The sequence below is a fragment of the Mercurialis annua genome, linkage group LG7 (genome assembly GCF_937616625.2).
Source record: "Mercurialis annua linkage group LG7, ddMerAnnu1.2, whole genome shotgun sequence".
NCBI classification, from domain to species: domain Eukaryota; kingdom Viridiplantae; phylum Streptophyta; class Magnoliopsida; order Malpighiales; family Euphorbiaceae; genus Mercurialis; species Mercurialis annua.
In genome coordinates this window covers 47,164,696-47,307,058 of record NC_065576.1, presented here as the reverse complement: position 1 = coordinate 47,307,058, position 142,363 = coordinate 47,164,696, and the positions used below count along the sequence as shown (strand labels likewise).

The 142,363-nt window shown below is 30.9% G+C and overlaps 16 protein-coding genes and 1 long non-coding RNA gene across 26 annotated transcripts in view; 9 read left to right on the top strand and 8 right to left on the bottom strand.

Annotated features, from left to right (window-relative positions):
• Positions 1–3,709, bottom strand: part of LOC126655245 (probable DNA primase large subunit) — a 6,987-nt gene extending 3,278 nt beyond the window's left edge. The window contains exons 1-12 of the mRNA XM_050349339.1: positions 3,403–3,709; positions 3,253–3,314; positions 3,068–3,171; positions 2,569–2,650; positions 2,421–2,480; positions 2,148–2,205; positions 1,267–1,286; positions 769–852; positions 621–685; positions 307–355; positions 164–211; positions 1–71 (exon numbers count right to left, since the gene is read on the bottom strand). The exon at positions 1–71 is cut by the window's left edge and continues 19 nt beyond it. Of these exons, the coding sequence (XP_050205296.1) occupies positions 1–71; positions 164–211; positions 307–355; positions 621–685; positions 769–852; positions 1,267–1,286; positions 2,148–2,205; positions 2,421–2,480; positions 2,569–2,650; positions 3,068–3,171; positions 3,253–3,314; positions 3,403–3,535 (836 nt within the window). The 5' untranslated portion in view covers positions 3,536–3,709. The remainder of the gene's footprint in view (positions 72–163; positions 212–306; positions 356–620; positions 686–768; positions 853–1,266; positions 1,287–2,147; positions 2,206–2,420; positions 2,481–2,568; positions 2,651–3,067; positions 3,172–3,252; positions 3,315–3,402) is intronic.
• Positions 3,710–4,849: 1,140 nt separating this feature from the next.
• On the bottom strand, positions 4,850–9,893 carry LOC126655247 (uncharacterized). Of its 2 annotated transcripts, none has more exons than XM_050349345.2 (13): positions 9,609–9,893; positions 9,300–9,376; positions 9,021–9,098; positions 8,303–8,378; positions 8,026–8,090; positions 7,175–7,276; positions 6,855–6,944; positions 6,700–6,774; positions 6,562–6,594; positions 6,356–6,472; positions 6,152–6,190; positions 5,807–5,869; positions 4,850–5,348 (listed from the first exon to the last, which is right to left on the bottom strand). In XM_050349345.2, exons 1-13 carry the CDS (start codon positions 9,649–9,651, stop codon positions 5,172–5,174), a joined length of 1,035 nt encoding a protein of 344 aa, XP_050205302.1. In that variant the 5' UTR covers positions 9,652–9,893; the 3' UTR covers positions 4,850–5,171. The 2 variants fall into 2 exon arrangements, with proteins under 2 accessions (XP_050205302.1, XP_050205303.1); XM_050349346.2 differs by having other exon boundaries at positions 6,392–6,472.
• A 9,939-nt stretch (positions 9,894–19,832) lies between these two features.
• LOC126655251 (probable WRKY transcription factor 75) lies at positions 19,833–22,499 on the bottom strand. The gene is made up of 2 exons (XM_050349353.2): positions 21,991–22,499; positions 19,833–20,202 (listed from the first exon to the last, which is right to left on the bottom strand). The coding sequence occupies exons 1-2, from the start codon at positions 22,323–22,325 to the stop codon at positions 20,025–20,027; spliced, it is 513 nt and encodes a 170-aa protein (XP_050205310.1). The 5' UTR covers positions 22,326–22,499; the 3' UTR covers positions 19,833–20,024.
• A 2,081-nt stretch (positions 22,500–24,580) lies between these two features.
• On the top strand, positions 24,581–26,119 carry LOC130014862 (uncharacterized). The gene is made up of 2 exons (XM_056103824.1): positions 24,581–24,693; positions 24,835–26,119. Exons 1-2 carry the CDS (start codon positions 24,581–24,583, stop codon positions 26,117–26,119), a joined length of 1,398 nt encoding a protein of 465 aa, XP_055959799.1.
• An 11,236-nt stretch (positions 26,120–37,355) lies between these two features.
• LOC130014774 (sphingosine-1-phosphate lyase-like) lies at positions 37,356–40,147 on the top strand. Its single transcript, XM_056103866.1, has 5 exons — positions 37,356–37,682; positions 37,772–37,817; positions 38,690–38,841; positions 38,970–39,029; positions 39,778–40,147. The coding sequence occupies exons 1-5, from the start codon at positions 37,477–37,479 to the stop codon at positions 40,130–40,132; spliced, it is 819 nt and encodes a 272-aa protein (XP_055959841.1). The 5' UTR covers positions 37,356–37,476; the 3' UTR covers positions 40,133–40,147.
• Positions 40,148–42,717: 2,570 nt separating this feature from the next.
• On the bottom strand, positions 42,718–47,793 carry LOC126655248 (uncharacterized). Of its 3 annotated transcripts, none has more exons than XM_050349347.2 (13): positions 47,489–47,793; positions 47,180–47,256; positions 46,901–46,978; positions 46,173–46,248; positions 45,896–45,960; positions 45,045–45,146; positions 44,725–44,814; positions 44,570–44,644; positions 44,431–44,463; positions 44,225–44,341; positions 44,021–44,059; positions 43,676–43,738; positions 42,718–43,217 (listed from the first exon to the last, which is right to left on the bottom strand). In XM_050349347.2, the coding sequence occupies exons 1-13, from the start codon at positions 47,529–47,531 to the stop codon at positions 43,041–43,043; spliced, it is 1,035 nt and encodes a 344-aa protein (XP_050205304.1). In that variant the 5' UTR covers positions 47,532–47,793; the 3' UTR covers positions 42,718–43,040. The 3 variants fall into 3 exon arrangements, with proteins under 3 accessions (XP_050205304.1, XP_050205305.1, XP_050205306.1); XM_050349348.2 differs by having other exon boundaries at positions 44,261–44,341; XM_050349349.2 differs by lacking the exon at positions 44,021–44,059.
• Positions 47,794–51,203: 3,410 nt separating this feature from the next.
• Positions 51,204–54,181, bottom strand: LOC126655250 (probable WRKY transcription factor 75). The gene is made up of 2 exons (XM_050349352.2): positions 53,673–54,181; positions 51,204–51,556 (listed from the first exon to the last, which is right to left on the bottom strand). Exons 1-2 carry the CDS (start codon positions 54,005–54,007, stop codon positions 51,379–51,381), a joined length of 513 nt encoding a protein of 170 aa, XP_050205309.1. The 5' UTR covers positions 54,008–54,181; the 3' UTR covers positions 51,204–51,378.
• A 2,081-nt stretch (positions 54,182–56,262) lies between these two features.
• LOC130014861 (uncharacterized) lies at positions 56,263–57,801 on the top strand. The gene is made up of 2 exons (XM_056103823.1): positions 56,263–56,375; positions 56,517–57,801. The coding sequence occupies exons 1-2, from the start codon at positions 56,263–56,265 to the stop codon at positions 57,799–57,801; spliced, it is 1,398 nt and encodes a 465-aa protein (XP_055959798.1).
• Positions 57,802–69,069: 11,268 nt separating this feature from the next.
• On the top strand, positions 69,070–75,447 carry LOC126655244 (sphingosine-1-phosphate lyase). 2 transcript variants are annotated; one of them, XM_050349328.1, is made up of 15 exons: positions 69,070–69,388; positions 69,478–69,523; positions 70,396–70,547; positions 70,676–70,735; positions 71,484–71,708; positions 71,791–71,932; positions 72,090–72,140; positions 72,263–72,354; positions 72,892–73,018; positions 73,528–73,543; positions 73,814–73,921; positions 74,005–74,059; positions 74,327–74,473; positions 74,892–74,970; positions 75,207–75,447. In XM_050349328.1, exons 1-15 carry the CDS (start codon positions 69,183–69,185, stop codon positions 75,327–75,329), a joined length of 1,629 nt encoding a protein of 542 aa, XP_050205285.1. In that variant the 5' UTR covers positions 69,070–69,182; the 3' UTR covers positions 75,330–75,447. The 2 variants fall into 2 exon arrangements, with proteins under 2 accessions (XP_050205285.1, XP_050205292.1); XM_050349335.2 differs by lacking the exons at positions 69,070–69,388; positions 69,478–69,523 and having other exon boundaries at positions 70,401–70,540.
• Positions 75,448–76,030: 583 nt separating this feature from the next.
• Positions 76,031–82,368, top strand: LOC126655252 (uncharacterized). Of its 3 annotated transcripts, XR_007632981.2 has the most exons (6): positions 76,031–76,231; positions 77,649–78,379; positions 79,923–80,004; positions 81,399–81,645; positions 81,791–81,865; positions 81,949–82,368. It is a non-coding gene; the product is annotated as an uncharacterized LOC126655252 (long non-coding RNA). The 3 variants fall into 3 exon arrangements; XR_007632979.2 differs by lacking the exon at positions 77,649–78,379 and having other exon boundaries at positions 76,046–76,231; positions 81,932–82,368; XR_007632978.2 differs by lacking the exon at positions 77,649–78,379 and having other exon boundaries at positions 76,047–76,231.
• LOC126655246 (protein LAZY 1-like) lies at positions 76,532–79,560 on the bottom strand. Its single transcript, XM_050349344.2, has 5 exons — positions 79,120–79,560; positions 78,945–79,011; positions 77,684–78,486; positions 77,051–77,333; positions 76,532–76,835 (listed from the first exon to the last, which is right to left on the bottom strand). The coding sequence occupies exons 1-5, from the start codon at positions 79,123–79,125 to the stop codon at positions 76,816–76,818; spliced, it is 1,179 nt and encodes a 392-aa protein (XP_050205301.1). The 5' UTR covers positions 79,126–79,560; the 3' UTR covers positions 76,532–76,815.
• A 9,838-nt stretch (positions 82,369–92,206) lies between the features above and the next one.
• On the bottom strand, positions 92,207–93,151 carry LOC126655249 (uncharacterized). Its single transcript, XM_050349350.2, has one exon. The coding sequence runs from the start codon at positions 93,032–93,034 to the stop codon at positions 92,261–92,263; it is 774 nt and encodes a 257-aa protein (XP_050205307.1). The 5' UTR covers positions 93,035–93,151; the 3' UTR covers positions 92,207–92,260.
• A 5,753-nt stretch (positions 93,152–98,904) lies between these two features.
• On the bottom strand, positions 98,905–101,130 carry LOC126655056 (uncharacterized). Of its 2 annotated transcripts, none has more exons than XM_050349059.1 (3): positions 101,031–101,130; positions 100,282–100,900; positions 98,905–99,311 (listed from the first exon to the last, which is right to left on the bottom strand). In XM_050349059.1, the coding sequence occupies exons 2-3, from the start codon at positions 100,885–100,887 to the stop codon at positions 99,099–99,101; spliced, it is 819 nt and encodes a 272-aa protein (XP_050205016.1). In that variant the 5' UTR covers positions 100,888–100,900; positions 101,031–101,130; the 3' UTR covers positions 98,905–99,098. The 2 variants fall into 2 exon arrangements, with proteins under 2 accessions (XP_050205016.1, XP_050205017.1); XM_050349060.2 differs by having other exon boundaries at positions 100,282–100,897; positions 101,031–101,119.
• A 605-nt stretch (positions 101,131–101,735) lies between these two features.
• Positions 101,736–103,519, top strand: LOC126657275 (heavy metal-associated isoprenylated plant protein 8). Its single transcript, XM_050351943.2, has 5 exons — positions 101,736–101,744; positions 101,871–102,054; positions 102,322–102,503; positions 102,617–102,704; positions 103,222–103,519. Exons 1-5 carry the CDS (start codon positions 101,736–101,738, stop codon positions 103,500–103,502), a joined length of 744 nt encoding a protein of 247 aa, XP_050207900.1. The 3' UTR covers positions 103,503–103,519.
• A 7,604-nt stretch (positions 103,520–111,123) lies between these two features.
• Positions 111,124–113,418, top strand: LOC126657583 (uncharacterized). Its single transcript, XM_050352292.2, has 4 exons — positions 111,124–111,834; positions 111,947–112,190; positions 112,721–112,838; positions 112,952–113,418. The coding sequence occupies exons 1-4, from the start codon at positions 111,245–111,247 to the stop codon at positions 113,041–113,043; spliced, it is 1,044 nt and encodes a 347-aa protein (XP_050208249.1). The 5' UTR covers positions 111,124–111,244; the 3' UTR covers positions 113,044–113,418.
• An 8,359-nt stretch (positions 113,419–121,777) lies between these two features.
• LOC126655827 (glucose-6-phosphate 1-dehydrogenase 2, chloroplastic) lies at positions 121,778–125,666 on the top strand. Of its 2 annotated transcripts, none has more exons than XM_050350139.2 (10): positions 121,778–122,224; positions 122,532–122,764; positions 123,037–123,131; positions 123,252–123,366; positions 123,792–123,997; positions 124,080–124,229; positions 124,312–124,432; positions 124,517–124,746; positions 124,832–125,032; positions 125,220–125,666. In XM_050350139.2, exons 1-10 carry the CDS (start codon positions 122,029–122,031, stop codon positions 125,467–125,469), a joined length of 1,797 nt encoding a protein of 598 aa, XP_050206096.1. In that variant the 5' UTR covers positions 121,778–122,028; the 3' UTR covers positions 125,470–125,666. The 2 variants fall into 2 exon arrangements, with proteins under 2 accessions (XP_050206096.1, XP_050206095.1); XM_050350138.2 differs by having other exon boundaries at positions 122,526–122,764.
• Positions 125,667–134,939: 9,273 nt separating this feature from the next.
• On the top strand, positions 134,940–137,240 carry LOC126654766 (transcription factor TCP20-like). 2 transcript variants are annotated; one of them, XM_050348739.2, is made up of 2 exons: positions 134,940–136,008; positions 137,053–137,240. In XM_050348739.2, exon 1 carries the CDS (start codon positions 135,103–135,105, stop codon positions 135,898–135,900), a length of 798 nt encoding a protein of 265 aa, XP_050204696.1. In that variant the 5' UTR covers positions 134,940–135,102; the 3' UTR covers positions 135,901–136,008; positions 137,053–137,240. The 2 variants fall into 2 exon arrangements, with proteins under 2 accessions (XP_050204696.1, XP_050204695.1); XM_050348738.2 differs by lacking the exon at positions 137,053–137,240 and adding an exon at positions 136,808–137,032 and having other exon boundaries at positions 134,941–136,008.
• Positions 137,241–142,363: the final 5,123 nt, after the last annotated feature.

Genomic DNA, 142,363 nt, shown 5'->3' with positions numbered 1-142,363 from the left:
ATGCAAAGTGGAAAGGAACTCTTAGCGGTAACATCAATGTCTTTAATTGATATCTCAGCAAATTCTTTGGGCTGTAAAGGCAGTCAACAGAATTTGACCTAATTGAACATATGAAATATGACATGAAGTAACAGAACTCCGCGTACAATAGGTATTGAAGTACCTGAGAATAGTCAGGACCAAGGTAGCTTGTGGCCAGGGCTTCTACAATCTAAAAGGCAACCTTAAATATTATATCCAAGAGCACATTATAACAGCAAGACCAACCGAATTGACAGTGTTCATAACTCAATAGTCAATACTCACAGGAGTCAAGCGATCCTTCTCTTGTTCTCCAATCATTGATGTCCATTTCCTGCAAAAAAAATTATGGTTGTGGATTTTTTTGTAAACATAATTAAACAGATATGCCTTGGACGAAATGAATTTTCTTTTTTTTGCTACATGATGCAGCATACCATAGGCATAATAGATAGCTACATGTAAAATCCTCCCTGGATGTCAATTTCTCAAATAAATTAAATTGTTTACAGCCATATCTGATGCGTTATTCATATTAAAACTCAAAGTCATATAAAGAATATAAGAAAGCCATGGAACATGAAATCTACAGCAATTACCTATTTGTAAGAGTGAGCGCCTTTGATATGATACTGCGGAATTGTGTAACTACAAGGGAAACGATCTACAAGATGAAAGTAAACAGACATTTCAATCTTTCATACGTAGATGAAATAAGTAAAGCTAAAACAGAGTTTTAAAGATTACCTGACTTGGAGCAACATAAGCATGGCCTTTACAAATAAAAACTCTACGACCAGCAACAAGCTCTGGGACGTCTTCAAATGGTACCTTCAGAGGAGCAAGATAAATAAGTATAAATTTGATAAATAAAGCAAAACGATATGAGATGATAGACTCCATGAGGGATTTAAAAATAGAGAAGTTCATTCTCAGACATATCAAATCAATATAATTAAAATGAACCTTCAATGTGTAAATTTACCAAACAGGAAATACTATAAATTGAGTAGGATATTTTGCATCCATCGACAGACCAATCAAGTGTTTGATATCCAACATGACTCATAGTTTGGCCCATGAATATTAACATGATGATGACACAAAAACTCAGACTAAATCAAAACATAAATGGCTATCAGAATGTTTCTTCCATCGTCCTATTTAATAGTTCCTTGTAGATAAATAACTACAATTATAAGTTTTTTACAGAAGAGATGGAGCAATCAAGACAGGTAAACAAACCTTGTAGAATATGGCGTCGGCTGCAGAAAAAAAAAGGAGAAAAGAATTCATGTTAGAGATGTAATGAGAAAATAAAGTGAATCAGAACTGAGTTATGGTGTTATTGCATGTCAATAAAAAGATGAACTTAAAGTTCTTGCCATGTGCAATACAGTATTTTATCGCATGTCTATAAATTTTACAAGGCTCTTCCTGTTTAGAGCATAAAAAAAATGATTACAATGTATGTTAATAATTCTACTATCCATAGTTTCATTTTAAAATAGCTTCATGAGTTAGTACAGAACAATGTCAAACTAAGTTGTAAGACTGTTCCATATGAATGGTAGGTCATATTCAGATTAAGTTTTTTGGAAGTAAGCATTTGTTCCTAAACAGAACTGAAAGCACAGTGGAATTAAGAAGCAGCAACAGCCGTCATAGGAATACTTGAAATGCTTTCAATAGAGCCTCAGCCGTCATAGTACGTTCGTCTCGAATTATGCGTCAATGCCATAAATTTGGCTACTAAACAGTACTTTAGCATGATTTAATCTCTTCAAATTACTCTTTTGAAATGGGAAAAAAAAAAAGAGCTATACAACTGTAACTTTCCCAGTTACAAGAATTGACTATATTGAATTCAGTTAAGCTGAATTATTACATTAGCTTTTAAACACTACTAAAGAGTTCCCTCACAATTAGATGAACTTCACAGTTAATTACCACAATCTGAAATCATTTTGATGTCTTGACAAAACCATTGTCGTGTTTGAGATGGATACAGAACTCAAGGAATAATTGAAGATACAGCGATCAGAATCACAATACAAACATAGCAAGCAGCAGCCAGCTGATTGAAAATGAAACGTCAATAAAGCCAACAAGTAATGTACTCTTACAAGAAGGCAAAGGTTGAGCAAATGACCGAGCAACTTGAGCCAATTTGTCCTTTATACTCTATAGTAAAATCAGACACAACAAGAGATAAATCAAACATTAACTTATATATATAAAAAAGTAAATAGACTAACCGTATTTAACAGAAAGTACGAAAATGGATTGCTTGTAAAGAAATGCATTTTCTCTTTGTAAAAAAATACAAAAGACGATCAAGTAAGTAAATGAGAACATGTCAACAAATCAAAAGAACAAGACGATGCAAATTTACTTACCTCCAACTCAGCACTAGGAACTGCCTTATAAGGAAGCCCAAACTCTTGCAACAATGCTCTCTAGCAAACTCGAGATGAAAAGAATAACAAGCAATGAGCGTCTAACTCTAAAATAAGATGAAATAATAGATCGATAAATCAATCTCACCTGAGCTTCAGCAGTCAAAAGACGAAATCTATATCGGAAAAGTGCAGTCTCATTCGAAAGAAACCATTTCCTAAGGTCCTCCCTAATGGAACACGTAACAAGAAAAAATGAAACAATAAGCTGAAAAATTCCAAGGAATTAGGTCTTGTTTGAAAAAAACATGTACAATAATACAATGAATTCTTGGAAAATCAGGTCATGTTTAGAATACTTTCATTTCTCTCAAAATTCCTAGTTTATATACTCAAATAATTAAATTTAATCAACAATAAGGCTTCCAAACATAATAATTAAGCACCATATTAACCAAAAGATCGTAGACTAGGTAGCATAGACACAGACACGGACACGGGGAACAAGACACTACAGGACACTTGGACACGGACACGAGCACGGTGGAACGACGTTATTTTAAGGTTTCCTATGTTAAAAAACACTGATCGAGTGAAGTGTCCGTGCTACCTGGATCATAGAATATTAATTAAACAAAAGCGCTTACGTTCTACAATAAACAAGGCGCAAAACAAAGTGAGATATAATGTCCTTATTCACAACTTCTGATGCATATGGATGCTTCATATTTGCTTTCCATAGCTCCTTTACCTAAATAATTCACAAGAAAAATTAAAAATAAAAAGCCAAACAATCAATAAAATAAACAAACAGATAAAAAAAAAATGTTACCAATTTTTCCATTTCTTCAGACTTTTTACCGCGAGATAATCCATCGGATATACCTTTAAGAACTGAAACAAAGTGCAGTGAGTAAGTACATATACTAACCCTAGAAATGAACTGATTGTATTGGATTGGATAATAATAATAATTACCGACCTCGGAGTCGATCCATGGCGTAAAGCTCGAAATCTTCGAGCCTGACTTCGAGAGCAGGGGCAGAACGGTAAAGAGGAAGAGTCGGGACGACGTCGTTAGGTTGAGTCTTCGGATGAGGTTTAACGATCTCCATTTCTGTGACTTATTTGGACGCGAAATAAACACGGTGACCGGAGGAGGAGGAGGAGGAGGCAGCGCCGATCACCGAGCAGCCTTTTCGAGGTGAGTATTTGTTTTGGTTTTGGTTTACGCGCCAATCTGAGGTACAAAAATGGCGGGAAATGATGAGTGTGAATTGGTAGGACTTTGAGTCTGGTTTTGCTATTGTGATCATAGTGAGAGGGCTTCAATTTTGTCTTTAGGCCCAGCCCAATTTGCTTTTAGACCCGGTTTTTTACACAGTTTTTGCAAATTAATTTTCATTTTTTAACTTCTTTCATCTCAAAAAATTACAATTGAAAATATGAGTAATGTTTAATGTTGGCCTTTTTATAAAAAGGTAGAATATATATTGAAAAACGTTAAAGTGCACCGCAAATCAACTGATAACAAAACTCGAATTAAAATCTAACGATTGATCTACATAGACAATTTTTTGACGAATTTAAGGATGAGAATTCACGAAATTTAATTACATCCTTGAAGCATCCATCATTATTGTACTCCATTTTCAATATACTTCAATGAATCAATTATAATCTTGATTCATCAAGAACTTTTAAATTTGAAGTTCGAACAAACAGTGAAAAATCTTTAGCATATTAAGATTGACACCAGAACAACTTATCTAATAAGTCTAAAAGACATCAACAATTGTAAAAAAAACACATAATCTATACAAAAGATAGGTCTAGAAATAGTGATTTATCGTCGCCAAAAGCCGAGAAACCACTACTCCTACACCCCCAACAAAGTTTCAATCAAGAAAATGTTTCAAAATTGAAATCTTTTTAGAGAGATAAAATCTCTTCTAGAAAGAGAGAGTGCCCACTATTTTTGGTCTCTCACCATGTTTGAAAATTTGGATTTTAAGAGGTATTTTATTTATTTACATAATATCATTAACAAACTTCATCAACTTAAATTAAATTGTTAATATGATTTTTCAGTATTTCTTGAATTTAATATTAGCAAAGTCATTATAAATATTTAAAATGAATTATTTTATCAGCTTTTTTACATTCAGAAAACCCATCCTTTTTTAGAAAGAAAAAAACATTTTTAAAAATTCTTTAGAATCTATAAATTTCAAAGTCCACTCAAAAACAAGAAAAATACAAATAGAAACTAAATAAATAAATAGGCTTATTGTAAGATGGACTATATAAGTTCAGCTCCAATGCAGATTTACTGAGAGTAGCCTTCTTGTTCATCCAATTCTTTGAGAAAGACCTGCCCTTTTATCTTTCACAAAGTAAAATTTTACTTTACATAAAAAAGCAAAACATCTCATAGAAGTTGCCCTTCCAATAAATCTGAAAATTTAACTTTACAAATATCAACATATTAAGTTTTAACCTCTAAATGTTCAGTTCAACAACAAAAATACTATTAAAGGCTTAACCTTTACTAAGTCATCTCATAATGTTTACCAGCCATGGTCACCAACTTGATGGTTACACTTGTTTTCTAATCAACTCTAACTAATTTTTATCCCTAACATCTTAAAAGATACAAAGGCCATAAACGTGCCCTGATAAACCTCCCAAAGGAATTACCAATTTACCGCATAAAATTGAAGTGCTCCACAAAAAAAAATCACATCAAGATTACTGTCGGCTGGAATTTGTTCGATGTAGCACAGCATTTGTTGCGCTGCGGGTTCTCATAAGAATTGTTGGTCTGGACCAACTTGAAGTGCCACCGTTTGTTTCTTCTTGAAGGATACTATAAGAAATCCCAGGACTGTTTAAAACTTCACCGGATCCTGAACTCCCATTACTCCTCTGCATAAAGATTTTAAGCCGTATAATGAAATGCAAAATAAAAGACAAACTCTAACATGAAAGGAAATAGAAGTTCACAAATAATTCTAAACTGCAAGTTATGTTGCACGGAAACTTCTTTAGTCTCACGTTTCAGAGTTTCATTTTCATTTTGTTTTTGTTTTCCAAAAAACTTTTGAAACTCTAGAACTTTGAATTTATAACATATTCCTGTAGAAAGTATTGTTTCGTCGTTTTCTATTTAAGCATTTTCATTTCCGTGCTACATAGACTGCAAGCAAAATTCAGATGAAGGTACCCTCCAGTCCCCAAATATCTCTTCCTAAAGAAGGCACAAGCCCTTGGCATCCATTGAAAGTTAAAACATGTCCAAATAAATTGTTCATATCCACCTACGTAAATATAGCTTTAACAAAAAACACAATAAAAAGAGACAAACTGTTCAAAAGTTAAAAAACCTGGAGTGTGCCATTGGAAACGGTGGGAGAAGTTGGTTCACTTGATGGAGGAGGTAAGGCATTCTGATAAGGAACAAACACACACTAGTAAGGACACAATAATATACTAAGATCACAACAAACAATCCGGTTGCGACTTTTTAAGCTTTTAGTGATATAGTTACTTAAATGGCAGAGCAAAAATCTTAAATAGGACTGGGCATGGTAAACCATGGATGCATTCAGCTCATAATGAAAATTTACAAATTTCAACCATCTCCTGACCAATTTCACCTCTCAACTAAAAAGTGCCAATACTCTATATGGAGAACGTTAAAGCAAACTATAATTGCCAGAAAGTACTACCTTTGGTGGAAATGCTATTCGTGAACTCGATGATGCAGCCTACAGAATGTGAAAAAATAATTAGTGGACTCATAGAGCAGAAGTAAAAAAGAAAAACTAAACACAATGAGATTTAACATAGATTTAGCAGAAAGATACACTTTCAGAGTTAAATAAGCTACATAAAGAAATTCTGATTTCAAATCGAAGTTTAAATATACATACAGACAACGTAGCATTCCATGACAAAAATCTGCTTGCCTGAGCATTCTCTTGAAGCAGGTAATTTTCCATAATATAGGTATAGTCAACCAACTTCTTTAATCCATGCATTGTGTTACCCTGAACAGATAATCCAAGTAAATAACACATAAAGTAAGATAAATAAACTACTAGTTCATGACTTGATTGAATTTCAATTTAGATATTACCTGCTTCTCTTCCATTTTACTGATTTTTTGCCCCTACAACATTAGAGAAAGAAACAAATTAAATCATGTCGGACACTCGCATCTGGAAAAGAGCTGGCGAAAATAGATAGAGGAAAACTAGTCTTAGAGATTGCTTACCAGTGTCTGAACAGTTTCGCGGACATTTCGTACACCATGATCGTATTTAGTTGAATCTTTTAAAAGTTCAGATACCTAGATGGAAATTTTTTCTCAAATTCAACAACTGACACCATGTACACCAATTTACCAGATAAAAGTTGCACAAGACCTACCGTTTCTCGTGTATCAGTAGTGAGAGCAGTGACCTCGTCCAAAGTAGCATCCAGGTGTGCAATATTTGAAGACAATTCCTTCCTAGTACTCTATAAAGATAATTTAAGAAAATAATAATGATGAGAAAGCTCTACATTTTAAATCTAAGAGCAACCAATAGTGAAAAGAAATAAATAAGGAAGAAAAGTAATCAAATACAAGACAAATAAGTAAAGATGAGAACTAAAACGAGATAGAAATGATGCAAGATGCAGCTTTGTGTGGCAGCAGGGTAAGTAATTTAATTGTTTATTATAAAGAATGATATAGAAATCCTTACCCTGATTGATCCATAAACGGTTTCAAGCTGTTGGGCTATGGAAGTGCAAGCATCAGATAAACTACGTCTAGTCGCAAACATCATATCAGGAAGTTTCCAACCCTGAAAAAATATCATAATTAGAATCAGCGAACAGCCGAACATCAAAGAATATTAAACATTGAATGCAAAAATACAGAATCTAATACCACATCTTCAACTCTTTCCCCAACCAAAATTCATTAAAAAACAAGGATGCAAGCCAATAAGCAGCAAATTCATTTGCTTATATAGCAGTCCAATCCATGATCTTTGATCTAATTATTTTCTGCCTTGTCACTTTGAAACCTACAGTATCTATCATAAGGATAGTTGGACATCTGTGTTTATATGAGTGCGAACCTGATATTATGGAAAAAGTCTAATGTGATGTTTGAACACAGGTTGACAATTCTTACAATAATTTCATTATGTTTTCCATGAAATTTTATATGAATTGGGGTTTGATGAGCAATAAGAAATTTTAGATCTTCACAGTGCTATATTTTAGTCTCCGTCATATTCCAGAAAGATAAACGAAGTAGCCAAAATAGAAAACAAGCCACTTTGCCACAAAGGAGATCTAAGAAAAGGCAAGTGAGCTATTTTTATAGCCCTATGAAGCTAAATTTACAAAACAATGCAACACCAAACAAGCATCCTGTAATGAACTAGATATCAAAAATAGGCCATAATGCACACAAGATTAAACTTAGCGAAATTCAGTTGCAACTGCAGTTACATAATGAAGATGAACTGGGTTGTATGAATATTTCATCAACATGAAAACATTATCCAGTCAATTATTCCAGGAACAAGAACAAAACTACTACCTTCCACCAAACATAGCCAGATCCAACCACAACCACTAGAACAATTGTACCATATTTAGTAGCACCTGCACATTAAAAAGACATGTTTAAGAACATCCCGAATAACATGCTAAGTCAAAAACAGTTCAATATATTATAAGAACATTAGCAGAACAGAAAATCATTGGTTTTCATGCAATAACTTTTGTAAGAAATACATGATCTAAGAATTATCTTAAACCATTAATGTGCCCTCTTCCATTAAAGTTAAACATAAGATAAAGAGGTAAAACCAAACCTGTCCCGCCATCGGTTACAATTGTTACTGATCTATTAGAAGCTATCATTTGCAGCTCCTGCCGAAGACTATTAACCTATAAAAGTTAAAAAAATAAAAAATCTAATTCACAAATTCTAGCAAAAAAATTTAAACATTGGAGAAAAGAATGAGCAAAATAGAACTGAAGAAAATTTAATCCTCAACAATCAAACTTCTATTCCAGCTATATGAAAATTTCTAATTATTTATTATCACAGAAATAATATCTAAGGGTTGTTAATTATATTCTGCATGCGCACGAACATGATTTTTTCTCATCATGGTAAGAGTTTAAGATTTAGAATCACAGCAAATTAATTGCTTCTTTCCTCCTGCCTAAAGCTTTCCCCTAACTTTGGGGATTGAAAGTAAGAAACAGCGTGATAAGAGAGGGACTAGGCTAACAAAAGCTTAGACTTATATCTTTTTCTTCCTTCTTCTTCTTCTACTATCACTCTCTGTAACACAAGGGGCATGAACCCAACCTGCCACCAACTAAGTACAATCTGATTGGTACCGTAGGTCTCAATTCTAGACTACGAATGAACATTTAACTTTTAAGCTAATGAAAATATTAAAAAACACTGCCATAGACTGAACATTACATCAGATGCTAATATCGTAACCGTGTTTCATCTGAGCTCTGAATTTAGATTAAAAGTGAAAACCAAATATACAAAAAGGTTGACAAGCGCACCTGATCCATTAAAGATTTATTAATTGGCTTGCCATTTGATGAGACAGAATCATCTCTTTTAACTTGCTTAAGAGCAAACTGCAACAAAACAAAAAAAGGTAGCATTTAGCATATAACAGAGTCATGCTCTCTTTATTACCCAAAACATAACTTCTTCTTTTTACATATATAGGGTTCCGACTGCTAGAGTCTCAATTGTTAGAAGTTAGTTGCAGAGGCGGGATTTGAACCCACGACCACAAACTCACACAAGTGGAAATGAATTATTTAAATATCTACCTTGAATGCACCGGAAACAAAATCCGGAAAAAAACTCGGCAAATGCCCCTCTTTAGCAAGAACTGATCCAACTATACCTAAAATACCAAAACACAAAACAACATAGCAAAATATAAAAAACTAAGATCACAAACTGAAAATCTAAACACATTACTAAATCAAAATACAAAGATAAGTTCATTAACCTAATCAGGAATATAAACTGCAATCAATCAAACTAACATCCTAGGGTTTATAAAAAACAAAACCCTAAGTTCTGCTTCACTCCAAATCAAAATACAATTAAAACATAATCAAAACTGTACGGACCTGCGCCGACGAGGATGGTTAACTTGCCGAGAGGGAGAGCCATAGCTAGTGAGTGAGCGAGCAAAAACTGTTAAATACTTTTAAAATAATTAATGATAATAAAAACTGAGATTGTTGGATTAAAAAACATCATTAATTGAAGTAAAACAAGAAAATAAAATCGATAATTATGTGATATAAAATCGGAGTATTTGTGTTTTGGAAGCAGAGAAGGATCGTTATGCTGGAGCTGCTGCTGACTGCAAATGCAATAACCTCATTTTGTTAGTTATTGGACCTTCTCATTTTTATTTTATTTTGAACGAAGGATCATTTTGCCCCCTGAAGTTGGCACAAAGTATCAAAAACGTCCAAATTAGCGAAACAGGATCACTTTTACCCTGAACTTGTCCAAACCGGTTCAAAACACCCCCTCCTCGCTCGTTTGTGATTCACTCGCTGATAAAAGAGAGTGAATTATTTCTGGGGCCCCTGGTGATGCCACGTGGCTGAAAACATGCAAGATTAAATCTAATTAATCTAACCGCCAAAATTAAGACACAATTAATTATTTTCCCGTTATTTTCTTTTCTTTCTTTTCTTCTGATTTTCCTTCGTCTTCGTCTTCTCCAACGTTCAACTGTTGTGAGAAAAATTTAGGGTTTTCAATTTCTTCAAATTAAAGCCTTACTCTTCTGACTTCGACCATTTTGAAGTGTAATTTTCTTGATCCTGTCTTGATATCGTCAGTAGCGTGGAGGCATTGGATTTTTTTGAGCACACGTCATTCTGGTGGAACCGGCAAAAATGGTGTCGGCTGAATTTCGTAGGTATGTAGTTTCTGAACTTGAATACCCTCTTGCATTGTTATTAATGGGTGGTTTGTTTTTCCATGATTTTTTGTTGTAATGGGGTTGTTTGATCAGTTGTCTGTTTTTGGTGTTTACTATGTTATCTGATATGTGATTATTGGATTTTGGCATGTTTGCTGTTTGTATGTTGTTGTATGTTTAGGTTAATTTTTTTTGATTTTCTGTCTGGTTTTGAAATGCTGTGTGTTTTCCACTTTAAGAAAAGGTTGAATGTTGGGTTGTTGCTGTCTGTGTGTATGTTAGTTTTGTTTGGTTTAATATTTTGGTATGATTTCTTTGATGGCAGAATGATGGAAATGTTTGATTGCAATATAGAGGTTTGTCTGAAAATTAAGCATGGAGGGATATTTATATGTGATCCTGAATTAAGATATAGTGGGGGAAAGTATTATAGGCAGACTTTTAAAGATGCTCAAGATATAACTTATGGTGTGTTGTGTGGCATAGTTAGGAGTTTAGGGTATGGGCATATCCCTAAAATGTTTTGGCTACCAACTGGAGGTGTAATGCATGAGGATGTTAGAGCACTTTTGGATGAAAATTTTGATAGATGTGTGAAGACTTTGATAGGACAGGGTGAGGATATGGGGTCTGCAACATTGGCTGTGTTTTTAGATCATAGTATAGATCAACCAAAGTTTCTATGTGAGACTGAATCTAAGGTGTTGCTGTTAGAATGGAGAAAGGATGAGGGCAGTTCAGATAGAGGGGATGAGGGATTGGATATAGAGGGGGCAACTGATCCTGTTTTGGAGGGTGGAACTGATCCTGTTTTGGAGGGGGGAAATGATCCAGTTAAGGAGGGGGGAAATGATCCAGTTAAGGAGGGGTTAAATGATCCTGTTGTAGAGGGGGAAAATGAGGGGTTTAATGATCAATTTGAGGAGGAGGGGTTAAATGAACCTGCAGCTGAGGGGGGGTTAAATGATCCAGTAGATGATCAATTTGAGGAGGAGGGGTTAAATGAACCTGCAGCTGGGGGGGGGGTTAAATGATCCAGTAGATGATCAATTTGAGGAGGAGGGGTTAAATGATCCTGCAGCTGAGGGGGGGTTAAATGACCCAGTACCTGAGGAGCAAGTTGAAGGTTTAGTAGAAGATTAGGCTGATTGGGAAGATAACATGGCTGGGGAAGCTGCCCACATGTTTGATATGGAGTGGCTTGAGAACTTTACAAATGAGGTGGTGAGTGAAGAAGGATCTCAGAGAGCTGCAACAGGCAGTGGAGCTTTAAATGAGGGTATGCAGAAACCTGCAGAAGCCCCAAAAAATAATAAGAGGAAGAAAAAGCAGAAGACTGCAGCTAGGAGCAAGACTGCAATTACTGACAAGGGGAAGAGGAAGGTTTCAAAGTGGGCACATCTATGTGAAAGAAGAGAAATCACTCATAATGTGGATGATGAGGAACATCTGAGCAGTGGTGAGGAGGATTTTGACTATACAAATGAGATGGATTATTTCTCAGATGTGGGGGATGAAGAACTGATCCAAGCAAGAAACAAGCTTAGGGAAAACTACAAAGCAAAAAAAGAAAGGATGGAAAGAGCCCAAAGAGCTGCAGTGCTGGGTGATATGGGAGGTGAACCAGTCCCTGTGGGTGAGGATGTGCAGGAAAAAGTTGATAGCCAGAGTTCAGAGCCAGTGGTGTATGATCCTAGCAACCCTAACCCTGCATTTGTTGTGGGCATGGTGTTCAAAAATGCACCTGAGTTTAGGGAAGCTATTAGGAAGTATGCTGTCAATAGGGGTGTGGAGGTTAAGATGGTGAAGAATGAACCAACCAGGGTTAGGGGCCACTGCAAGAAGGAGGGGTGTGAATGGCACATTCTGGCTAGTAAGATTGGTGCCACTGGAGACTTTGTGGTGAAAACTTATGTTCCTCAGCACAAATGCTTCAGAGAGTTCAAGATTAGACAAGTAACTCAACATTTCTTAGTGGACTATTTCAGAGACAGGATTACAAGTTTCAGCCACTTGAAGTCCAAGGAGTTAAAAGCAAGGGCAATGAGGGAGTTGAAGATTGATGTGACTGACATCAAATGCAAGAGGGTGAAGAGAATTCTGCTAGAAGAGTTAGAAGGTGATTATCTAGAGGAGTATGGTTTGCTGTGGGATTACAGAGAAGAACTACTGGCAACCAACCCTGGAACAACAGTTGACATCTTGACTGATGGTAACACAAACCAGTTTGGAGCTATCTATATTTGCTTTGATGCTTTGAAGAAAGGGTGGAAGGCTGGATGCAGGCCTGTGATTGGACTTGATGGCTGTTTTTTGAAGACTGTTTGCAAAGGGGAGTTGCTTACTGCAGTTGGAAGGGATGGCAACAATCAAAGATTCCCTATTGCTTGGGCAGTGGTGAAATCAGAAAGCAAAGCTACTTGGGTGTGGTTTTTGAAACACCTGGTCAGTGATCTTGATCTTGGAGATGGAAGCAATCTAACACTGATAACTGATATGCAAAAGGTTAGTGTCCTGTTGTTATAAAATTTATTACTGTCTTGTACTTAAGGGGTCTTTTGATATGTATTGGTAAAGTTTAGGGGGGGTTTTGATCCTTTTTTGCAAAGTATGGGGGGTGTTTTGATCCTTATTTGCAAAGTTTGAGGGGGCATTTGATCCTTATTTGCATTTTATTTTCCTTTGTTTCAGGGCCTGCTTCCATCTATCAAGGATACTTTACCTGAGGCAGAACACAGATGGTGTGCACAACACATATTCATGAGGTGGCAGAAAAGATGGAGAGGAGGTGACTTCAGAAAACAGTTTTGGATGTGTGCCAGGAGCAGCTTTGAAGAATACTTCCATGACCAGCTAGAGAAAATGGATGCTTTAGGTAATGGCTCTGTAGAACACCTCCTTACATATCCACCACACACATGGTGCAAAGCATATTTTGCATTCCATTCTAAGTGTGATGCTGTGGATAACAATATGTGTGAGTCATTCAATGGGGATTTGTTAGATGCTAGGAAAATGCATGTATTGTCTCTTTTGGAGTGGATTAGAAAAGATGCAATGGCTAGGATTCACAGGAAAAGAATGGAGTGTGTGAAATGGTTCACTGGAGTCAGTCCTAGTAGTGTGATGCTGCTAGAAAAGAACATGAATAGGGCATGTGGCTGTCATGTAGAGTTTAATGGGGATGATGCTTATGAAGTGTCAGAAAATGAGAATAGGCATACTGTCCACATGAGAACTAGGAGTTGTACTTGTAGGGCATGGGATTTGACTGGAATCCCATGCCCACATGCCATATGTGCCTTATACCATAGTGATCCATATGGTGATTTGTTGGTTGGGATAGACCCCTGGTACTCAAAGGAAAAATACTTGGCTAGTTATGCATATGTGATGCAGCCAGTGAAAGGTAAGGCAATGTGGGCCAGAACTGGAAAAGAGCCTCTCATTCCACCTGTGGCATACAAGTCAGCTGGCAGACCCAAAAGAGCTAGAAGAAAGGACAGAGAGGAACCCAAACCCTCAGGCAAAATGTCAAAGGCAGGGTATGCTATGTCTTGCAGCTACTGCCATAGCAAAGGGCACAATGCTAGAGGGTGTAGTAAGAAGAAAAATGGCATTCCAGTTCCTGCAATGGATAAGGGAAAGGGTAAAGTCCCTGTTGAAGATGAGGATGAAGATGAACAAGATTCAGTTAACATGGTTAGTTCTACTTCTTATGTTATTGCTAATTGTTTTTCTTATAAAACTGCATTCAAGGGGTTTTTTGATACTTAAATGACTACTTCAGGGGGGGGTTTGATCCTAATTAAGTAAGTTTAGGGGTGTTTTTGATCCTTCTTTGTTTTTTATCAGGATCAAGTGCAGTCTGCTGCTGGCATTAAGATTGGAACTCCTACACCAAACCCTGAGCAGCAAGCACCACCTTTGGCAAATAAGAAAGGAAAAGCAAAAAAACACCCGACTAATTCTGTCGGAGCAGGACTATGTCGCGATACAAGTACTGGACAAGTCTCATTTAATGTAAGGTTTTTAAAAACTGCAAATAGTTGTTGTATTTCATTATGTTGCTCCATTTTTAAAAATATGGTGTTCTTTGCATGCAGCCTGGTGAGCTTGGGAAGAGGATGGCAAACTCACAGAATCCAGTACCAAGTGAGGCACAAAGGAAAATACACCATAAACCAACCACAGTCCAGAATGAGGGGAGACCATTCTATGGGAGATTTAGAGCAACTGGACCTCAGTGGAATGGAAATGAAAGTGTCTCAACTAACCAGTTGGAAGCTGAGGTTCAAAAGAGGATTGGACAGATGCAGCAGAAAAGGCAAGCTGCTGAGTCAGCCCCTACCCCAGCCTTCTCAAGGCCTACTCCTCCTACATTTTGCAGTGTGGGTCCCCAGGCTTTTTCAAGGACAGTATCTGGCCAGTCACTTTCCCAAACTGATTCAAACTCAGTCAATGCACCAAATCCTTTCTCCAATTTGCAGCAGTCTACTTCCATGGGATCTCAACTGTCACAAGATGGCCACTCAGGGGTACAAAGCAGCTCACAAGTGCCTCCAATGCAAAGGATGCCCAACATGGGACCTCAACAACAAGCACAGAAGCAAAAACCAAAGAAGAGAGTGAATACCCCTTTCAAGCAGCCAGCTCCTAAACCAAATTGGAAGCCATGAACTATTATTCTTTATTTTATATTATAATTTAGTGTCTCAGAACTGTTTTTATGTGTTTTTTGTAAAGTTTGTATGCAGATTCTGCCATTATATGACAATATGGTGTGAATGAAGGACATATTTTGTAACCTCAGTTGGTTATTTTGTTAAATACAAGTGTTTTGTGCCATTTTGTCAAATTCAACTGTTTGTTAAAATCAAGTGTTTGTGACAATGTGGTGTTTAGATCCATTACAAATAGGTTATTTTAAGTTATTATCTTCTGTTTTTATGGTTCAAAATCACAAAATTTTATGAAGGGTGTATTTGATCCTAATTAAGTAAGTTCAGGGGGGGTTTTGATCCTAATTACCAAAGTTCAGGGGGGTTTTTGATCCTTCCAAATTCATGTTCATGTTCATGTTCATGTTCAAGTTCATACACACACAGACTCTCATATTTTCAGAACAAAGGAAAATTCAGACCAGAAGCAAAAGAAATTTCATTCATATTCATATAACAGCTGCAATTACAAAAAAAATTACAAGCATCAACACACAGATCACTAAACCAAATCCAGCAGCAACACACCAGAATCTTTTCTTGTATTTCATCCCTTCTTCTCTAACCAATTTAACCGACTCAGCAGCATACCTCTGACCTTCCCGATCTTCAATGTAGCTGAAATTCCCTTCACCCATCCCCATTTCATCAAGCTCATCTAACAATTCGTTAATTACATCCTTGGATCGACTGGTAAACGGTTCTTCATCAAACCACTCAAATAAACCACATCCAAACGCACCCTTTTTACAGCCATAAAATCTTCTTCCAGGATTTTCTCTTGTCCATGAAACCCAAACCGGAGCTTTAACAGAAAACCCACATCTACAGTAACGAGCTCTTCCCTGATAGTTGTAATCAGGTCTGCTAGCACGCCTCTGTCGAGGGCGATATTGTCTCCCAGATCTAGCTGAAGAACCCTGGGAATTCGATCCACTCGACATCTTGAAGAAGAAGGGAAATTAGGGTTCCTGAGTTTGACGAATTCAATTTGAAGATTGGGGAAATTAGGGAAATTAGGTTTTCTTTTAATTTGGGAATTTTAATTAGGAAACATGGATCAGATTACCCCCTCAATTAATTAGGAAAAATCAGCTTTTTGATTGGTGGTTTTGTCAAAACCATTGTTTGAGTTACACGCGCAAAGCTGAGATTGGGGAGGGGGGGTTTTGTACCAAAATTGACAAGTTCAGGGTAAAAGTGATCCTGTTTCGCTAATTTGGACGTTTTTGATACTTTGTGCCAACTTCAGGGGGCAAAATGATCCTTCGTTCATTTTATTTTTCAATATAAGTTCAAAATTTATAATTTTAATTATTTTGTGAGAGTTGTATAAATACTTGGACTAGATAAAATTTGATACTCTCATATTTTGATAATAGTAAATTAAATTTAAACTTTTGTATGTTGTTATAATTTTATGCAAGTTTTTTAATTTTATAATAATAATAATTCAATTTTAATATATTATTGTGATTTTAACTATTTTCTCAATTAATTTTATTTTATTAATTATCCGCCTTTATACAAAATACCTATTAGTTTTATTTGACCTTTTTATCATATTTTGCTTTAAATTTGTTTGTTTTTTTCTATCATCAAACAAGTTATAGAATTTATAATTATATTTTAATGTTACTTTTTATTTTGTAATTATAAAAGTTAACAAAAATTCTGGAAAATGGATTTTACTAATTAATTAGTTAAATTATAAATTCAGCTAAAAATTAGATGATTAAATTGATTGAAAAAATGGTTAAAATCATAACAAAATTTAAAATCAAGTTATATAAAAATTAAAAATTTAAATAAAATAACAACAACTTGTAAATATTTAAATTCATTTCATTAGTAGATCTTTAATAAACTACTATAACATAAGCATTTAAAATTTGAATTTTTTCCCCTTAATAATTCGGAGCTCCGCTCTTATATTTTTTTTCCTTTAATAGTATTTTATGTCTATGTCACTATATGAAATGGTGGTTAACTAGTTTTTTTTTTTTGATAATTGGAGAGGGGTGAGCGTTTATGAGAGGAAACGAACCACGACCTAACAGTTTGCTGTTAGCGCTTATACCATTTGAATTATAACTTCCTGGTTAACTAGATTTTCTAATAATTCATAAAACTAACCGTTTAGTTAGTCTATTTATTAATCGATTTATGAATATCGTAATTTAAATTTAAACTTATTTGATTTGATTGTTATTTTTTGCCAAATGATTATTTTTCTTTTTTGAATAACTTAAAGTATTTATTTTTAATTAGTTTGACAATTGTCATTATTTATTTATTTATTTTTCTTTTATTACTATTACGAATTTCAAAAAAAGAAATCACTATGTAATTTGAGTGTAATCCACACAAGTCAATTTGCAATTGATGATCATATTTTACAGAATAATAAAGAACATTTCCTTTAACGAGTTATATCTAGTTGTTCACCAACTAGAGATGTTTTGAGATCTCGTCACGTTGACATTGAGGTCATATATCATGATTGTGCCTCAAAGAGGGAATCACTTGTCCATATTTTGTTTTCAATATCCATTTGTTATTTCGTGTTTGAATCAAATTGGTTTCCAGTTAGATGCAGATCACCTGACAACTCTTGACTAGTGGACGCAGTTGTTCATAACACTGTTAGTTGCTCAACATGAGCATCATATTGTGGTTCTTTACGGAATATGGAAGAATCGAAATAATATAGTCTGGTTAGGCAGTGGTAGCTTGGCCACTAATTTAGCACATAGTGCACTGAGATTCCTTTAGAGTTGGAAATCCGCTCAACTCGGTGTATCAGCTGGAGATTAGGCAAATGTCCATACATCAATCTTATGGCAATTACCACAAGTTGATCATGTAACCTGCAACTTGGATGCTGCTTTATTTCAAGATAATCATCGTATTTGTATAGTATGTGTGGTGCGAGATCATGATGGCAGATGCCTTGGGGCAAAGGCTCGTTCTATGTTAGGATTGCTAAACTCTCTAGTGGCGGAAACCATCAGCTTCAAAGAATATTTATCATGTGTTAAGGAATTGGTTATGCACAATGTTCGGGTTGAAACGATGCATTGCTTATGGTTCAGACTTTCCATTCATCGTAAGAGTATCTTTCTTATGTTGGTATCATTATCGACGAGTGCAAAAATCTTTTTAAGGACTACATAGATAGTACGTTGTGTTATATCAGGATATCAGCAAATATGGTTGCACATACTCTTACTAGAGCATCCATTTCTATATCTGATGTTTCAGTTTACAGTTTAGTTGTAACATACTTTTTATCTTTGTTTTGTTTTTGGATATTTCTAATTAATTTAATATAGTTTATTTCAATAATAATAATAATAATATGTATATTTTATATTATAATTTAACACTTTTCCCTCTTTCTCCCTCCGTATATATATACTGCCATATCTTTTATTGGATATAATTTTTAATTTTTTTTAAGAAAAGATGTATATTAAAAGTCACTAGAAGTGATACAACCAAAAACTCTAATTTTTCGCACAAAAAGCGGTATGCTAAAGGTACGTGGCACACTAGAGGCTACATTAAAGAGAACCGACCAAAGATAAAAAAAACTGTAAATATTGCCTAATTAAAGTTGTTGAAAGATAATAATTCATTCGTATTCCATAAAAATAATAATTAACAATTAGTAATTATAATTAATATAGACATAATATGAAGGCTATTATATTAAAAAATAGATAATAAATTTACTAAAAACAAAATATTCATACATATAGAATTTTTTATTATATAATATACTCTATAAATATAGAAACATAATCTATATTACTTTTAAATAATTATCAATAAAATATACATGCATATTTATATTACAAAATTAAAATCAAATATTTTATTAATTACTCGTTGTTTTGGTTATTTTAATTTTAAAATTTCCAAAAAACAAAATCCAAATATTTATAAGATATTTATAAGAACACTGACCGAACCAAAATATATTTTCTCAATGACCAATGATATTTACAATTTTAGTTTGGCTTAATTTTTCAAATCGGTTCGGTTTAATTTTTACGCATCCTTATATAATAATCTGATTCATTACTTCTTTTTTATGAACAAATTATATAAAAAGCCATAAAAAGTGGTAAAACTCCATACTCAAGAACTTTCACATAAAAAATGGCACACAAGAACTTGACAACGGAGGCTACCGAACCATACAAAAAGATCCAAGAAAACAATCTACGCCAAAAAAAAAATCTATTCGGCCTTTTATGCAAATTTAAATCCGAATAAAAAAAAAGGAAGGTTTTTTACTTAGAAAGTCACTCTATTAAAATAATTGAAAATAGTATCTGCCGGAGAGGAATTCTTATGTTGAAAAAATCTTTTATCTCGACACTTCTAAATTTCTCAAATAAAGATAATACAAATAGTAGTCCAAAGTTTTGAAAATCTTTTGTTCGGAATGATTACAATCCACCGAATGAAAAAAAATCCTCGAAAGTAGACGACATTACCCAAACTAAAATAAATTATTATGAAAATAATTTAAGTTAATTGTATCCTGTTTTTAGTAATCAAATCCTTTTCTATTGGAAAGGATTAAAAAGCAAGTTATCGAACTAAACTGTTAAAGATTTGTATTCAGAATTTATTTGCCAATTTCACTACAGTTGTCCAATTCATTTTACCTTGAAAAATTTAACAAAATGATAAGACTCATTATTATGCTTTTTGCAATAGATGTTAATTACATATCACTTGGAAAAAATGGTGATTAGAAATAATTGACACCAAATTTTGCTAAAATATTGAAAATATACTTATTTGAAGTTTTAAAGTTTTAAAGTTGTAAAAGTAGATAAAACAATGTACAATGAGAAAATGAAGTGTTAAACTGAAGAATAAATTTGCATTTGGGTCAGGATATGCTCAAAATTATCAGTAGATTTTTGAATAGCATGGGAATGGATTCCTTCATAAGTGGTCACAACAATGCCTTCATCTCCACTCAATCTTTGAACTTGTTTTTTCACATTGCATCCTTCATGTGTACACCGATAGTAGCTTCTGTACAGTCAATGAATAATTACATTAAAAAATACCAATGAATTATAACTCTGTATGATATTCATAAAAAGAAATTCATTTCATATGATATAAATGTTGTACAACGTCCTGCTATAAGTCGTGAGTTCAATTTCTCCACACGCGCTTTCCTTCTCCACTTATAACAAAATTGCATTAAAAATAATCATTTCGGCCAAGAGTGTAAATGAATTGAACTATTTATAAATTATTCGTATTTGACTTAATTTTCTTTTGAGATCAACTTAAAAAAAATCGAGCTCGAACTTCTAGAATTTTATTTCGAACCGAGATCTTAAAGAGACATGCCATTCAAGCTCGTAAACTCATAAAAAAATAGCGGTAGATTTATTTATTAAAAAAAAATTAAAATTAACGAACTAGATCGACAAAGATTTTAGTATAGGCTAAATATCGCAAACTGTATATTATTCTTGGTAGAAAGCTAGATTTTGCCAATTTTATTTTTTTATAATCACGATTAGCTATTAAAAAGATTCATTGAATAACCCATTTTTAGTTGTGTAAACTATACATTTTTTATTATCTAATTGTTAAACTAAATTTAGTCTTTTTTTTTCCTGATCTTTCAACTTAGCAAAATCGTATTTTGAAGTTCCTGAATGATAAAAATGATAGCGTTTAGGGTAAAAAATTTGCATTTTCGAATATAATGAAACATCATAGTTTTTATCATTTACATACTTGAAAATACATTTTTGCTAAGTTGAAGGACCATAATGACAAAATTTAATTTAAAGACCATATAATTAAAAGTGGTTAATTTAGGGATTGAAGATGGGTTTTTCCAACATTCATTTGGAATCAATTTCAGGTTACCATGAAGAATGATGTGGACAAATTGAAACTCAATACAATGATGAGATCCAAGATTAAAAACTCTTAATCATTCTATGTATACTTTTAGCTCATCAAATACGTGATCATCAGAAAATAACACCCCTCACATTTAACATAATTCACAGTTTAGTCTCTCTTATTTGAAAATTGAACTATATAGCCTCTCACTTTTTTTTATCAACAATTTAGTCCTTCCGTCCATTTTGGATGGTAGTCAACGAAATAAACGAAACTATATGGTCCCCCACTTTTGTTTTTCTCAACGATTTCACCCCTCATTTTTGTTTTTGTCGATGATTTAGTCCTTCAATTTTGATAATTAATTTACCCATAAGTCCTTTAACTTTATTGACTAACACTAAAAATGGATGGAGGGACTAAAACGTCGACGGAAGCAAAAATGAGGGGCCATATAGTTTAATTTTCAAACAGGAGGGATTAAAGTGTGAATTATATCAAATATGAGAGACTTTATAGTAATTTGCTTATTTTAAATTAAAGAATCAGTTCCAGTGTGTCAGTGCACGTTGTTATGTGGGAGCCAAAATATATATTCTTAGTCTAAACTACCGAGAAAATGGATCATCATGGATAGATTAAAGATCTAGTTATTTTTTTAGTTGTCCATCTGATTTTCAAAGTTTAATTAATCCAAATCCGACCCGCGTCGCGCATTTAGTATGGTGAGTGAGTCTGTTAACGGAATTTTTACATTCACAAGGCTCGAACCCGAAATCTTGCTTAAGCGATATCAAACCGCTTACCACTTAGATCAACCCCGTTGATTAAAGATCTAGTTATTTGTTCTAATGATTATCACTCGAAAAACGTATAGCTTAAAAAACAGCAGAAATAATATTGTATATATGTCTAACAAATATAAAAAATGCATGCTTAAAGAATTTATACCTGGGAAATTTATTGTTCTTGACGGCCTTTTGTCCATATTTTCTCCATCTATATCCATCGTCAAGAATATCAACTTGACTCCTCGTTTGAAAAGCATATTTTTCCTTTTTAATCTTCTTCGATCCTTTATTCTTTCCGAAATCTATTTTTTCTACGCCATTTTCAGACCCGACAAATCTTTTATTTTCAGTTATCGGAGCTTCCATTTCTTGCATCAGACCCAAGAACCCGTTTACGGAACTGCCGGTGTTGAGTGACATAGATGAACAACTAGCTGCTGATGCTGTCTCTGATGATGAAGAAGAAAGTTGAAAGAATGATGAGTAATTTTCCATTTGTTTGGAAGAAATTAAGATAAAAACTATATATTTTAATTTATATATACGTACATATATATAGAAACTAGAATAAAGAAGAAAAATAAGAAGAAGAAGAAGAAGATGATGATGATGAGAGGAAAATTAGTAGCTGCCTTTTGTATTACTACTATATAAGCAAGAAACACAGAAAGTTATAGGCGGCTGCGATGGCTGATTTAATATAAAAGGTAAAACACATTTTTATATCCGTAATTTTGGTCATTTTATTAAATATATGCTTAAAAAATATTTTAGACATTTTGGTCCTCTTTTTTACAAATTTGGACAAATTTATTTAACTTTCAAAGTGTATGTTTTTTTGATTTCATAAATAATCATTTTACATTATTGATCTTTTATTCATTTCAGTTTAGAAAGAGTTATTTGAGTTTAAAATAAAGATTATGTTCCCGTAACCGTAAATAGATTTAAAATGAGGGTCGAATATATTTGTCCCAATTTGTACAATAAGCGGACAAGAATGTCTAAAATAATTTTTTACGAATTTATTTGATAAAATGGTCAAAATTATGAATAAAGAAGTATTTTGCCAATTGAAGTATTAATTTAACATATATTACACTAATTAAGTTATATTTAAATTTTACTAATGAATGTAATACTTCAATATAGGTAAAAAGAATCATAAATGTTTTAATTATATTATGCAAGTATCTATATTTTAAAAATAGCATAGTTATACAAGTTTCAACTTGTAATTTATGCTCCCTAAAGATGATAAAATAAAAACCTATTAAAAATAACTATAAGTTATAAGTATTCCTCTCACAACTTGTTATAATGAAACATATGTATTAATTATATTATATGATCAATTCAGCAATGTTTTAAACAATTGTATAGCATGGTTTATTATATTTTAGAGTTTATTTTTGGGAATTGGTTTTTGACCAACTTTTCATCGTACAATAATACTTTTCCTTGAAAAATATGAGTCTAGTCCATAGTTTTGTTTTGCAACCAGCGTACTACACATGCGATTAAAATACGTCAAAAATTTTTTAGCATGGATGCATAATATTTTATGATGGTTCTTTTAGAAAAGTGAAACCAAAGGCTCATCATAAGATACTATCGTTTTATTCATCGTGAAAGCAGCAAGCATTGTTTTAATTTAGGCCTAATTGTTGAAAAATACCAGATTTTCGATCATTTTATTTATAATTTAAATTTCTAAAATTGTCGTTTTATTTTTAATTTCAATTATAGCCATTTGTTAAAATTAGAATAAAAAGATATTCAAATAGAAACTTTTTATATTTATTTTTCAAGAATACAAGCACCTATTGAATTGAAAATATAAATTTTAAAGATAATTTAGAAGTTTCTAATGGCGAAGGAAATATTGAATTAATTTATACAGCCATAAAATGTACAGTCAGACACATAATTAATTGAGACGGTTGCTAACTGGATAAATTATTAGATGAACCTAATTCACCACATAGAATTATGAACTATTCATTTATTGTGTGACACATGAAAAATAATAAATATATTAACCAATTAATAAATATCACATTAATTGTTTATATTTTAATTTGAATTATTGTGATATTTATTAATTGATTAATATATTTATTGTTGCCACATGTCACTCGATAAATGGATGATTCATATATTGCAGGATATTCAACATTAAGCAGAATTGCAGCAGCTTGAACAAATAAGCTTTGCTGAGAATTGCAGAATTGCAAGTTATCTGCTACTGCCATGTCATCAATCTCTGTATGATCAAACATGAAGATGGTGTGTGTTGGATCACGTGGTACTTAGCGTGTGATTGAAGTAATCAATATGATGAGCTGTTAGTTAGTTATGATGAGCTGTAAAAGGCAGTTATTTTCAACTGCTGTAGTATAAATAAGTAGCTTGAGCTACTGAGAAATGTAATCTGAAATATTCTGTATTCAATACATTTTTTTTATACTTTTCTACATGGTATCAGAGCCTCAGAGCTCTTAGCAGTTATTTTTCATCTTCTTCTCCAAATTTTCTCAATATCCAAACAGAATTATTTCATTTTCTTTCTTCCTCTGTGAATCAATGATTACTTTTCATCTTCTTTCTTCAATTTGCAGTTGATTTCTTATCTTTCTCTGAGAAACAACGCTTATTTTCACCCTCTTTTCTTCAATTACAGATTGATTTTCTGTGTATCCAAACAGTTAATTTTCTAGGCATCCAAACAGTCTTTTCTTATTGATTCTATGGCGATCAGACCAGAAGAAACACTTTCCAGCCCCTTCTTTTTACATCCTAATGAAAATCCTTCCTTGATTCTAGCTTCTAATCTCTTGAATGGTGGTAATTACCATTCCTGGTACAAATCCATGAGAATGGCACTGATCTCGAAGAACAAATATAAATTTGTTGATGGAACAATTCAAATACCAGATGTTAATGAGCCTATATACTCTGCGTGGGAGAGATGTAACACTATGGTTATGTCATGACTTTACAGGTCTTGTACTCCTACTATAGCTGATAGCATATCATGTTTGGATTCTGCTTTTGAAATCTGGACTGATCTAAAGGATCGCTTTTCTCAAGGAGATGCCTACAGAATTGGAGATATTCAAGAAGAGATATATGCTTTTCATCAGAATACATTGTCAGTTACTGAGTACTTCACTCATTTGAAGTCTCTATGGGATGAGTTAATTAGCCTAAGGCCTTTTCCTGTATGCATATGCATTCCTAAATGCATTTGCAATGCCTTACCATTGATAAGAAAGAATCACTCTAATGACCAGGTGATTAGATTCTTAAAGGGGCTGAATGATCAATATGCTACTGTGAGGCAGCAGATTTTGATGACAGAACCTCTTCCACCAATCAACAAGGCATTCTCAATGGTAATTCAAAATGAGAGACAAATTGCAGGAAGCATTAACATGAGAACTATGGTTGATACAAATGTAATGTTTACAAAAGGAGAGAATGATGATTATGGAGACTCTTTTGATCCAAACTATGAAGCAAATGTTTGCTATGCCAGAGGGAGAGGTTACTTCAGAGGAAACAACAATAACTTCAAGAAGTTTGTTCCTGTGCCAAGTTACAAACAGAAGCTATGCTCTCATTGTGGAATGACTGGGCACACTGTTGACATTTGTTACAAAAAACATGGGTATCCTCCAGGGTATCAGTCAAGTTTTCAATCAAGAATGAAGGCTGATGGTTCATATGCCAATCAAGTGGATTTTGAAGGTTTTGCACCTAATCCATCAGATAATAATACTGACAGAACTGCTTCTTATACTTCTCCAGGTACTGTTTTTCCTTTCACAGCAGAACAGTGTCAAAAATTAATGGCTTTAATTCAACAAGAAGCTTCTAGTTCTACTCCTCAGAATTCATTTGCTCATGCAAATGCATTATCTGCAAATTTCCAGCCTAATTCAGAAACCACAGAAGGTATCTCTCACTGTCTTTTCTCTTCTACATCTTACAAAAATAAGTGGATACTGGATACAGGAGCAACAGATCACATAGTCTGTGACTCCATTCTTCTAAAAACATTTCATGCTGTCAAAAATGTTCATGTGAAATTACCAAATGGTCAACTGGTTCCTGTTGCAAATGTTGGTACTATTCACTTATCTGATAAATTGATTCTGGAAAATGTTCTTCATGTTCCAGATTTTAGTTTCAACTTGATATCAGCAAGCAAGTTAACTGATAATCCACAAATATCATTGATTCTTCATCATGACTCTTGTTTTATCCAGGAGTTGACTTCATAGACAATGATTGGCTTAGCTAAAAAGCAAGGTGGGCTTTACATTTTGCTGGAAAAACAAATTGAGCAGGCAAAATGTAATAGTGTAGCCAAAATAAAGGAACCAAAGTCAATTTCTGATTTGTGGCATTTTAGACTTGGCCACTTGTCTCATAGTAGATTACAAATGATCAGGCAATCTGATTCTAGTGTCAATGTATCTGAACTAAAAGCCTGTGAGATATGCCATTTTGCTAAGCAAAAAAGATTGACTTTTCCTCTCAGTCTTTCTAAGACTAAATCTGTTTTTGATTTAATTCACATAGATATTTGGGGTCCTGTTTCTGTTTCTTCTATGCAAGGATACAGATATTTTGTTACTATTGTGGATGACTGTTCCAGATATACTTGGCTTTTCCTTATGAAGCACAAGTCAGAAACAAGGGGAATACTGCAGAATTTTGTAGTACACATCCAGACACAGTTTGACAAAACTATTAAGATCATAAGGACTGCTAATGGGATGGAGTTTGCATATCCAGAATTCTACAGTAGATATGGGATAGTACATCAGACAAGTTGTGTTCATACACCTCAGCAAAATGGTGTAGTAGAGAGGAAGCATCAACACATTTTAAATGTAGCCAGGGCTCTAAGGTTCCAGTCCAACTTGCCAATGTCTTTTTGGTCTCATTGTGTACTTCATGCCATTTACCTGATCAACAGGATTCCATCACCTGTGATTGATAATAAAACTCCATATGAAAGACTAAATGGTCAACTTCCAACTTATGATCATTTGAGGGTATTTGGATGTTTGGCTTTTGCAGCAGTCACTGATTCTCACAGATTGAAGTTTGAAGCAAGAGCAATGAAATGCTTATTTCTTGGTTATCCTTCACATACAAAAGGATATATCATGTACAATCTATCCACCAAGAAATTATTTTACTCCAGAGATGTTGTTTTCTATGAGAGTATATTTCCACTTTCTAAATCACCTACTGAAAAACCAGTTACCACACCTCATTCTAATCTAGATTATACTCTTTTTCCTGATCCAAACTCTTTTCCAAATCTAGATAACTCAAATTTGCCTACCCAAACACCATCATTATCACCTATTCCTTCTTCCTCATGGAATGCAGTTGCATCTGCAGATCCTACACCTACTATTCCTGTTTTTCAGGATAGTGATTTTCCTGAGTTGAGAAGATCTCACAGGGTCACTCAATTACCCTCTCATCTCAAGGATTATCAAGTCACTTTACCCCACACTACCACACCTCATTCTCTTGCTTCTGTGCTTAGTTATGGCAGAATATCTCAAGCACATAAAAGGTTTTGTCTCTCAGTTTCTTCTATTACTGAACCAAAGACTTACAATCAGGCTTTACAGTTTCCTTGCTGGAAAGAAGCCATGAACAATGAGATCAATGCTTTACAGGCAAATGATACTTGGATCCTTACTGAATTACCATCTGGAAAAAAGGCTATTGGCTGCAAGTGGGTATACAAAGTGAAATATAAGTCTAATGGTGAGATTGAAAGATGCAAAGCAAGACTTGTTGCAAAGGGATATACTCAGCAGGAAGGATTGGATTATCTTGAAACTTTTTCTCCAGTAGCAAAGATGACAACTATCAGGTTATTGCTTTCTCTATCAGCAATTAACAAATGGCATTTGCATCAGTTAGATATAAACAATGCATTTCTGCATGGAGATCTAGAAGAAGAGGTCTACATGCAATTACCACCTGGTTTTCAAACTCAGTCATCTCCACACACAGTTTGTAAACTACAAAAATCTTTGTATGGTCTTAAACAAGCCAGCAGGCAATGGCATGCCAAATTAACCTGTGCTTTACACAGTCATGGATTCAAAACTGCAACTGCAGATCCTTCATTGTTTATCAAACAAACTGCTGATGTCTTTATTGCCCTCCTGATATATGTGGATGATGTGATTGTTGCTAGTTCCTCTTTATCAGCAATACAAGAGATTAAGAATACTTTACATGCTGAGTTTAGTATTAAAGACCTTGGATCTTTAAAATTTTTCTTGGGTTTGGAGGTTGCAAGGTCTGACACTGGGATTAATTTGTGCCAGAGAAAGTATGTTCTAGATCTCTTATCAGAAACCAATCTTCTTGACTGCAAACCAGCTCCCACACCAATGCTTGCATCCAAGAAACTGGTTAAGGATTCTGCAGACTTATTATCTGATAACACTATGTACAGGAAGCTTGTTGGAAAATTATTGTATATGTGTCATACAAGACCAGATATCTCATTTGCAATCCAACAGCTTAGTCAATTCCTAGATTGTCCTACATCTGCTCATTTACATGCTGTTCATAGAGTCCTGAAGTATCTCAAAGGGTCCCCTGGTCAAGGATTGTTTTTCCCAGCCAAATCTTCTTTAGTCTTACAAGCTTTCTCTGATTCTGACTGGGCAACTTGTCCAGAAACTAGAAGATCCATTTCTGGTCACTGTGTTTTCTTAGGTGATTCCTTGATTTCTTGGAAATCAAAAAAGCAAACCACTGTTTCTCGTTCTAGTGCAGAAGCAGAATACAGGGCATTAGCTGGTCTCACCTGTGAACTTCAATGGATTTCTTATTTGCTGTGTGATTTAAAGCAAGAAGTTGCTTCTCCTATTTCTGTTTACTGTGACAACAGTTCAGCAATTCAACTGGCTCATAATCCGGTTTATCACGAGAGATCTAAACATATTGAAATTGATTGCCACATCATTCGAGACAAAATTACTTCAGGATTATTACATCTCCTACCTGTCAGCAGCATTAATCAAGTTGCTGATAGTTTCACTAAGCCTTTAGCTCCTATTACATTTCATTCCGCAATTTCCAAGCTGAATCTCCAGGATCTGTACAATCCAGCTTGTGGGGGGGTATTGCAGGATATTCAACATTAAGCAGAATTGCAGCAGCTTGAACAAATAAGCTTTGCTGAGAATTGCAGAATTGCAAGTTATCTGCTACTGCCATGTCATCAATCTCTGTATGATCAAACATGAAGATGGTGTGTGTTGGATCACGTGGTACTTAGCGTGTGATTGAAGTAATCAATATGATGAGCTGTTAGTTAGTTATGATGAGCTGTAAAAGGCAGTTATTTTCAACTGCTGTAGTATAAATAAGTAGCTTGAGCTACTGAGAAATGTAATCTGAAATATTCTGTATTCAATACATTTCTTTTATACTTTTCTACATCATAATCATACGTTCATTTAAGAATTTTTCCGTTAACAGAGACAAATAGGAACTCATGAAATTTTGGAAAATTTTAAAGGCTTTTAGTTCAATTGAAAGATGTGAACATAATTAATTAAGACATCACTTCATTTATCTATTTAAGATTTAAAAAAAATGTTATAGTCAAACAGAAACTCGTGGTTTTTTTAAATAAGTTTGGCGAGGAAAAAAAATACATCACATAACACCAATTAAATTTGGTATTCTAGAAAGCATGCTGAGACTTGAAATAATTAAACTCTCTAATATACATGTATATCTAATTTTTTTATTAGAATAAATGCTAGTACTCTTTTTTGCTAATTTCACTATATCCAATTTAAAAAATAATTTAAAACATAAACTTATTTTTAACTCATATCTCGACTGAAAATATGCATGTCTCGATCGAGACATGCATTTCTCAATCGAGACATGCTTTAATTTCAAAAAATTATAAAAAACACTATAAATACATCATAAAAAATACACTATAAAAAATATCTCGATCGAGACATGCATTATCTCGACCGAGGCATTCTTTTTAACTCATATCTCGATCGAGACCAGCCCTGCCTCGATGGACACATGCAAAAGATGTATTTTTGGAATCAAAAATGTTGAGATGTAAAAATGGAACTAAATTTGCGCCAAATTGAAGGTGATTCAATGTATTAGATATGTAAAGTCTTTGAACAACTACTGATAATATTATTTTCTTGTTTTATTTGACTCATTATACCATACTAAAGAGTTAGTCCACATTCAAAAACAAACATTAGATTTGAAATAGTAGTTTATTCCAACCGTAGCTTAAAGAATAATATTACTTTTTTTCGTTTTCTTTTGTTTCGATTTGAATTAAAAGTGTAAATTAGTCATAGTCCTTTGAACAAAGAAAAAAAATTGCAACTAATATTAACTTATTACAGGTTTCTTGTCGTAATAGTAATAATAAGTGTTGAATTCTGACTGAGAAAAAAAGAAAAAAGAAAATATTATTACAAAGAACACGTGGGTTTGATCGGTGAAGTTACATGTTCGGACGAGGAAGCCATGATCGCATGTGGTTTGAATACAGATTTGTTGGGTCAAGACAACGGCGCAGCCTCTGTTATTCATAGCCAATCATGTTATATGCTGTGGTGAGAATATCTTGGCTGAAGTTCAAAATTCATTTTTATAAATTTTTGATAAAATATGGAGTATATATTTGGAGTTATTGCACTATTTTAATTTTTAGAATTTGAACTCTCTACTATAATTTTATATTTTTTGAATTCTTACGTTCCTATTTTCGAAAACGTTAAATAATTATGTCATAAAAATTTATTAACTATGTCAAATCGAATCAAAAAAACTTAATTAACGGATTCACTTTCAATAAAAATAAAAATATAAGAACTACACTAGTGTTTATCTCGGAAAGAAGGTAATATTTTACTTATATTACATAAAATAATGTAATTCTATTATTTTTACTTGCAAAATCAAAATTTTAGAGAAATGTACAAATATACCTCTAATAGTTATCTCGGAAATAGATACACTCCCGTGACATGTTTATCTTAAATATAACTTATTTTTTTTAAAATTATTGTACATTATATTGAGTTGTTTTTAAAATTTCGGAGATATGTTTTAGACAAATTTGACATGAAAGGACTTATCCATACTTTGGCATAAACATTAGATGCAAAATTATTACTTTTTCCATTATTTAATAAAGCTATTAACTTTTTATAAGTACTTAGTATAATTTTAACTAAAAAAGTTATTTTTTAAAAAATATATTTATAAATTAAATAAGTCTGTCAATGAGGAAGTATAAAATTGTATCTCTTAATTTATATTATTAATTTATCATTTTCTCCATTTCCATATATATGTAATTTGGTTTAAATTTTATAGTCTTAATTGATACTGTCGACTGATATTGTCATCACAGTGCACAGCTGAACTCACATGGAAGCATCTGCATGATTATTTCCGGCACAATATTTAAATCTTCTGGTTCAGTCAAATTTTGCATGCTACAGCTCTCTCCCTCTCTTTCTATACACATATAATATTATCCATTAATGTACAGTTATTTTAAAGGAAGCATATTAGAGAAAAAACAAATCAAGTTGAATTCATTTAACCAAAAAAATAAAATCAAGTTGAGTTAACAAAATGGGGTAAAATATTACTTTGAAATCGGATTGTAATCTTTTCACAAAATAGTTACGGAACTATAAAATATTATAAAGTGGTTATCGCAACATATTGTATTTTTATAAAACGTTTATCTAACTACATATTATGGTGACCAAACTATAGATTTTTTACAAAACGGTTGCAAACTATAATTTTTATAATTTTTCTTTATCCATATCTATCATTCAGTAACCGTTTTGTAAAAAAAGACTATATTTCGATAACCGTTTTATAACTTTTTATAATTTGATAACCGTTTGATAAATTTTTAAAGTTCGGTGACGGTTTTGTCTAAAATAATAGTTTGGTAACCATTTTATAATTTTTATAATCATCTATAAAAATACAATAGTTCGATAACCGTAAAAATATTTAACCCTAACAAAATGTTAAATGTATAATTAAAAAGTTACTATAAATTAATTGAAATTTTTGAAAGGCAGATTGTCACATTTAGCACAGCATGAAGTATACGCTTTATAAATAGAGCTTGAATAATATTTGGAGACTGCACCTAACACTAACTCTCATAATTGGATTAATCGTCTGCTTTTGAACAAGTCTAACTCTTCTAGACTAATTTTGAAGTAATGAATGCCAATTTACCTCAATTAATGACAGGTATAGCAGCCATATTTTACCTTGTTTAAAATAATTTAAAAAACAAAGATGAGTATTAATCTGCCTTAAAAATATCCACATCTAAACTAAATTCATAAAAGATACATGAATCTATCAAATTAAATTTTTAATTAGTCGGATCAATAAATTTCAATGGATTCCGCCTGATTAAGAATAGGTCTAATGTCTTAAAAAAACCCCGACCTTTTAGCCCCTTTTCAATCATACCCTGACGTTGAAAATTTGTCAGTTTTACCCTATTTTGCATTTTTGTGTTTCAATTGTACCCTGAAAAATTAAATTAACGTCTTTTTCGTTTGGAAATTTGTTTAAAACATTCTCCATGTCTAGCATATATTAATTGTACGTTTTTAAAATTTATTTAAATTTAGTTAAATTAATTAAGAATTTAAGTTAGTGCTAATATGATTATGGGGTTTTAGTTAGTTTTTAAAAATAAAGGACTTATTTGTACTTTTTTGAATAAAAAAGAATTTAATTTCATGTTTAAACTTAGTTAATTGAATGATTTCATCAATTAAGTTAAAAAATTAACAAAAATTAAAAAATTAGGGTCCAATTGAAAACGGAAAATTCAAAAGTGGATAAAATTGACAAATTTTCAACGTCGGGGTGGAATTGAAAAAAAAATTAAAGGTGAGGGTTTTTTGAGTGATTAGGCCTTAAGAATATACATGTTCAACTTCAATAATAACACAACCATGAGAGTTTTTACTAGAAACGGTACTGTGTAGTATTTGAGGATAATCGAATTTATCAACCGACAATTAAAATTGTAATTTGGTTTTATTTTCGACTAATTTATTTTGATTAGTGATTGCAACTTTATTTTTTTTTAGTAATTTGGTTGATTTGATTTTTAAATTAAGCAAATCGACCGAATTAAATAGTGATATAATATTATTTTTTTATATCTTATTAGAAAATTGAGATATTTTAATATTTTTTTATATTATCTACATGTCAAATTATCCTTTTAAATTTGTATATACAGTAAACCCTTTGATAATTAATATTCAATAAATTAATAATTCTAATAATTAATAAAAAATTGAAGGAACCAACTTCGTTCCACGTCGTATAATTGATAATTCTATTGTTTAATAATTAATAAAAGTTAATATATATTCTATATGAATATTAATTATTAGAGAGATTTTTCTATATATATATATATATATATATATATATATAAATTGATTTAAGCTATATGTGGGATATAAAAGTGTTATCTAACACTTAACTTAATTATTTACTAAAATAAAATATTTTTCATATAGCTTGTATAAAAAAATATTAAAAGTTATTTACTTCATAAATACTTGATAGTTATTCTTTATTTTAATATCAAGTTGATATTTTTCAAGTGAATACAAAATTATTTCTTTTAAATAGAATGATTGTGAGGTATATTTAATTGATTTTTTTTATAATATAATATTAATATTAGGTCTACGAATGCAAATGCTTTAAAATATATTGTGGTAGTGTTAAATAAATTCATAAATTATACATGTTTTTTCAATTTAAATCACGAACTTCAAAACGTCTCAATTGTATGTATAAAGTTGCATTTTTTTCTCAGTTCGATACATATGATGACCTGACATTCATCCACTAGTGTAATTTTACTGAGGTGGACATTATTTTTGTCAGCCACGTCCGCATATTATGATCCCGTGTATCGAATTGAGAAAAAATAAAACTTATTTTATACAATTGAGACGTTTTAAAGTTCGTGATTAAATTAAAATACATGTATAGTTTATGAATTTTTTTAACATTACCCCGAATATATTTTATACTTTTTATAATTTTTTCATACAAATTCAATAAATTAATAATTCTAATAATTAATAAAATTTTATCCACCGTGTATATTAATTATTAGAGGGTTGACTGTAATTAGAAATTAACATCAAAATTATTTTACTTTATATTTTTAAATTAGTAAATTAGATTATCCGATTAATCCGATTAAATGTACGAATATATTTTGATTATAGTTTGATTAAATAAATGTACAAAGATCTATGTACAAAGATCTATGTTCAGTATCAAATCTTATTTCCCAATCATTCTCTCGGCTTTGTTTCTGATTTTTTTTTAAACAGATATAGATATACCTAAGAAACAGCAAGAAATATTTAAAAAAAAAACACAAGAAAAAAAAACTAAATGGAACACAAGAAAGTCACACTGTGTGAGAAAATGAAGCTTTAACCGTTTGCGCCCATTGGTGTGCCAGTTTGTTTCCTTGGTGAGGGTCCGAGGGATGAATTAATTGCCACATCGAAGGATCTTTAGAGATGCCATATGTCGTCGTAAATACCCTGACAATAAGCAATTTTACAAAAGTGTGCATTATCACCTTCGAAAATGGCTTTTTTTTCATCCATTCAGAATCGCCCAGTTTATAGCTTCTCGAAGTGCCAAAAAATCTAAGATGCCCGGATCCCATATATCACGAAAGGTTGCTAAAAAATTTAACATTTTGGAAAGAATAGAGTTGACTACAATAACCCCACTATTGTCTTTCTTAATTTTGTGCCCTATCATTTCTTTCTTTCTGCTTTCTACGTTCGCTTTTCTTTTCTTTTCTTCCTATTTCTATTCTATTCTTTTCTTTCTCTTTTCTTTTCTGATGATTATTTCTTTTTTGTGACTGTGATGGATTTTAATACGAGACTGTCGATTGAAAAGGAGGAAGTTATTGGTGTGGATTATTCTGGTGAGTTTGAGGATGATGAAAATGATGATTATAAATAGTATCTTATAAGCAGATTTCTCAATGATAAGGTTGTGAACTTGGAAGACTATGAAAAATATGTTGTTGTCGATTTGGAAGTCAGTTAGGGGTGTTTGTGTGAAGGAAATAACACCTAATCTGTTTACCTTTCAGTTCTTCCATGAGGAAGATATGCAGAGGGTGATTGATGATGGGCCATAGACGTTTGAGTATCATATATTTTGTGTCGTCAGATGATACGAGGTGATATGTCAGGAGACGTGGAACTATGTGAAGTTAATTTATGGGTTCATCTCCTTGATATTCCATTATACTTCGCTTCTAACAAGCTAGCTAAAAATGTTGGAAATTTTCTTGGAACTTTCATTAGTCAAGATAATAATCCAGGCAAAAAAGTTGGAAAGAATTCCTTGCGTATACGAGTTAGAATTGATGTTAGATTACCACTAAAAAGGAGGATGAAGATGAAGCGAAGCGCAACGGCATTGAATTTCATAAACTTTCAGTATGAAAAGCTTCCAATGTTTTGTTTTTATTATGGAATAATAGGGCATTCAGAGAAGTTTTGTTCAAAGTATTTTGATAACCCGATTTCTAAAGAACAATTGCCATATGGATATGCGATTTAATCCGAAAAAGAATGAAATGCAGGCTGCGGTCCACAAGTCCTATAGGGTTTTGTATGGCGATGATGATGACGACATGGACAACTTAAATGGTAGGTTAATTTGTATTGATAATCAACCTAATGAAGTCTAAATTTATACTTTTTACAAATTACAAGGTAGGATAATTTGACTTACTAATTTCTCAAAGTTAATTTTGGAACCAATTGCCACTCATGTAGGATTCATCAGTGACTTCATAATTTTATTCAGCCCAAAATTTCTGTATATGAGCAGTATTTTGTCAAGTATATTTTTAATTCTGCAAAACTCAATAGAATTGTTTCCTCTCATTTCTAGTAACTTCACCATCTGCTGAACATGTAGAAAGAAACAGTTATTACAAAAGCAATATAATTTAATCTAACAAAATATGCTTAGAAAACTAAGAAGATGATGAATAGAAAACAAATATACACCCTTAGTTTGAAAGTGATAAGATAAAAATGAGGATAACGTACTCTATATCCAAAAAGGTTTACTACGGTGGAAAAAGAACGAGGATAAAGTTTCTATGCTCTTCGGTGATCACATGAACCAAATGGGTAACTTCAAAAAATCACAACAAAACATTTTAACAAACCATAATATTTTGGCTTAATTTTTTAAAAAAACCCCACCTTGCATTTTTTTTCGTTTATACCCTGATCTTGTAAAAACACACCATTTGTACCCAATTTTGGGTTTTTATGTTTCATCCCTACCTAAAAGCATTAAATTGTACTCTTTTCATTTAGAAAAGAGTTAAAACATACTTTTTTCTATTTTTAAAAATACAAATAAATCCTTAAACTTAAAAAATGATCAAATATATCTAAATAATTAGTTAATTTTTTTAATTATATAAAATAATAATAAAATTATTATTATTTTTAATTTTTTTGTTAGAAATATTTTTTGAAAAAACTAAAAAAATTAAAAAAATAAACAAAAAATTCGGAATTATTTTTAAAAAAAATAAAAAAAAATTATTATTATTTTTAATTTTAATTTTTTGAAGAAGATGGTATTTTTGTACTATTAATAACTTTAATATCTAATTAGTATATAAGTTAAAAATGAAGGATTGTTTTAAACTCTTTTTCAAATGAAAAGAGTACAATTTAATGCTTTTGGGTAGAGATGAAACATAAAAACTCAAAATTGGGTACAAATGGTGTTTTTACAAGGTCATGGTATAAACGAAAAAAAATGCAAGGTGGGGTCTTTTTAAGGAATTAAGCCTAATATTTTATTATCTTAAAAATATATTTGATATGATTTTTTTTAAGTTATAGTTACATATAGACTAATCCGTTATAAAATAGAATTCTATTATTTACGATGATTATTTTATACAAACTACAATTATCTCGTGGTCTTATAGTTGCACCAATTATCGATCCACGATGATTATTTGCGGAATGATGCTTGAATTCGATATCCAATTCATAATTTTTTTCAGTTGTTTGTAGTCTTTAGTCGTCAATTTTAAGATGTATACCTTTCACCTTGAACTGAAAACTTCAAAGATTTTGGCCTAACTCTTTGCCAATAGAATTAGAAATTATTGGTTATAAAAACAAATAGATCAATTTCAAAAATTATCATTTCAATATTATTTAGATTTTGAATTGAATATTTGATCACAAAATAAATAGAAATTAATATATAAAATTGAGAAATAACGAATTTTAGCATACATTAATTAAATTTGACTTTTTTAATAAAGACAAAACAATTAAACCCAATCCAATTAGCCAAAAAGTAAGACAAATCCTTCGACCTCGCTTAAGCAATATCAACAAACAATATCTTGCACGCAATAAAAACACACAAAATCCATTTCTTCTTGTATTTTAACCTTTATTTTTTCTTGAATTCAGCAGTAATGGATCAAATCGATTCGATTGAAGAGTTATTAAATCAATTCAGAAATTTATCAAATTCTTACTTATCTAATTATGAGCCTCTGGTCCTTGTTCTCGCTCCTCTCTTCACTCTTCTCGTCGCCAATTTTCTCAACTCGTTGTTCGTCGTGTTTTATGAAAATGGAGTCAGAGCTACGGTTTTAGGGTTTATCATGAGAACTATCAAGTAATTTTTCAATATTGGACAATTTTTTGTTTTGTTTTATTATTTTTTTAATCTGCTAAGAGTTGACTGTTTATTGTTTTAATGTGTAGGTTGGTACCTTGGGTTAAGAGCTACATAGATGCAGAAAAGCAAAAGGTATACAGTATACAATATAATTTTGGTGTTTTTTCTATTAATTTTTCTGGTTTTATGATTTTGTGGGGTCTATCTGTGAGTTTGGTGATTTTTCAGAGAATTTGAGAAGACATTAAATATGTGTTTGATGATTTTTTTTGTTGTTGTTTGCTGAATTTAAAGGTGCAGAAAGGGAAAATTATTTAAAAATGGAGTTAGGCTGCATTAATTGCATTTTTTTTTTTCATATGTGAAGTATTTTGATGGATTAGAATGTAATTTTTTTTACTGTTTGTTTTTAATAGGGTTTAATATTCAATGCAATATGTGCAGTTAAATCAATGTTCTGATGATGTATGTGTGTTTTTATTTGGTGTGGAACAATTTTATTTTGGTCAGTATAGTTTTGGCACATGCTTATGAAGGTAAAAATATAATCCACATGCTTAGGTAAGGTTCTTTTGTCGAAACTTGAAAGTTCTGCTTGGTATTATAACATGCCATTAAATACTTAAGCTAGCTACCAGCTTATAGATGAATGATTTTATAGTCCTTTAGAAGTTACTAGTACAATGAATTGAGGTCTTTAACTTTTTTTTTTGATAATTGGGGAGGGGGAGCGCTTGTGGGAGGAATTGAACCCACGATCTTGGCAGTTTGTTGCCCAGCGCTTTTGATGTCCAAGTAAAAGTAGTAGGATTACACATGTACTTTGAGCATGGGATGTTTGAGAACTTTTTCTCTTGAACTTCACTTTTGTCACTTGCTAATATAACTGTATCAAAAATTGATGACAAAAAGGTTTTAATATGAAAGATAATTGAATGAGTTTATTTTGAAACTACTAGCATTTTCTTTCATTCTTATGGATGTATTGGCGTTTGAATATCTAGGTTGTGGATAAGTTGCAATCTGGTAGTAAATCTGCACGAGAGAGCTGGAGGTCGGAATTGCCAAAAGAGGGCTTAGGAACGGGGGTAATTGAGAAAATGAAGGAAGAGAAAAGGAAAGATGTAGCCTGGCAAGGAAAATGCTCTGGTACAGTGTATGTTTGCATTTGATTCTGAATAGTTCTATTTATAAGTATAGCATGTACTGATAATGAACAAGTAGTTTCTTCTGATTGGTTTTGAAAAGGTGTTAATTCTTTTTTATATTATTTATATTTTGCAGCTACATTGGAGGAAGTGAATCCGAAGGACATTTTTCTTTGATTAATGAGGCTTGTTCAATGTTAGTGAGATATGGCCTATTTACTGCTTTCTTTTTTGACTTTTAAATTGTTTTTTCATTGTGGCATCTGAATCATATTTTACTTAAACACTGTGCTTAAATTGATATGTGAGATAGAAGTACTGTGCTTAACTTATACTGTTTACATTTTCATTTCAATATTTACACGAACTTTTAGTTTATGGCAGTACATTCGCATATGGGTCGATAAAGAATGTCTGTACCACATCTTAGTATTGTACATTTCTGAAGAGATGCTTGAAGGGACATACATTTCTTTTACTGCATCTATGTCATTACCAGAAGTGAATATTGCAATTTCTCTTGAGTCTTGAATTGTTAAATTTCTGCAAACTACTCGGGAAAACAGTCTCCTCTATTTCCAATTTTGAGCTATTAAACCTGTAAAATATTAAAAACAGTATCAAGTGAGAAATATTCTGTTGTTTTTTTCCTTTTTTATATCTTTGAAGAATTAGACATTTTGGATGTTTTAATATTAGTAGGGATTCTAATACATGTGGAAAATATCATGATATAATACTTCCTTGCTATTTGTATATTTTACTAGTGTACTTGGCAATTGCCACATGCTCTGTGATGACTGTGATAAGCTTGGGTCTTTCTGTTTCATCAATGGGCACAGAGAATGTAATGTTTATTGGGAAAATGATGGTTACTGCATCATCATTTCTTCATATGCACTTTTTCTTGGGGTCATCAATATTTGAATGATATCCATTTTCAGGTTTGCACACACCAATCCATTGCATCTCGATGTATTCCAGAGTGTAGCGCGATTTGAGGCAGAAGTAGTCACAATGACAGCATCACTATTTGGTAGCAAAGAAAAGACGTCCGGAGGACAAATATGCGGGAACATGTCATCTGGTGGAACTGAAAGTATACTATTGGCTGTGAAATCATCCCGAGACTATATGAAGGCTAAGAAGGGAATAACGAGACCTGAAATGTACGCCATTTTTCGAAGATACAGCGATCAGAATCACAATACAAACATAGCAAGCAGCAGCCAGCTGATTGAAAATGAAACGTCAATAAAGCCAACAAGTAATGTACTCTTACAAGAAGGCAAAGGTTGAGCAATTGACCGAGCAACTTGAGCCAATTTGTCCTTTATACTCTATAGTAAAATCAGACACAACAAGAGATAAATCAAACATTAACTTATATATATAAAAAAGTAAATAGACTAACCGTATTTAACAGAAAGTACGAAAATGGATTGCTTGTAAAGAAATGCATTTTCTCTTTGTAAAAAAATACAAAAGACGATCAAGTAAGTAAATGAGAACATGTCAACAAATCAAAAGAACAAGACGATGCAAATTTACTTACCTCCAACTCAGCACTAGGAACTGCCTTATAAGGAAGCCCAAACTCTTGCAACAATGCTCTCTAGCAAACTCGAGATGAAAAGAATAACAAGCAATGAGCGTCTAACTCTAAAATAAGATGAAATAATAGATCGATAAATCAATCTCACCTGAGCTTCAGCAGTCAAAAGACGAAATCTATATCGGAAAAGTGCAGTCTCATTCGAAAGAAACCATTTCCTAAGGTCCTCCCTAATGGAACACGTAACAAGAAAAAATGAAACAATAAGCTGAAAAATTCCAAGGAATTAGGTCTTGTTTGAAAAAAACATGTACAATAATACAATGAATTCTTGGAAAATCAGGTCATGTTTAGAATACTTTCATTTCTCTCAAAATTCCTAGTTTATATACTCAAATAATTAAATTTAATCAACAATAAGGCTTCCAAACATAATAATTAAGCACCATATTAACCAAAAGATCGTAGACTAGGTAGCATAGACACAGACACGGACACGGGGAACAAGACACTACAGGACACTTGGACACGGACACGAGCACGGTGGAACGACGTTACTTTAAGGTTTCCTATGTTAAAAAACACTGATCGAGTGAAGTGTCCGTGCTACCTAGATCATAGAATATTAATTAAACAAAAGCGCTTACGTTCTACAATAAACAAGGCGCAAAACAAAGTGAGATATAATGTCCTTATTCACAACTTCTGATGCATATGGATGCTTCATATTTGCTTTCCATAGCTCCTTTACCTAAATAATTCACAAGAAAAATTAAAAATAAAAAGCCAAACAATCAATAAAATAAACAAACAGATAAAAAAATGGTTACCAATTTTTCCATTTCTTCAGACTTTTTACCGCGAGATAATCCATCGGATATACCTTTAAGAACTGAAACAAAGTGCAGTGAGTAAGTACATATACTAACCCGAGAAATGAACTGATCGTATTGGATCGGATAATAATAATAATTACCGACCTCGGAGTCGATCCATGGCGTAAAGCTCGAAATCTTCGAGCCTGACTTCGAGAGCAGGGGCAGAACGGTAAAGAGGGAGAGTCGCGACGACGTCGTTAGGTTGAGTCTTCGGATGAGGTTTAACGATCTCCATTTCTGTGACTTATTTGGACGCGAAATAAACACGGTGACCGGAGGAGGAGGAGGAGGAGGAGGAGGCAGCGCCGATCACCGAGCAGCCTTTTCGAGGTGAGTATTTGTTTTGGTTTTGGTTTACGCGCCAATCTGAGGTACAAAAATGGCGGGAAATGATGAGTGTGAATTGGTAGGACTTTGAGTCTGGTTTTGCTTTTGTGATCATAGTGAGAGGGGTTCAATTTTGTTTTTAGGCCCAGCCCAACTAGCTTTTAGACCCGGTTTTTTACACAGTTTTTGCAAATTAATTTTCATTTTTTAACTTCTTTCATCTCAAAAAATTACAATTAAAAATATGAGTAATGTTTAATGTTGGCCTTTTTATAAAAAGGTATAATATATATTGAAAAACATTAAAGTGCACCGCAAATCAACTGATACCCAAATTCGAATTAAAATCTAACGATTGATCTACATAGACAATTTTTTGACGAATTTAAGGATGAGAATTCACGAAATTTAATTACATCCTTGAAGCATCCATCATTATTGTACTCCATTTTCAATATACTTCAATGAACCAATTATAATCTTGATTCATCAAGAACTTTTAAATTTGAAGTTCGAATAAACAGTGAAAAATCTTTAGCATATTAAGATTGACACCAGAACAACTTTTTTTTTTTTACACCCCCAACAAAGTTTCAATCAAGAAAATGTTTCAAAATTGAAATCTTTTTAGAGGGATAAAATCTCTTCTAGAAAGAGAGAGTGCCCACTATTTTTGGTCTCTCACCATGTTTGAAAATTTGGATTTTAAGAGGTATTTTATTTATTTACATAATATCATTAACAAACTTCATCAACTTAAATTAAATTGTTAATATGATTTTTCAGTATTTCTTGAATTTAATATTAGCAAAGTCATTATAAATATTTAAAATGAATTATTTTATCAGCTTTTTTACATTCAGAAAACCCATCCTTTTTTAGAAAGAAAAAAATATTTTTAAAAATTCTTTAGAATCTATAAATTTCAAAGTCCACTCAAATACAAGAAAAATACAAATAGAATCTAAATAAATAAATAGGCTTATTGTAAGATGGACTATATAAGTTCAGCTCCAATGCAGATTTACTGAGAGTAGCCTTCTTGTTCATCCAATTCTTTGAGAAAGACCTGCCCTTTTATCTTTCACAAAGTAAAATTTTACTTTACATAAAAAAGCAAAACATCTCATAGAAGTTACCCTTCCAATAAATCTGAAAATTTAACTTTACAAATATCAACATATTAAGTTTTAACCTCTAAATGTTCAGTTCAATAACAAAAATACTATTAAAGGCTTAACCTTTACTAAGTCATCTCATAATGTTTACCAGCCATGGGCACCAACTTGATGGTTACACTTGTTTTCTAATCAACTCTAACTAATTTTTATCCCTAACATCTTAAAAGATACAAAGGCCATAAACGTGCCCTGATAAACCTCCCAAAGGAATTACCAATTTACCGCATAAAATTGAAGTTCTCCACAAAAAAAAAATCACATCAAGATTACTGTCGGCTGGAATTTGTTCGATGTAGCACAGCATTTGTTGCGCTGCGGGTTCTCATAAGAATTGTTGGTCTGGACCAACTTGAAGTGCCACCGTTTGTTTCTTCTTGAAGGATACTATAAGAAATCCCAGGACTGTTTAAAACTTCACCGGATCCTGAACTCCCATTACTCCTCTGCATAAAGATTTTAAGCCGTATAATGAAATGCAAAATAAAAGACAAACTCTAACATGAAAGGAAATAGAAGTTCACAAATAATTCTAAACTGCAAGTTATGTTGCACGGAAACTTCTTTAGTCTCACTTTTCAGAGTTTCATTTTCATTTTGTTTTTGTTTTCCAAAAAACTTTTGAAACTCCAGAACTTTGAATTTATAACATATTCCTGTAGAAAGTATTGTTTCGTCGTTTTCTATTTAAGCATTTTCATTTCCGTGCTACATAGACTGCAAGCAAAATTCAGATGAAGGTACCCTCCAGTCCCCAAATATCTCTTCCTAAAGAAGGCACAAGCCCTTGGCATCCATTGAAAGTTAAAACATGTCCAAATAAATTGTTCATATCCACCTACGTAAATATAGCTTTAACAAAAAACACAATAAAAAGAGACAAACTGTTCAAAAGTTAAAAAACCTGGAGTGTGCCATTGGAAACGGTGGGAGAAGTTGGTTCACTTGATGGAGGAGGTAAGGCATTCTGATAAGGAACAAACACACACTAGTGAGGACACAATAATATACTAAGATCACAACAAACAATCCGGTTGTGACTTTTTAAGCTTTTAGTGATATAGTTACTTAAATGGCAGAGCAAAAATCTTAAATAGGACTGGGCATGGTAAACCATGGATGCATTCAGCTCATAATGAAAATTTACAAATTTCAACCATCTCCTGACCAATTTCACCTCTCAACTAAAAAGTGCCAATACTCTATATGGAGAACGTTAAAGCAAACTATAATTGCCAGAAAGTACTACCTTTGGTGGAAATGCTATTCGGGAACTCGATGATGCAGCCTACAGAATGTGAAAAAATAATTAGTGGACTCATAGAGCAGAAGTAAAAAAGAAAAACTAAACACAATGAGATTTAACATAAATTTAGCAGAAAGATACACTTTCAGAGTTAAATAAGCTACATAAAGAAATTCTGATTTCAAATCGAAGTTTAAATATACATACAGACAACGTAGCATTCCATGACAAAAATCTGCCTGCCTGAGCATTCTCTTGAAGCAAGTAATTTTCCATAATATAGGTATAGTCAACCAACTTCTTTAATCCATGCATTGTGTTACCCTGAACAGATAATCCAAGTAAATAACACTTAAAGTAAGATAAATAAACTACTAGTTCATGACTTGATTGAATTTCAATTTAGATATTACCTGCTTCTCTTCCATTTTACTGATTTTTTGCCCCTACAACATTAGAGAAAGAAACAAATTAAATCATGTCGGACACTCGCATCTGGAAAAGAGCTGGCGAAAATAGATAAGAGGAAAACTAGTCTTAGAGATTGCTTACCAGTGTCTGAACAGTTTCGCGGACATTTCGTACACCATGATCGTATTTAGTTGAATCTTTTAAAAATTCAGATACCTAGATGGAAATTTTTTCTCAAATTCAACAACTGACACCATGTACACCAATTTACCAGATAAAAGTTGCACAAGACCTACCGTTTCTCGTGTATCAGTAGTGAGAGCAGTGACCTCGTCCAAAGTAGCATCCAGGTGTGCAATATTTGAAGACAATTCCTTCCTAGTACTCTATAAAGATAATTTAAGAAATTAACAATGATGAGAAAGCTCTACATTTTAAATCTTAGAGCAACCAATAGTGAAAATAAATAAATAAGGAAGAGAAGTAGTCAAATACAAGACAAATAAGTAAAGGTGAGAACTAAAACGAGATAGAAGTGATGCAAGATGCAGCTTTGTGTGGCAGCAGGGTAAGTAATTTAATTGTTTATTATAAAGAATGATATAGAAATCCTTACCCTGATTGATCCATAAACGGTTTCAAGCTGTTGGGCTATGGAAGTGCAAGCATCAGATAAACTACGTCTAGTCGCAAACATCATATCAGGAAGTTTCCAACCCTGAAAAAATATCATAATTAGAATCAGCGAACAGCCGAACATCAAAGAATATTTAACATTGAATGCAAAAATACAGAATCTAATACTACATCTTCAACTCTTTCCCCAACCAAAATTCATTAAAAAACAAGGATGCAAGCCAATAAGCAGCAAATTCATTTGCTTATATAGCAGTCCAATCCATAATCTTTGATCTAATTATTTTCTGCCTTGTCACTTTGAAACCTACAGTATCTATCATAAGGATAGTTGGACATCTGTGTTTATATGAGTGCGAACCTGATATTATGGAAAAAGTCTAATGTGATGTTTGAACACAGGTTGACAATTCTTACAATAATTTCATTATGTTTTCCATGAAATTTTATATGAATTGGGGTTTGATGAGCAATAAGAAATTTTAGATCTTCACAGTGCTATATTTTAGTCTCCGTCATATTCCAGAAAGATAAACGAAGTAGCCAAAATAGAAAACAAGCCACTTTGCCACAAAGGAGATCTAAGAAAAGGCAAGTGAGCTATTTTTATAGCCCTATGAAGCTAAATTTACAAAACAATGCAACACCAAACAAGCATCCTGTAATGAACTAGATATCAAAAATAGGCCATAATGCACACAAGATCAAACTTAGCGAAATTCAGTTGCAACTGCAGTTACATAATGAAGATGAACTGGGTTGTATGAATATTTCATCAACATGAAAACATTATCCAGTCAATTATTCCAGGAACAAGAACGAAACTACTACCTTCCACCAAACATAGCCAGATCCAACCACAACCACTAGAACAATTGTACCATATTTAGTAGCACCTGCACATTAAAAAGACATGTTTAAGAACATCCCGAATAACATGCTAAGTCAAAAACAGTTCAATATATTATAAGAACATTAGCAGAACAGAAAATCATTGGTTTTCATGCAATAACTTTTGTAAGAAATACATGATCTAAGAATTATCTGAAACCATTAATGTGCCCTCTTCCATTAAAGTTAAACATAAGATAAAGAGGTAAAACCAAACCTGTCCCGCCAGCAGTTACAATTGTTACTGATCTATTAGAAGCTATCATTTGCAGCTCCTGCCGAAGACTATTAACCTATAAAAGTTAAAAAAAAAAAATCTAATTCACAAATTCTAGCAAAAAAATTTAAACATTGGAGAAAAGAATGAGCAAAATAGAACTGAAGAAAATTTAATCCTCAACAATCAAACTTCTATTCCAGCTATATGAAAATTTCTAATTATTTATTATCACAGAAATAATATCTAAGGGTTGTTAATTATATTCTGCATGCGCACGAACATGATTTTTTCTCATCATGGTAAGAGTTTAAGATTTAGAATCACAGCAAATTAATTGCTTCTTTCCTCCTGCCTAAAGCTTTCCCCTAACTTTGGGGATTGAAAGTAAGAAACAGCGTGATAAGAGAGGGACTAGGCTAACAAAAGCTTAGACTTATATCTTTTTCTTCCTTCTTCTTCTTCTACTATCACTCTCTGTAGCACAAGGGGCATGAACCCAACCTGCCACCAACTAAGTACAATCTGATTGGTACCGTAGGTCTCAATTCTAGACTACAAATGAACATTTAACTTTTAAGCTAATGAAAATATTAAAAAACACAGCCATAGACTGAACATTACATCAGATGCTAATATCGTAACCACTTAATTTACCGTGTTTCATCTGAGCTCTGAATTTAGATTAAAAGTGAAAACCAAATATACAAAAAGGTTGACAAGCGCACCTGATCCATTAAAGATTTATTAATTGGCTTGCCATTTGATGAGACAGAATCATCTCTTTTAACTTGCTTAAGAGCAAACTGCAACAAAACAAAAAACGGTAGCATTTAGCATATAACAGAGTCATGCTCTCTTTATTACCCAAAACATAACTTCTTCTTTTTACATATATAGGGTTCCGACTGCTAGAGTCTCAATTGTTAGAAGTTAGTTGCAGAGGCGGGATTTGAACCCACGACCACAAACTCACACAAGTGGAAATGAATTATTTAAATATCTACCTTGAATGCACCGGAAACAAAATCCGGAAAAAAACTCGGCAAATGCCCCTCTTTAGCTAGAACTGATCCAACTATACCTAAAATACCAAAATACAAAACAACATAGCAAAATATTAAAAACTAAGATCACAAACTGAAAATTTAAACACATTACTAAATGAAAATACAAAGATAAGTTCATTAACCTAATCAGGAATATAAACGGCAATCAATCAAACTAACATCCTAGGGTTTATAAAAAACAAAACCCTAAGTTCTGCTTCACTCCAAATCAAAATACAATTAAAACATAATCAAAATTGTACGGACCTGCGCCGACGAGGATGGTTAACTTGCCGAGAGGGAGAGCCATAGCTAGTGAGTGAGCGAGCAAAAACTGTTAAATACTTTTAAAATAATTAATGATAATAAAAACTGAGATTGTTGGATTAAAAAACATCATTAATTGAAGTAAAACAAGAAAATAAAATCGATAATTATGTGATATAAAATCGGAGTATTTGTGTTTTGGAAGCAGAGAAGGATCGTTATGCTGGAGCTGCTGCTGACTGCAAATGCAATAACCTCATTTTGTTAGTTATTGGACCTTCTCATTTTTATTTTATTTTTCAATATAAGTTCAAAAATTATAATTTTAATTATTTTGTGAGAGTTGTATAAATACTTGGACTAGATAAAATTGATACTCTCATATTTTGATAATAGTAAATTAAATTTAAACTTTTGTATGTTGTTATAATTTTATTCAAGTTTTTTAATTTTTATAATAATAATTCAATTTTAATATATTATTGTGATTTAAACTATTTTCTCAATTAATTTTATTTTATTAATTATCCGCCTTTATACAAAATACCTATTAGTTTTATTTGAACTTTTTATCATATTTTGCTTTAAATTTGTTTGTTTTTTTTTATCATCAAACAAGTTATAGAATTTATAATTATATATTAATATTACTTTTTATTTTGTAATTATAAAAGTTAACAAAAATTCTGGAAAATGGATTTTACTAATTAATTAGTTAAATTATAAATTCAGCTAAAAATTAGATGAATAAATTGATTGAAAAAATGGTTAAAATCATAACAAAATTTAAAATCAAGTTATATAAAAATTAAAAATTTAAATAAAATAACAACAACTTGTATATATTTAAGTTCATTTTATTAGTAGATCTTTAATAAACTACTATAACATAAGCATTTAAAATTTGAATTTTTTCCCCTTAATAATTCGGAGCTCCGCTCTTATATTTTTTTTCCTTTAATAGTATTTTATGTCTATGTCACTATATGAAATGGTGATTAACTAGTTTTTTTTTTGATAATTGGAGAGAGGTGAGCGTTTATGAGAGGAAACGAACCACGACCTAACAGTTTGCTGTTAGCGCTTATACCATTTGAATTATAACTTCCTGGTTAACTAGATTTTCTAATAATTCATAAAACTAACCGTTTAGTTAGTCTATTTATTAATCGATTTATGAATATCGTAATTTAAATTTAAACTAATTTGATTTGATTGTTATTTTTTGCCAAATGATTATTTTTCTTTTTTGAATAACTTAAAGTGTCTATTTTTAATTAGTTTGTCAATTGTCATTATTTATTTATTTATTTTTCTTTTATTACTATTACGAATTTCAAAAAAAGAAATCACTATGTAATTTGAGTGTAATCCACAAAAGTCAATTTGCAATTGATGATCATATTTTACAGAATAATAAAGAACATTTCCTTTAACGAGTTATATCTAGTTGTTCACCAACTAGAGATGTTTTGAGATCTCGTCACGTTGACATTGAGGTCATATATCATGATTGTGCCTCAAATAGGGAATCACTTGTCCATATTTTGTTTTCAATATCCATTTGTTATTTCGTGTTTGAATTAAATTGGTTTCCAATTAGATACAGATCACCTGACAACTCTTGACTAGTGGACGCAGTTGTTCATAACACTGTTAGTTGCTCAACATGAGCATCATATTGTGGTTCTTTACGGAATATGGAAGAATCAAAATAATATAGTCTGGTTAGGCAGTGGTAGCTTGGCCACTAATTTCCACTAATTTAGCACATAGTGCACTGAGATTCCTTTAGAGTTGGAAATCCGCTCAACTCGGTATATCAGCTGGAGATTAGGCAAATGTCCATACATCAATCTTATGGCAATTACCACAAGTTGATCATGTAACCTGCAACTTGGATGCTGCTTTATTTCAAGACAATCATCGTATTTGTATAGTATGTGTGGTGCGAGATCATGATGGCAGATGCCTTGGGGCAAAGGCTCGTTCTATGTTAGGATTGCTAAACTCTCTAGTGGCGGAAACCATCAGCTTCAAAGAATATTTATCATGTGTTAAGGAATTGGTTATGCACAATGTTCGGGTTGAAACGATGCATTGCTTATGGTTCAGACTTTCCATTCATCGTAAGAGTATCTTTCTTATGTTGGTATCATTATCGACGAGTGCAAAAATCTTTTTAAGGACTACATAGATAGTACGTTGTGTTATATCAGGATATCAGCAAATATGGTTGCACATACTCTTACTAGAGCATCCATTTCTATATCTGATGTTTCAGTTTACAGTTTAGTTGTAACATACTTTTTATCTTTGTTTTGTTTTTGGATATTTCTAATTAATTTAATATAGTTTATTTCAATAATAATAATAATAATATGTATATTTTATATTATAATTTAACACTTTTCCCTCTTTCTCCCTCCGTATATATATACTGCCATATCTTTTATTGGATATAATTTTTAATTTTTTTTAAGAAAAGATGTATATTAAAAGTCACTAGAAGTGATACAACCAAAAACTCTATTTTTTCGCACAAAAAGCGGTATGCTAAAGGTACGTGGCACACTAGAGGCTACATTAAAGAGAACCGACCAAAGATAAAAAAAACTGTAAATATTGCCTAATTAAAGTTGTTGAAAGATAATAATTCATTCGTATTCCATAAAAATAATAATTAACAATTAGTAATTATAATTAATATAGACATAATATGAAGGCTATTATATTAAAAAATAGATAATAAATTTACTAAAAACAAAATATTCATACATATAGAATTTTTTATTATATAATATACTCTATAAATATAGAAACATAATCTATATTACTTTTAAATAATTATCAATAAAATATACATGCATATTTATATTACAAAATTAAAATCAAATATTTTATTAATTACTCGTTGTTTTGGTTATTTTAATTTTAAAATTTCCAAAAAACAAAATCCAAATATTTATAAGATATTTATAAGAACACTGACCGAACCAAAATATATTTTCTCAATGACCAATGATATTTACAATTTTAGTTTGGCTTAATTTTTCAAATCGGTTCGGTTTAATTTTTACGCATCCTTATATAATAATCTGATTCATTACTTCTTTTTTATGAACAAATTATATAAAAAGCCATAAAATGTGGTAAAACTCCATACTCAAGAACTTTCACATAAAAAATGGCACACAAGAACTTGACAACGGAGGCTACCGAACCATACAAAAAGATCCAAGAAAACAATCTACGCCAAAAAAAAAAAAATCTATTCGGCCTTTTATACAAATTTAAATCCGAATAAAAAAAAGGAAGGTTTTTTACTTAGAAAGTCACTCTATTAAAATAATTGAAAATAGTATCTGCCGGAGAGGAATTCTTATGTTGAAAAAATCTTCTATCTCGACACTTCTAAATTTCTCAAATAAAGATAATACAAATAGTAGTCCAAAGTTTTGAAAATCTTTTGTTCGGAATGATTACAATCCACCGAATGAAAAAAATCCTCGAAAGTAGACGACATTACCCAAACTAAAATAAATTATTATGAAAATAATTTAAGAAGTTAATTGTATCCTGTTTTTAGTAATCAAATCCTTTTCTATTGGAAAGGATTAAAAAGCAAGTTATCGAACTAAACTGTTAAAGATTTGTATTCAGAATTTATTTGCCAATTTCACTACAGTTGTCCAATTCATTTTACCTTGAAAAATTTAACAAAATGATAAGACTCATTATTATGCTTTTTGCAATAGATGTTAATTACATATCACTTGGAAAAAATGGTGATTAGAAATAATTGACACCAAATTTTGCTAAAATATACTTATTTGAAGTTTTAAAGTTGTAAAAGTAGATAAAACAATGTACAATGAGAAAATGAAGTGTTAAACTGAAGTGTAAATTTGCATTTGGGTGAGGATATGCTCAAAATTATCAGTAGATTTTTGAATAGCATGGGAATGGATTCCTTCATAAGTGGTCACAACAATGCCTTCATCTCCACTCAATCTTTGAACTTGTTTTTTCACATTGCATCCTTCATGTGTACACCGATAGTAGCTTCTGTACAGTCAATGAATAATTACATTAAAAAATACCAATGAATTATAACTCTGTATGATATTCATAAAAAGAAATTCATTTCATATGATATAAATGTTGTACAGCGTCCTGCTATAAGTCGTGAGTTCAATTTCTCCACACGCGCTTTCCTTCTCCACTTATAACAAAATTGCATTAAAAATAATCATTTCGGCCAAGAGTGTAAATGAATCGAACTATTTATAAATTATTCGTATTTGACTTAATTTTCTTTTGAGATCAACTTAAAAAAAATCGAGCTCGAACTTCTAGAATTTTATTTCGAACCGAGATCTTAAAGAGACTTGCCATTCAAGCTCGTAAACTCATAAAAAAATAGCGGTAGATTTATTTATTAAAAAAAATAATAAAATTAACGAACTAGATTGACAAAGATTTTAGTATAGGCTAAATATCGCAAACTGTATATTATTCTTGGTAGAAAGCTAGATTTTGCCAATTTTATTTTTTTATAATCACAATTAGCTATTAAAAAGATTTATTGAATAACCCATTTTTAGTAGTGTAAACTATACATTTTTTATTATCTAATTGTTAAACTAAATTTAGTCTTTTTTTTCCTGATCTTTCAACTTAGCAAAATCGTATTTTGAAGTTCCTGAATGATAAAAATGATAGCGTTTAGGGTAAAAAATTTGCATTTTCGAATATAATGAAACATCATAGTTTTTATCATTTACAGACTTGAAACTACATTTTTGCTAAGTTGAAGGACCATAATGATAAAATTTAATTTAAAGACCATATAATTAAAAGTGGTTAATTTAGGGATTGAAGATGGGTTTTTCCAACATTCATTTGGAATCAATTTCAGGTTACCATGAAGAATGATGTGGACAAATTGAAACTCAATACAATGATGAGATCCAAGATTAAAAACTCTTAATCATTCTATGTATACTTTTAGCTCATCAAATACGTGATCATCAGAAAATAACACCCCTCACATTTAACATAATTCACAGTTTAGTCTCTCTTATTTGAAAATTGAACTATATAGCCCTTCACTTTTTTTATCAACAATTTAGTCCTTCCGTCCATTTTGGATGGTAGTCAACGAAATAAACGAAACTATATGGTCCCCCACTTTTGTTTTTCTCAACGATTTCACCCCTCATTTTTGTTTTTGTCGATGATTTAGTCCTTCAATTTTGATAATTAATTTACGGCTTAAATGCACAAAAAATCACCAACTTTCGCGTGTTTTTGGTATTTAACACGAACTTTTAATTTTGGCGTAAAAATACATGAACTATCAAATTTTTGCATATAAGACCAAGTTTGCATTTTTTTCAAAAAACGATGTCGTTTTAAGGCAAAAACGGCGCCGTTTAAGGGGAGAAACGGTGTCGTTTTATGCCCAAAATGATGTTCGTGTTATTATTGCAAAAATCATATAGTTCGTGTACTTTTATGCCAAAATTAAAAGTTCGTGTTAAATACCAAAAACACGCGAAAGTTGGTGATTTTTTATGCATTTAAGCCTTAATTTACCCATTAAGTCCTTTAACTTTATTGACTAACACTAAAAATGGACGGAGGGACTAAAACGTCGACGGAAGCAAAAATGAGGGGCCATATAGTTTAATTTTCAAACAGGAGGGATTAAAGTGTGAATTATATCAAATATGAGAGACTTTATAGTAATTTGCTTATTTTAAATTAAAGAATCAGTTCCAGTGTGTCAGTGCACGTTGTTATGTGGGAGCCAAAATATATATTCTTAGTCTAAACTACCGAGAAAATGGATCATCATGGATAGATTAAAGATCTAGTTATTTTTTTAGTTGTCCATCTGATTTTCAAAGTTTAATTAATCCAAATCCGACCCGCGTCGCGCATTTAGTATGGTGAGTGAGTCTGTTAACGGAATTTTTTACATTCACAAGGCTCGAACCCGAAATCTTGCTTAAGCGATATCAAACCGCTTACCATTTAGATCAACCCCGTTGATTAAGGATCTAGTTATTTGTTCTAATGATTATCACTCGAAAAACGTATAGCTTAAAAAACAGCAGAAATAATATTGTATATATGTCTAACAAATATAAAAAATGCATGCTTAAAGAATTTATACCTGGGAAATTTATTGTTCTTGACGGCCTTTTGTCCATATTTTCTCCATCTATATCCATCGTCAAGAATATCAACTTGACTCCTCGTTTGAAAAGCATATTTTTCCTTTTTAATCTTCTTCGCTCCTTTATTCTTTCCGAAATCTATTTTTTCTTCGCCATTTTCAGACCCGACAAATCTTTTATTTTCAGTTATCGGAGCTTCCATTTCTTGCATCAGACCCAAGAACCCGTTTACGGAACTGCCGGTGTTGAGTGACATGGATGAACAACTAGCTGCTGATGCTGTCTCTGATGATGAAGAAGAAAGTTGAAAGAATGATGAGTAATTTTCCATTTGTTTGGAAGAAATTAAGATAAAAACTATATATTTTAATTTATATATACGTACATATATATAGAAACTAGAATAAAGAAGAAAAATAAGAAGAAGAAGAAGAAGATGATGATGATGAGAGGAAAATTAGTAGCTGCCTTTTGTATTACTACTATATAAGCAAGAAACACAGAAAGTTATAGGCGGCTGCGATGGCTGATTTAATATAAAAGGTAAAACACATTTTTATATCCGTAATTTTGGTCATTTTATTAAATATATGCTTAAAAAATATTTTAGACATTTTGGTCCTCTTTTTTACAAATTTGGACAAATTTATTTAACTTTCAAAGTGTATGTTTTTTTGATTTCATAAATAATCATTTTACATTATTGATCTTTTATTCATTTCAGTTTAGAAAGAGTTATTTGAGTTTAAAATAAAGATTATGTTCCCGTAACCGTAAATAGATTTAAAATGAGGGTCGAATATATTTGTCCCAATTTGTACAATAAGCGGACAAGAATGTCTAAAATAATTTTTTACGAATTTATTTGATAAAATGGTCAAAATTATGAATAAAGAAGTATTTTGCCAATTGAAGTATTAATTTAACATATATTACACTAATTAAGTTATATTTAAATTTTACTAATGAATGTAATACTTCAATATAGGTAAAAAGAATCATAAATGTTTTAATTATATTATGCAAGTATCTATATTTTAAAAATAGCATAGTTATACAAGTTTCAACTTGTAATTTATGCTCCCTAAAGATGATAAAATAAAAACCTATTAAAAATAACTATAAGTTATAAGTATTCCTCTCACAACTTGTTATAATGAAACATATGTATTAATTATATTATATGATCAATTCAGCAATGTTTTAAACAATTGTATAGCATGGTTTATTATATTTTAGAGTTTATTTTTGGGAATTGGTTTTTGACCAACTTTTCATCGTACAATAATACTTTTCCTTGAAAAATATGAGTCTAGTCCATAGTTTTGTTTTGCAACCAGCGTACTACACATGCGATTAAAATACGTCAAAATTTTTTTAGCATGGATGCATAATATTTTATGATGGTTCTTTTAGAAAAGTGAAACCAAAGGCTCATCATAAGATACTATCGTTTTATTCATCGTGAAAGCAGCAAGCATTGTTTTAATTTAGGCCTAATTGTTGAAAAATACCAGATTTTCGATCATTTTATTTATAATTTAAATTTCTAAAATTGTCGTTTTATTTTTAATTTCAATTATAGCCATTTGTTAAAATTAGAATAAAAAGATATTCAAATAGAAACTTTTTATATTTATTTTTCAAGAATACAAGCACCTATTGAATTGAAAATATAAATTTTAAAGATAATTTAGAAGTTTCTAATGGCGAAGGAAATATTGAATTAATTTATACAGCCATAAAATGTACAGTCAGACACATAATTAATTGAGACGGTTGCTAACTGGATAAATTATTAGATGAACCTAATTCACCACATAGAATTATGAACTATTCATTTATTGTGTGACACATGAAAAATAATAAATATATTAACCAATTAATAAATATCACATTAATTGTTTATATTTTAATTTGAATTATTGTGATATTTATTAATTGATTAATATATTTATTGTTGCCACATGTCACTCGATAAATGGATGATTCATATATTGCAGGATATTCAACATTAAGCAGAATTGCAGCAGCTTGAACAAATAAGCTTTGCTGAGAATTGCAGAATTGCAAGTTATCTGCTACTGCCATGTCATCAATCTCTGTATGATCAAACATGAAGATGGTGTGTGTTGGATCACGTGGTACTTAGCGTGTGATTGAAGTAATCAATATGATGAGCTGTTAGTTAGTTATGATGAGCTGTAAAAGGCAGTTATTTTCAACTGCTGTAGTATAAATAAGTAGCTTGAGCTACTGAGAAATGTAATCTGAAATATTCTGTATTCAATACATTTTTTTTATACTTTTCTACATGGTATCAGAGCCTCAGAGCTCTTAGCAGTTATTTTTCATCTTCTTCTCCAAATTTTCTCAATATCCAAACAGAATTATTTCATTTTCTTTCTTCCTCTGTGAATCAATGATTACTTTTCATCTTCTTTCTTCAATTTGCAGTTGATTTCTTATCTTTCTCTGAGAAACAACGCTTATTTTCACCCTCTTTTCTTCAATTACAGATTGATTTTCTGTGTATCCAAACAGTTAATTTTCTAGGCATCCAAACAGTCTTTTCTTATTGATTCTATGGCGATCAGACCAGAAGAAACACTTTCCAGCCCCTTCTTTTTACATCCTAATGAAAATCCTTCCTTGATTCTAGCTTCTAATCTCTTGAATGGTGGTAATTACCATTCCTGGTACAAATCCATGAGAATGGCACTGATCTCGAAGAACAAATATAAATTTGTTGATGGAACAATTCAAATACCAGATGTTAATGAGCCTATATACTCTGCGTGGGAGAGATGTAACACTATGGTTATGTCATGACTTTACAGGTCTTGTACTCCTACTATAGCTGATAGCATATCATGTTTGGATTCTGCTTTTGAAATCTGGACTGATCTAAAGGATCGCTTTTCTCAAGGAGATGCCTACAGAATTGGAGATATTCAAGAAGAGATATATGCTTTTCATCAGAATACATTGTCAGTTACTGAGTACTTCACTCATTTGAAGTCTCTATGGGATGAGTTAATTAGCCTAAGGCCTTTTCCTGTATGCATATGCATTCCTAAATGCATTTGCAATGCCTTACCATTGATAAGAAAGAATCACTCTAATGACCAGGTGATTAGATTCTTAAAGGGGCTGAATGATCAATATGCTACTGTGAGGCAGCAGATTTTGATGACAGAACCTCTTCCACCAATCAACAAGGCATTCTCAATGGTAATTCAAAATGAGAGACAAATTGCAGGAAGCATTAACATGAGAACTATGGTTGATACAAATGTAATGTTTACAAAAGGAGAGAATGATGATTATGGAGACTCTTTTGATCCAAACTATGAAGCAAATGTTTGCTATGCCAGAGGGAGAGGTTACTTCAGAGGAAACAACAATAACTTCAAGAAGTTTGTTCCTGTGCCAAGTTACAAACAGAAGCTATGCTCTCATTGTGGAATGACTGGGCACACTGTTGACATTTGTTACAAAAAACATGGGTATCCTCCAGGGTATCAGTCAAGTTTTCAATCAAGAATGAAGGCTGATGGTTCATATGCCAATCAAGTGGATTTTGAAGGTTTTGCACCTAATCCATCAGATAATAATACTGACAGAACTGCTTCTTATACTTCTCCAGGTACTGTTTTTCCTTTCACAGCAGAACAGTGTCAAAAATTAATGGCTTTAATTCAACAAGAAGCTTCTAGTTCTACTCCTCAGAATTCATTTGCTCATGCAAATGCATTATCTGCAAATTTCCAGCCTAATTCAGAAACCACAGAAGGTATCTCTCACTGTCTTTTCTCTTCTACATCTTACAAAAATAAGTGGATACTGGATACAGGAGCAACAGATCACATAGTCTGTGACTCCATTCTTCTAAAAACATTTCATGCTGTCAAAAATGTTCATGTGAAATTACCAAATGGTCAACTGGTTCCTGTTGCAAATGTTGGTACTATTCACTTATCTGATAAATTGATTCTGGAAAATGTTCTTCATGTTCCAGATTTTAGTTTCAACTTGATATCAGCAAGCAAGTTAACTGATAATCCACAAATATCATTGATTCTTCATCATGACTCTTGTTTTATCCAGGAGTTGACTTCATAGACAATGATTGGCTTAGCTAAAAAGCAAGGTGGGCTTTACATTTTGCTGGAAAAACAAATTGAGCAGGCAAAATGTAATAGTGTAGCCAAAATAAAGGAACCAAAGTCAATTTCTGATTTGTGGCATTTTAGACTTGGCCACTTGTCTCATAGTAGATTACAAATGATCAGGCAATCTGATTCTAGTGTCAATGTATCTGAACTAAAAGCCTGTGAGATATGCCATTTTGCTAAGCAAAAAAGATTGACTTTTCCTCTCAGTCTTTCTAAGACTAAATCTGTTTTTGATTTAATTCACATAGATATTTGGGGTCCTGTTTCTGTTTCTTCTATGCAAGGATACAGATATTTTGTTACTATTGTGGATGACTGTTCCAGATATACTTGGCTTTTCCTTATGAAGCACAAGTCAGAAACAAGGGGAATACTGCAGAATTTTGTAGTACACATCCAGACACAGTTTGACAAAACTATTAAGATCATAAGGACTGCTAATGGGATGGAGTTTGCATATCCAGAATTCTACAGTAGATATGGGATAGTACATCAGACAAGTTGTGTTCATACACCTCAGCAAAATGGTGTAGTAGAGAGGAAGCATCAACACATTTTAAATGTAGCCAGGGCTCTAAGGTTCCAGTCCAACTTGCCAATGTCTTTTTGGTCTCATTGTGTACTTCATGCCATTTACCTGATCAACAGGATTCCATCACCTGTGATTGATAATAAAACTCCATATGAAAGACTAAATGGTCAACTTCCAACTTATGATCATTTGAGGGTATTTGGATGTTTGGCTTTTGCAGCAGTCACTGATTCTCACAGATTGAAGTTTGAAGCAAGAGCAATGAAATGCTTATTTCTTGGTTATCCTTCACATACAAAAGGATATATCATGTACAATCTATCCACCAAGAAATTATTTTACTCCAGAGATGTTGTTTTCTATGAGAGTATATTTCCACTTTCTAAATCACCTACTGAAAAACCAGTTACCACACCTCATTCTAATCTAGATTATACTCTTTTTCCTGATCCAAACTCTTTTCCAAATCTAGATAACTCAAATTTGCCTACCCAAACACCATCATTATCACCTATTCCTTCTTCCTCATGGAATGCAGTTGCATCTGCAGATCCTACACCTACTATTCCTGTTTTTCAGGATAGTGATTTTCCTGAGTTGAGAAGATCTCACAGGGTCACTCAATTACCCTCTCATCTCAAGGATTATCAAGTCACTTTACCCCACACTACCACACCTCATTCTCTTGCTTCTGTGCTTAGTTATGGCAGAATATCTCAAGCACATAAAAGGTTTTGTCTCTCAGTTTCTTCTATTACTGAACCAAAGACTTACAATCAGGCTTTACAGTTTCCTTGCTGGAAAGAAGCCATGAACAATGAGATCAATGCTTTACAGGCAAATGATACTTGGATCCTTACTGAATTACCATCTGGAAAAAAGGCTATTGGCTGCAAGTGGGTATACAAAGTGAAATATAAGTCTAATGGTGAGATTGAAAGATGCAAAGCAAGACTTGTTGCAAAGGGATATACTCAGCAGGAAGGATTGGATTATCTTGAAACTTTTTCTCCAGTAGCAAAGATGACAACTATCAGGTTATTGCTTTCTCTATCAGCAATTAACAAATGGCATTTGCATCAGTTAGATATAAACAATGCATTTCTGCATGGAGATCTAGAAGAAGAGGTCTACATGCAATTACCACCTGGTTTTCAAACTCAGTCATCTCCACACACAGTTTGTAAACTACAAAAATCTTTGTATGGTCTTAAACAAGCCAGCAGGCAATGGCATGCCAAATTAACCTGTGCTTTACACAGTCATGGATTCAAAACTGCAACTGCAGATCCTTCATTGTTTATCAAACAAACTGCTGATGTCTTTATTGCCCTCCTGATATATGTGGATGATGTGATTGTTGCTAGTTCCTCTTTATCAGCAATACAAGAGATTAAGAATACTTTACATGCTGAGTTTAGTATTAAAGACCTTGGATCTTTAAAATTTTTCTTGGGTTTGGAGGTTGCAAGGTCTGACACTGGGATTAATTTGTGCCAGAGAAAGTATGTTCTAGATCTCTTATCAGAAACCAATCTTCTTGACTGCAAACCAGCTCCCACACCAATGCTTGCATCCAAGAAACTGGTTAAGGATTCTGCAGACTTATTATCTGATAACACTATGTACAGGAAGCTTGTTGGAAAATTATTGTATATGTGTCATACAAGACCAGATATCTCATTTGCAATCCAACAGCTTAGTCAATTCCTAGATTGTCCTACATCTGCTCATTTACATGCTGTTCATAGAGTCCTGAAGTATCTCAAAGGGTCCCCTGGTCAAGGATTGTTTTTCCCAGCCAAATCTTCTTTAGTCTTACAAGCTTTCTCTGATTCTGACTGGGCAACTTGTCCAGAAACTAGAAGATCCATTTCTGGTCACTGTGTTTTCTTAGGTGATTCCTTGATTTCTTGGAAATCAAAAAAGCAAACCACTGTTTCTCGTTCTAGTGCAGAAGCAGAATACAGGGCATTAGCTGGTCTCACCTGTGAACTTCAATGGATTTCTTATTTGCTGTGTGATTTAAAGCAAGAAGTTGCTTCTCCTATTTCTGTTTACTGTGACAACAGTTCAGCAATTCAACTGGCTCATAATCCGGTTTATCACGAGAGATCTAAACATATTGAAATTGATTGCCACATCATTCGAGACAAAATTACTTCAGGATTATTACATCTCCTACCTGTCAGCAGCATTAATCAAGTTGCTGATAGTTTCACTAAGCCTTTAGCTCCTATTACATTTCATTCCGCAATTTCCAAGCTGAATCTCCAGGATCTGTACAATCCAGCTTGTGGGGGGGTATTGCAGGATATTCAACATTAAGCAGAATTGCAGCAGCTTGAACAAATAAGCTTTGCTGAGAATTGCAGAATTGCAAGTTATCTGCTACTGCCATGTCATCAATCTCTGTATGATCAAACATGAAGATGGTGTGTGTTGGATCACGTGGTACTTAGCGTGTGATTGAAGTAATCAATATGATGAGCTGTTAGTTAGTTATGATGAGCTGTAAAAGGCAGTTATTTTCAACTGCTGTAGTATAAATAAGTAGCTTGAGCTACTGAGAAATGTAATCTGAAATATTCTGTATTCAATACATTTCTTTTATACTTTTCTACATCATAATCATACGTTCATTTAAGAATTTTTCCGTTAACAGAGACAAATAGGAACTCATGAAATTTTGGAAAATTTTAAAGGCTTTTAGTTCAATTGAAAGATGTGAACATAATTAATTAAGACATCACTTCATTTATCTATTTAAGATTTAAAAAAAATGTTATAGTCAAACAGAAACTCGTGGTTTTTTTAAATAAGTTTGGCGAGGAAAAAAAATACATCACATAACACCAATTAAATTTGGTATTCTAGAAAGCATGCTGAGACTTGAAATAATTAAACTCTCTAATATACATGTATATCTAATTTTTTTATTAGAATAAATGCTAGTACTCTTTTTTGCTAATTTCACTATATCCAATTTAAAAAATAATTTAAAACATAAACTTATTTTTAACTCATATCTCGACTGAAAATATGCATGTCTCGATCGAGACATGCATTTCTCAATCGAGACATGCTTTAATTTCAAAAAATTATAAAAAACACTATAAATACATCATAAAAAATACACTATAAAAAATATCTCGATCGAGACATGCATTATCTCGACCGAGGCATTCTTTTTAACTCATATCTCGATCGAGACCAGCCCTGCCTCGATGGACACATGCAAAAGATGTATTTTTGGAATCAAAAATGTTGAGATGTAAAAATGGAACTAAATTTGCGCCAAATTGAAGGTGATTCAATGTATTAGATATGTAAAGTCTTTGAACAACTACTGATAATATTATTTTCTTGTTTTATTTGACTCATTATACCATACTAAAGAGTTAGTCCACATTCAAAAACAAACATTAGATTTGAAATAGTAGATTACTCCAACCGTAGCTTAAAGAATAATATTACTTTTTTTCGTTTTCTTTTGTTTCGATTTGAATTAAAAGTGTAAATTAGTCATAGTCCTTTGAACAAAGAAAAAAAATTGCAACTAATATTAACTTATTACAGGTTTCTTGTCGTAATAGTAATAATAAGTGTTGAATTCTGACTGAGAAAAAAAGAAAAAAGAAAATATTATTACAAAGAACACGTGGGTTTGATCGGTGAAGTTACATGTTCGGACGAGGAAGCCATGATCGCATGTGGTTTGAATACAGATTTGTTGGGTCAAGACAACGGCGCAGCCTCTGTTATTCATAGCCAATCATGTTATATGCTGTGGTGAGAATATCTTGGCTGAAGTTCAAAATTCATTTTTATAAATTTTTGATAAAATATGGAGTATATATTTGGAGTTATTGCACTATTTTAATTTTTAGAATTTGAACTCTCTACTATAATTTTATATTTTTTGAATTCTTACGTTCCTATTTTCGAAAACGTTAAATAATTATGTCATAAAAATTTATTAACTATGTCAAATCGAATCAAAAAAACTTAATTAACGGATTCACTTTCAATAAAAATAAAAATATAAGAACTACACTAGTGTTTATCTCGGAAAGAAGGTAATATTTTACTTATATTACATAAAATAATGTAATTCTATTATTTTTACTTGCAAAATCAAAATTTTAGAGAAATGTACAAATATACCTCTAATAGTTATCTCGGAAATAGATACACTCCCGTGACATGTTTATCTTAAATATAACTTATTTTTTTTAAAATTATTGTACATTATATTGAGTTGTTTTTAAAATTTCGGAGATATGTTTTAGACAAATTTGACATGAAAGGACTTATCCATACTTTGGCATAAACATTAGATGCAAAATTATTACTTTTTCCATTATTTAATAAAGCTATTAACTTTTTATAAGTACTTAGTATAATTTTAACTAAAAAAGTTATTTTTTAAAAAATATATTTATAAATTAAATAAGTCTGTCAATGAGGAAGTATAAAATTGTATCTCTTAATTTATATTATTAATTTATCATTTTCTCCATTTCCATATATATGTAATTTGGTTTAAATTTTATAGTCTTAATTGATACTGTCGACTGATATTGTCATCACAGTGCACAGCTGAACTCACATGGAAGCATCTGCATGATTATTTCCGGCACAATATTTAAATCTTCTGGTTCAGTCAAATTTTGCATGCTACAGCTCTCTCCCTCTCTTTCTATACACATATAATATTATCCATTAATGTACAGTTATTTTAAAGGAAGCATATTAGAGAAAAAACAAATCAAGTTGAATTCATTTAACCAAAAAAATAAAATCAAGTTGAGTTAACAAAATGGGGTAAAATATTACTTTGAAATCGGATTGTAATCTTTTCACAAAATAGTTACGGAACTATAAAATATTATAAAGTGGTTATCGCAACATATTGTATTTTTATAAAACGTTTATCTAACTACATATTATGGTGACCAAACTATAGATTTTTTACAAAACGGTTGCAAACTATAATTTTTATAATTTTTCTTTATCCATATCTATCATTCAGTAACCGTTTTGTAAAAAAAGACTATATTTCGATAACCGTTTTATAACTTTTTATAATTTGATAACCGTTTGATAAATTTTTAAAGTTCGGTGACGGTTTTGTCTAAAATAATAGTTTGGTAACCATTTTATAATTTTTATAATCCTCTATAAAAATACAATAGTTCGATAACCGTAAAAATATTTAACCCTAACAAAATGTTAAATGTATAATTAAAAAGTTACTATAAATTAATTGAAATTTTTGAAAGGCAGATTGTCACATTTAGCACAGCATGAAGTATACGCTTTATAAATAGAGCTTGAATAATATTTGGAGACTGCACCTAACACTAACTCTCATAATTGGATTAATCGTCTGCTTTTGAACAAGTCTAACTCTTCTAGACTAATTTTGAAGTAATGAATGCCAATTTACCTCAATTAATGACAGGTATAGCAGCCATATTTTACCTTGTTTAAAATAATTTAAAAAACAAAGATGAGTATTAATCTGCCTTAAAAATATCCACATCTAAACTAAATTCATAAAAGATACATGAATCTATCAAATTAAATTTTTAATTAGTCGGATCAATAAATTTCAATGGATTCCGCCTGATTAAGAATAGGTCTAATGTCTTAAAAAAACCCCGACCTTTTAGCCCCTTTTCAATCATACCCTGACGTTGAAAATTTGTCAGTTTTACCCTATTTTGCATTTTTGTGTTTCAATTGTACCCTGAAAAATTAAATTAACGTCTTTTTCGTTTGGAAATTTGTTTAAAACATTCTCCATGTCTAGCATATATTAATTGTACGTTTTTAAAATTTATTTAAATTTAGTTAAATTAATTAAGAATTTAAGTTAGTGCTAATATGATTATGGGGTTTTAGTTAGTTTTTAAAAATAAAGGACTTATTTGTACTTTTTTGAATAAAAAAGAATTTAATTTCATGTTTAAACTTAGTTAATTGAATGATTTCATCAATTAAGTTAAAAAATTAACAAAAATTAAAAAATTAGGGTCCAATTGAAAACGGAAAATTCAAAAGTGGATAAAATTGACAAATTTTCAACGTCGGGGTGGAATTGAAAAAAAAATTAAAGGTGAGGGTTTTTTGAGTGATTAGGCCTTAAGAATATACATGTTCAACTTCAATAATAACACAACCATGAGAGTTTTTACTAGAAACGGTACTGTGTAGTATTTGAGGATAATCGAATTTATCAACCGACAATTAAAATTGTAATTTGGTTTTATTTTCGACTAATTTATTTTGATTAGTGATTGCAACTTTATTTTTTTTTAGTAATTTGGTTGATTTGATTTTTAAATTAAGCAAATCGACCGAATTAAATAGTGATATAATATTATTTTTTTATATCTTATTAGAAAATTGAGATATTTTAATATTTTTTTATATTATCTACATGTCAAATTATCCTTTTAAATTTGTATATACAGTAAACCCTTTGATAATTAATATTCAATAAATTAATAATTCTAATAATTAATAAAAAATTGAAGGAACCAACTTCGTTCCACGTCGTATAATTGATAATTCTATTGTTTAATAATTAATAAAAGTTAATATATATTCTATATGAATATTAATTATTAGAGAGATTTTTATATATATATATATATATATATATATATATATATATATATATATATATATATATATAAATTGATTTAAGCTATATGTGGGATATAAAAGTGTTATCTAACACTTAACTTAATTATTTACTAAAATAAAATATTTTTCATATAGCTTGTATAAAAAAATATTAAAAGTTATTTACTTCATAAATACTTGATAGTTATTCTTTATTTTAATATCAAGTTGATATTTTTCAAGTGAATACAAAATTATTTCTTTTAAATAGAATGATTGTGAGGTATATTTAATTGATTTTTTTTATAATATAATATTAATATTAGGTCTACGAATGCAAATGCTTTAAAATATATTGTGGTAGTGTTAAATAAATTCATAAATTATACATGTTTTTTCAATTTAAATCACGAACTTCAAAACGTCTCAATTGTATGTATAAAGTTGCATTTTTTTCTCAGTTCGATACATATGATGACCTGACATTCATCCACTAGTGTAATTTTACTGAGGTGGACATTATTTTTGTCAGCCACGTCCGCATATTATGATCCCGTGTATCGAATTGAGAAAAAATAAAACTTATTTTATACAATTGAGACGTTTTAAAGTTCGTGATTAAATTAAAATACATGTATAGTTTATGAATTTTTTTAACATTACCCCGAATATATTTTATACTTTTTATAATTTTTTCATACAAATTCAATAAATTAATAATTCTAATAATTAATAAAATTTTATCCACCGTGTATATTAATTATTAGAGGGTTGACTGTAATTAGAAATTAACATCAAAATTATTTTACTTTATATTTTTAAATTAGTAAATTAGATTATCCGATTAATCCGATTAAATGTACGAATATATTTTGATTATAGTTTGATTAAATAAATGTACAAAGATCTATGTACAAAGATCTATGTTCAGTATCAAATCTTATTTCCCAATCATTCTCTCGGCTTTGTTTCTGATTTTTTTTTAAACAGATATAGATATACCTAAGAAACAGCAAGAAATATTTAAAAAAAAAACACAAGAAAAAAAAACTAAATGGAACACAAGAAAGTCACACTGTGTGAGAAAATGAAGCTTTAACCGTTTGCGCCCATTGGTGTGCCAGTTTGTTTCCTTGGTGAGGGTCCGAGGGATGAATTAATTGCCACATCGAAGGATCTTTAGAGATGCCATATGTCGTCGTAAATACCCTGACAATAAGCAATTTTACAAAAGTGTGCATTATCACCTTCGAAAATGGCTTTTTTTTCATCCATTCAGAATCGCCCAGTTTATAGCTTCTCGAAGTGCCAAAAAATCTAAGATGCCCGGATCCCATATATCACGAAAGGTTGCTAAAAAATTTAACATTTTGGAAAGAATAGAGTTGACTACAATAACCCCACTATTGTCTTTCTTAATTTTGTGCCCTATCATTTCTTTCTTTCTGCTTTCTACGTTCGCTTTTCTTTTCTTTTCTTCCTATTTCTATTCTATTCTTTTCTTTCTCTTTTCTTTTCTGATGATTATTTCTTTTTTGTGACTGTGATGGATTTTAATACGAGACTGTCGATTGAAAAGGAGGAAGTTATTGGTGTGGATTATTCTGGTGAGTTTGAGGATGATGAAAATGATGATTATAAATAGTATCTTATAAGCAGATTTCTCAATGATAAGGTTGTGAACTTGGAAGACTATGAAAAATATGTTGTTGTCGATTTGGAAGTCAGTTAGGGGTGTTTGTGTGAAGGAAATAACACCTAATCTGTTTACCTTTCAGTTCTTCCATGAGGAAGATATGCAGAGGGTGATTGATGATGGGCCATAGACGTTTGAGTATCATATATTTTGTGTCGTCAGATGATACGAGGTGATATGTCAGGAGACGTGGAACTATGTGAAGTTAATTTATGGGTTCATCTCCTTGATATTCCATTATACTTCGCTTCTAACAAGCTAGCTAAAAATGTTGGAAATTTTCTTGGAACTTTCATTAGTCAAGATAATAATCCAGGCAAAAAAGTTGGAAAGAATTCCTTGCGTATACGAGTTAGAATTGATGTTAGATTACCACTAAAAAGGAGGATGAAGATGAAGCGAAGCGCAACGGCATTGAATTTCATAAACTTTCAGTATGAAAAGCTTCCAATGTTTTGTTTTTATTATGGAATAATAGGGCATTCAGAGAAGTTTTGTTCAAAGTATTTTGATAACCCGATTTCTAAAGAACAATTGCCATATGGATATGCGATTTAATCCGAAAAAGAATGAAATGCAGGCTGCGGTCCACAAGTCCTATAGGGTTTTGTATGGCGATGATGATGACGACATGGACAACTTAAATGGTAGGTTAATTTGTATTGATAATCAACCTAATGAAGTCTAAATTTATACTTTTTACAAATTACAAGGTAGGATAATTTGACTTACTAATTTCTCAAAGTTAATTTTGGAACCAATTGCCACTCATGTAGGATTCATCAGTGACTTCATAATTTTATTCAGCCCAAAATTTCTGTATATGAGCAGTATTTTGTCAAGTATATTTTTAATTCTGCAAAACTCAATAGAATTGTTTCCTCTCATTTCTAGTAACTTCACCATCTGCTGAACATGTAGAAAGAAACAGTTATTACAAAAGCAATATAATTTAATCTAACAAAATATGCTTAGAAAACTAAGAAGATGATGAATAGAAAACAAATATACACCCTTAGTTTGAAAGTGATAAGATAAAAATGAGGATAACGTACTCTATATCCAAAAAGGTTTACTACGGTGGAAAAAGAACGAGGATAAAGTTTCTATGCTCTTCGGTGATCACATGAACCAAATGGGTAACTTCAAAAAATCACAACAAAACATTTTAACAAACCATAATATTTTGGCTTAATTTTTTAAAAAAACCCCACCTTGCATTTTTTTTCGTTTATACTCTGATCTTGTAAAAACACACCATTTGTACCCAATTTTGGGTTTTTATGTTTCATCCCTACCTAAAAGCATTAAATTGTACTCTTTTCATTTAGAAAAGAGTTAAAACATACTTTTTTCTATTTTTAAAAATACAAATAAATCCTTAAACTTAAAAAATGATCAAATATATCTAAATAATTAGTTAATTTTTTTAATTATATAAAATAATAATAAAATTATTATTATTTTTAATTTTTTTGTTAGAAATATTTTTTGAAAAAACTAAAAAAATTAAAAAAATAAACAAAAAATTCGGAATTATTTTTAAAAAAAATAAAAAAAAATTATTATTATTTTTAATTTTAATTTTTTGAAGAAGATGGTATTTTTGTACTATTAATAACTTTAATATCTAATTAGTATATAAGTTAAAAATGAAGGATTGTTTTAAACTCTTTTTCAAATGAAAAGAGTACAATTTAATGCTTTTGGGTAGAGATGAAACATAAAAACTCAAAATTGGGTACAAATGGTGTTTTTACAAGGTCATGGTATAAACGAAAAAAAATGCAAGGTGGGGTCTTTTTAAGGAATTAAGCCTAATATTTTATTATCTTAAAAATATATTTGATATGATTTTTTTTAAGTTATAGTTACATATAGACTAATCCGTTATAAAATAGAATTCTATTATTTACGATGATTATTTTATACAAACTACAATTATCTCGTGGTCTTATAGTTGCACCAATTATCGATCCACGATGATTATTTGCGGAATGATGCTTGAATTCGATATCCAATTCATAATTTTTTTCAGTTGTTTGTAGTCTTTAGTCGTCAATTTTAAGATGTATACCTTTCACCTTGAACTGAAAACTTCAAAGATTTTGGCCTAACTCTTTGCCAATAGAATTAGAAATTATTGGTTATAAAAACAAATAGATCAATTTCAAAAATTATCATTTCAATATTATTTAGATTTTGAATTGAATATTTGATCACAAAATAAATAGAAATTAATATATAAAATTGAGAAATAACGAATTTTAGCATACATTAATTAAATTTGACTTTTTTAATAAAGACAAAACAATTAAACCCAATCCAATTAGCCAAAAAGTAAGACAAATCCTTCGACCTCGCTTAAGCAATATCAACAAACAATATCTTGCACGCAATAAAAACACACAAAATCCATTTCTTCTTGTATTTTAACCTTTATTTTTTCTTGAATTCAGCAGTAATGGATCAAATCGATTCGATTGAAGAGTTATTAAATCAATTCAGAAATTTATCAAATTCTTACTTATCTAATTATGAGCCTCTGGTCCTTGTTCTCGCTCCTCTCTTCACTCTTCTCGTCGCCAATTTTCTCAACTCGTTGTTCGTCGTGTTTTATGAAAATGGAGTCAGAGCTACGGTTTTAGGGTTTATCATGAGAACTATCAAGTAATTTTTCAATATTGGACAATTTTTTGTTTTGTTTTATTATTTTTTTAATCTGCTAAGAGTTGACTGTTTATTGTTTTAATGTGTAGGTTGGTACCTTGGGTTAAGAGCTACATAGATGCAGAAAAGCAAAAGGTATACAGTATACAATATAATTTTGGTGTTTTTTCTATTAATTTTTCTGGTTTTATGATTTTGTGGGGTCTATCTGTGAGTTTGGTGATTTTTCAGAGAATTTGAGAAGACATTAAATATGTGTTTGATGATTTTTTTTGTTGTTGTTTGCTGAATTTAAAGGTGCAGAAAGGGAAAATTATTTAAAAATGGAGTTAGGCTGCATTAATTGCATTTTTTTTTTTCATATGTGAAGTATTTTGATGGATTAGAATGTAATTTTTTTTACTGTTTGTTTTTAATAGGGTTTAATATTCAATGCAATATGTGCAGTTAAATCAATGTTCTGATGATGTATGTGTGTTTTTATTTGGTGTGGAACAATTTTATTTTGGTCAGTATAGTTTTGGCACATGCTTATGAAGGTAAAAATATAATCCACATGCTTAGGTAAGGTTCTTTTGTCGAAACTTGAAAGTTCTGCTTGGTATTATAACATGCCATTAAATACTTAAGCTAGCTACCAGCTTATAGATGAATGATTTTATAGTCCTTTAGAAGTTACTAGTACAATGAATTGAGGTCTTTAACTTTTTTTTTTGATAATTGGGGAGGGGGAGCGCTTGTGGGAGGAATTGAACCCACGATCTTGGCAGTTTGTTGCCCAGCGCTTTTGATGTCCAAGTAAAAGTAGTAGGATTACACATGTACTTTGAGCATGGGATGTTTGAGAACTTTTTCTCTTGAACTTCACTTTTGTCACTTGCTAATATAACTGTATCAAAAATTGATGACAAAAAGGTTTTAATATGAAAGATAATTGAATGAGTTTATTTTGAAACTACTAGCATTTTCTTTCATTCTTATGGATGTATTGGCGTTTGAATATCTAGGTTGTGGATAAGTTGCAATCTGGTAGTAAATCTGCACGAGAGAGCTGGAGGTCGGAATTGCCAAAAGAGGGCTTAGGAACGGGGGTAATTGAGAAAATGAAGGAAGAGAAAAGGAAAGATGTAGCCTGGCAAGGAAAATGCTCTGGTACAGTGTATGTTTGCATTTGATTCTGAATAGTTCTATTTATAAGTATAGCATGTACTGATAATGAACAAGTAGTTTCTTCTGATTGGTTTTGAAAAGGTGTTAATTCTTTTTTATATTATTTATATTTTGCAGCTACATTGGAGGAAGTGAATCCGAAGGACATTTTTCTTTGATTAATGAGGCTTGTTCAATGTTAGTGAGATATGGCCTATTTACTGCTTTCTTTTTTGACTTTTAAATTGTTTTTTCATTGTGGCATCTGAATCATATTTTACTTAAACACTGTGCTTAAATTGATATGTGAGATAGAAGTACTGTGCTTAACTTATACTGTTTACATTTTCATTTCAATATTTACACGAACTTTTAGTTTATGGCAGTACATTCGCATATGGGTCGATAAAGAATGTCTGTACCACATCTTAGTATTGTACATTTCTGAAGAGATGCTTGAAGGGACATACATTTCTTTTACTGCATCTATGTCATTACCAGAAGTGAATATTGCAATTTCTCTTGAGTCTTGAATTGTTAAATTTCTGCAAACTACTCGGGAAAACAGTCTCCTCTATTTCCAATTTTGAGCTATTAAACCTGTAAAATATTAAAAACAGTATCAAGTGAGAAATATTCTGTTGTTTTTTTCCTTTTTTATATCTTTGAAGAATTAGACATTTTGGATGTTTTAATATTAGTAGGGATTCTAATACATGTGGAAAATATCATGATATAATACTTCCTTGCTATTTGTATATTTTACTAGTGTACTTGGCAATTGCCACATGCTCTGTGATGACTGTGATAAGCTTGGGTCTTTCTGTTTCATCAATGGGCACAGAGAATGTAATGTTTATTGGGAAAATGATGGTTACTGCATCATCATTTCTTCATATGCACTTTTTCTTGGGGTCATCAATATTTGAATGATATCCATTTTCAGGTTTGCACACACCAATCCATTGCATCTCGATGTATTCCAGAGTGTAGCGCGATTTGAGGCAGAAGTAGTCACAATGACAGCATCACTATTTGGTAGCAAAGAAAAGACGTCCGGAGGACAAATATGCGGGAACATGTCATCTGGTGGAACTGAAAGTATACTATTGGCTGTGAAATCATCCCGAGACTATATGAAGGCTAAGAAGGGAATAACGAGACCTGAAATGTACGCCATTTTTCGACATATGATTTTTATTTATCCATGTTTTAAGGGTTGCTAATAAGAGTGATATACTTACCAAGCATAGGATCATACCCGAATCTGCACACTCAGCATATGATAAAGCAGCACAATACTTTAACATCAAGTTGTGGCGTGTTCCAGTAAATAAAGAATTTCAAGCAGATGCCAAAGCCATTAGACAGCACATTAGCAGGAATACTGTTTTGGTATGCATTTGAACTCGATAACTCCTCATTCTTTTGCCAGTGCTGCGCCAGAAACAGAAAATCATGTGGAGTAGATTTGTACCATGTCTAGGTATCTTTATCAGACTAAATATATACATTATCAAGTTGTCTTGATGTTATTTTCATGGTGCTGCAGATTGTTGGATCTGCGCCAGGATTTCCTCACGGCATCATTGATCCTATTGAGGTATGTTGCGGCAACACCATGATTTTCATAGTTTCCTAAACAGTGGCATTAAATTATTAACTTCGAATTTATTTTTCTTGGGTGTCTCTTTTAGTTTAAAAATTGAAAATTTTCTTTTGCAGGAGCTAGGCGAATTGGCTTTTCGATATGGGATATGTTTCCATGTTGACCTCTGTCTTGGTGGTTTTGTATTACCTTTCGCTCGCAAGCTTGGGTATGTCTGAGTTTTTTCAGCTTACGATTACATGCTATTTTCCAGTTGCCTATTAGTGTGCCATGGCAGGCATGCTATGTGTGCAATGTCAATACTTTTCTGCTCATATGATCGCCTGATTAGGTGATTATCAGATGTATAGTAATTTTGAGACACTAAAACTTAGTTACAGTACTTTCAAGGATGTGACATCTATCAGTAGCTGTGTTCTCTGAAATGCTAGGTGTCCTTTGGCAAGTAGTTTGCGAGTTTAATACTAATAGATTAAAGTTATCATTAATGTTTCATATTGGAATGTTCATACCAATCGGTAGATCCTTCGAGTCTGTTTGATAGTTCTTTACCAAAGTTGTAGTTCATTCATTGCTCATGAGAGCTCTGCTTATCAACATCTTGGACTGCCTTCTAAAAGCATATATCTGTGATGCCTTGGAGGAAGTTATTTTGTAGCATAAAACTTGAGATGCTTATCAAGAACTCTCTCATCACTTTTCCATACTTAGTTTCTTCCTTTTCATCTTTGTTTTTCTTTATAAGGTATCCGATTCCACCTTTTGACTTTTCTGTTAAAGGAGTAACCTCAATGTCCGTAGATGTTCATAAATATGGGCTGGCTCCCAAAGGAACAAGTGTGGTTCTGTACAGAAACCATGATATTAGAAAGGTAACATTTGTTTCCGATTTTGCTTCATTTTCCTATGTGAAATTTTCTTCCAGTTCCATCTATTTTTGGAGTTCTTGAGTGAATTCTTTTAGTCTGAGTTGAAAAATCCGTCTCATACTGATTTTAAGCAACTTATTTTACTGATTGCTTCTTCTTTTGTAATTCGAAATAAGGAAACATCATTATTTGATTTTGAGCAATAGATAGGTCTCACACACCTTTTTGTTTCCTCCTTTTTTGGAACTGGAATTGCAGATCCCATGCATTGATCACATAAATGCTGAACTTATTCATGTTCTTTATCTATTCTATTTCTCCTTTAGCAATGCCATTTGGTAATAGAAGCGGAGGTGCAGAAATATCTGTTAATGAAGATTTTTGTGTAAATATTATGCTTGACATTAAGGTTTTCTGTTAATGCTTCTCCTTAAAAATAATTCTGATGTGAATTTCTTGTCATGGGCTGATATTTTGTGCGCTCGGCTCTATGGCTCTCTCTTTTCCAACAGCATCAATTTGTTGCTGGTAAGTTTACTTTTTTTTTTCTTTCAAATTATCAACAAATAAGTGATTTAGTTCTTTTAATTAAAAAAAAAGTGATTTAGTTCTTCTTGGTAGCCAAGTATTTGGTTTTCTCTTACCGGGAACATTTTAAAGTGGTAAACTAACTGGCCAGGGCTCTTTTTTTACATTTAAACACGCTAATTTCCAAACCATCAGTTCCCTTTCTAATTCTTCTATGATAAGCCAATATAATTCTGCTAACTGGTTTTTTCTTTCTTGTTCTTCCTGCAGTCACTGAGTGGTCAGGTGGGCTCTATGTGTCTCCTACCATTGCTGGAAGCAGGCCTGGGGGTTTAATAGCTGGGGCTTGGGCAGCAATGATGTCTCTGGGACTAGAAGGTGTTAGCATTTGATTCCTTTAGTAGTCATGGTTATAGAGATGTGTTAATATTGACTGATAATCGTTTCATCACATCTTAAAGGGTACTTGGAGAACACAAAAGCAATAATGGAAGTGTCAAAGAAAATACAGAAAGGGTTTGTATTTTTACCTATATTCTTTCTTCTTCCGACTATTTTACGACACTTATGTTGCATGGAAGCGAAAACATTGAACCGGGAAATTTTAGAACAGAAAATGGTGAAACAATATTTTCTATAAGAATATTTTATAAATATAAAGTTTTGGCGTTTCGAGTACTTTTTCAAGAACTGACACGCTGAAATATAGGACTCGATAAGTTTCCGTGCAACATAGTTGGATAATATTGAGTGGACTAAATTGGAATTTCTTCATTTTAACAGAATAGAGGAGATGCCAGAGTTATTTGTTATTGGGAAGCCAGATATGACAGTTATTGCATTTGGATCAAATGTTGTTGACATATTTGAAGTCAATGATATTTTAACATCAAAAGGCTGGCATTTAAATGCATTGCAGAGACCCAACAGGTAATACCGTGATGCCATAATTAGTAATAATAGAAGCCATTGTTGGTGACAATTGGCAAATTGAATTTCTATTCTTTGACAAATTTATCTGCAATATTTACTTTTGCGGATAACTTCAAACTTGTGCATTTTGGTAGACCTGGAAATTCATGTATAGGGATCATAAATGGGCTGTGTCGACCTAAACACAATACGACTAGTCTAAAAACAGACACAACATGATTGATAATACTAAATCTTAGAATTAAAAAATAAAAATATTTAACCGTAAATTAAACGTGCCATGAACATGTATTTATTTATATCAAATTTAAACCCACTTAATTTGGTGTTGTGTCATGTTATTTAATCGTGACGGAGTATACTTGTTGGTTTAATGTATATATTATGATGGACTATTTGTTGTTTGCTCAATCAGCCTTCATATCTGTGTAACTCTGCAACATGTGCCGGCTTTTGGAGACTTCCTTCAGGATTTGAGGGAATCTGTGAAAACTGTAAGCTCTCTTGAAAAGTGGTTTAGTTTTCTATCATTCCTTTTTGGGTAATTAGGATGAATAGTTCAGAGTTTGGGTGAGCAAAAATTCAATTATACTGAATTAACCGTCACATTTCTGGTTAATTCGTCAAGGGTTTTCGGTTCAGCTGCTTTAAGAGTTTTAAAAATCCAGTTAACTGAATTAACCAATTTTTTTTAATTTTTTTTTATAATAATTATATATGAATATTTCAGGTGAAAGAAAATCCAGGACCTATAAAAGGTGGGCTAGCTCCAATTTATGGTGCTGCAGGGAGGATACCAGATAGAAGTATGGTTCAGGAGTTACTAGTAAATTACATGGACAGCACATGCTAGTGTTGTAATTCACTATGTTATTCCCCCCCTTAAATTGCTTTCCATATACTTGATTGTACCAGAAAGTTTATTTCAATAATGAATGAAAAATAAAACCTTTTATTTTGGTTTATAATAACCCTTTTATTTGTTTCTGTCTTTAATTATTGTAAACAATTAATAAAAAATTGGGTGAGTCCACTTTCTGGACATTATCAAAGAAAAAACTATCTGAAATTTTAAGTGTTAATTCTGAAGAGTTTTAACAACTGACTATAACTTTAAAATTTATTTGAATTTAAAAATTATATATTACTTTACAAAATCTGAATTTGTAAAACAATTATAATTCGAAAAATCTGAAATTGATATAAACAAAATCTAAGTGGTATTAAAAAATTAATTCGAGCAGGAATCTAAATTAATACAATTTAAATCTAATGTAATGTAAAACCTAAAAATGCAATTATTTGATATCAACTCGAGTCGACCTACCCTTTGAGATCTCTATACTCCAACAATTAAATTTAAAGTAAAATGAGGAATATATTTTTTACTGCAAATTATATATATCTTTTTTTATATGTAAACATTCAATTATTATTAAAATAATTAAAATTATAAATATTTTATTAATTATAAAAAATATATTTTAAAACTATTTAAAGATATAAAATTACTTTTAATTAAAAAAGAATCATTAAAATACCTTTTTATAAATTAATTTATCTTATTCAAACTCAATGCGAGCGTGACTGATAGATAAGTCAGGCCGCGGGGCAGGTAAAATTTCCGTTGTTTTTGGCGGGTTTGTGTACTTTGTCACGGTGGAGGAAATGAAAAACCGCGGTGGCGCCAACTGTTGGAATGTGGCGATCAACGGCTTTCCAAATTTCTCCGGCAAGCTCTCTATCTTATTTCAGGTTAGCATGTTTAGAAAGTATTACGAAGAAAATGAAAATTGAATTTTATTTAGTCGAATTTTACGTTTTAAAAGCTAATTTCAAAAATACCGGTCTCTCCGACTATTTTTTCCAACAGTTCCGATGACCTAGCCTCCGGAAAACTTTATTCCGGTCTCTCCGATTGTTCTTTAACAGTTAGGAGGAAATCTGATGCCCTAGCCTCTAGAAAACTTTCCCTTGTTAGGTAGAACATTGATATTATTGACACGTTTCGGAAATAAAAAAGGTTGATGGAATGAAGTGTCCGTGCTACCTAGATGATCGAAGTACATAGTTCTGCATATAAAGAGCATCAGCTCAAATACATTTGATGTAGCACAGTTTGCTTTTAAATACAATTTACTGCAAAAACAAATTTCATTAAATTACACTCATATTCTAAAAGGCAGCTTTTCGGAGAAGACTGCCTCTTTATTTACTTGCTCTAGTTATCACAACCACTCACATAGTATTACCAACAATCACCCATGCAAACAGAGTAGTACTTCTTACTGAAATGAACATGACGGTATAGAACGGTGATTCGCTTTTGCATTTTCCGTTTAGAGCTCCAATACGAGGTCTGCAAGGTAAACAAGATACCGAGTTAGCGTAGTCTTTAAGAGTCGATCAGTAGGGTCTTTGTGTGGAGAACATAGTGTCTTTGAACAGTCAAGTCCTTGTAATTCGTGATGCTAACATGGAGTCAATATGAAACTTGACAAATGTGGGAGATAATTCTACTTTTAAAGAACTTCTAAATGGGTTTCATTTCTACAATGAGATATAGGTACTTACAGTCTGCATCTGTTTTGATCCAGCATTCCTTGCCCCCATTAGAGTCACTGCTGCTAAAATTAGACTGGGGCGGGTTAGATTGACTCTTGTGGCGCCTTGTGCTCCGCTTTGAAAGGGTTCTCTGAGGAAGTTCTATAAATTCTTCATCTGCGAGCATCTGGTTGCCATTGATGTGTCCCCCGCTGTTATTATTCTTCTTATTCTCATTTTTTGATGGTTTGTCTGCCTTGTGTGCAGATGTTGAGCTTTCAGGATGAACTTTTCTGTTGAACATTTGTAGGATCTGCATACCATATACCCATCAATAATTTGTTTCTACTCTACTGCACTTAGCTTAAATTTGAAAAATACTTCTCTGGGGTGGAAATTTGTCAGTTTTCCAATGACCATGAAAAGTATCAACAATAATAATGTTGACCTACCCAAGATAATGTCATTTTGTTAATCGCTGCTTTCTTTAATATTTTGGTAACTACCAAGTTGATGTTCATTTGGCTCCAAGAGAAAAAAATATTATATTCTATATAAGTTATTTATTAACTTGCAAGTCGCGCCACTCTGAGAAACTAATACTGGTCTCATACTTGGAAAATTTCAGAAGGATTTTAACATAAATGGCATATGTGGGCATACCTTGTGCATTTTTTTTTCTGCTGATGTGGAATCAACCGTTCCATCCCCTGCAGCAGAATTCCTTGAAGAAGCATGGAGCAGTTTTTTCTTAAGCATCTTTTTCATGACATTTACAGCAGATTTATCAGCTTCTTTCTCCATGCGCTTCTCATCCCTCTCATATTTACCTCCACAATTCTCTTCTGCTACTTTAGTCTTCTGAAAAAGCTCACCAAGTGATGTCCTATTTTCTTTCTTTCCGGCGGCTGTTGTTTCTGAGAACTCAACTGCTGATCCAAAGAGATAACCCTGCAGTGGGCAGACTGCTGTTCCATTGGTCTCCTGGCCTTCCATCGGCTTGCCACTAAGGGTAATGGTGCTACCATGACTGCTTCTTCCTGCACTAACATAACTGTTTCTCCCTGATGAATCATTGCACCAATCTTCTCTAGCTTCTGCTCTCAGAACCTTCTCCAACTCATCATTGATGAGCTTTAATTCATTCTCAGTTACTTCAGTGTCTTTTTCAGTTATGTTATCAAATGAGAGGGCAAATGTTGGCGTTGAGGGATCAGTACTGACTGGCTCCGAACCAAGGGTGCCAATTGCAAGAAAACCATGAAATAGCTCAGATATGGCAGCTGATGATTCCTCTTCATATTCTTCTTCCTCTTCTTCAATTCTTGCTGCTTCCAGACTAGCAAATGATTTCCGGAGGTGATCTTTATGGACTTGCTTGTATGATCTGGCACCATAGTTCGACTTTGGATAGTAATGTTGGTCATCTAAGGATGGCTGTCCTATAAGACAGTTGCAAGCATGACCTGACATACAATGATACAAAGTATTAAATATTATTTATAAACTGCATTGGGTGCTCGATGAACTTGACAGATTGTGATTCTACCATTTCATTTACAGGAGAAACAAAATCTCTTCTTTGACATTATGTTAGTACTATATTCAAGTTTCAAAGTACCTCAGATTTATATATTTTCTAAAATAACTTGCTTCTCTGGGTGTCCTAAGGAAATGCTTCTATCATAAAGTATGTGAAGTTTTCTATTCTGCCTCTAATGCCAAAACAGCTGAAAAATGAATGTCTATCTTTTGGTTATGATTTGTATGTTGATTATAGAGTCTGTGTATATACATGTGGTCTTTATGTTTTTTTTCATAGATAGTGCTGTAGAATAACAATATTAACTGATGTTTCGTGGTATACCTACTTGAAAAGGAAAATATCATCAGAAAGAGATTTTAAAATTAGAAGGAAACTTACCAATAACGCAATCCTTCAGCGGGTCACTGTTATTCTGTCGGAACTTACGGTGCATCCAATCTAGCAACTGCAATAAGGGATTTGGTTAGCTCATGCAAAATTGAGGAATAATACTTTCTTTTCCAAGCATAAAAATAACTGTTTTCTTTTGAGTCCATTGAAGCTTAGACTTTACCTTCATTTTCCTTTTGTTCACTTTGGTTATGGTGAGAGGATAAGAGATAAACTACTTTTCTTAGTGTTGTTTATGACTGATATAATATAGCTATTGCATACTTGAAGCCTCCAACGCCTAAGATGAAGGTGACAGGAGAAAAACATAAAGATAGTTACAAGTTTTGGGTTGGCTTTTCATTGTCAAGATCAAATCATGTGGGTAAATGGATAGTGGGTCCCGAACCCTTCCAGCAGACGATGTGTGTGTGTCACATACTTGTTCTTTTTGATCAGTTCTTTCTGCTGCGTGTAGCTTAAACAGTTCTGCATTAAGCACCGAATGTAACAGTTCTACATTCCTTTTCATGCTGCAGTATGCATCTTATTTGCTGCATATCTGATAAGAATTTGTATGTCCACATGCATCAAAGATCGCTAATTGATCAATAGTTTATGCAACTTGTAATTTTTTTCAATTTGACATGTTTACACATGCACTTTCTTCTGTTGTCTTGCTAATAATAGCTATTACTTGTGTATTATTCTTATGGGTAGTTGGGAAGAAGACTCCACATTCAAAAGTAGGGACGTGAGAGAATATTTTATCATAGTTTAATGAGTTCAAGGACAATTTGACAAATAAAAAGATCCTAATAGGGACTACTGTACAATAAGCTGAAAAGCCTGATTTACTCATTAATCTTTGTTTGGTGGAGTGGGGTCACTGTCTGAAATGTCTTAATATGAGTATGTTAAACTGCAATTGCCTTTATTTAATATCCTACCTACTGTATGCTGATCGTAAACTCTTCATGTTTGCAGCAAGCAAATAAAATGAACTTGTTGTGTGCTGTGGAGCTAATATACCTATACAATTCTGAAAGAGGCCTGAATACCATCACAGGTACAAGAAACATATAAGCTTTTATGTTGATAGTGTCAGATGGAATGCTTCATAAAATTGGTGCCATGGGATATATTAATTGTCAGTAACCCTGGAAGAGTTTGGTTTGTCTTATGCTAAAAGAAATAAATGATTAAAATATTTGAGTTGATCTCACTATTAGCATAATACTAAACGGAGGAGTTGACGGTGTTAGTATTAATGTTTAATTTGTACATTTTTATAATTTTAAGGGCCGAGTCTAACCGAGTTGAAGTTCAGGAGTTCAAATATTCTTTGAGTAAAATTGTAAGGGCTTATAACTTATAAGTATACTTATCCATTACAAAGACAAAATTTATTTTACGTGCCACTTGTAGTGGCGCATGAATACCAAAAAGCTGTAAAAAAATACCTATGCGCCATTGTCAATGGCGCATAGGTCAAAGATAGGTAAAATTCTCGATTTTTTTTAAAAAGGTACAAAATAGGTATAAATAGGGAAATCTCCCTATGAGCCATTAGAATCTCATTATACCAGATTGCACCTTGAAAACTGATTAAAAGTTTAATTATGTATGACAATTATTTTCGTAGATCTTTCAAAGTTCAGTGTGGTCGTCATGTGGTATAGTAGTATAGTATGATAAGCATGTGGCGGAGAATTGAAAGTAAATGGTTGTAGCGAGATAGGTTTTAAACTTTCCATATGGGCATAACCCTGAGCTTAGTGGTACTTCTGGGTGTACAGAAAACAATGACTGAATAACTGAAATAGTTAGATGTCTAACTGTTGACACTCACATGGATTTAAAATTCCAGAACGAGGAATTTAACTTATTTGAGAAGTTTTGACTGGACAGATATAAGGTGATATAAATCCAATACTGACGCATAAGATTGCTAAAGTAGCCTCTGTATTCGTGCACTCTATGCTTTCGTTTAAGCATGAATTGAATGAAATAAACTGCACAATGAATTTGAGGACAACCCTTGAATTAGGGAGCCATCCATTAGAATATTACATTATTGTGGCTTCAAAACAAAACTATCATATTGCGAAATGTCGGTGTATGTAGTTTAAGTAGTCAATTGGTAGCTGAAAGTAGGCAGCATTAGATGATAATAGTGTGGTTTATCTGGATCATTGTATGCTCTAAACATAATTTTTTAAAGTGGCCTGATTTTCGTTCAAGTCCCAAGATTGTGTAGTCTTTTTTTTTTGTGGTGGGAAGAGCATGAAAAGGGACTCCTAAGGTTTTCAGTGCTTTTCATCCGCTTTGTGGATGATTGGCCGAAAATGTGGCGTTTAACTGTTTCCTCTACAACACGTGTCGCCGTGCTTTTGATAGATCAAAATGACAGTTCATTAGGATTGGCTAGAAGAAGTTATTATGTGGTGGTGATATTTTCAGGTATGATGAAAAAAATTATACGCAAAGGAAAATGCTGTGGAGATGAAAAGCTGCTGAGACAGAATCCAAACCATGTGTAAGGCTTCCACATTATAGTTATTCATATACTACAAGAGTAGGGTCAGGTCAGGTGGATCTTTTGTGTAATCTGCTTTTAAGTAGCCAACAAGATACTACAATACGAGCTTCCGGACAGTTTCCAGCCACAAACATCCATGTAGCCAACTCTGCAGGAGACAGTAAAAAGGTATATCCAGTTCCACTTGACCTTTTTCGATCATCCAGTCTGGAAAAACATATACTCACAGTTAAATGAGTACCAGTCGGACCCGTAATCATGGTTTCTTTTTCGTCATGGTCTTCATTAACTATTTTCTCCTTTTGTTGAACAGATAGAGGCTTTTTGCTACAAAGCAACTGAGAATATCAAGCAGACATATAAGGTCAAGGTGGTGGCGGCGGCTGTGGTGAGTTATTTGCATGAGTAAAAAGTTCCAACTTCTTGTGTTCATCAGCTTAAATTGTGGTCGAAGATGAATACTTTTTGCAGGCCCGACACGTGTATGGTTATCATTCGGCCAGAGCATGAGTGATCAGACAGTGCTAGATCCCTGAGCATCAATCTAAATTTGTGGTCAAACAACCTGAGACAACCCATGCCATCTCAACAAACGTGCTGGCTTTTTATTTGGCTTTCAACGCGAGTGGCCTCCTCAGGTTGTCTGGAATATGGCATGAACGCACCTCAACATTCATATGCCTCCTAGCAGAAGAAAGACACTGAAAGAGGTAATCACGTATTTTGGTTTTGACCATAACGTTTAGTTTGGAACCTTAATCTTGTGTTTATAATACTTTGATGGCTTGATCTTGTTTTTATGTTTGACATAAATTGTTCTATAATGTCCATACTTAGACTTAAAATGTTAAATTATATATTTATAGATGCCTTACTTCACTAGGTTTTAAATCATGTGAAGAGAGTAATTGAATTTTAACAAAAATTATAATCTCCATGGGAAGAGGGTAATTGAATGTTAACAAATTTACTTAAATCTAGACTGCATCGGGATGGATGATCAATTTTGGGTCATTTTGTCTATTCTCAATGGAAGCATTATTCTACAAGACCTAATAATCACTCACAAAGCTAAAAGTTATTATTAATATTTAATTTGCCAATATACAAGTTCAACTTGATGTATTGTTTTGTTTCTTAGTGATTTGGCCTTGGTTAAGCTTAGTCTTATAAGGGTATTGAAAATTAGGGGTGTACAAAAACTAAACCAAACTGAAAAACCAAATCGAACGGGCAATTTTGTTCGATTCGGTTTGATACTATAAAAAAAAATTCAGTTTTTGAGTTCACGTCGGTTTTGAACATAAAACATTTCAAGTAAGTGCAAATGGAACCAACTTTAGTTCGGTTCATTTTGAAAAAAAAAATCCATGTAAATTTGATTTGGTTCTGCTAAAAAAACAAAAAATTAATTTGGTTCGGTTCGAACTGAATATCCTATTGTAGACAGAAGGATTCTAGCTTAAGCAATCATCTCAAAAAACATCACTCATCATTTCTAATCACGTCTTGATCATGTAAATATCATATCTTCCTTTATCTAAACCTACTCTTTTGTCAATTTGAGTCGGATTCATCGGTTTTTCTTAGTGATGTGCGACATGTTTTTAACTAGTTCAAGATTTAAACAGCACAATCTGTATCGGTATCATCATTATATATGCATTCACACCCTTTAAACTTGTTGATACTATAGTTCTACTAACCTCTTATAGCTACAAATCAAGTGCTATGTACTTATTAAATTATGGCATAACGCATTTTTGAGTTTGTTCTGTTATTAGCATCGGATCCCTCTACTTTTGGTTGTCAGTATTGAGCCCTTACACTTTTAGTTTTGTAGACATTGGTTCTTTCCGCCACAAAATGTGTTAACAATGTCAATTTAGATTGAAAAAAAAAAGTCAATTTAGGGACTTAATGTCGATAAAAATAAAAGTATAGAGACTAAATTTTAATAAAGTTAAAATAAAAAGAAGCCGAATAACAAACTTATGCCAGTTGCACTAATGACTAGTAATAGCGCATGAAGTGCACAATGGAGGGACCTAATGTCTATAAAATTAAATGTAGGGACTCAATCTTGATAAACAAAAGTGTATGGGTTCAATGCAAAAAAGTTGACAAATGGAAGGATCCAAACGTGCATTTTGCCTTAAATTATTGATAGATTATGGTTTAAAGTTGACAAGAAAGGATAAGATTGAAACAACATTACTTGTATTTTGCTACTTAGAATTATTTATTTACTCATGTCATGCACCAACCCAGCATATGTTATTAAATCAGTCCCATTAGGTCATCCTTAATAGACGATTTGCTTCCTAAAATTTCCTATCAACTTATACCTTTTTCACTCATTTTTGGTTCTAGCTTACGGATTGATGAATCATTAAAAATTTAAGAAAACATTAAAATAGTTGTAATAAAATATACCCAAACCATTAAGGTGAATTATGAGAGTTTTATTTTGACAAAATGACTTTTTATGTCTACATTTTGATCAATTTATCAAATATACCTCTGAAAATAATTTGGACATTTTGATCCGTTAATTTTATAAATTGAAATAATTATAGTTAAGTCTCAAATTACATCTATTTTTGAGATTTATTTTATAATTTTTTGATTATATAAATGATTATTTTACATAATTGATCTTTTTATTTTAGTTTAAGAATGATTACTTGGATTTAATATGAGGACTGTGGGCATGAAAATAAGTTCAGATTTATGATTGAATATATTTGTCTCAAAATTGATGGATCAAAATCTCCAAATTATTTTTATCAGTAAATCACTAATAATTGCGTTACTTAAAATATGTAAAGCCGGAACATGTTACCATTTCAACAATTTGAGGTGGAATAGAATTTGTTTATATAGTTCAGAAGTTAAATTTTTTAATATTTGTGATAGTATATTTATATTCTCATAAATTAATTAAATTTGCCTTTGAAATATCATAAATTCACTCAAATAAATTTAAGTCTAAACTAAAATTAAAATTTAACAATTAACCATTAGACAAGTCATGAATCGTAAAGGGAACTCGTATAAATTCTAAAGGTGACTCTCAATTTTTTGGCTAATAATCACCCATGACCCCTGACTTTTAGGGCTACATGCGCTAAACCTTCTGATTTTTGTGTCGGCGCTCATTAAACACCCTGAGGACGAAAATACCTCTGACGCCGTCTTTTCTGATCGACTGACATTTGTTTTTTTAAAAAAAATCTAGCGGCACCACATCATCTGATACATCATCAAAAAAATAAAAAAACCCAAAATACCCCAACTCAATCCAACCAACTCAATGCAATCCAACTCAATCTAACCTAAATTATTCGGCCAACCTATCAACCGCCAACCTGACCACCGCCGGAAAATTTTCCGGTCATCAAAAAGGGAACAGATCCGTCGGATCTGTTCCTCAAGAACAGATCCATGTGGAAGATGACCGAAAAATCGGGTGGGGGTGGTCAGGTCGGTTGTTGGGTTAATCTTTTGATTTAAATTAGATTGGGTTGATTTTTTTTTTTTGTCTTTTTTAAATTAAATTAGGGGTATTTTGGGTGTTTGAAATTTTTAAGGTCTTTTGCTGATGTGGCAGATGATGTGACAGTGTCAAAAAAAATTTAAGCATGTCAGTTGACCAGAAAAGATGGCGACACGGATATTTTGGTCATATTTGGCTTAGGGGGTTTAGTGAGCGCCGACACAAAAATCAGGGGATTTATCGCCCGTTTTTAAACATCAGGGAGTTTAGCGCCCGTAGCCCTAAAAGTCAGGGGACATGAGTAATTATTAGCTAAATTTTATAGCACTTATTTTTTGAAATACTTAGGTTGCTCTGATATTAATTATAAAATTTGATTTTAATACACCATAAGCTCAACACTTTAAGGTGCACATGTTGTAACGTTTTAGGCCAAATGTCATAAAAAAGCCAAATTTTTTATAAAAGTTTCACAAAAATCCTGAACTTTCAATTTTGTCGATTTTGGCCAAAATATGTTATTTGATTTCAATTGTGGCCAACTCTCAATTTGATTTCAATTTGCCTATGTGGCGCCTACGTGGCATGCACATATATTGAAAGGTCAGGACTTTTATAAAACCAAATAATCCATTTTTGGCCAAAATCGACAAAATAGAAAGGTCAGGACTTTTGTGAAACCAAATAATCAGTTTTTGGCCAAAATCGACAAAATTAAAAGGTCAGCATTTTTATGAAAGTTTTGGTCTTTTTACGACATTTGGCCTTTCTTTTAATGTAACTTGAGACGGATGACGCTTGTGGAACAAATAGAGTAATTAAGATTATTGCTTTTTTGGGATACAAATTTTAATAAAGATCTTCATTTAGTTTTAGGTATTGATATGATCAAAGGTGAAATTACGTTAAAGAGAGAGGGGGCAAGTGCCCTCAAGCTTTATTATTTATATAAAATTACTTTCATGTTTTAAATTTGTTTATAGTTAGTCCTCCTTTTTTTCTCTTATTAAAACTCTCTCAATCCTTCCAAATTTTTTTGGTATAGGGATCATGAGATTTTCTGAACGGATCTCAACTATAAGACGACATCTTTAAACCTTCTACATTCAGATTAATTTCCACTCGAGTAGTGTAGCTCTTTTACGGAAAGCAGATTCCGACCTCATATTTTAAACGGCTCTATATATGAGTATAGTTCGTACCTCTCACTTAAATTAGAAAAGCATCTTACCAACTCATATGCGTTTTTGGATGAGCATGTTCTTCCAATTTCTAGTCTTAGTTCCGGATCAACATATGATTTGTTATATTTGTTTATTAGTGTACAAGTTTTTATTTAGGCTTCTAATTTCAGTTATTAAAATTAAACATATAATAATGAGAGAGTTATCTATCCTTTTACAAAAATGAAGAAAAAATATAGGGTGGTTATTTCATGAACAACCAAGTGAAAAAGAACATTCTAAAAATACAATTGACAATCAGCAATTTTCCCAAAAGATATGATAATTGTGGAGAAGTGGAAATATATCTGAAGTCAGTTTTGATGATTTTAGGAGGCACAAAGGCAATATTGAAGTAGCATAGTTTTTTTTATGAGATATAAAGATATAGAAAGTGACCTAAAAATACTCCAATCAAACACCTAACTTAACATGGATAAGATTTTAGAGACCACCGCCTCTTTAAGGACAACTCCTAGATTGTCATCACCTCTATGCAATATCCCAAATCTCCATATTCTTATCATCCCCATGCCCTAAAATTGACAACCCTAATTTTTGTTACCCTCCGTCACGGACACCCGAATCAATTTCCTTCCGAAAAAGCAAAACAAATTCAATTAATTAGTTAATTAGTAAATATAGAAAAATATAAAAGTAAAAATTTAAAGTTCGAGTAAAACGGCGACTGTTAGAGTATTTTAAATTTAAAGTTTTTGACATGAGATAACGAGAATAGAAAAGCAAGTGAGATGATATAAAATTAACGCAAGGTATTTAATCCATTTGAAATTTATATGTCATCTTAGAGCATCCACAATACAATGCTAAATTAGCATGCTAATGCTATAATTTAGCACTGTGTCATTAAATTCAACTCCAATGTTGTGCTATATTCCGTGCTAAATTTAGCATATGCTATATCTCATGTTAAATTTAGCATCCATTATAGCATATGCTAAATTTCAATAACCAATCAAAATTCATTTCTTATTATAATTCTACTATTACTTTATTTGTATTATTTATTATTTTATTCATTTTATATTTTATGCTCTCTTTTTATTTTTACGATCTTAATTGATTAAATTTTTTAAATGTAGACCACATGCTAGCATATTAAAATAATTTATAAAACATTTTATTTTTATATAATTCATCGATTCACTTAACAATTCTATTTAAAAGAGCTCATTATTATATTAAATAAAAAATAAAATAATTGTTTCATATTGCCGAGTCGAAGGGCATCACTTATACACGTGATTATAGTATATTGTAGAAAAATTATAAAACATTATTTTTTTATAACATAATAAAAAAATTAATAGATAATTGTTATTCTAAGTAATTATAACACTTTTTTTTAACATTTTGCATTAGAGATAAAGTTAGAAAGTTATGCTAAATGTAGCATTTTGTCCTTTTCTTCATGCTAAATTTAGCATAAAAAAATAGCATTACATTGTGGATGCTCTTAAATTGTATTGTTGTAGCACCGTATAGCTCAATAAGTGTAAAAAAATTATTTTTTAATGCGTCAATTTCACCACTGCATTAGTAAAAACATGACTCATTTAAATAGGATTTCAGTTGGTACGTCATGTCATTAAAATTGAAATAATTAAATGGCAAGACAAACCTAATTATAAATAAAAAAAATTGGAAATACTAATTGATACTATATGAATTAAAATTTAGAAAAACTAAAGTCTGAAACAAGTAGTGTAAATTATCCTTTTCAAACCAATGTAGGCCTAATTTAAATGGTTAAGGAAGTTTTCCGTAAATAATAACTAACAATTGAGACTCTAAAGAGTCGATTATCATTTTTTACCAAAAAAAAATTACCTTTGGAATGTCATAATTTATATCACTCTAGTGCACTAATTACCAATGTTTTTAAAACCGGACCGGAGATCAAACCGGCTTCTCCGAGGGTTCATGGTTCGACCGGTTCAACCGGGTTCAACCGGATTTTTTAATTATAATAAATATAAATTATTTAAATTAAAAATACATGTATTATAAATTAAAAAAATATGATTAAATATTTAAATAAATAATTTTCAAATTTTACTATATAAAATATAATTATAAATAATAAATATTTAAAAATATATAAAATACTTACTCTAAATGGAAAAACTAAATTTTAATTTTAGTAAAAATTGTTATCAAAATTAGACAATTATTTACTAAATGCGTGAAATATATTTATAATTGAGTAACATTTAAGTGTATATAGAATAATAATATTGTATGAGAAAGAAAAAAACTTTTAATTTAACATGTCATCATATTTTTATTTTAAAATTTAAAAATAATTTATTGTATAAAAATACAATCATAAATAAGTATATAAAAGAATTTTTTTTATATGGAAGAGAAAAATATATAAATTTTTAAGTTTAATAATTAATAATTATTAAATTTAAAAAATATAATATGACATTTTATAAATATAATATATGATTATAAATATAATTTTTTTATGTATAATAGTAATATTAGAGAGAGTATAATTATTTATTTGAGTGAAAATATTATTTTATTAAAGTTGAAAATGACATGTGAGAGAGAGAAAATAATTTGTGTAAGAGTCATAATTAATATGAGAGATAAAAAGGTGCACATGGGTGAGAGAAATAATGAGAGAGAAATAAAAAGACACATAGGTAGGGGACCACACATGCATTTTTTTATCAAAAAAGGTACCTTTTTGGCTAATTTTTTGAAAACCGGATTTGTCCGGTTTTTATGGAAAACCGGATTTTTCCGGTTAAATCCGGTTTTTGACCGGTTTTGACCGATTTTTATAAAAGACGATTTTCACCATAAACCGGACCGGACAGGCAGCCGGTTCCCGGTTAATCCGGTCCGACCGGCCGGTCCGGTCCGGTTTTCAAAACATTGACTTACAATTATCATAAATTTGATGTCACATGAAAGAGTGAGGATCCTATGGTTAAGGAATAAGAAAAAACATAGTGACTTATTATTTGATGGTCCCATGCAAAATGCCAGAAAGCAAACAACAAAAACATTATCTCTCAAAGGTCCCAATCCATTATTGCAACTCAATAAATGAAACTCAAAAGCATTTCAGTATTGCCATTACCTATGGAAGATAAGCCCTTTCATCACACTACTTCACCACCCATCACCCATTTTTCTGTCCTTTATTTGGTTTCATTTTTATTTTTTCAATGAAAATTCTCTAGAATGGAAAATAACACAAAAATTCTAGAGAACAAAAAATGATTTAGAGGGATAGAATCATAAAAAAAAAATCGAATATTTATGAACAAAAAATTTGACTAAACGAATTAACCTATCTATTTTAGTTAAGTTAGGTTAAAGATTTTAATTAGTTCAATTAATTTGTTCGGTTCAGTTTGGATAATATAAAAATTAGTTTGGTTACGACTAAGAGTTTTAAATTATTATTTTCATATTTTTATCGGTTTAACTGAATTAATTGGCTATTTTGATATAAAAAATCTAAAATTTTGATTGATTTAGTTAATTCCGCTAGTTTGGTTAAAAATTTATAATAATATTATTAATTTAAACTTGACTTAAATTAATTATTTTTAATTGCATTGTCAATTTGCTCATTCTACATAACATAATTTATGCCAGAATGACAAATACAATATTACAAATAGGCATCAACATCACAATTTTTGATACAATTTATTTACACGGTGCGATATAAAATCAAGCATTAAATATTGAGTTTATATAGCTTCGTAAAGAAAAAAAAAACGGACTAAACAAAAATAATTTGTCCAACTTATGAAGGACACAATAAAATCTGTTAATAAATTTATAATTCTTTTATCAAAATATACAAATATAATATATAATAATATTACAATGATTAAATCATAATTTTTAATTTTTAGATTTCAATCCATTTTTTAATAGTTTTTGCTGTTTAGGAGTTTTGTTTTATGCTACTGACAAGTATGTTGTAATATCTATTCAGTAGCATATCTTTTGTTTGCATTGATTAAATTAATTATATTAGAAAATAAGTTAAATAAATTTCTGATAAACGTGTTGAATAATTTTTATTTATATTTAGTAGCAGTGTTGGTGGATGTATCTATATATTATGACATATATTCAGTAAATAAATTGGCTAACAGTTTGATATGGGTTAACCCATTAAATAAATATATTATAATTGGATTAATATGATGAATTAAATATAAGTTTGATTTTAATTGCTTATACTCCCTCTGGTGTATTATGTTTCACATTTGAGAAAAAAAAAATTAGTTGCCCAACCGGTTTTGAAGGTTTCGCTCATCACGCACTTGATATTGTAGGTGAGTTTGCCAACGAGGATTTTCTGCATTCACAAGATTCGAATCCGAAACCTTACTTACGCGATACCAAGCCGCTTACCACTTGAACCAACCCCGTCGGTATTTGAGAATTTTTTTTAATTCGTAATATTTGTTTATTAGAATATAAAGAGAATATATATTATTATTATTCCAAATTTAATCTCTATAAATAATTTAATAAAGATTAGTCAAATTTAAAAATAATAATAATTGATATGGACAATTTAATAAAAAAATATATTATTTAAGACATATTTATATTTTTTTTAATTTTGTAAAATAGACAAGTGTGATTAATATTATAATCTAATTTATATATTTATATATATAACTCTCTCCGACCTATTTTAGAAGTCTCATATTCCATTTTGGGATGTCGCATTTTAGAAGTTTTATTTCTATTTTTAGTGTATTTTTATATTCAATTTTTCTTTTTATCCTTCATTTAATCATCCCAAATAAACTCTACGAAGAATTTCACTATTATTAATAGAAGTGAAATATGAAAAAAATATGAAAATGCAAAGATAATAGATGTTTTCTTAGTTTGTACTTCATCAGTACTGTTTAAGAAGTGATATATCTCATTTTTTTATGTTTCATATAAAAAGATCATATTATAATTTTTACATTATTTTGTGTTAAATTCTTTTTTACCCTTTTTTCTCTTTCTAAAATTAATAATTATTATTCTATATAAAAATTACAAGACCACCAACCATTAATAGAGGTAAAGTAAGAAAAAAAATAATGTTTTTTTTTTTATTTCTATGTAAAAATATTTGTTTTTTTTAAACGGGACGAAAAATATATAAAAACAAATGGAACCGAAAGAGTATATTTATGATAAGATAATGCGAATTACTAGAACTAAACATCCACTAGATTGAAGGTATTACTGGGATTTAAGTATAATTCTTCATTAGCAAACCTATGTGCCTCAAAGGAAGGGAGCCTAAAATCATATTAATAGCTTTTTAAACATAAAATAATCAAAATAATAATAAAAAGAAGTATGGCATGGGAGAGGGGCAAAAAGGAATCAAAAGAAAGAAAGCATAGAAAAACGCATCCATTTGACATTCAAAAGAGGAGCACCGAATAGATTCAAAGTTAATACTACAAATACAATCATATTCATATTCTACTTTACATTAAACAATAGTACATTATAATTTTTATCATCTTAATTTAAAATTAATTATCTTTTTTTATAAAATATATAATTCATTCATCATTATACTACATTTTGATTAAATAGTATTCAAACTGATTTACAAAATAAATTTAAAATTATCCAAAATTTAATTAGTATATTTCTAAATAATGTATAAGTAAATTTTCTAAAATAAACCACGTTTCATTGGCCCACTTGAAAAGAAACTATCTTCACCTAATCTCTTGAACTTAGTTTCTAAGCAAAAAAAAATAAAAAATTGGCCAATCAAAATCATAGAAAGGTTTAAAATATTTTCCCGGAAAACATCCAAACAACCATCCCTCCTAGAAAATGACCTACTGCCGACAAGTACAAATATTAAAACAAAAGAATTACTAACTAAATTATTTTAATTCATAAAAAAAAAAATTAAACTTTTGTAATTTTTTTGCGCCTAAATAAAATGTAAGAAAGCAAAAATGATTAGTAAAAACAAAACAAAAGAAATTGATTTTTTTTTATTAATTTCTTAGTCACCACATTAAACATTCGGATTCCAAAGGTGCCATAAACGAGAATTAAATAACCCTAACACGTCCGGTAATACCTTCCTCGCCAAACCCTTATGGTGGTTAACTCCATCAGCCGGAGGCGACTTTACAACCACCGTCAATTCCTCGGAAACCTCCACAACCAGCTGCGCCGCCGTCTCTTCATTTCCTTTCACTTCAGCTCCATCAGCCGGAAACACGTCATCACTTGGAGCAATAACAGACTTAACAGTAACCTCAGCCGGTTCTCGTATATCGGGTCGAGTCAGAACATCAATAACCGGTTTATCACTAACCCGACGACCCGTTTTATCCCTTCTTTTATTTTTACCGTTCTTTTTTAACAGTTCACCGTTGGTTAAATGCTCTTCAAAAGCTTCGATAACTTGATGAATAAGCTCACGGTTAACAGAAGAATCCCATCTAAACCAGTAGCTTGTGTAACACTCAAAGCAATCACAGTCGAACAACGGAGACTTATGGGCGGCGCCTCCGCTGGGTAGCGACGGCGAGCTCTTGGGTAACTTTTTCTTGGAGTCTTGAGCGGTGGCGGAGGTGGCGGCGGTGGTGGTGGTTTTGAGAGAGCGGGTGATCATGTAAGCAAGAACTTCACGGTCTTGAAGAGAAAGAACGGAGGCTAGAGTGAGAATAGTGGCGGGTAAAATGTTGAGTACGGAGATGAAGTCATCAGCGCCGGGTCTTGAATTAGAAGACGGAGACGACGACGGAGATGGGTAGACTTTGCCTTTGTTTTTGAGCTTCATGGTGAGAGAGTAGAGAGAGAAGTGGGCGGTGGAGAGAGAAGAGAGGAGACGGGTAATGGAGGGTACATAAAATATAGTACAAAATGGTTAGGTTTTTTTAATTAAATTTGAGTTGAAAATGAAGGTAATAAAAATGGAGTAGCATAGAGAGTGTCACCGTTTCTTATTTTTAATTGTTGTCCTTTTTAATTTTTTTCGTCGCAGTTGATACTTTTAGGTTCCCGTGTAGGTAGGAGGTGCATTGGTCGGTATTAAGAATATGGCAAATGGTAAAAAATAAAGAAAAACCTAAATTTTTATAAAAATACAGATCAGTTTTTTTATTTTTTTAACTATAATTAAATCCTCTTTGTTTTTAAATAGAACAAATGATCTCTTTCGTCAACACCATTAAAAATATTCGTCAATCATTGGTTAATGGTTGACATGTCTCTCATAATCATATAGAAAAAAAAAATTAAAAAAATAAATGTTTAAAATATTTACCGAAAATTTAAAGAGATAAGTGTCCCAAAAATAAATTAAAAGGGTTTATTTGTTCAGTTTTAAACTATAACGGTATAATTTTAAGTTAAATCGGCAAAAACAACAAGTTGTATTGAAATTTGAAATCGAAATTTCAGAAATACATTTAGATAGTTTAGTTATTTAATTATATCTCGCCTCGTTGATAATAAATATAGAATAATTAACAAGCAAATACAATAATAATGATAAACACAATTCAAACGTGTAATTCTAGAATGGAGAAAAATACTAAGAAAATTTAAATCATGATTCATCAACATTTTTTGTTTATACTAATTAGGCATAGGTTTTGTAGAAATTTAAATCATATGCCTAAATGATTTTGTAGAAATTTTAATTTTTAACTTGAAAGAGTTTAAAAGAATTGAAAGCAGAGGAAAACAATGTTTATTAGGCATAGGTTTCCGTGGGGGTCACGCCCCCTTATAGCGTGTGGGCAAGGCAGTAAAGAAACAAAAAAAAAACAATGTCCAAAAGCGAGCGTCCTAGACTACTGGCTCATCAGACCATCATAGCAAAGCCACTTGTACAGTACATCTTGTAGGACAAAACCTATAGAAACAAAACGGTAAAAAATGGTCCTTAAATTATTAAAGTTTATTTTTTGAATAAAATTATTAAATTATTAAAGTTAAATTGGTCTTTCATTATAGAAATGGGTAAATAGTAGCAAGTTGTCCCTCAACTTCTAATTAATAGACAATTACCATGTAAATTAAATTTATTATTAAATCAGTCATAAATTTAGTGATTATGGTTAAATTCATGCTTACAATTGTATTTAGTTTATACAAAAACGGACATGAATAAAAAAACTTAAACTCTAAGAAAATTCAAAAGAAAGAAATAGAATGGCACATTTTAGATTAAAAATATAAATTGAAACACGTTAGAAACTTAATGAAATTTACTTAAATTTATTAAAACTCTTTTAATATCTATTAGAATCTACTGAAACTTAATGAATACTTGATTGGAACTTATTGAAATTTAACTAATGATTAATTAAAATTTACTGAAATTTAATACCTTAACTTATATTTAACTGGTACTTGGTTAAACTTATCGAATTGTTGCTACTACTTGATTCAAACTTACAAAAATCCTACTAAAACTACATCAAAATAATTGTAAAAGGCAGAAGATACAAAAAATCCATGACTTTTTCTCAAAAGTACAAATCAACCCTTTTATTTTTTTAGGCACAATTAAACTCTTGTTGTTTTAAAATCAAACAAATAAACCCTTTTAGTTTACTTTTGGGACACTTACCCCCTCAAATTTTCGGTAAATATTTTAAACATTAATTATTATTTTTTGAACTTTTTTCCTATATGATTATGAGAGACATGTTAGTCATTAACGAGTGTCTCTAATGAAGCTGGATAAAAGGGACTATTTGTTCTATTTGAAAATAAAGAGGATTTAGTTATATCCCAAAAAAATAAAAGGGCTAATTTGTATTTTTATAAAAACTACGAGGATTTTTTTATGCCTTTTCCGTTGTAAAACTATTAAGACAGATTAAAACATATTGAATTTGAACTTGTTAAAATCCATATTCATAACTACTTAACTCTATATATAACCAATTGAAACCTATTGATTCCCTACCAACACCTTGTTGAAACTATATCAAAACTAATACGAAATCATTGAAGCATATCATCAAACATGTGGTGTGCAACTCTTAAAATCAAAGAAAAAACAAAATAAAAATGTATAACTTGATTGAAAATTAACTAATATGTGATTTAAACTTAGTGAAACTTAACTGATGATTAATTGAAGGATAAACGGTTGTATGGAATAAACGCTCTTGATTGGAACTTACTAAAAAAAAATTGATACTTATATTTAACTGATATTTTATTGAATTTACTATAACATTACTGCTACTTAATTGAAAAATACAAAAATCTTACAAATTAAAACAATTACAAAACTATAAAAGCATATTTAAAATACACTGAAATGACATTTAAACCTATTAAATACATATACATATCTATTTTAACTCTACTGATATCCAGCTGAAACCTATTGATACTCTTAAGATTTTGTAAAAACTACATCACAATTTGTACGAAATTTTGAAGTAAATCATCAAACATGTATGTGTTGTGCAATTTTTAAAATCAAATAAAAATAGAATGAAAATCATAAACAACCAAAAAAATTGAAATTATTAATTAAAAAACTTCATTATCATTATATTCATCATTTATATTATTATTTTTGTAATTAAAAATGAGAAAATAAATCTCAATTTATTATTTTTTTTCGCCATATCATTATTGTTGTTCATAGAGTTCGTATAGGTTAATATTTAAGGGTTAATTGCAAATTAAATCACGAATTCTATCTTAATTTATAATTACAACATGAACTTTGAAACTTGACGATGTCAACAACCAACTTTCATTTTTTAGCAAACTGATACACCGACCAATCATCCAACGACACGTGGTGCTACATTACAATGTTCACGTCATTATTTTTTAGGTTGATGTACCAATTTGAAAAAAAAAATTGGTTACAAACATTGCCAAATTTTAAAATTTGTATTGTAATTATAAATTAGAATACAATTCGTGATTTAATTTGCAATTAACCATTATAACAATTTCTGGATTTGACAATTTTTTGAACCTTGGATGTTACTAATAAAAAAGGGAAAAAGTAAGAGGAGAACAAAAAATAAATAATAAAAAGATAGAAATAAGAGAATAAATAATGAAAAAGTAGAGTATAAAAGAAAGAAAAAAATGGTGAATTACGTGGGGCAATTGTTTTAGAAAAGAGAGTATCTTGTGTGCTTTCTCTTAAACCTAACTATACGTGGGGCAATTATGTTAAAATTAATGATAAAAAGAAAGGAAAATATTTTGATGTAATAAAATAAAATTGATTATTTCACATCACAACAATTACTTATTCGTTAGAGAAGGAAAATGTGAGAATATCAAACCAAATTACTCAACAAGTTCTCTTCAAAATTAGACTAGTTCAAAGATACCAAGATATGTAAATTCAAAAACTAGTCCCTTCTAATTAATATTAGGCTTAATTGCTTAAAAACCCCCCACCTTGTATTTTATTTTCGTTTATACCCTGACCTTGTAAAAACACCATTTGTACCCAATTTTTAGTTTTTATGTTTCATCTCTACCCAAAAGCATTAAAATGTACTTTTTTCATTTGAAAAAAAGTGTAAAACAATCCTTCATTTTTAACTTATATACTAATTAGATATTAATGTTATTAATAGTATAAAAATACCATTTTCTTCAAAAAAATTAAAAATAATAATAATTTTTTTAATTTTTTAAAAAATATTTCCGAATTTTTTTTAATTTTTTTAAATATATTTCCGAAAAAAAATTAAAAATTAAAATAATAATTATTTTTTTATTTTATAAAATTAAAAAAAAATTAATTATTTGGATGTATTTGATTATTTTTTAAGTTTAAGAATTTATTTGTATTTTTTAAAATAGAAAAAAGTATGTTTTAAACTCTTTTCCAAATGAAAAGAGTACAATTTAATGCTTTTGGGTAGAGATGAAACATAAAAACCCAAAATTGGGTACAAATGGTGTTTTTACAAGGTCAGGGTATAAACGAAGAAAATATGCAAGGTGGAGGTTTTTTAAGGAACTAGTTTCGCACTACGTGCTATGCACGTGGCTCGTAACGTAACTCGTGAATGAACATATTAGTAAATTTATTATAATTATATCAATTTTTTATTTATAATTAATACTAAAGTAGTTAAGAATTTTTGTAAAAATAAATATTATTCGGTTATTAAATTTTTTTCATACTGAATTTAATCTTCTTTTGATTTTATAATAACCATAATTAAATAATTAACTTAAATTTATTAATAATATCTTTAAAAATAATAAGATAGAAATTTAAATAATATTATATTAATCAAATACAGTATTTGAATTTTGTAGTTCAATCAAACTAAAAGATAGGTATTCCTATTAATTTGGAGACAATTTAGTTATTTTTTACATACTAAAATTAAATTGGAGATAATTTAACTACCTATTCTAATTAGGACTTTAATTATAATAGTGATTAATTAAATAACTAATTAGTTAATGACTATAAAACCTTTATTTAGTAGTAAAGTGAAAAGGATTATTCAGTAAATTTGCCTGTCCCCCCCCTATCCGTGCTTTTATATATAGTATAGATATAGATTAAGCCTTAATATTATCCATGTAGCAAGAAAATGAAATTCAAGTATCCATCCTTTAATTGATGATAAGATTACTTTATTTTATTTTTTAAAGTAGAAAGTCGTTTTTCTTTGACGATCATAGAGATGAATTTAAAAGAGTGGAAGTTTCATTGTTTTTCTTTGTAGTTTTAAAGCATATAAGAAATTTCTCACAAATATTTTCCTTTTTTAATTATCAAAAATAAAAATATAACTAGTGTTAATATTAGCTTTTTTTAAATCAAATCAATCCACGGAAGATAGAATCGAATTCCCGACCTTCCAGAATGTATGGCAATGAGTTTAACCACTGCCTACACCCTCACGTACAAATATGACATAATTTAACACAGTAAAATCTTGATTTATAATGAAAATAGCTTCGTTGATAAAAAACGACGTTTTAGCATCGGCGATAACGGTTTTGGAGAATGGTTTATAAAACATCTCGAAATTTAAATCAAATTATAATATATTAATTTAGATTAAAAAAAGTCCATAATACATTCTTGGCATAACAAATCAACTTTTAAATTGACTCATTCCTTCGGGCAATCACTAAAGCAGATTTAAAAACAATTAAAAAATAATTATAATAAAAATTCTATTTACCCTTAAATTTGAAATAAAAGATCAAACCGAGCCAAATCTGTAATTTTATATTCTCTTCAAAAAAATAAATATTTTCTCTCATTTTATCTCTTCAACTCTGAATCATACACCATCAATAATGTTTTACCACCTCAATTTTAATTTATGTAATTACTTCATTGTTTGCCACTTGAGCTGATAACGTAGCCAAAAACAAAATCAAAAAAAGCAAACTGTATTAAAAAAATTGACAATTTTTTATACCAACCAAAACAAAACTCAAAATCAGAACTTCTTTTTAAAAATTTAATTCCGATTAATTCCAAAACAAAATTCAAATTCAATTTTTTTTTAAAAGAATAAAGTGGGCGCGGACCTGCATTTGAGCGACTCCACCACTACGGAGAAAACAAACGAACTAAAATACTCATTTTACGAGTATTTTTATCTAGAGTTTCGAGATTGACCTTATATTGAAAATTAAAAAACCTTGACTCAAGAATAGCCTGTTGGATTTGTTCAAGAAATCTGAAGAGATATTTTATGAATATAAATATCCATATCATCAGAATCTGTAATAGAACTTGAATTCTGAAACATTAACTAAACACAACATACAAGATCAAAGTAGTGCTTGTAGACACTCCAACAAAAACATATTTTCAAACACAAAGTCAGCTCTATAAAATTCCTGATAAACAGGATCGACTAGTCGGACTTCTTGTCTGCCGATTGAGCTCTGTTAGTGAAAGCAGAACGTTTATCCTCCGCCATCTTCGAGTGAATTTCATCTCTCTCCTGGAAATACTTCTCGAATGCCCGAGGCAGGAAACGAGGAATCAAAAACCCGAAAAGATTGATCGAAAAGTATAACAGATTTGCTGCTGCTAGGCTCCTTCCAAACCAATACCAAGCAACGTCCTGCATTTAATACCAACATAGACAGTTTTTTTTTGGTCAATTTAATAAACACTTCATCAAACTTAATCTTTCAAATTACCAAACAAAAGTTCATAAACCCTAACTATCTCAACCTTTAACAATTCTAACCAAACATTTCAGTTTACTAATTCTAGCCAAATATTCCGCTAAATTGCCCTATAATAACGACTAAAACATTTTGCGGTTAATGAACTATAAACTTTTACACTTTAGTTATTAGCATCTCATCTTTTAAATATTTTACTAATCCAACTCCCGTTTCTCAATTAAGGGATTGTGAATTCAGGCAAATTATTATTTATGTGGCCGATGGAAAATTACCACATAAGTAATTATTGACCGAAATTGCAAGTAGGCACCTCTCGTTTTTGGAAAATGGAAGCTGAATTAATAAAAGGCTTAATGGCGCAAAAAAATCACAAACTTTAGTGTTTTGCAAATTTAACATAAAATTTCAATTTGAACAAATTAATACACAAACTTTTGATTTCTTGCAATTTTAGCACCGATCAATTTTCCTTCAAAATAATAGAGAAAAATGCTGATGTGGAAACCGAAATAACCACTGCTCCGCGTCCACATCAGCATTTTTCACGGAAAACTGATCGGTGCTAAAATTGCAAAAAATCAAAAGTTTGTGTATTAATTTGCCCAAATTGAAAGTTTATGTTAAATTTACAAAACACGCTAAAGTTTGTGATTTTTTACGCCACTATAAGCCTTAATAAAATGTAAAAAATAAAACGATGACAACTGAACTGTAGAAACCCTCTAGCTTATCGTCCAACAAGAAATTTTAACCCAACTAATGATATTCACTAAAATATGACATTTAACTATAATTGAAATCCTATTAATCAAATCAGACTAAAATAACTAAAATTAATAAAATGAGGATATAAATGCTAAAATAAAATAAAATAGAGTAATTAAGCTGATTCATAATTACCGTAGCATGTGCATTAGCCGGTAAAGTCTTATTAATCCACACATCATGCATCCAGTCAAGAATAACAAAGATCCTCCTAACCGTATAAAGCAACGGCACCAGCGCTCTCACCGGCGGCGAAAACAACGACAGCCCACTAATAATATTTTCCGAAAGTATTTGAAACGACAGCAGGAACAAATGAGGCGTGGCGGACCGAACAGCATGATCATCGCCCCTAGCGAATCCGCCTAAAACGTACGCGAGCGGCAAGAACAACCCGACGGTGGTTCCAACAATGACATACAATCGGAACAATCTACTCGCCTGGAAAATCTCCCGGGTACTCGAACCGCTTCCGCCACGCGACGGGAAGGCTAATCGGGATAGTATCAACAGATAAGCCGACGCGAAGGCGGGGAAGACGAGATCGAAGAGCGGGACAAGGCCACTGGCTGAGAAAACCATTATGAAAGCAACTAATTGAAGCTCTATCACACGGAGTGATCCCATTACGCCACCCATCATCGACTCCTGCGTCGTTGCGGTGGCGGGTTTGGTCGCTGCTTTATTTCCGGCACCGGAAGGTTCATTTTGCGGAACTGTAGCAAGAGTTACACCTGACATGTTCTCCGTTCTGCTGAAAACAGAGCTAAAATCAGAAATCAAAAAAAGACAATACAAATATTATGAATTTATATCTGTTTCGTATTCGATTTAATGAAATTTAATGAATTAAAAAAATGAATCTATATAATTAGAGATCTTACAGTGAACTGTTCAAATTAATTAAAAGAAAGATTCATTCAAAAACTAAAATAGCTTCCGGATAGAGAGGATCATAGTTTGTACTATGTTGTTGTTTAAGGAGGTGAGTAACAATGTCAAGTGTATCTGCTAAATCTGCCACGTGGATTTCATGTACGTGGGATTCTGCTAACATGTACACTTGTCGCACTTGTCTTTTATAATAACACGTGTCACTTGGTTATATGGGTCGCGCCCAAAACTATGTGGACTCAATTTTGGGCTTTTGGGCTCAGTTATTAAGCCCATTTAATCTTCAATGTGAGCCCATTCAAGAAACAAAACCTTCAAATAATGATAGTCTATAATTGGGAATTTATTTCCAAATCTTGTAAAAGGGGCAAAAAAAAAATAGAAATACAGCTGGAGGGACAGTTTTGGAAAGCTTAAATAAATTTTAAGGAGGATTTGGAAATTAGCTTTGGTATCTGGTAATTATTAGTCAGTAACTGGCAAAATAACTTAGCAATTGTGGATGATTCAAACTCAGAATTAAAATAACTTTAATTCCAAATAAATCATTTTCTTTTATAATTTCCGAAATAAATAGAGTATCAACAAATAATTGTTGCCCTTGATTAATCAAATTTTAACCTCTTCATGAAATTCTAGTTTATTCGTCCTATTTATAACATGTAAATTTGACAGAAAAAAAAACAAGTTTAGTCATGGGAAAGGTATGGTAAATTAAAAATGCATATATTATTTTTCATAAAAAAAATGCATATATTATTGCTCTATTGTTGTTTTTTGGGGGTTTTTGATGGGGATTATTTTTCTTATTATTATTGTCAAATGGACAGAAAACCCAGCAAAGTGGCGGGAAAAATCAAGGCAATGGAGGGCATAAGGTGGAAGAGAAAAGTGAAGCAAAAAATGAAGAAAAGAAAAATAATAATAATGGAAATAAAGAGGTTGTGCTAAAAGTTTATATTCATTGCGAAGGATGTGCTAAGAAGGCGTTCAATTGCTTAAGAGGGTTTGAAGGTAAATTAATAATTAAACTTTTTTAAAACAAATTTGTTGTACAATGAATTTTTCGATTAAGTCGCGTGTTTATGGACTACTCTATAAAAAAGCTATACATTTTTTTACATCATACAATTTGTTCACGTGAAAGTAGTCGATCATATTACGGATTAGATACGATTTTATGTTTTGTTTTACTATATATGATTCCTTTTTTTTATTATAGTGTTGAATTTTTCAAATTTCTATATTAATCCATCAAATTTTTATTACTTAATTGATTAGGTGTTGAAGAAATTGTAATTGAAAATGCAAACCACAAAGTGATTGTGAAGGGTAAAAATGTGGATCCAATGAAGGTTTTAGTGAGACTTCAAAAGAAGTATAGTAGAAATGTAGAATTGATTTCTCCTAAACCAAAAACAGAAGATGTTAAAGAGAAAAAAGTGGAGCAAAAGAAAGAAGAGGTTTGTGGGTTTTATTTATTTATTTATTCATTTTTAGAATTTTCTTTTAATTTTATTTAAATGCCTCTTCTAACAAATATCATATTGATTGAAAATACTGAAATTTGATGTAGCCTAAGATGAAAATTATAGTGCTCAAGATGTACATGCATTGTGAAGGATGTGCACTTGATATCAAGAGAAACATAGTGAGGATGGAAGGTAAATATATATTTTCTCATTTTATTTTCCACTTTTTTACTACTAATTTCAGAAAAACAGATTCTACTTAGACGATTCATAAAAGATATATGGATCCCATTAATCAAATAATTAAAAATAACATATTGTTTTAAAAATATTCATTTTTGATATTTTTATCGGTTAGATCGATACAAAAATTATGAATCTGTCTAGGTAAGGATTTCTCTTATTTATAACTATGAGCGTCCAAAAACTTAACCAATGCAGAAGAAACTAAATCAGACTGGCAAATTTAATGTAACCTAATGTTATAAATACTAATTTTTCGGTTTGGTTTGATTTTGAACATACATTTTTTAGACAAATTCAACCGAATCAAAAATTTGACCGAACGATTAAGATTGATTTGATAAAATTTACTAAAAATTCCTATTTGGTTTGTTTTTTTAAATGGTTTGATTTTATTCGGTTTGAATCGAATACACATCCCTAATTAAAATTGCTTATATATAATGGGTATATATAAACATGTCAGGCATTATGAGTGTAGAACCAGATATGAAGAAGTCAATAGTAGTCATAAAAGGGATATTTGATCCACCAAAATTAGTACAAAAGATTAGCAAGAGATTGGGAAAGCATGTAGAGATTGTGAAGCAAGAGACTCAAGATAAAGGAAATGGCAAAAATGAAGCTCAAAAGAAAGAAAAAAAAGAAGAAAATGCGTTGGTTTATCCTCCACAATATCATATAAATTATATCGATCCTTCATTCATATTTAGCGATGAAAATGTATTTTCTTGTTCAATCATGTAAAACAGTGTTTAAAACCAAATCGGTAATTAAATCTGTTGGAATATGCCTAAAATTTAAATTTCTATTTGTATTAAAACTCTATTGTGGAATATTTGAATGAAGGATAACTTTATTTTTATTGGACAATTAGGAAGATACAATTTAATTAGGATTAATATTTCTAATGTCATATTGACTATTTATTCATTATAAATACACTACCTTACTCACCTTTTAAAAGAAATAAAAAACGAACAAAAAGGGAAGTGTGTGTGGTGTAAGAAATAAAAGTTAATTATAACCCTATCGGGTTACTTCTTTTAGAGTTAAACACTTTGTGGATTTTTCTTCTAAAGGCATATTTATTAGAGATGTTATCTATTTGGTGATTCTCCACTAATTTTCTACTCCTTTTAATAATTAGTGGATGGGTCGATTCTCTCGCTCGTGGATGTACGCTTTAATGCAGAATCACGTAAATCTCTTGTGTTAATTATTTATTTATTTTACTATATTATTGTTATTGATCAAATCCATGATTAAATACCTTCCCAATGATTTTGATTCCGCTGTGCATACCAATGCGATCACGAAACGGTCACAACAATTGGTACCAAAAATTAAACAATCGATATCGATGTCACAACAGAATCTGTATTGACGATCGGTTAACGATTCAATTAGTTAAATGATTAATTAGTTGAACTGTTTGAATAAAAATAAATATATTTATTAATTTTATTAAATAATACATATAATTTGTGAAATTTATAAATGTATTATAATAGTGAGAAAAAATCTGTATTTTATGTGAGTTTTTATAATTTTACAAATAGAAATAAATGAATGATAACCAATTTATAAAAAAAACAACAACTAGTGTTTATGGTTCATCTAGTTCGATAACTTATACATTCTTTTTTTTCTTGTTTAGTTTAAAGCGATTGAAATATGTTTTTAATTTTAAGAGAAATTTAACCAAATTGGTCTTTAATATATGGTGAAATTGGTTGAACCTGCTACTACGATCCGATTCTTAAATCACTGATGTGAATGACAATCCAAATTGAGATTATGAATTATATATTACAAAGTTATATTTGCAGAAAATCATACTATTAATATAGTATCAATCACCTAAAAATAAAAATGGATTTTTTTATTTATAGTTTCATCTTTTAAAATCTTTAATTTTCACTTTCAATATTCACTTTCAATTATAGTCATTTGTTTAATTCGGAATAAAAATATTTAAATAAATCTTTCATATTGTTTTATTTTTAAAATTTATTATGATAAAAATGCATATTGGAACAATATGAAGTAATATAATTGATATATTTAATTTTTTTTCAATTCCTATTTGGACAAATTGATACAATGAAAAGTGCAATTTGAAAAATGAATTAAAATTTAAAAATTTAAAGAATAAATTTAAAAATTTAAAAATATAAAAAATTAAATATTTTAGAATGATTAAACCATTAATTATAGTAGGCTAATCCCCTTAAAAAAACCCCACCTTTTAGCCCCAATTCGATTGCACCCTCACGTTGCAAAACCACCAATTTTACCCAAATTACGACCTTTCAGTTTCAATTGTACCCTCAAATATTAAAATCCGCACCTTTTGGTTTCAATTACACCCTTAAGCATCAAATTGATCTTTTTTCCAATACTTCAAATTTTAATAAATATTCTAAATAATCCTCAAGGTTATAATTAAAACAAAAACACCATCTTCTCTAAAATTTCACAAATTTTTATTAAACATAAATCAATTAAATGTATCATTAAATAATTTAAAAAATCAAATAATTTTTTAAATATTAAATTAATTTTTAATTTAAAATAAAAATAATTAAAACTCTTCCGTCTTCCTCGAGACGAGCCCATGTCGTATTCGTCACGAGAAACACGAACGGATTTCAATTTCTTTTAAATTTCCTTTTCGAAAAAAACTCATCGCACCCGGAGGCCACCACAATCGAAAAAATTGCCGCTATCTTCTCCGTTTTGTTCTTCGAAGGAAGAACATGTCTGTTCTTCCTTCGAAGAACAGATCGGACCTGTTCTTCAAGGAAGAACAGAACGGATCTGTTCTTCAAGGAAGAACAGATCCGCGATCTGTTCTTCGTTTGAAGAACAGGTCCGGCCTGTTCTTCCCTTGAAGAACAGGTCCGGCCTGTTCTTCAAGAGAAGAGCAGGTCGGCCGGACCTGTTCTTCTTGAAGAACAGGCCGGACCTGTTCTTTAAGGGAAGAACAGGTCCGGCCTGTTCTTCTTGAAGAACAGGTACTGTTCTTCTTTGAAGGACAGTATTTGTTCTTGAAGAAGAACAGTACATGTTCTTCAAAGAACGGGTCCGAAAAAGGAGATTTTTTTCGAGGTGTTCTTCGGGAAAAAAGAAGGGGATTTTTTTTTATCGGACGGTAGGGCGACAAAAAGGAGCCGGAAAAAAATTTAAAAAAAAATTGAACAAAATATTTTCCGAAAAAATGATATATTAAAAAATTTATAAATTTAATTTTATGAATTATATTTATTTATATTAAATAAAAAGTTATTATTAAGTTTTATTTTTTTTGAATTAAAAGTTTTTTAGTTTAAATATAACATTAAGCACTAATTAAATTATATGTTAAAATATAAAGTATTGATTTGAATATTTTTCAAGTGAAAAAGGGCCAATTTAATGCTTGAGGGTGCAATTGAAATCGAAAGGTCGTAATTTGGATAAAATTGGTGGTTTTGCAACGTGAGGGTGCAATCGAATTGGGGCTAAAAGGTGGGGGTTTTTTAAGGGGATTATCCCATTATAGTTATGGTGTTCCATGGTCCTTTTTTCTTGATGATTGATTGAGCCCCACATATATATATATACATATATATATATATATATATATATATATATATATATATATATATATATATATATATATATATATATATATATATATATATATATATATATATATATATATATATATATTGATGGGTGTATGTGAATCATATATATATTGATGGGTGTATGTGAATCATACGTCCATCAATATTGAGGTTGTTATATTTCGCACCTTAGGAAAATTTGTTCATGTTCATAATGTCCTTGTCAAATTACTTTTGCTTCACTTGATGACCACACACTATCACTATCATCTATATAGGAAAAACACAAAAGAGTGAAATCAAGCAATTTCATGCATAATTTTCAAGAATTTAATATTGTTGTCCCAAATAATAATAACAATAATAATAATCATATAATAAATATATAATTTATAAGACTCTTATTATATCTCAAATTTAATTTTCATCACGTCTCTTCTCAATAATTTAAAATTATGTCTATAAATTGCATTGATTTTTAACGGTCCATTAAGTAGTTATTTTTAATAAAATTAAAAATATTAAAATTTAATTGATAAATATAAAAATATAGCTATGAAAAATAAAAAAATTACGAGGCTAAATTAGATTTTTATTTATGAATTGACATCCTTAACTACTTTTCAATAGAAGGACGTGAAAAATTAAAAGCAATAAATATTCATTTTATTTTTATCTACTCAACTTGATATAAAATATTAAGGTTTAATTATTCAGCAATCTTCGCTTTTTGAACTTTTTTTTCAATTGCACCATAATATAGAAAAATAGCCAATTATACCCCAATTTGTATGTTTAAGTTTCAATTGTACCCTAAAATATTAGTTGGACTTCTTTTTACTTTGAGAAAAGTTTAAAACAGTCCTCCATGTTTAGTCTATATTATAATTAGACGTTAATGTTATTAATAATACAAATCAACATTCTTCTTATAAAATTTAACAAAAACTAATAAATATAATCATTTAAATTATTTAATGTAAATTAAAACGCTTCTGAATTCATCATCGTCTTTCTCGGATCCGCCATCGCCCGTCGTCAAACTCGTCGCCGCCTTCCATGCAGGACGAGACCTATTCTTCTTCTATGGAGGACGAGATCCTCATCCTCTGTGGAAGAACGATCAAATTTGCTCGTTCCGTTAGTTCCAATGGTGGGTTTGAAAAAGACAGTGTAGGACTCGAAAACATTGATATGTCGCTTTTTAATAAAAAAAATAGTTTATTATATATCTAATTAAATTTTATTTATGATTTATGGAATTTTTTTAAAAGTTGAAGGACTTGTTTGAATTTATTCAAGTAGAAAAGTATATGATTTTTTCTTAAATTTAGTTGTTTGGAATGTTTTTCATTAATATAGTAATACAATCGATACAAAATTTCAATTTAAGGTATAATTGAAACTCAAACATGAAAATTGGGATATAATTGGCTGTTTTTCTATGTTATGGTGTAATTGTTGAAAAAAAGTATAAAGGTTAAAAGTTTTGAGTAATTAAGCCAAATATTAATTAAGATACTGTCATAATTTATGATACACCCACACACATATTAATTTGGCTCATTTTATCTCATTGTCTGAGGTTAAAAAAATGGTTAGAGTATTATATATGAATTGAAGCAGAGGTGGCCACTGATTATTGGTCTATTTAGAGTTGAAGAAGTAAAACGGGTGAAAAATCTATTGTGATAATATTTTTATTCAAAGTCACAATTTGGCTTTATTTAATATAAGAAATTTTAGACTCTTCTATTTTCCATTCCCGCTGTCGTCTTTTCCCACTTCGACCATAGCCCCCTCGCACTCTAACATCCTCTCCTACAACTGCTCGTCTTTCTCAAACGAACCTAGATCTAGGTTATTCTGAGAAGACGAACGCCGTTCATCTTCTATTCTCTCTAAGAAGCCGAATGTCGATTGTCTTCTCCGGTCAATACAATTTGAGGAAGATAGACAACAATGGGAGAGAGTTGCCGTAGTGGGAGAGGACGGCGAGAATAGAGGTTGCCAGATTTTAAACTTTCGGAATGAATTTTATTTTAGGATAAATACGAAATCTCGAAATAAATCATAATTTAATTTAATTAATTACAATTTTAGATTGGCTCTAACAAATTTATTAAATAACTTTATTTGATTTAAATTTAAGTTTAATTGAATTTGAAGTTAATTAGGAAATACTAATAATTCTTTAATATATACATTTTTTATAATAATATAATAAATTTACTTTAAAAATTGGGATTGATTTAGGTTGGGTTATCATGTGCTCTAGTTGGACTAAGTGTGCTACCATGTCATCAATCTACTGAGTTGGCAGTGACATGCTATACATGTTAGTAAAATATCAATTCGATTAAAAAACGGCTATAAAAAGTATCAAATATGATAAAACGAGCTAAATAGCTGATTTTTAAAGATTTAAATATACAGATAAAACTAGTAAAAGTCTGATTATTTTTGGCTAATGGTCAGAAAAAACCTCCACCTTTTAGACCCTTTCCATTTGCACTCTCACGTTGTAAAATCACCAATTTTACCCAAATTCTCACCTTTCGGCTTCAATTGCACCCTTAAGCATCAAATTGACATCTTTTCACTGGAAAAAAGTTCAAATCAATACTTTATATTTTAACATTTATTCTAAATAGTGCTTAATGTTATATTTAAAATAAAAAAAACTCTTCTTTTCAAAAATTTATAAAACTTAATAATAATTTTTTATTTAATACAAATTAATATTATTAATAAAATTAAATTTAAAAAATTTAAAAGAAATTTTTAATATATCATTTATAAATAATTAATAATTTTTTTATATTTGTTCGGACATATTATTTTTAATTTAAATTTCTATAACTATAATCATTTTTGCCATTACGGATCCAAGTTCATCTTCAATTTCAGATTCTGAAATAAACCCATTAGGAACAGATGGCATCTTCCATTTTTGCCACTGAACAAACATTTTTGCAACCTTTTCTAGATCCATTAATCTTACAATTAAGAATTTGATCAAAGTTTCATTCCCATATCTCTGCACAAAAATCATATCTTTTTCATAATCAAACAATTTCAATACTAGAAATTTAAACAGCTCTGACATAATAATAAAATTAGTACCTCAGTGCAAGAAGAACTGAGTTTTTCAATTGATTTTCTCAACTGGGTTACTGCATGTTTTTGAGATTTCTCCATTGGAGTGGTGAAGATTTCTCCATCGGAGTGGTGAAAATGATAATGGAAGGTTGTTTTGTTATGAACTTTTATAAGAACAGCTTGACGAAAAATTGTTCTTCACGAACAGATTCAAGCTCTCGTCAAGAACAGTGGTGGCGGTCCGGTGATGACGTTTGGGTGGTCAGTGGTGGTGGTAGGTAGTCAGTGGCGGCTGTGAGTGTTGAGATAAATTAAAACGATACAAAATTAATTTAAATTAATTTAAAATTAATTTTGCGGAATAAAGGTGGTGAGATATGGTATGGTTTAAAACCGGAGGGACAACATAAATTTTTTCTGATAAAATTTAAATTAAAAACGATATGAAAATTTAATTAAATGAATTTAAAATTAATTTTGCGGAATATAGACGGCGAGCTCCAAAGAGGGTGGATATAAATTTTTAAAACATAATAATATTTATTATTAATTTTTTAAAATATTAGGAAGATGGTTTTTTTAGTTTTGATTATAACATTGAGTACCATTTAAAATATTTGTTAAAATATGAAGTATTGATAAAGAGGTCAGTTTGATGCTTAAGGGTGCAATTGAAATCAAACGGTGTGAATTTTGATGTTTGAGGGTGCAATTGAAAACGAAAGGTGTAGATTTGGGTAAAATTGACGATTTTACAACGTGAGGGTGCAAATGGAAAGGGGCTAAAAGGTGGAGGCTTTTTCAAAATATTAGCCATTATTTTTTGATGAATTCTTTATGAAAGTTGTTATCCTTTCTATATGAGAGTTTTGTTTGTCTTTTTTTTTTTATAAAAGATTGGTGAGTTATTTGTTAGATAGAGAAGTATTAGATCTTATTGTGCTAAAACCGTTATGTAATTTTTGTTTTTATTTTATAAGACGATCTGCGAATCAAGATTTTACATCTTGTTATATAAAAACAATTTTTTTTTTTTAAATTCTTACAGTCGTAACTGCTTGATATTAATAGAAGATTATTTGATTATAAAAAAAAATAAGTAAAAATATAAGGATACAAATATAGAACAATTATAGAAATATAAATATGCCTTTTGTGGGTGTTATTAAATGGAAAGTCACATGATGATAATACCTTGACATCATTATTAAACACATAATTATTTTAATCTGAAAAATTATCAGTGATAGAGCCGTTAAGGGTTTTCAAATAGCAGTTAAGTTTACCGTTCTAAAACTTGCTACCAACCCCCAGCCACGTCATTTTTTTACCGTTACAAAGAGAGCAAGTAACGCCGACCAGACAGCCACAACTAATCACCGCGTGCGCAACAAATCCTCTTACGTTTGACTAAACTCATAAATGGAAACAAATTGCTGATATGGCAAAATATAATTGGCTATCTCCCCACTCAACAACTTAACAAATAAAAACATGTTACATAATGCCAACTAACACCAATGTTTAGTGGACAGTATTAAAAATGTAATAAAATAATAAAATAAAATTTGCTTATCATGGTCCACCGGCTTACGTTAGCATTTTTCCTTGAAACTCTAAATTAATCCAGATTTCGCCACGTGCCATTCAGTTCTCTCCCGCCCTCAAATCTATCCGTTAACCCTAATTTCTCTCTCTCTGCAAATTTTCTCTTCTTCCATTGAAGAGGAGAAAAAAAGAAACAAAAGAAAATCAATAATTATAAAGGGTAAAATGGGGAAATTACTATGTGATTCAGCGACGGCGGTTCCAGAGAAGACATTTCAAGATCCGTCGCCGGCGGTGGGGGTGGTGGTGCCGGAGCTTCATTGGAGAGATGCCAGCAACGGTGGTTCACTCGAAGATAATGTAACTCGGACCGTCACGTGGAACGATGTGATTGGATTAGAGGAGCAACAGAAACGTCATTTACAGAAGCTTCACGCCAAAGGCGTATTATGGAAACAACCAAACAACGGCGAATCACCGCCAAGATCGGTGGTTTTCCGTCTTTCTCACGGCGGAGAGGTTTCTTCCGACGGAAACTGTCTCTTCACGGCGTCTCAAAGAGCTATGATGGCGCGTGAGATAGACGCGCGAGATCTGAGGCGACGGACGGTACAGCGGTTCACGGAGGATTACGGATCCGCAACGGAAAAGGAGAAGGAAACGATAAATGAGGCTATAAAGCACATGTATTCACCAGATCTGAAGAACGGCTGGGGTATTCACGTGGTTCAAGAACTCAAACTTTTAGCGGCAAAATCTGATCGCGTCGCCTTAGATTCTTCGATTGAAGAGCTCGTTCAGATCGGCATGCAAAGGTAAAATATTTTATCATTTTCTGATCTTTAAAAAGAAAAAAAAGATTACTTTATCTGTTTTTTTTGTGTGTTGTTGTTGATTTGGATGCTGTTATTTTTGTCGTGTTTGAAGGGAATTAGCGGCGGAATCGATATATAAAGAGAGATGTACGGCGGTGGATGACGGAATAAGCTGGGCGAAGTATATGGGTGTGAGTGGGTCGCCGGAGGAAGATGAATATGATATAATAACATTGCAATATACGGAGGAGGGTTTGTTATCTGTTGATGAGAATAGATTGGGTTATGCTGCTGCTTTTGGCGACGACATTGCTATTGAATGTCTTGCTACTGAGTTTAAACGCGAGATTTACGTGGTATGTGTCTGTGTTCTTGAAAACTTGACATCTGCGACCTGTGTTCTTGAAAATTTCAGCCTGCAATCTGTGTTCTTGAAAATTTGGCATATTTGGAATCTGTGTTCTTGAAAATTTGACATGTATGCAATCCGTGTTCTTGACCAATTTGATATATTTTGCAATCCGTGTTCTTAACCAATTTGATATATTTTGCAATCCGTGATCTTGAAAATTGACATATATGCACTTTGTGTTCTTGAAAATATGACATGTCCGCATTCCGTGTTCTTGAAAAATTGACATATCGGCAATATGTATTCTTGAAAATTTGACATTTATGCAATCCGTGCTCTCGAAAAGTTCACATGTTTGCAATCGGTGTTTTTGAAAATTTGTCTTTTCTGCTGTGAAAATATATATAATCCATGAAAAACACTTCAATTTCCGAGTAAATGTTGTTTTGCTTGCTTTGATAGACCATTAATTTTTGGTTTTTTGCTTATTGGGGTCGTAAATCAGCTTGCTTGTTTTGCTCCTATAATTTACAGGTGCAAGCACATGGATCTGATGCAATGGTTGATGAGGAAAATTGCGTTTTCTTCCTTCCACATCGTCCACGGAGTGAAATTTGTGATCTTCCTTTCTTTCTATTTATGAAAGGAACAGGTATGTTAATGAGATTATCGTGCAATTATAGTTTGTTTCTTTGAGTGTGACAAGTGACCGATCTATAGGTTGAATCTCGAGTTTTTATAAGTACTCTTGTTCTTCATGAACAGGATGGTGTGGTGCGGGAGCTGATCATTACGAGCCATTGATTGCTCATCCTTCGTCTCTTGTTTCGAGTGAGAAAGTTGCTTTAGTACTTTGATGGAATAGCCGTAGATTAGTTCGAAAATTCTTTCTCCTCCGCATAGTATTTAATTTTCAACATCATGAGTTCGATTCTTTAACAGAGATCTAAGGGGAGGGAGGATAAATTATTTTTTGTCAAGGTCACGTAGAATTTGATCTTTTTGACCGTAGATTGCAGGTTTGCTGCCTGCTATTGAGCAAGTGTTGTAGTTCTTCTGGTAGCGATTTTTTTGCCGGCCTTTTTTATTGTTGTTGTTGAGTTTAAGAGGGTGATTTTTTGAGTCGTTTACAGGTACTCTTCTGTCCAAGCTTGGATGGATGGTACCATTCTGATGTATCTCGAGCTGGATTAATTTTTTCAATGATAGAATTTAGAAGTGATTTTTCCTCAGCTTCTATATTTTCAATGTCTATATATAATCTTTCAGTTTGAATCTCATGAATTGCTGCTATTGTTTCTGCTTATTGTTTATCTTCAGAGTCTTCTTGTTTCAGTGAAGTTTACCGTTTTTCATGCTATACAGAGCTAAATAGGGTTCTGTTTTGCTTTAGGTCTGATCACCGGAACCAATGATTCGGTTGATCTGTTAATTCGGTTCTTGAGATTTTGATTCAGTTTTAACTGAACCGACCGAAAGCTCGCCCTTATTGTGTACTGTATTCTTTTTAGATTTTTTTCCTCTTTTTGTTGCATCATCATCATCATTTTCCTCTGTTCTTTCTGGGTTGTAGCTTTATGCAAAGCATTTCCCTTAGCCTATTATAAAATTGTATTGAAGTAGAGAAGTTGCAGCTTTAAACTTATGGTTTATATTGAGTCATATAATGTAAAAAAAATAGCAGAGTTTTGGCTTATATTCAGACATTGCATCAGTTAAATTCCTCAGCTTTATTCATCATGACCAAGAACCTCTAACAACGGCGTTCTGTGCTAATTGATCAGGTCATCTATCTGTAAAGCATTTTGGTGTTATTTTGATTGAGAGAACGAATCAAATATTATAAAATTAATTTGTTGTTTGTAATTTTTATATTTAGTATAAATGAATGAACTAATATAATTCCACAAATTAAAATTATGGAATTGAACTTAGTTATAATTTGAAGATTTTTAAATCCTAAAATAGATGGAATCTCTAAATGAATTCAATAAAACTTGGCCAAATGAACTTATCTATCTACAATTTTAACGTTCTTACTAAGTATAACATGACCTGAATTTTCCAATTTGATCCATTATTTTTTAAATTTTTTGTCGATGATCCACAATTCATTCGGAGCTGACATGACACAAGATTGTATATGCCATATAGATAAATTTTGTATATGTAGACTAACAACATTGCGCCGCATCAGTTTAAAATGAGTTCTGAGTATATTTAGCAAATATCGAAAAGATGATGGACCAAATTGGCATGATTTAAAAATCATGGTATGTTTGCCAAAAACACAAAAAGTGTGGGCTATATAAGTTCATTTTGTCGTAAAATTAAGGAGTATTGACAAAACAAATTCTAATGCTCAATTTTATATAAGATTTAATCATAATGTTAAAAACGTTAAAAAACAAATTCACACCTTTTTCTTTTTTTTGCAATGTATATCTCATTTTTTATTTCCAGCCTTTTTTTGCACATGTGGACTGCCGAGAGCCACATGGCTACCGGATTGTTCCTACGTTACATATGGAGTGCCACCTCATTCTAAAAAAAGGCTCAATTCACTCCCTCAACTTTGCACGTCATTTTAAAAATATTTCTTTTTAATTTTAACAAGATCCAGATCTAAACTTCGTCTCATACGAAGCTTTTTATTTGGTTCGTAGGTTTCTGTACTGGTGCCCAGCAGCGGAGTAGGGTTGGTTGTTCGCCGGAGTTTTTTTTAATATTATTAAATTAAAAATAAACAATTGTCAATGAGGTCCCTAATTTAATAATTTTATTAATAAAAGACTCATGAAGGATTAATTTGAGTGATAATGTAAATATTAAGATCATTTTTGAATCTTTTCCATAATCAATTTGACTGTACCAACTGCCAAATAAGCAATTTAACGTTTAATATTTAATGGAAGTGTTTATTTGTATAATTGTAAATAGTTAGAGAGTTTTATTGTTCTGTTTTGTAAAGAAAGTGATTTAAGTGTACCCAACATTAACATTAGTTTTAGAATTTATCTCTACATTCGTGGAAACTACTTGTACTTTTTACCATATTCATTTAAATGATTATAATTGAAATTAAAAAACTTAAAAATGAATAAAATTGATCATTTTAAGAAGTTTGAATTATAAATAAAAAAAAAGAGATATTTCTTAATAATTAAACCTTAATAATATGCTACTACTATTTTGTTTTCTACAGTGTCTTCTCAGAAGCTTCATCAATCTTCAAATGCAGCCTCTCTAATTCTTTCTGTGGTAACTTTCAGGATTCTTTCACAATGGAATCTTAGAAATTTCCATTTTTTGAAAAGCAAAACATACCTATTCATTGAATCAATAATTAATACCCAATATAATTAATTTCATATGCACATGTTGCCTCAATTATAGAGGAAAAAGGCACAGATATTACTATTCCTTTCGTCATATATTAAAAAGTTTATTTTCTCTTTTATAATATCACACTTAAAAGTTAACTCTGTATTTTAGTATCTTTTTAAATTAAACTTCATCTTTTACTTCTTTTGTTATCTTAATATTGAATATAATTTACATAATAGTTAGTTTCAAAAAAATTACATAATAATTACTTATTAAGTTTAATTGCAAAGCAATTAATAAAAAAGATTTTTTTTGAACTATATATATAAAAAGACTTCTTAAACAAAACGGAAGAATAAATAATAAATTAATTGGGCATATATTTTTTATAAAACCTCTTCATCCTTATTCCAAAGCATGCATGTATGAAAAAGAAAGACTAGAAACACATTTTTTTATTTTCTACTATCACTTTTTTCTCTTTTTTACTTTGTGGTATTTTCTTTAATTATTTTCCTTGCTATAAATTTTAATTAGCATGTTGAAATGGTTTCCAAATATATTATGCACACCCTTTAAGATGAATTATGTGTGTTGTGGAAGAAGCAAGGCAAAAAAAAAATACCAAAGTTATATTTTTATATGCACTGTTTCCATCAAACACCAATCCTACCTACCCAAATTACACTTAAGAGTTAAGATTGTACATTAACAAAAAAATATTGGAAAAAAGAGAGATTATACATCCCTTTATATAGAATATAAACCAAACCATCCAATTTTTATGTTTTTATATTTTTGACATGCCAATATTCAGCTTTTCTTTAATTAATTCTAAAAAGAATCTTTTTTCGCTTGTCAAGTATATCGTTTGATATTTGAAGTCGATCGATGTTCGGACTAATTCAGACAGAATCAGATTGAATCCATTAAGATGATAAAATCTTATTAGAAAGTTTTCATACTTGCTCTATATCTAAAATTTGAATCTGAAACTTCTGACTAAAAGAGTTTTTGTCGTTTCATTTCAGTCGTCGTTGATTAAAAAAAACTCATATTTAAAAAAAAAACAAATTAAAAGGTAGCATCATCTCTTGAATCCCACCCAAAATATCCTCCACCACCTCCTTTTGAACCACTATATAAACTCATTGTTTTCACTTCTCTAATTTCTCACAAATAAACTAAATCCTCAATGAAAGCCTTTGTAACTAAGAAAAGCACCAAACCCTCTTAGCAAAACCCTAAAAAATCCTTCAACTTCATACAATAATGGATGCACTTAGCAAGGCTAAAAGAATTCAAGCCATCAATAGTAATTATCAGTTTCTTCACAGTTTCATCTTTCATTTTATACTAACTATCTTTTTGACATGTATTTTATTTTATTTCTATCCTTATTGGTTCCCCTCCTTAAATTCACCCATCAAACAATTTCTATGTTTTTCCTTCCCTAAAATTTGGACTTTCATTTTTAGTCCTAAATACTTGTTTCTAGTGGCTAATATCATTGTTATATTTCTTCTTGGAGAATCAAATTTTTTTAGCTCAAACTTAACATCTCCAGTAAGTGAAATTTATGATGAGTATGTTAAAAAAATTAAAGGAGAATCAACTATTTGTCAAGAAAATACACTGAACAAGAACAACTTGGATCTTGAAGACAAAATTAGGGTTACAATTCTTGAACAAGAACAAGGAAAAGATGAAGAAATTCAAGAAATGAAAGTTGAAGAAGATGAAGAGGAAGCTGATCAATTAGTCAAAGAAAAAGATTATAATGGAGAACTTAACAGAAGAATTGAAGAGTTCATTACTAGGGTTAATAGACAAAGGTGGCTTGAGGAAGCAAAGTTGTTAGATTCAAGATTATTAATCTCTTGTTCTGCATGATATATATTTATTGCACTGTAATAGAACATATTTTTTATTGTTACTAAAAATTGGGGCAATAATAATTTATCCAAAAAAATTGGGGCAATAGTCCATTATTAATATTTTTTTAGTTCAGATCTAGATTTTCAAATAAGAGTTAGACTTGTCTGACAATTAAGGAAAATTTATCATTTCAGTAGCTGCTTTCTTTTCTTTTAAAGAAGGTGTCAATCTAAATTAGAAGGACATAAATCAAATGGATTGATTGTGTCTTGGAAAATATAATCTGGTGATACAAACATTATAACTCGATATGAGAATTTTAAATTATATTATCTCACCTCGCACTATATAAAAGGAAGGTTAAATAATTTTATATATTTATAACTTTCGCTGTTAAATATATCTTTGAAAAAAAATATTTGTTCTATTAATCTTTTAAATAAGATAAGACTTAATCTATTTTTAAATATCTGTATTTTTCACTTTTTATTTATTTGGTCTATAATTTATTTTATTTTTTTAGTTAGTCTTTGTACTTTTTATATTTTATTTACTTGATCCCTCTATAATTAAATTTTACAGTGATTTATTTCTTAAAAGATAGATTAGAGACAAAATAAAATAAAAAATAAACTTTAAAAAATACTAAGTAATCTTTTTTTTATTTATACAAAAACTAAGTAGATAAACATAAAAGTCCTTCCTTTTCATAGAAAATAATACGAGGAAGGAGAGATTTGGAAGGGGCTCAGCAAATGGTTGCAAAGACTAAGTAAATAAAAAATAAAAAGATTAATAAATAAATAAAATAGATCAGAAATTAAATAAATAAAAAATAAAAATTATAAAATATGAAAATAGATTATGCTTATGCAATAAGGTAATTATGTTCAAAATGTATATAGCCTGACCTGGATTGCTTACGTGGAGTCACAAAATAAACCTTACCATCTTTTGCTTCTGAAATGCTGTAAAATACACACAAAAATTAAAGTAAAATACGTAAAGATGTTGAGAAAACTGAGGATAATTCATTAAAAAAACTGAGGGTATTAAGGATGCATGATTTTGATATTGGGTAAGAATAGGCCAACTCATAGTTTTAGCCCATTCACAAGTGGGCCTTTAAAATCAAAATATCAAGGGTAAATTAGGATAAATACTCCATTTTCAAAAATAATTAGATTTCATACCTCAATAAAAAAAAGATAAAGAAAATACCTCACCTTTTATTGTTTTTATTTTTTTACTCTAGTAGATGTTTATATTATAATTATACCTAACTTTTATTATTATTTTACTCTAGTCATAATTTTTTTACTCTCAAATGACAACTGTCATTATTTTCTTTTTTTCTTTCTTTCTTTTCTCTCTCATCTCTCCTCTCTTCTCTTTCTTTTTTTTCTTCTTCTTCTTTTCTTCTCTGTTTGGCTTTTCTTCGCCATTTTTCTTCTTCTTCTTCTTCTTTATTTCTTCTCTTCTTCTTCGCCGTTCCTCCAACGGTCGTCGTCGCTCCGCCATCACTCGTCGTCGCTCCGCCATCACTCAACCGTCGCTCCGCCATTCTTTTCATATTTGATTTTAGTTTTTCTTAAATTCGTGGTGATTATTACGATTTATATTAACTTTTATATCTAAATAAATTACTCTTTGATTTTCTCAATTTTAGATCTAAAAATCTGCATGAAAACGATTTTATGATGAAAAAAAACGATTTTTGGCACAAAAAACAGCATCTGATTATCATATGAGTATCACTGCATTATCATAATATTATCATAACACTGTAGAAAAAATGATTTTTTTTATAAGATAATGTCTGATTATCATATGAGTATCACTATATTATCATGTTGTTATTATAACACTGCAAGAAAAAAATGATTTTCTGGAGAAAATAATATTTGATTATCATATCGTTATCATAATATTATCATATGTCGTTATCATAATATTATCATATGATACCGAGATGATAATATTTATGGTAACTAGATGATAATGTTATGATAATATCTATGATTATGTTATGATAAAACAATGTCTGATTATCATGTCAGTATCACTACATTATCATGTCGTTATCACTACATTATCATGTCGTTATCATAACACTGCAGTATATAATTAGATGATAATGAAGTATGATAAGGTTATGATAATTGTATGATAACCTATGAAAAAAATAAACTACATAAGTGTTTATGATAACCAGATGATAACGGAGTAAAATCATAAATATTTTAATACCCAGAGTAAAAACATAAATCTGAAAAAAACATGAGGTATTTTCTTATAACTTTTCCGTGTTGAGGTATAAAATGTAAATATTTTTATTTTTGGAGTAAATACCTAAACTTCCCAAATATCAATGTAAACAGGCATGACCCATGTACATAAATTGAACATTTTGGGAATTGGGCCGGGGCCTGAGCCCTGTCCATTAATAAAAACTTCAAAAAATATATAAAAGTGTCCCCTCCTTACAAAAAGATATCACTTTTATATTATTAATACACATTTTTCAAATTTATTCTTGACATTAATATATTTCATATGTAGAATAATATGTAAAACTAATCGTATATTCAATTATATCATATTTTTAAAAATAAGAATGAAGAGAAAATATATTATAATTAAAATTTAATTTTATCTTTATATTTATTTTGTTTGTCGTAAGAGAGTATAAAATAATAAAAATTAAAAGTCATACAATAACTTGACCATTGAAGCAGGCTACTAAAAAAAAGTCCCTCCAATATAATTTTAATGTTTGTTGTCTCTTTATATATTAACATACTCTAATCGCTCTTGACGATCTATATAATACTCACTAATTTATCAAAAAGGATAATTGTGTAATGACAATCTCAAATATGGTGTAATAAATTAAGCTTCAATACCATCTAAATTCTAAAATATTTAATTAATACATAAATATTAAAATGACAAAGTCAAACTATAATTTAACATAAGACATATCAATGAGATATAACTCAAATAGTATATGCGATGTCCGCTGGACAGCAATTTGTTAGGTCGTTTGATCGATTTTTTTATAAGCGTTTCCCCTTCCGCGAATTATAAAGAAAAAACATTTGGTCATAATTAAATTAAAAAAAACAAAGTATTCTATTATAAAAAAATTATATTAAAAAATATAGTTATTAAAAAATTTAAAATATCGAAAATAATAGTGAGTATTGATGAGAAGCTAAAGCTGGAAACGCAATTGACTTCAAGAAGCAAATAGTAAGTAACCTTTGTGTTTATGCATCGTCTTTTGATGACCTTAAGAAACCATAATTTTCTTCTTTTTGTTGGCTTTGGAAGTCCATCAACGGTCCAATTTGCACACCTCAATACATATACACGCACATATAAAAACATTATATTAAAACTAAATACTGAATTAATTGCTCACATAGTTGTCGGTTTCGGCTGTTCAAAGTTGCTCAAAATAATATTCTAATAAAGTATGTTCTTCACCATTTTGCTGTGGAAAACAATTGTACAAATAACACAATTCAAAAAAAAAAGTAATTAGGGAAGATATTTATAAATTTTTATTTTAAATCAAAATAATTAATTGAGAAACTAAAAGTATAAAAAATACTTAGTTTTGTTCAATTTTTTTATTGTTCAATATATAAATAGACTTTACATAGAATAATTAAATATTTATAAATATTAGTGTATTAATTTTAAATAAAATGATATAATTTTTATTTTATTAAATGTCAAACATGATTATTTGTTTAGTTATTTTATTATATCAATATAAAAATTTATATTAGCTCAAAATTATATTAGTTATAATTATAAACTTCCGAAAAATTATAATAACCTGACATGAAATAAAAATTTATAATACATAAATTTTGGATCATCATAAAAATTAATAAAATAGTAAAACAATTGAATTATCAAACATATGCATAAATATTTTCTCATAATAATAAATTGATCAAATACGAAAAACGCACACATATTACAACCGGCACTATAAGTACATGATAAAAACAAATCACTATTTTGAAAAATACAACAAAATAAATAAATATATACGTATGATTTAAAATTGAAAATCACCGCCTCTCTACGGTCATAACTGAAACCGGGAGGAAGAGTTTTGGTAAAAATTTGACACAAATAGATTAAATTGAGTTTTGGTAAAAGTTTGATACAAATAAATTATTTACCTTTGAGGAAAAGCCATCAATGACTTTATTTTCGAAAGGTCATTAGTGACATATTTGGTTTAGTTAGTATCAATTAATTTGATTAATCTTTTTAGTTTGATTAATTGTTTTTCTGGAAAAAACAAGCATCCAAAATGGCACCACTAACCTAATTAAAAAAGAATGATTAGGTTAATTTGTTTCAATTTGTCTTCTCAGAACTCATAAAACACAAGTACTGTACTTCTCTCTCTAGCTTTCTCTCTCTAACAGACAACTTGCCCAAAGACCAAACAACACACTTCGCAGCCTTTCGGAGATCTCAAGGGCCTTAAACCCATCTTTTTTTCTCGATATTTCCTAAGCTCTCTCTTCTTACATAACCCATATCAATATTTAATCTTCATAAACACCTTCAAAAAAACTTGAAAAAAACTTAAAACTAGAAAAAAGATGGCCACCCTTTCTTCAATTCATTCCCGTTCTTATTCAAATTCAAATTCTTTATTCTCTTCCTCTTCGTCTTCCATTAATGGGCAACAATCTCAACGATTAACTCTGATTTCTAAGAAGTTTTTAACAGCAGCAGCTAAGGATTCACTAAAATCTCAAAATAATGCATACCCAGATGTGATTCTTATGCAGGACGGTTAGTTTTTCTTGGTTTGGATTGATACCCTGTATTTTGTTTTTAGTTTTATGAATTGGGTTTGGTTTAGTTTTTGATTTTGGTGTTAGTTTGAATCAATTTGAATTGGATTGTGTATATATATGTTAATTGTAATATGAATTAAAGAGTGGTCCTTTTGTATTTGTGTGGCTGAGATTTGGTTAGTTTTTTTGACTTTTAGATATTGATAGATTTTTGTGGAGATATTTGTTGGATTGCACTTTTGGATTGAAAGTTATACTTTTGTTGGTTCTTATTTGAATTAGTGGTTTCAATTCAGGTGCAGTGGCCAGCCCAGTGAACCCTGTAAAAAATGAGAATTCTTTTGTGAAATTGAAAGATAGTTTGTTATCTTCAGTAACATCTTCAGATGAAATAAAAGAAGAAATTGGTTTTGATTGTAATAATGAAGATGAGTCAACTGTCAGCATCACTGTTGTTGGAGCTTCTGGGGACCTTGCTAAGAAAAAGATTTTTCCTGCACTTTTTGCCCTTTATTATGAGGGATTTCTCCCCAAGGTTTGATTGATAGCGATTTGTGTAATTCAAGCGGTTTCAAACCTAGGTAGCACGGGCACGGGAAACGGACACGGCGGAACAGTGTTATCTTAAGATCTTCTGTGGGAAAAAAATGAAGTTTTGTATCTGAAACGTCAAGTTTGTGAAACGTTCCGAAACGGGACACGTTGTTTGAATGAAGTGTCCGTGCTACCTAGTTTCAAACTGATGTTATGTTTCATGTTGTCATTAATTCTGTGTGCTAACTAAGTGGTGGAATTATTTGGTTTCAGCACTTCACTGTGTTTGGTTATGCTCGGAGTAAGATGACTGATGCTGAACTTAGAAACATGGTTAGCAGGACGCTGACTTGCAGAATTGATAAGAGGTGAGTTTGTTTCTGCATTGCTTCAGAGCTTACATGTAGTGTATGTTCACAAGTATATTATTTGCTTTGGAATGTAAAGTTGTTCATAAACATGATATGCTGCTGCTTCTGGATATTTAGGGAGAACTGTGAAGAAAAGATGGACGAGTTTCTTAAAAGATGTTTTTACCATTCTGGTCAGTATGATTCTCCGGAACATTTTGCAGAACTAGACAAGCATCTGAAAATACATGAGGTAACTATGGGGTGCAGACCAAGCTTTTAGACATTGTAAAACATTTTATATAGTGGAGCTGTGACGTGTCACATTTGAGATAGTGTATTGCTTGTAATTGTGATTTCTTCCCGGAAGTGAATTTGGTTTGACGTCTTAACTTTGATGATGAAGTACATTGTATTTTCCCATAAAAAAGTACATTGTATTTTACCTTTTTCCCTATTTACGTTGCAAAGACGGAGCATGTGTAATTTTGGAAATTCGCGTAAACTTCATCATCATTGTTAATGACTGCTTGCGGTTGGACCTTTTTACTACTGCAGTGAATTAAGTACATCTACCTCGTCGGTTGTGATATTTTAGCATGTTGCATCATTGTTTAGTTTTTGATTCTCAATCAACTTGTGATGTGATGTGGGAATAACAGACTTTTGCGTGTGCAGGGCGGGAGAGTTTCCAATCGCCTTTTTTATCTGTCAATTCCTCCGAATATTTTCGTTGATGCAGTAAAATGTGCTAGCTCGTCAGCTTCATCTGGTAAAGGCTGGACCAGGGTCATTGTTGAGAAGCCTTTTGGCCAATGTTCAGATTCTTCTGCTGCTCTGACAAAGTCACTCAAGCTATACCTAGAAGAAGATCAAATATTTAGGTGGAATTTCTTGAATTTCAGTTGGTTTTTTTCTTCTGAGAATATGAACCGTGATCTTATTAGAAAGATATCCAATTTTCAGGATTGACCATTATCTGGGTAAAGAGCTGGTAGAAAATCTTTCGGTTCTCCGCTTCTCCAATCTCATTTTTGAACCCTTGTGGTCAAGGCAGTATATAAGGAATGTACAGTTAATTTTCTCTGAAGACTTCGGCACCGAAGGACGTGGAGGGTACTTTGTTTTCTCAAACCGTTAATATAGTTTCGATCTATTTTGATATATTGTGGCTAATTCCAACTATTGTTTTGACCAGGTATTTTGATAATTATGGGATAATCAGAGATATAATGCAGAACCATCTGCTTCAAATTCTCGCACTCTTCGCCATGGAAACCCCAGTCAGTCTAGATGCAGAAGACATAAGAAATGAAAAGGTTTTGTTAATTTTCTTAAATGCCACTCATTCAGCGTGTCATTTTTTGGATTTTCTAAGAATTATTATTGTTTGCTAATTTTAGGTCAAAGTTTTGCGATCCATGAGGCCTCTACGGCTTGAAGATGTGTTCATAGGTCAGTATAAGAGTCACACCAAGGGAGGAGTTTCTTACCCAGGCTACACTGATGACAAGACTGTGCCAAAAGACAGCTTAACTCCAACATTTGCAGCCGCGGCCCTCTTTATCGACAACGCAAGATGGGACGGGGTGCCTTTTCTTATGAAAGCGGGAAAAGCATTACATAATAAGATGTGCGTGTAGATTGTATATTTTACTGTCATTGTCATTGACTCGGTGGTTTAGATTGTTAACACTTTGGTTATTGTTCTTCCGCAGGGCTGAGATACGTGTACAGTTCAGGCATGTACCCGGTAACTTATATAACCGGAACTTTGGAACAGATCTTGATCAAGCTACGAATGAGCTTGTAATCCGAGTGCAACCAGATGAAGCTATCTATTTAAAGATCAATAACAAGGTCCCTGGCTTGGGAATGAGATTGGATCGGAGCAATCTAAATCTTCACTATGCAGCAAGGTAATTCATGTTCTTGTGAGAAAACGCTTTAAGATTCCGAGTTGTGACCAAACTCATCACCTTCAGTTTTTGGGACCTGACCTCAGGGAGATTATAGTTATCAATATCATCCCTTTTTTTTTAATTATTTCTGTTAAATTCTTATTAATCACTGATGTTTCATCTTGAATTAATTCGGGTCTTATAGATATTGCAAGGAGATTCCTTGTGCGTACGAAAGGCTGTTGTTAGATGCCATAGAAGGTGAAAGAAGGTTATTTATCAGGAGTGACGAACTAGACGCCGCTTGGTCACTGTTCACTCCCGTATTAAGGGAGCTTGAAGAGAAAAAGATCATTCCGGAATACTATCCATACGGGAGTCGAGGCCCTGTCGGTGCTCACTATCTGGCAGCACGATACAATGTAAGATGGGGAGATCTATGTGTAGAGCAGTAAAAGAGAAGTGGTGTTTTGACAGTGAAAATGAAGTGTAGGATAGAAGAGAAGCTTAATGCTTTATAAATGTGTATTAGGATGGTAATAATGTATGAGGGAATATCAGAATTGTTCTTCCCACTTTCTGAGTTACACTACATTCCTTTGTTCTTTTCTGTTTCTTCTCCATTATAGTAAATAACAGGAAACTTTAATAATATTATGTTCAGAATCTTGAATTAGAAAAAAACTACTATCTTTAGGGTTGTGCATTGGGTGGGAAGTGAGAACTAAAATGAATAAAATTTTGTTTTTCTTTTTAAATAGAGTTGAGCTGAAACGTTTTTAAGTGGGAACTAGTTAATTTGGTTCAGTTTTTCGGTTAGATTTGTGTAAAAATTAAGTTGAAATATGTATACTTTTAAATCGAGGTGAAGTAAATTGTATCAAATTGAAGTTATTGGTTTAGTTCGAGGTGAAGTAAATTGTATCAAATTGAAGTTATTGGTTTAGTTCGATTTTTGCACATACCTAACTAGCTTGTGTGGACAATGCATGCCCTCTCTAAATATTGAAAAACTTACATTTTATAACTCGTTTTTTTATCAAGTGTGCACTTCTTATTCATATTTTTTTGCCTAAAATATCTTTATTTTTGTAGAAAGTTACATTCATATAAGTCCGTCTTATTTTACATTGTGAGATATAAATATAACCTTTAGTTTTTTTAGAGATTTTTACACAAAAAAACAATCACCAGATATAATTATTTTTTACTTTTTTTTAAATTTTGAGATATTTGTTGAAATACCCCCTTAAAAATCAAGTCATTTTAATTTTAGACAAGAGCTAACTAGCCCGGTTTCGGGGGAAAAAAAAAAAACTAGCCCGGTTCAAGGGTGTATGAGAGTTTGGATCTAGGTTTTGAGTTGGTCCTAGCATGAATGATATAAGCTTAAACTTTGTGACCAAACTTATCCAAATATCAATCACTTTTAAATTCGGCCCTTTGTAAAAATGAACTTATAATACAATGCGGGTGATTTTAAGTGGATTTTAGGTGATTTTTAAGTATATTACCACTTAACTAGTTAATTAAATGTTATATTCAATTTGAAAATCAACTCTTTTTAAGTTATCACAAAATCCATTAAAAATCACATGAAATTTGATCTAACATGAATGCAACAATTTAAAATTCTATATATGTCAACCGGAGATATTTTATATAAATACATCTAAAATCTACATTAAATTTATCTAAAATTCATATCATGTGAATAAAATATATAAGATACGCCACAATACAGTAAAGTCAGTGTCAGATCCATTATTGGAATCCGTCAAATCACCTAAAAAATAACTAAATTGTCTCTAAATTAGTAGGAATACCCATCTTTTAGTTTGATTGAACTACAAAACTAAAATATTGTATTTGGTCAATATATTATTATTTAAATTTCTATCTTATTATTTTTAAAGATAATATTAATAAAATTAAATTAATTATTTAATTATAGTTATTATAAAATCAAAAGAAGAATAATTATTTTTACAAAAAAATTTAACTAATTTAATATTAATTAAAAATTAAAAATTGATATAATTATAATAAATTTACTAATATGTACATTGACGGGTTACGTTACGAGACACGTGCATAGCACGTAATGCGAGACTAGTATTCTAAAAATGGAGCTAATTTCATTTTCTATTATGATTTTTTTTGGATGAATTTTTATTATGATTAACAAACAATAATAAAAAAAATAATGAGCTATAGCTCAATTGGTATAAACGCTGGGCATCACACTGTTAGGTCTTGTGTTTAAAAAATTTCACAATGTTTTCCTTTCTCGATTATCAAAAAAAGAAAAATTATAACCAAAAAATTATTTAAAAAATCTGTAAAACCATTGAATAGCAACAGAACAAGTTTAGGTTTGCTAAGTTCAATGTTTCTGTTACAAAGAAAACAGTGAGTGACTCAAACCGAAGATTTCATGGTTTGTTCGTTTCTGTGCTTTATCTACGGTTATGGCTTTACCTACATTTTCACTAACTCAAATTGTTGCAATTCAGCATCCCTTTTCTCTAAAAATATATATTTAAATAATCCAACTCCGGCAATACAAAATTAAGCCGATTTCCAAACCAATTGATGTCGGTAGCTTACGCCATGATTGTTTTTGTTATTTGGTTCGGGCAACTATAATTGAAAAGATTTATAAAAATATAAAATGAGATTTAATTTGAAAAATTTAAACTAGAACGCAAAATTCTTATTAAACTAAAGATATGAAAGATTTCCTTTAAAAATAAAGAGAACTTGGAAAATAAATTTTCCACAGACGACGTCAAGTGATAAATCACCGCCGAGCACTGGGATATGAGATACCTGAAAGCACAGAATACATAAGGGTCAGAAGGAACACCGGTGGGGATCACTGGATGTCCGCTCCGACAGTGTAGTCAAATTTTCAATGGGGAAAGAAGAAGATAAATTGTAAAAAAAAGAGAAGTACCTTTAGGGTTTGTACATAAAGCGGCTTCTATAATTTTACCTATGCAAACCTAATAGAGCCGTCCTTCCTCTTTTTCTCTTGATCCCCACTTTTTTGTTATGCTGATGTGTCTTGTTCTGCTTTGTCTAGTGCAGGCAGTTAGGTGCGCCTTGTGCGGGGAATATTCTTCTCGTGTATCAGAGAATCTTATTTGGTATCAAAAATTTGTTAGGCCCACTCGCAGCTCGACACCCGACTCCTTTGTCTATATTCGTATAAGCGAGAGGCCTCTAATATATTGATAGATCGGATCCTAGAGCTTAACCTTCTATACACGTCGACCTATGCTCTGTGATTCAGTGACCTTACGACTAATTTTCTCGGCCTTGGCCTCTATTCCGGGCTATCGTACTCTAGATAACTACTTGCTTGATATCCCGGTTAAGTCAGCTATTTTCTTGTCTGACTAGCGATGGTCTTTTTAAGTGAGGCTGTTTCATCCCTAACTTTCGCCCTTAACCGACATTACTACTACGTTATCATTCAACCATTCACATTTTTTTTGATTCAAGTATAATCTGAAAAACATTTCACCTAATATTCTAACCTTTTGAAACTTTTCGTCCTATATTCCGATTTGTGTTTTATATATTGTTTTTTAAAAGATTGATGCCGTTTTTGGTTGTGTGAATTTTCAATACTATATGACGTATAAGATATTTAAACTATATATGCCGCAGCGGAATAGCAGAAAATTAATTAGGAAATCAAGCTTATGGCAAAATATAGAATCGAACTAAAAACAAACACAAAATTTACGTGGTTCGTCAATGACAACTCCACGGGCAAAGGAATGAGTTTTATTCACTAAAAGATGAAGAAAACAAAAGAACGGTAGAGATTTTTCTAATGCCCAAACCCAACAATAAACCCAAATAATGCTTTGGTCGTACTAATCTGCCTCACACTCTTAAATTATACAAGCCATGAGCTTGTCTATTTATAGTGTTCTAAATAGGTCAAAGGAATAAGGAGTTCAAATCCAAAAAGGATTTAGACTTCCTTTTCCTACACAAACCTAATAATGACATAATCAACATCCAACACATATTAGGATAAATTAAAGTCCTAAACTAATTAGAATTCTAGGAATAATCCTAACAATCTCCCCCTTGACTAGAATTCTCTTGCATCTTCAATAAATTAGAATGACAACCAAACTCCACCTTCTCCACTTCACCATAACAGGTTACTACAATTGAGAAATTCCAAACAAGCCCAAGAACGTCTTGAACTTGCAAAATGACACAATAGATAAATCAAATAACTTATCAACCAATTGGCACGCAGCTGCGAATTTGTTGGCCTTGATCTTGGCTATGTCATCAGTAGAATCTGGCGAAAGAGACGAAGTCGTAACTGATCCATCAATCTCATACAAACGACCAACTCTATGAGCTTTCAATAACACCACAGCATCTTTCACAATATCCAAAACCCCATTCCTGCCATAAAACTCATATCCACAAATTTCTAAAGTAGATAGAGAGATAAGATTCTTACGCATTTCAGGAACATGTCGAACGTCGGTGAATGTTCTAACTTTTCCATCATGCATCTTGATCTTGACTGAACCAATGCCCAAAATTCTGCAAGTTCCACCATTGCCCATAACTACAACTCCACTATCAACTCTGTTGTAGTCGGAAAACCAATTGAAATTGGCACAAATGTGATATGAACAACCCGAATCTGCATAAAATTTTGAACTTATAGATTTATGCTGCACTTTTGGACCAAGCCGGTTCTCTGGGTTAAACCGGTTGTAGAACCGGCTCCCCCTAAAACCTGAATCTCTACTCCAAACTGCTAACACATCTTCATGGTCCTCATCTGATTCATCTTCAACAATATTGGCTTGAACGTTAGGCTTTCGGTAGTTTTTGCTTTTTGGATTTTTCCAACAATCAATTTTTAGATGCCCCTTCTTCTTGCAATAATTACAAGTAGAGTTTTTGTGTTTCAGACACTTGTTATCGTAATCTGTCTTCATGCTAGTACTGATTGTAAAGGCAGTATCAGACATCTGACTAGCATTCCCCATTAGCTCCTTATCCATTAACTCCTTCGAAAATAGGGCAGATTTAACTCCCTCAACAGAAAGCGTATCATGATTAAATATTAAATTTTCACGAAATTGCTTATAATCAGAAGGTAATGAACGAAGCAACATAAGAGACAGATCTTCTTCATCATATTTAATATCCAGACTCTCCAAATCCATTATAATGGAATTGAATTCCCCAAGGTGTGTTTTCAAAGACGTACCTTCAGCCATATGGAGCATATGTAGACGGTTTTTGACAACAAGTTTACTGGTGAGATTTTTCTTCAAGAACTGCGTTTCAAGTTTCTTCCACAAATCCAAAGCGGATTTTTCGCGTAGAACTTCACGCAAAATATCATCAGATAAACATAGTCGGATGGTAGATAGAGCTCTCTCATCCAAATCTTCAATCTCGTCTTCAGTCATCTTCTCTAATAGCTTCTCCTTCTCCAGTAATGCTTTTCGCAATCCAGCTTGTGTTAAACAGTCACGCATCTTGATTTGCCATAAGACAAAACTCTTAGTGCGATCAAACTTCTCAATTTCAAATTTTGTCATAGCCATATCAGAAAATTTCCCAAATAAATCCCAAATCAGAACTGTCGCTCCGATACCACTTCTTGTGAGATTAGCCGCAGCGGAATAGCAGAAAATTAATTAGGAAATCAAGCTTATGGCAAAATATAGAATCGAACTAAAAACAAACACAAAATTTACGTGGTTCGTCAATGACAACTCCACGGGCAAAGGAATGAGTTTTATTCACTAAAAGATGAAGAAAACAAAAGAACGGTAGAGATTTTTCTAATGCCCAAACCCAACAATAAACCCAAATAATGCTTTGGTCGTACTAATCTGCCTCACACTCTTAAATTATACAAGCCATGAGCTTGTCTATTTATAGTGTTCTAAATAGGTCAAAGGAATAAGGAGTTCAAATCCAAAAAGGATTTAGACTTCCTTTTCCTACACAAACCTAATAATGACATAATCAACATCCAACACATATTAGGATAAATTAAAGTCCTAAACTAATTAGAATTCTAGGAATAATCCTAACAGCCATGTTTATTAAATTGTGCTTAGATAAAAAAAAATGTGAAAGATGTGAATATATTATAACAACAACCCTTAATTATATATGTAGAAAATAAAAATAACTCAACTAAAAAACAAAAAATATGCAAAATAAATTCTAAAATATAGAAAACTAAAATAAAGTACAAACTTACAAATTACTCGGTCAGAGGTCTATATATGTCATAATTCACACTTTCATTTCTTCTATTTAAATGGTTTATGGTATTTTATTCGTCAACGATTTAGTCTCTTTGTGTCATGAGTCAAAAAAACTTAACTTTAAAAACTTAAATTTTAATTTAGTTATTAAACTTATTTTTGACACAAACAAAAAAAATACTTCCTTCATCCATAATATTAATCGCATATGAGAATTTGTTTTGGTCCATAATAATTGTCATTTTAAATATTAAAAGAACATTCATTGCTAATTTTCTAAATTTATCCCTATCAATAAATAATTTAATAAGACTAAAAAAATTAATCAAAACACTAAAAATAGTATCAACCAATATGAATAATTTAGTAATTGCATATATAAATTTATAAATATTTCTTAATTTCTTAAATATTTAAAATAGCCAAATGCGACAAATATTTAGACCGAAGGGAGTATAAATTTGTAAAGTTCAATTTATTTAATTTTAATTCTCTTTTTCCTTCTTTTTGATTTTTTCTAGTTCATTTAGTTTTTAAAATTAAAAAGTTACTTTTTTCAAAAAATTAAAACGTTAAAAATATTAAAATTAAACTGAAACCCTTAACTCACTAAAGATCTCATAATAATATTTATTTAGACATATAAAAAGTATAAAATTGAGAATTGAATTGATTTGTTTTAAGTTAGTTCTTTGACTCAATTAACTAACACTAAAAATGGACGGAAGAATTAAACAACGGAAATTAAAGTATTTTAATTTTAAAACATAATGGATAAAAATATGACTTATGACACAGGTCTGAAATCTCAAAATAATTTTGCTCAATATAGAATGACTACATTTTGATCTACTTTGGCATTTGCTTACCCAACTTTATCCATTTAGACTGATTTTTTCCCCTAAAACAGGGTGGAAGAAAAATACTTAGGATAAGCTAATACTGATTTTGCCAAATTAAAATTTGACTTATAAAAAATTAATTGCAATAGGACATCAATTAGAACTTGCAGATGAAATATAGCACATTGAAATCCTGATCAAACCTACTATAGAGTATCAATGTTTTCAGTAACAGCTTGAAAATGATAAAATGTACTAAAAAGCAAAGTTTTGAAGGGTCCATAATTGTCTCCAAGATAAATAGCACATGTGAATTACAATACAATTATGCAACATTAATCACACCCACCAATTAAGTTGTTCTTCACCTTAGACAAATCATTGAGTTGAATTAGTTTAGATGTAGCTTTTAATCTTCAAACTTACATAATTAAGGAAGAAAAAAAAAAGACCCTATTTTAGATTTTGGCATGTAAAAATCTTTAAAATTAAAAGATTAAGTATTAGCTCAACTTCAATAAAAGGCTAATCACTGTTAAGTATTAGCTCAACTTTAAAATTAAAAGATTAAGTACCGGTCGAAATTAAAACGAATCAGCCATAAACAAAAAAGTTAAAAGATTAAGTATTTTTTTAGTGATTTAGCTCAACTTCAATAAAAGGCTAATCACTGTTAAGAAAACGCTAATAAAATTTAGTTTGTTGGATTAGGTTTAGATTATATGAAAGAGTATTAGACTAGTCAAGCATTTCCTTTTCTCATGTTGGTCTTCAAACTGGAGTGCAGACTAAGCTAACCTAATTAAGACACAAATTAAATTGCCCGCTTATTATAAATATACAAATTTATCAAAATACATTGCAATAAAACACTCGATTCATTCATGTCCTGCACAACTTTATAGGAAGAAAATGACACCCCTATTCAATCATTGAATTGTTAGGTATAATTTCTAAAAAATATTTATTTATTTCAACTTTTTTATTTAAAAATATTGACATATTAAATTTCAATGTATGATGTTTGTAGCGATCTAATCTTAACATTTAAAATATTATAAATCATATTCTAAACTTGCGCATTTTATATGGGTTAGTATCATAAAAATTCACCAATCTTACACGTTTTGTTTAATCACATTGTTTATATTCATCATTTTTATATACAAACTACCAATTTTTGTCAAATACATACACCATTTCAAAATCTGGTGATAATTGATGAGTTTGCAACCGGACTGTGACATGTCATAACAAACCGGATAGTGACACGTCCGCAATTTTCACCAAATTTTTGAATGGTATGTATATGAGAAAAATTGGTAGTTGATGTATGAAAATGATGATTTTTAAACAGTGTAATTAAAATGACAAAACGTGTAAAGTTGGTGAATTTTTAGGACATTACCCCATTCTATATTTTTATAGTTCACAGCTGTTTTTTTAAAGTTTGATCATGGAGGCATCCGTGCATTTGTGCACCGTTATACATGACTTGACACTCTGGTATTGCCATGTATGATCAAAATTGTCGGAAAACATATTTAGATTACAAAATGTTAAAACGTGAATGGTTATGATTTTTTACATCGTTCTTTAAACTATTGAATTAGATCACGGTAAACATCATATGTTGAATTTAATATGCTATATCCATTTTATTTGTAGTGCAATCTTTCCAAAATGTTAATTTGACATAATTTTAATAAATATATTTAATTATAGCAAATTAGACATATTTACAATATTTATAGACTTTTCATTTCTCTCTCCTCAAGAGCTCTCCTTTCTATCCTCCCAACCCTAGCAGCCGCATAATACTTGGAGGAGTTGGGTTTTGATCATTTTTTATTTAAAAATCACCTTTCCATCCTCAAAATTTTTTAAATTACAGCAAATAAGTGGTTGATTTACCATATATTATTAGTTCTTATTGTTTTTTTTTCTTTATTGGATTTATCTATCTTACATAGATTTCATATTTTACATATATTTATTCTTTTTCAAATAAAAAGATTTATTAGGTATTATTATTTAATTTTTATATAAAGTTACTTTATAAAATATTTTTTTCTTGATTAAAGAATTATTGAAGAATAAATAGAAATAGCACACTTGTTGACACTTGCACAAACACTTCCAAATCTACTAGCAAGCATGTGAGTTGCTCGAGGCACAACAAACGGGCGATTGCCCTTATTTTTTTCAAATAAATTACTCTTAATATTTATATAATTCACTATTTTTTCATTTTTGTTTAAATATTAAATAAATTTTTATTTTATTTCAATTAATATTTTAATTAGTCCGTACATTTCTAATGTTAATTAACTAAATTCTTAACCCAATAACTATCTATAGAATAAAAAGTAGTGTAGTCATTATATCCGCCATACGAATACTGTAATAAACTTTAAGTTTGAACTAGAGACCTCCACAATCATCAATCATGCCACATTTTGATTGGTGTAGCTTAATCTCTTTTTAATTGATGTTTAAATGTTTTATTATTAAACAAAGTCTCAAAAAATTCTATTTAATAATGTGATTTATTTATTTTAGGTAAAAAAATTATGTTTACACTAGAAGGTAGGTAAATTAGCAATAATCACTTTAGGTGGTATAATCTTTTATATTATTTTTCATATTAGATCATGCTTGTGGAGGAATTATTGTTATTTTTTAAGGAAAAAAAGTAAAACACATGATTGAAGATATAACAAGCAATTAGTCAAATAAAGGACAAATGCAGTTATATCTTGAAATGATTTAGTAGTAACTTTAAGTTGATTCCAATGTTTGAACAATAAGCCAAATTTCATTGACAAATTGGATTGAAAGGACAAAAGTAAGTATATGCTTTTTCATGTCATTTTCTTCAATCAAACTTAGCTACAAAATTTCCAAATAATCACCATTTTTAATTCTCTTTAATCCTCTCGAAAAAAAAAATAAAAAAACCATGGCAGAGAACAACAAGAATTCAGAAATCAACGATTTTCAAATTATGCTTCAGAATAAAGATGACAGCAAAAAACAATTAGCACCAAAGAGAAGTTCTAACAAAGATCGGCACAAAAAAGTTGATGGTCGAGGGAGAAGAATTAGAATGCCCGCTTTATGCGCAGCGCGAATTTTTCAGTTGACGAGAGAATTAGGTCATAAATCGGACGGCGAAACAATTCAGTGGCTGTTACAGCAATCTGAGCCTTCCATTATAGCTGCCACCGGAACCGGAACGATTCCGGCTTCAGCTCTTGCAGTTGCAGAGTCCTCTGTTTCAGAACAGAGCAACTCCGTTTCAGAACAGGGGAACTCTGTTTTGCATACAAGAGAAAGGGCAAACTGGGGAATGTTAAATAGTAATTTAGTAAGATCTAATGTAATAACAAGTGGGATTTGGCCTGCCGTTGGTGGAATTGGTGGAGGTTTAGTTTCGAGTTCGAATTCGAGTTCGTTGTCATCGATCAATTTCGGAAACGAAAATGGAAATAATTTGCCAAAATTTGGATTCCAAGGTGTTGAATTTCCAAATATTAATATGGGTTTGATGGGGTTTTACTCAATGTTTAATTCACAAGTTCCAGGCTTAGAGCTTGGACTTTCTCAGGATGGTCAGAATCAGACAGGAGTCTCAAATGTTCAAGCTTTGACTCAGTTTTATCAGCAGATGAGTCAGAACCGAGTTGGCTCAAATTCTTTTAGTCATCAACAGCATCAAGATCCTGAAAAGGATGATTCTCAAGGATCAAGGCAATAGATAATTGAAATTATAGAGAAAAAAAAAAGATTGAATCTTTGAGCTAGCAGTTGGCTGATAGCTTCAGTCCTTTTGATCAGCAGTTTCATTTAAATCTGCAAAAAAAAGGTAATTTTTGAAGCCTCCTCCAAGTTTTATGGGTAATTTACACTTGTTGTCCCTTAATTATAGTCTTTTTCTCAAAACCGTCCTTAAATTTTAATTTGTAATCCATCATTTTCTAAATTTTTATTTAATAACTTGGTTGTTTCAATTATTATTTTTGTGCTGTTGCGGTTAATTTTAATAATATGGCGTGCCAACTGGAGTCCTATATGGACGCTTATAGTTTTAATTTTTATCACACAAAGTTATGCAGAAATATTAAACATTCGTACAGGGCTCTAGTTGGAATGCCACTTTATTAAAATTGACAAAGACGGCGTAGGAGTAACAATGGACATAATTAAATTATGGAATAAAATTTTATGGATAGTTGGAATACGAATTAAAATTTATGAAGATTCAAAGTGAAAGACAATATTGTAAAGGCTAAACTCATCTCGATGCCACATGTATTTTATCATTTTACTCAAAAAAACTCCTACCTCGAAAAATTTATTTTCCGGTTTCTAAATTTGTCAAATGCAAAGTTTTTATTTTCCTATACTAAAATGTTATTTTTCCAGACCCTATATTTGTTGGCATTTTTGTTCATCCACTCCATATAAAAGAGCATGGAAATCAAAATTTGAAAAATATAAAGACATAAAAGATAAGTGTTTTGAGGTAAGATCTTCCCGAATAAAAGCGGTAAAATATAAGAACCTCACGATAGATTTTGTCTTTTGTAAGTTATCCTATTTGAAGTTTTCGGGTTTTAATGAAAATTTTAATTTAATTGAAATTTGTTTTTTGGGTTTGTTAGATGCAGATGATTTATGAAGAGAAACAAACGATGGATTGGAGAATTTTATGAATTTTGAGTTTGGTTTCATATAATTTGTTTGCAGATTGTGTTGAGTTATTGTATTAGATTGCAATATTTTGCATTAAGTTTGAGCTTGTTTTGAATTCTAGGTGATGATCTTTGTGGCTTACATACAGCAAACATGAGTAAACAATAGTTTTATTATAAGTTGAACTTATTATCTCTTGAATTCTCTTCATTAGGTAACTCAACTAAATTGATGCAATCTTAACAGCAGCAATCTAAGAAGCACGGAAACTTCGACGAAATTACGTGTCTCGTTTTAGAAACGTTTCACAAACCGGAAACTCTTGAAAACTCGAGAGACTCTTAGGTAAACTCAGTCCGTCACGTCATCCGTGGACTAAGCCTATAGCATAATGACACGTCATTAAAATGATGGCAATCTTGTAAATTCGTTTATTACTTATTTACACATTTGAATAGTAATATTACAAGATTGCCCTCATTTTAATGACGTGTCATTATGTGATAGGCTTAGTCCATGGATGACGTGGTGGACTGAGTCTAACTAAGAATTTCTCTGAAAACTCATAAGAAAATATTTCAGGCCGTTTCCATAAATATAAAAAATTATATAACTATAAAAAAACCTAAAAGTTCTCCAATAATAATCTTTTTGAATCAATTATCCACAAATTTTATTGTTTACTTTATCTACAATAAAACTTATCTTTTTATTTTTTATTGGATTTAATTATGTTTGATTTATTTTATTAATTGGTTAATAAATAAATTATATTTAATATTTTATAATTTTTAATTTTTAATTTTATAAATATTATAGCTATATCCCTATATTTTTTTATTATTTACATGTTTCCCCAAAGTTTCATGTCCTTCATTTAAAAAAAATTATGTTTTTCCATTTCTGTTTCGTGTCGTTTCAGTTTTTCATTTTCCATTTTCGTTTCCGAGCTATCTAGGTAGCAATTCAAGTTTTTTTCTTTGGAATTAATATTATTGAAAAGAGGTGGGATTGAGTTGAGGCAAAAACTATCAATTTTGAGATTTTAAAATTTAAAATTTAAGAATCAAATTAGGTCAATGTTTAATGTAGGTCAAACTCGATGTTGACTCTAGTCGACTCTATTATTTATATAAAAAGTTCTAAAAGTTAATTTTAGCGTAGAAGTAGGAGTAGGAGTTTATTGTACATATAAATAATTTAATTTTTAAAATATAATCAAAAAATTAGACTCACGAGTCTGTCGAACTTTGTATTTTTATATTCAAATCTGACTGGATAATTGGATCAACTAGTTTAAATTCAATCTCAACTCAATTAACCACAATGATTAATTTTAAATCTTAAATAATGTGCATGTTGATTTGATATAGTTATACTCCTAATATGAGTAATTTATATTAATTGTGTCTGAGCTATTTCGTCTCTTTTCATTTTTAAAATTTAATTCGAATCAGAACTCTTAAATTTTAATTAATAATTTGAGTGTTCATATCGTTATTTTTACTGCTTTTTGTCATTTTTATTAACGTGGCTTGCCAATTGGAGTTCATGTACTTATAATTTTCACAAGATATTGCGTAACAAAGCGTTTATATAAAATTACAATTGGCTTGACACGTCATTGAAATTGACGGAAACAACACATAAATAACAGGAGAATTATTTAATGTAATTATTGCGTCATGTTATTCGCATAACAAACCAAGTACGTGTTAGCAAAGAGGAATTTCAAAAATTAAAAAAATACGTAATAATTAAAAAAAAAATTGCAAATGCTCGTAGATTTGTTATAAGAAAGAAATGTAAAAATAAGCTACAGAGACGGTTTAAAGAGAGACACGGGTATAAATTACCCCTAATATTGAGCACCAAAACTATTAGTATCCAGTTTTTTTTTTAATAAAAAACTAATGATATCCAAAAGTGATGCATCAAGTTTGAACTTAATTGGACTTCTTCACAAAATAGGCCTTCACATGATTTTGGGCTTATTAGGTGTTTACCTAAAATTTAAAAATAATAGGAAATACTACCTCAGTGTAGAAAAGATATTAAAAATACCTCAGGATTTTTGTCTAATTATTTGTGTACTCTACGTGTCAAAATATTCAGAATTTTACTCTCACATTAATGACATCTCTCTCTCTCTCTCTCTCTCTCTCTCTCTCTCTCTCTCCCTCTCCCTCTCCCTCTCCCTCTCCCTCTCCCTCTCCCTCTCCCTCTCTCTCTCTCTCTCTCTCTCTCTCTTCTATGGTTCTTTTCTCTCCATTTTTGTTCCCTTCTTCTTCATTATTTCTCCGCCATCACCTCCGCCATCACCTCTGCCATCGCTCCGCCATCGCCTCCGTCATCGCTTCGCCATCGCTCCGCCGTCGTATTACCGTCGTTCCATTATTATTTGAAATTTAAATATCGATTCTGTAATTTTTATGGTTTATTTTAACTTACAGACCTAAAAAATATCGATCTTACAATTTTTTAGTTTTCAGATCTAAAAATCTGTAGAAAAAACGATTTTCATCTGAAAAAAATAATTTTCTGCAAAAAAAACGATTTTCTGCGAAAAAACAGTGTCTGATTATCATATCATTATCACTACATTATCATGTCGTTATCATAACACTGCAGAAAATAAAAAAATTTCTATAAAAAAATGTTCGATTATCATACTGTTATCATAACATTATCATGACGTACTTTATCATAACAGTATATTATCATAACATTATCATGACGTACTTATCATAATATTATATTATCATAACATTATCATGACGTACTTTATCATAACAATATATTATCATAACATTATCATAACGTACTTTATCATAAATATATCATAACATTTTAATATACCTTATCATATTATTATCAAAGGGTATCATATTATTATCATCAAATTTATCATAACGTTGTTTATCTTATTATCATAACTGCATCACATTATTATCATAACTTTATCACACTATTATCATAATCGTATAATGTTATGATATTGATATGATAACCATCATACATACATGTTAACGTTAATGATACCGAAATGATAATCAATCACTTTTCTTGATACTATTATCATAAACTTTATCATACTGTTATCATAAACGTATAATATTATGATACTGATATGATAATATTATGATACATATATGCTAACGTTAATGATACCGATATGATAATCAAGTATTTTTTTGACAATTTTTTTACAGTGTTATGATAATGATATGATAATGTCATAGTGATACCGATATGATAATCAGACGCTGTTTTCTGCAGAAAATCGTTTTTCTGCAGAAAATCGTTTTTTCCATTATAAAATCGTTTTTTATGCTATTTTTTAGATCTGAAACTGAAAAAAATAAAGAGCAATTTTTATAGATCTGAGAATTAAAATAAATCGCAATGATCACCACAATCTAAGAAAAAAAACGCTAAAACTAAATATGGAAGAACGGTGGATCGATGGCGGCGAGATGGCAGATCGACGGCGGCGTGATGGCGGAACGACGGCGGATCGATGAAGGAACAACGGCGGAACAATAGAAAAAGAAGAAAAGAAAATAAAAAGAAAGAAGAAAATGGAGAAGAAGAAGAAGAAGAGAGAGAGAGAGAGAAGAAATCAGAGAACAAAAAAAAAATACACGTGTTAAAGTAATAAAATAAATACTTAGAGTAAAAGATAATATAAAAGAAGTATTATTATAATAATAAAAGAGCTTAGAGTAAAAAAATAAAGGTGCTAAAAAAGTGAGGTATTTTTTCTATCTTTTCCTTGTTGAGGTAAATATTACTATTATTTTAAACAATGGAGTATTTTCCCTAATTTTCTCCATGATTTTGCTGCTTGCACTTTCTACAACTTAATTGGACTTCTTACAAGTTACAGTCTTATACTATTTCAACTTAGCAACCTGGCCCAATAATAAACCTTTGAATAGTATAATTTTAGATTTTTCTTTTTCTCAAAAGAGTATAATTTTAAATTTGAAACTTACTAATTACTAGGGCTGGAAAATTCCTAAACGACCCGTTTACGCAACACGTCACGATAAGAAATTAAACAGGTTTGGGTTGAGTTTATATGGATATCATAAATCGGTCAATCCATTTATGACGCTGTTAAATATATAACGAGTTAAACAAGTTAAACCCGCCTAACCCGTTTAAAACATGTTAAGACATATTTAAATTTATTTATTAATTAAATTATTATATATGGCCGTATATACTAAAATAGTGTACATAATTTTCTAATTGTTGTTTTTTATCTTAATATTTATAGTTATTTTGGAAGTTTGTAATTTGATTATGCTTATTTAATTAAAAAAATATGCTAAATAGGTTAAATAAATTAGTAATAAACGTGTTAAATAGGTTAAACATGTGATTTGTTGTGGCTTATTTTAGTAAACGGGTTAGACAGTTTGGCACGTGTTAATCTGTTTAATAAACGGGCCGTGTTTAGATTTAATATTTTGACTCTATTAGTTAAATGGGCCGTCAGATTGAGAAAATCTGTCTATTTTTAAATGAAAACATGACCTATTTATGAATGATTATACGAATTGTCAGTCTTACCAATTACCATCCTTGCAAAAAAAAAATTAATATGTTGGAGTCTAATTGATTTCGTTCATATTAGTTCATTCATGATTCACTCATATTTAATTTAAAATTGATAAATTCCCATCTAAATAGATGAATATTACTGTAATATAAAAATTCAAATTTAATACGTTTACAATTTTTTATAAATTAAGAATACTAATCAAATCACTCATGATTAAAAGTTTTATAATTTTTATCTCATCTTGCATGAAAGGGGAGATGAATTTCATTTCGTTTGTTCATAAATGGCTCATTCCCTTAAGTAAAAAGTTTGATGGTTACATTTTTAAAAAATGTTCCAATAACAATTTATTTTTAGGAAAGATGTATATTTATACATTTTTTTATTTCATTTCCAATGAGAAATAATATAAATAAAATAAGGTTGCACTGCCACTTGGGACAAGTTGGTCAATCCAAAATTACAGGAGGCCATAATATATTTAGTGGTCCAATTGAGAAGTGGGTTTTTGGACCACATTTAAGCTTATTGTTACAAATGAATTCCAGTCCATTACAATACATAAGAGTCGTTATATAATGTACATCCCATTCGAATCTTACCAATAAATAAGCGGATCGCGCTTTCGTAAATTCAATTCATTCTACAGACGTTCTTTATTTTAATTATTGAAAAAAATTTAGTAAATCCAAAATTTATAAAACAGTTTAAAGTAAATCAAATTGAATCGAACTTTATTTTTTAAAAAATATCATTCAATTCACAGAAATTTAAATGTTTTAAAATCGAACTGAATTGAACCAATTAATTCACTTTTTTAATTCAATCTGCATTTAAAGTTAAGTGAAGACGTTTTATGCTTACAATCATACTAAGCTGGAACAATAATATTCTATGATAATGTTAATTAAATTAAACTGAATTTGTCGATATTTTTCAGTTATTTAATACT

Coding starts and splice junctions, on each gene's coding strand:
- LOC126655247 (XM_050349345.2), bottom strand. CDS start 9,651: ATGGCTCTCCCTCTCGGCAAGTTAACCATCCTCGTCGGCGCAG. Junction 6,473..6,561: donor GTAAAATGGAAGAGAAGCAG/GTAATATCTAAA, acceptor TTATCTGTTCAG/GGTAACACAATGCATGGATT. Junction 5,870..6,151: donor GAATAGCATTTCCACCAAAG/GTAGTACTTTCT, acceptor GTTCCTTATCAG/AATGCCTTACCTCCTCCATC.
- LOC126655251 (XM_050349353.2), bottom strand. CDS start 22,325: ATGGAAAATTACTCATCATTCTTTCAACTTTCTTCTTCATCATCAGAG. Junction 20,203..21,990: donor AAGAACAATAAATTTCCCAG/GTATAAATTCTT, acceptor TTGACTGTACAG/AAGCTACTATCGGTGTACAC.
- LOC130014862 (XM_056103824.1), top strand. CDS start 24,581: ATGGCGATCAGACCAGAAGAAACACTTTCCAGCCCCTTCTTTTTACAT. Junction 24,694..24,834: donor GGTGGTAATTACCATTCCTG/GTACAAATCCAT, acceptor ATGACTTTACAG/GTCTTGTACTCCTACTATAG.
- LOC130014774 (XM_056103866.1), top strand. CDS start 37,477: ATGGATCAAATCGATTCGATTGAAGAGTTATTAAATCAATTCAGAAAT. Junction 37,683..37,771: donor TTTATCATGAGAACTATCAA/GTAATTTTTCAA, acceptor TTTAATGTGTAG/GTTGGTACCTTGGGTTAAGA. Junction 39,030..39,777: donor ATTAATGAGGCTTGTTCAAT/GTTAGTGAGATA, acceptor ATCCATTTTCAG/GTTTGCACACACCAATCCAT.
- LOC126655248 (XM_050349347.2), bottom strand. CDS start 47,531: ATGGCTCTCCCTCTCGGCAAGTTAACCATCCTCGTCGGCGCAG. Junction 45,961..46,172: donor TGTAACTGCTGGCGGGACAG/GTTTGGTTTTAC, acceptor TTTAATGTGCAG/GTGCTACTAAATATGGTACA. Junction 44,645..44,724: donor CTACTGATACACGAGAAACG/GTAGGTCTTGTG, acceptor ATTTCCATCTAG/GTATCTGAATTTTTAAAAGA.
- LOC126655250 (XM_050349352.2), bottom strand. CDS start 54,007: ATGGAAAATTACTCATCATTCTTTCAACTTTCTTCTTCATCATCAGAG. Junction 51,557..53,672: donor AAGAACAATAAATTTCCCAG/GTATAAATTCTT, acceptor TTGACTGTACAG/AAGCTACTATCGGTGTACAC.
- LOC130014861 (XM_056103823.1), top strand. CDS start 56,263: ATGGCGATCAGACCAGAAGAAACACTTTCCAGCCCCTTCTTTTTACAT. Junction 56,376..56,516: donor GGTGGTAATTACCATTCCTG/GTACAAATCCAT, acceptor ATGACTTTACAG/GTCTTGTACTCCTACTATAG.
- LOC126655244 (XM_050349328.1), top strand. CDS start 69,183: ATGGATCAAATCGATTCGATTGAAGAGTTATTAAATCAATTCAGAAAT. Junction 70,548..70,675: donor GGAAAATGCTCTGGTACAGT/GTATGTTTGCAT, acceptor TATATTTTGCAG/CTACATTGGAGGAAGTGAAT. Junction 72,141..72,262: donor GCATCATTGATCCTATTGAG/GTATGTTGCGGC, acceptor TTTCTTTTGCAG/GAGCTAGGCGAATTGGCTTT.
- LOC126655246 (XM_050349344.2), bottom strand. Junction 78,487..78,944: donor GCTGAAGGATTGCGTTATTG/GTAAGTTTCCTT, acceptor ATTGTATGTCAG/GTCATGCTTGCAACTGTCTT. Junction 76,836..77,050: donor GATCAAAACAGATGCAGACT/GTAAGTACCTAT, acceptor TTTACCTTGCAG/ACCTCGTATTGGAGCTCTAA.
- LOC126655249 (XM_050349350.2), bottom strand. CDS start 93,034: ATGAAGCTCAAAAACAAAGGCAAAGTCTACCCATCTCCGTCGTCGTCT.
- LOC126655056 (XM_050349059.1), bottom strand. CDS start 100,887: ATGTCAGGTGTAACTCTTGCTACAGTTCCGCAAAATGAACCTTCCGGT. Junction 99,312..100,281: donor CGGCTAATGCACATGCTACG/GTAATTATGAAT, acceptor TATTAAATGCAG/GACGTTGCTTGGTATTGGTT.
- LOC126657275 (XM_050351943.2), top strand. Junction 102,055..102,321: donor TTGCTTAAGAGGGTTTGAAG/GTAAATTAATAA, acceptor TTAATTGATTAG/GTGTTGAAGAAATTGTAATT. Junction 102,705..103,221: donor AAACATAGTGAGGATGGAAG/GTAAATATATAT, acceptor TAAACATGTCAG/GCATTATGAGTGTAGAACCA.
- LOC126657583 (XM_050352292.2), top strand. CDS start 111,245: ATGGGGAAATTACTATGTGATTCAGCGACGGCGGTTCCAGAGAAGACA. Junction 112,191..112,720: donor TTAAACGCGAGATTTACGTG/GTATGTGTCTGT, acceptor TATAATTTACAG/GTGCAAGCACATGGATCTGA. Junction 112,839..112,951: donor TCTATTTATGAAAGGAACAG/GTATGTTAATGA, acceptor CTTCATGAACAG/GATGGTGTGGTGCGGGAGCT.
- LOC126655827 (XM_050350138.2), top strand. CDS start 122,029: ATGGCCACCCTTTCTTCAATTCATTCCCGTTCTTATTCAAATTCAAAT. Junction 122,765..123,036: donor ATGAGGGATTTCTCCCCAAG/GTTTGATTGATA, acceptor ATTTGGTTTCAG/CACTTCACTGTGTTTGGTTA. Junction 123,367..123,791: donor AGCATCTGAAAATACATGAG/GTAACTATGGGG, acceptor TTGCGTGTGCAG/GGCGGGAGAGTTTCCAATCG.
- LOC126654766 (XM_050348739.2), top strand. CDS start 135,103: ATGGCAGAGAACAACAAGAATTCAGAAATCAACGATTTTCAAATTATG.